Here is a 105,371-nt window from a genome sequence, read left to right on the forward strand (position 1 = left end):
TAATCAAGTCGATTTTGAAATAAACGCAGAGGTCACATAATCGAAAGAAGTCGGTGACGCTGATTGCAAAATGAGAAACTTTTATAAAGCGAGACTACATTTTTCAAAATAAACAAACAGTGACGTGGCTTGATTAAATTTCCTGAACTTAAGAGTCATCAGATATATTGACAACTGATATATTTAAACGTGAAGTCAAGTACATCGTATTCAAAGTGGGGAAACTTTGCATCGATATTGGTTGAAAGCGAAGGTAGTTGATTAATTTATCTTACTTGACCAATACTGTACCAATGCTGGACTCACGCTTAAAGACCAGCGGTTATGTGTATAAGTAGGTCCAAAATTAACGACCAATTGCCTAAATTTGGATAGATTTTGGCTTTTGGATATTTCTCAGATATCATTGGCTAATTTTCAGCTGGTTAAGATGTCACTTTTTTTTACCTTTGTATTTTCTACCTTTCTTTCACTTCATTCGCTTGCAGTTTATCACTTCCCTTTATCGGAATAGTAGTTGAGATCTCTGTGCTCATCTGATTAAGCTAACAAATTCTTCCAGCTTTTGCATGATTCAATTTTGATCTCTTCAGATTCACCGTAAAAGGAAATATCTCAGTCAGAAAACAACTGGTTTCCTTGGTTTCCCATCCTGTTATCACTGAAAACTTTTCACTTGAATATTCTCTTCGCATATCTTTTTTCCTCTAATTGCTGCTTCCTGTTCTCTTTTATCGCACTTAGCTTGTTTTTGAAGCCAAACAAGGTTAAAAATACAAAATATAACACCGACAGATATTGGCTACGTAAGTAATTAGAAAAAAGGCTATAAAACGGACAATTACAAAAATGCACGGTCATTCAAGGCTACTGTTCCTCAGTGAAGGCGAGGCCGATCTTTGACGAAGAAAATGGCTGTTGTACAGTTGTGTATTTTAGCGCTGTTTGTGGCTTCCACAAAAAGTAGCAGTATGTATAACATGTACTCCAACATGATCATACTCGATGACAAAGGAAATTACAATGTTTCCTACAACTACTATGAGTTCGCAGACAGACTGGAGTTTATGGTGCAAGTAAGAACCACAGGTTGGGTTGGTTTCGGTGTTTGCTGGAGTAGCACCAAATATATCAGTAACTATGATGTGCAATAGGGGGTGTGAAAGATGACGGAACAAGCTATCTGCAGGTAGGTCGTAATAACAAAATGTAACTATCTAAAATCAAAGAAAAAAACGCGGGCTCGACACATGTTACGATTTTTGTCTGATTTCTTTCATTTAAGTTAAGACGCTAAATTCTGATCGCGAAAAATATGTAAAATAAAAGTGAAGAATTTAACTTACAAAGTATAGTGGAGATATGGACGCAAGTCTCTAAATTTAGAGAGAAATGGCATGTTTATTGTTTATGTAAAACATTTGGTATTAGTATACTCAAATATTAATATTGTTGCTTTACAAATTTCGTCTTTTATCACTGGCGTTTCATCCGCTTTTATTTTTTTAGCTTACGCCTCGTTTTAGTCAAATTCAGTTGAAAAGAAATTAAAGCCGGGTATATACCGTTTCTATGAAGGAAACATGATTTTTTTTGAGGATAGAAAAATGGAACATAAAATTCTAATTTTGCTTGTGTCGAATGACGTAACATATTCAAGACCATGATTCAGTAAAATCGCTTCAGGCATTGATATTCATCAAGACACATCTGCTGTAAATGCAGAAGTCAACTCCCTACCTGCGGAACACTATAACATCAACTCTTGAAATTCTTGGCAATGAGTCTACTTAAATATTACGCACCATAAGTCTCTGGAATATCATTTCCATGAAAAGGATCTGTCGCACACAGAAACCTTAACTAATGGCTCAAGTGAAGTGTATTGGGAAGGCCTGTAATTGTGAATATAAGGTAACTTTCCTAGTAACTAGTATCAGGGAAACAGGAAATATCATGAAAGTCAAGATCTGATGAGAGGGCGTACTCTGATCTTTTGGGCGGGTACTCAAGTACTCTTAGCCCATACCAAATCTTGTTAAGGAGCCATTTTAAGACCCTAGCTATTCTGGACTTAACTCCTCAACTTATTTTATATCTTAGACTACCAATGAACCAGAAACTCCAGTCTATATCTATGATCTGTTTCTTTTATCTGCTCAAAAGGTACGTTACAGTTCATAAAAGAAAATTATAATACGTTTCTTTGAGAGCACGCGGTGTCATAGACTGACTTATCTTCTTGCGCCAGACAATGGCGTTTTGACAGAAAAACAAACGTAGTTAATGACCAATGCAAATTAAAGCAACTGCAAAACAAGAGACTGTAATGTCAAGAATTTCCTGGGATATCAGCGAGGAAAGTTCACAATAAAAATTTGACGTTTTTGATCTGGTTATTGATGGCGTTGATTGTATTGATAAGGATAAAATACAGAGTATAAAGCCACAAACGTTTCGAAAAGTTGCCTTACACCGAATATATTTAACTGTGGTAGCGACTCGTTCACAACTTGAATTAACCAGCCACCGGGTAACCCAAACATATTGACTGGCTAATAAAGACTAATTACTACTAGGTTTTTGTTACTTTCTTTGTTGTGTTTTTAATGTATGCAAATTAGGACGTGCTTAAAAACAATAGAAACCGTGTATAATACGCACCGTGATTTTGATGGTTATTTTTATAGAAAAAAAGTGCGTATTATACACGGGTAAATACGGTAACCCAAACATATTGACTGGAGCCTATTATTTGAGCGTGATCTATCTGTGGAGGAGGTGGCCGAAAAAGTCCAGAGAAAGATCGGTAAAGAATGCATACACAATTGTCGGGTTAAGATCCTGAAGTTGTACTTGCGCCTTTGCAAAAGACCCAGTGATATGTGTAGAGAGAGGACAAGAAGCCATGTTACAATGTTCTTAATACAATAAATGGTTTGAACCTGGGGGTAACATGTGATATTGTTAAATACCTAGAATTTAACTCAACAAAACGAGCACTGTGATTGGCTGATTCTTGGTCACGTGCCCCTGATCAAATTCATCAGGACTCTCGGGAGTGGTCATATGATAAAATGCTTATTGACCGAATTTGGTGGGGCTAGTGGGGAAAATATTTGGCTCGGGGTCATGAAGAAAGGACCTCATTGCGCTCGGTCCGTAGGTCATGACCCCAAGCCAAATATTTTTCAGTCCGGCCCTACCACTCAATCAATAAGAACACAGCATTTCGGTTTTGTACGTCAGGAGTGTTAAGACATCATTTCTCCTTACAATATCAAGCAAAGACGTGATTAAATCAATTCATATCAACTAGGGCATTATGAGTTGATCCAATACCAAATTCTTAAATTAGGGGATTATTAGCTGATCCAATACCAAATTCTCAGACTTAACATCGCAAGAAATGTAGTGGGATTGGTTGGGAGAATTAATAATGAGATATTGTGGGTGAAAGGGTTGAATTGTATATGAATGCTTTAAAAAGGAAAGTGATAATTGAATCACAATGAGTTCTAACTGTCGAGTATTACCCGTTAGGACATAAATTTGAGGCAGTTGGACAAAAGATAGATACCAAGACTACCTTAAACAGCTCAACTCCAAATTCGCTCCGACGAAAGGCCAACGCTTAAAACGTTGAAACCCTATACAGTGGTCGGGAACCCGGTGGCCAATTTTTATTATCAACTCAGTTGATACAACCAAATTATCTTGCTCTACTCCACCACCGACGCAGCAACACAGCTTGTCTAGAACTTGCCCCCTTTATTCAATAAAAAAGATTGGCTTATTAGGTAAAATAAAGTGGACTAGTTCATCGTAGTATTAGACTTTGGACCTAAGATTTAGAGTTGACATGATCATTACAGCTGACCTATCGACATATCAGCTGGGAAGCTTAGCTTTACTGCCTCCCCTGCCCCCTTTACTGTTGGTCTGCAAGATTACAAGGACACTTTGGAAATTAACTATATCGGAAAGGCGAAAGGGACGAAAAGACATCATAACTGTTGTTCTGGAGAAGGGACTCGACTAATTACGTCTAGGAGAGTAGATTAGACGAACTGTCTGGTTGTCGTTAAGAACTAAGGACAGTTAAATTGTCTTACATGACATATCTTCTCGTATCGGTGTCTGTTACTTTGTAGTGTCACGCGAAGGAGGCAGTTTACTTCAGAGAAAACCTTCTTTGATTCAAGATTCCTTTTTTCGATCTGAAAACAAATGTTAAGGATGTTCCAGCAGAGTTTAATAAGGAGACCACAGACCTCATCGCAAATCTTCTTGGAAAACCAAATTCTGTAAGTGTCCAAACATTTTGATTAATTTTGGTGCGTGGCAAGCGCAAACCGAATCAAGTCATTTCAGATATTTCCAAGCCCCTAGAGCTAAATTAAACTATTTTAGCGGTGCCCTCTACTGATTGCATGGTGATCAATTCCAGAAGATGTAGAAAATTTGAATCAGGTTTTATCGTCAGCAATAAGATATCTGATAAACGGAAGTTTAAACGGACAGAACGAGGAAATATTTGCAATTTTAATTCATAGATTAACGATCAAAACGAAAACTTACTAGCATTGAATGGAAATGGTTTCGAGTACAGAGGAACTGAAACGAATTTTAGACATAAAATTACTGAAGAACTCTGTAGTCTGTAAAGCATCGTAGAGGTAAAACAACACCATTATTGCGTGGGCATTTTGTTCCTGATGGGTGGTATAGGAAATGTACAAAGTTTTAAGACATACGTGTTTCACTTTTCAGCTTTTTGTTGCCATGAACGCGACCCTGGGTAGGTGGGTTATCCCACCTTGAGACGTTTACATGGCAAATTATCACCCCGGCTGAAAGGGTTACCCTACCTAGCAGACCGGGCAACCCGCCTAGGCGGGTCACCGCACTTATCATGTAAACGTGATCACGAAAAAATTTTAGTCATTCATCGTGGTTTAAACATTTTTGTATGGCCTGTTTGTTTTGTTGTTGTTATGTTTTTTCCCATTATTATTTCCAGTTAAGTTTAAATGACTGAGAGCATGTTGACTTTTACAATTTCCTTGCTAAGGAACAATAACTTCTTTAAAAATCGACGGTATAAGCTATAAATTCACAGAAATAATTATCATAAATCATATATCAGTAGAAATTCACAAAAGCTGCAATCCGATTGGCTACACAACTACGTAGCCTCATACTGTCCAGGTGTCTAATAAAAAAATGAGCCTGTTTCGTTGTTAAGTTTTGAACGTGTTCAACTAAGAAGTTCAACTAAACAGTTAAATTATTCGCTTTTGATTTCTCTGTGTGATAATTGATTCAGGCTTGACCCACGTCAACGACCACGCGAAAGAATCTTGAGCTCATAGGGCAATTTTCAATCCAAGATTACATTTGTTTGCTCCGCTCTGTCATTGATCCAGAAAACTTGGGCCACTCCCTTTCAACCAATCAGATGCAAAATTAAAATCAACCACGACTTGGTCGCCCGTGTTTTCCCGCGCTTTAGACAGTTTGGTTGTGTTCACTTTGATTTCTCTTTGCTCTTCAAAGTATTTTATTTCTTTTGATTGGCTGTAGGGATTACTTTGATTTCAGTTTTACGACACTTAGTCAAAAAGCGCTCCACCCGGAATTTCAAGGGTTAAATATGAACAAAGCTAGAAACATGTCACCCCAAGTCAACAAGAGAGAGAAACTCATAAAACGGTGCAAAAATCGCCAAGCAAGTCGTCGTTCCATGTAATAGCGCTACTCTTAATTTCTTAATCCACCCAAAGGAAGTAGTGCAACTGATTCTACGTGATATCAGTACGACATGCACGCAAAAACACGTAAGCGTATCTGTTAACCACAGAGTTGTTTGGCCTTAAACATCCTGCAATTCACCAGCCAGTGGACAAAAGCCCCCACTAAAGAATTTCCTTCATGTGGCTGGCAGTTTACAGCGGTTCAAATCTCCGCTGCATCACTTTGCTGCTTAAAATCCTATTGTGACTATTACTGGAAAGCTTGCCTCCAGTCTCCACTGTTCCATTAGCTATCTTTAGTACTCGTAACCAGGCTTCTTCTCAGATTCCAATTCCCGGCCTCGAGGCTGTGTGATAACAGACACGTTATAAATGAGTTTTCCACTGGATTTCCAGTTGCTAATTATAGTAAAAACCTCTATAACTGATAACAGATCAAATTAATATTATGTTTGGCTTATTTGATGTCGATAATCACTTTATGCTTTTAAATCACATCATGTTAATAGCGAAGCAGACCATCTTTCTCTGCAGACAGAAATCTATTACCCCAAGCTTTATTATCTTCCTCGCGCACCTTAAAAAATTTTTAGAATAGAAGAATACCTAGCTAAAGAAAAGAAAAAACTAAACCTGCACTTAATGAAATGGGAAAAACTTTAACAATCACTCAGTTGAAATAACTTTACCTTGGGTAGCCTTGTATTAATATTTTTGTTTATTTATTTATTTACTGACCTTATACAATTTTATTTACTTTATACTGCTGTAATTTTTTTTTTAAATGTAAAACGGAAAAACACAATAAAATATAAAAAAAAAATCTATAGCTGATTTTGCATAGATATCCTACATGCTAACTTTTAAAACTTGTGACTAATCCATTTTATGACTAATTACTAGTGTTCCAGTCGCTAGTTATACTAAAAAACTTCTGGACCTGTTTTCGTAAGGATATCCTACGTGCTAACTTTTAAAACTGATAACTAATAAATTTTTGGTATGTGTGATTTGTTCAGACAGTCGGTCCACGCTGTGTAATAACACATTACACAGCCATCCCTTCCAACAAGGTTAATGCTGCTGTTTATTTTGTTGTTTGTTTTTTCTGTTTTGTTTTTTCGTTTCAGGGCCGTAGAGGTGTTACAAATACGGCCACCGGGCCTGAGAATTCACATCCACTTTCAAGTCAGGAAGTCCTCGTAAGTGACATAAGACAGAATTTCTCCTTACAATATCAAAACAATATAAAGCAGACAAGTTATGCGAATAAAAAAAATAGCAATTAGGGGATTATCAGTTGATCCAATGACAAATTCTCCGAACTAACATCTAAAGAATCGTAAGACAGACAATAAGAGATCTGATGGTGAATATTTACTGGGTTGCAAAGCAGCAGGATAAATATCCACTGACACTGATTGGAGGTGAATGGCAAAGAATATTTGGAGTTTGAGTAGCCAATCAAAGTGCTCCTCAAATACTATCAACTATCTCATTATTTTCCTATCTGGCTCACCAATACCACTAGTGCTAAGCTCTTGGCACTCCAAGCCTTTGTATGGGAAGCTTTGAGTACTTAAGATTTCAATGACCACATTTATTGACAATCAGTCAGCAAGATTGAGTTGCATTGCAATTCTTAGGTGAATTATGTCAAATATAATTTCTATACTCCCTGTAAATCTTCAACCCCCTAACCCCTTACATCACTGCTTAATCAAACTTTTAGGTAATGGAAGTAAAAGGGATGATAACCAGCAAATGAAGTTCTTGATTGCTAAACGAATTCTCGTCGTTAGTAAATACTAATTTAAAAGAAAATGAGTAGAGAGAGGTACAGAGAAGATGCTTTCTAATGTTAAGCGTTTAGGTGAATTGAGATTTCTGGCTGAGTGATTTATAGTGTGGGATAGCTACTGACAAGGAATTAACAATATGATTTTGTTGTAGCCTGCTAAAGTAACTGCACATTGGCACAAAGGAACAACTTTGATGATCAAGTTTGAAGAGTCAGTGATACAGAGAGACAAGTCAATGGATGGAAGATGAGATAATTAACTGTAAATAATTCATAACATCGACAACACTGTGAAAAAAAATTGAGTGTTTAGTAGGAAAAGAATTAATTAAAGAGGTTAGTTGTGAAAATAGCCTTTGGTTGTGTCAATTTGCTTGTCATCTATGACACATTCATCAGGTGACAGAAATGTTTATACCATATCACCTTGAGTAAGCACCTGGATATTTGTTTAAACATTCAGCTCAGTAGAGGTGCTTATTTGAAGGAGGGCGATTGCTGTTCTCCAGCACTGATTCCATTCTAGTTGAAGCTTAAAGAGTTTTAAATAAAGTGGCAATAGATAAAGGTTTTCCATGTATCCCTACAATAAGTGTGTGGAAGCAGCTTCTTCAAGAGGGGCAAATAATTGGCATTATGGCCAAGGGAATGGGTGCATGTTCGGGGTAGGGTGCTTATTAGATCATGGACACTTATTCAAGAAAAAAGCAGTACTTACCAGTATATATAACTGCTGACTCTCAAGATCGCTTAATCAACTCTTCTTTCCATTTGCTATAAATTTCTTTGTGTACAAGGCAAGAGAATTTGGTTATCAGTCTTGACATCCTCATGCTAATAAGGTTGTCTGATTATTCTCAATACAGTTTTGGCAACTTTTCCCTAGGCTCCCTCATCCTTGCCCTTGTTATTGTGACAAGTGAACCCCTCTATTACATGTAAAGTATAAAAACAATTCGATCAACAAAATCAGTAGTCGCAAATTTACTTCACCTGGTGAACATTATCTTGCGAAGTCTACATTCAGCAAAATCATGCCAAACACTCGCCGTCATTCTTACGATCTCAACTTCAAGTTAAAAATCGTAATTGAAGCTGAAGCTGTTAACAACAATCGAGAGATAGCGAGGGAATACGGATTTTCCGGATCAATGGTTTGGAATATGACGCAATAGTAGGACATCTTGTATCACCTTGTCAAGCGCGCTTCCATGGGCCGTTACCGACCAAAAGATCCCGAACTTCATCAACCGTAGGCCGACTGGTTCAGTGATCAAAGGAGCCAAGGTAAGCAAATGCCTTCTTATCTAATACATTAAAGTCCACACGGCAACCAGGTGGACAATCAGACATAGTTTGATGCTACTCTGGTTTGCAGATTTGATGAATGTAACCGAAGAAGTTACAATTCATAGACCCAACGTTTCGACAGTTCGACACTCCTGTCTAGTGCCTTCATCAGGGGTGATCTAGACGCTGTAACAAGAGGTCCTTTTATATGATCACTAATTAGCGGCCTTTTTTTTTTTCTGACGAGGTGTAAATAAGCGTCAGGAAGCAAACCGCCATCGTCACGATCTAAACCTCCTCCCAAAAATATTCAAAAGGATGTTTTCAATGCACTTATAGCTCTCAAAAAGGATCCGGACAGGCTCGTATTATCTGCTGACAAGGGTAATTGTGTTGTGGTTATGGACAAACAGCAATATCACGACAAAGCTTTGACTCTGCTTAATGACAAGAGTACGTTTGCTGTCTTAAACTCTGATCCTACCAGTAAAACCTCAAAGAAAGTTAAACAAAATGTTGCTTGATTTGCAAATAGCTGGTAAAATTAGTGACCCTACGTACAAAATGTTAGACAGTAGTGACGGCTTATGTCCACGTTTTTATGGCTTACCTAAAATTCATAAACCGGGAATTTCTTTGAGACCCATTGTCTCTTTTGTTAATTCTCCGACTTATGCAATTTCTGGTTATCTTGCGAGAATTTTGTCGCCTGTTGTTGGGAATACTGATGACACTGTCAAAAATTCCTGCGAATTTGCGGATTTCATAGAAGATAAAACTCTTAACGCTTGTGAAGAATTAGTATCTTTCGACGTTGTTTCGCTCTTCACTAAAATCCAAATGGGCAAATGGCTATACAAAAACTTTTCTCCGTAACTGCCAAAAACCAGTTACAAATAGTAACGCTCTTGATGAAAGGGAACCAGCGACTGGTTTTGCTGTTATTCCTTACATACAGGGTGTTACGAATCAACTTATTCTACAACAGATGAACTCTTTATTCCAAGACAGGATTACTTATTTCAGAGATCTAACTCATAGCCAATTGGCAGAGATTTTTCTGCATTTAAGCGTCGACAAGCTTCGCGCAGGGTGCATAGCACAAGTGGCAAGTGACCAGTTAAAAATTGAAGTATTGACATGCCCGCATGACACTCCCGCCATCTGCAAGCGATTTTAAACTTCTGTCTCCAAAGATCAGTTCTGGCCAGGATATACTTTAATGTTTTTTGGCGATGTGATTTTGAATGTGACATTTCCACATCAGCGTGTTCTTGAGCTTTTGTAAAGCCGGAAGTGATCCTTCTCTACTAGAGCAGGTAACTTGAGACACGTATTTCTCCAGAACTTCGTCAGGTATCCTCTTTCCCCTCTTTTAGTCGTATTTTTAAGCTCTGTACGATTTTTTTTAAATGTGAAGTGCTTCGGATTTATTTTTAGGATGCGCAACGCTTCTCCTTTTGCGAATCCTATCTTAACGCCGCTTAAAAAGTGTTTACGGGCCGGCACGACTCCTGCTAGGCGTTGAGCTAGTATAAACGAATCTCTCCGCAGTTACCCGTATATTAACAAAAACAAGTATGGAAGGTATTCTTAATAACTAAACCTTACAAAAGGCTCGAAAATACAAAAATCATACCAGATTTTAGTGGTTTGTTTAATACTTAAACTACTGTCTTAACTTTACTGAATTCGTTTTACTCAAAAGCCTTACGTAGGTCAACATTGTTTCGTGCTTATTATATCAGAATATAATTTTTGCGTGAAAAACATAAAAAGTGGTGAGTACATAACCAGTACCTCCTCCTAAGAATATCAGAAAAGAAAGCACCAAAAATAGGAATAACCGTTATTCTCTCCCCTAACCTGGGATAGCTCTTTTTTTTTAATGTCGATGAAATACCGAATAGAGTATTTTCTCTACTTATTTCTATTTAATTTATCCATCTAAAAGTCTTTTAACTCTGTTCCCTTCGAGTACTTGTCATTATTTACTCTATCGGGGTCTTTTTTCCTGCAAGAAAAAATTTGAAATAACCCAATTTATTATTACCTCAATTAATATTTTGGATATAAAGCAAACACAATTACACCAAGCACAATATATAAAAATAATTAGCTATTACTTGTATCTCATTGGTAGAGAGGCATCTGTGAGATTTTATACTTTACATCAGAGAGCGGAGATAGTAACTCTTCAAAAAGGAAAAAAAGTGTGTGTAGATATATATATATATATATATATATATATTTATATTTATATATTATATATATATAGATTTATATTAAAGTAGCCTTGATGTTCAAGGTAACAAAGGATCCCCATCCAGGCAACGACTAGTAAGTCATAACCATCCTCACATCTAATTTCACTTTAATTAATGAAATACCTGTTCTCACCGAGTCTTGCCGCTGCTTGTCAAACTCGAGTCTCACATCATCTCCAATCAGCGTAAACGAAGCCCACTCAGAAATTTTGTTCAAGGGGTTTTTCTCATCCCTTTCATGGCCTGATGAAGGGATTCACTGGCACTTCTTCCTTCAATGAGGTGTTCGTAGAACCGGCTCATCAGCTGCTCTGTTGCTGAGTCTGGAATGGCCCACAGCGCAACCAACACCGAGCGAGCACCGGATCCTAAGAACGCACGGGCAATTCCTATAACTCCCTCGGCTCTTATCTCTCCACTTCCACTGTGACAGCAACTAAGTACCACCAGTTTAGCTCTGACTTTCACTCGTGAGACATCAGCCATCGTCAACATGTAAGCTTCCTTCGGTGTGATAGCGTTTTGACTGTTGGGAGTAGGAATGGGGGAGAGTGCAATTTCTCCTCTTTCCGCGTCACCATGGGCAGCAAAATGTATCAAGCTCACTGAACTTATCTGCTCAAGTACCGCCTGCTTCGTTGCTTTCCCTTCAACTAGAGGCGGAACACCCACCAGTCGTCCGACCATCTCCGCTTCCTTTCTTGCACCTGGCAATGATTGCAGCCAATTAACCTTGGGATTGCCTATTACCAAGGCACCAGTGTTTCTGTGATTGTCCTCTGGACTATCTTGAATGCTCTTGAGTGTTGTTAACGAAGGAATGATACGGATCTTATGAGTCTCTGACAAGTATTCGGCTCCCTCCTTTTCACTCAGGGCAGCAAAGGGAACTTTGTACAACCTGCGGTCAGGAACAATAATGACTTCAGGCTCATCAAGCAAATCATAAACGGGGGCAATAAACATTTTGTAACACAAATATAGACTTGAAATCACTTTCTCGTCCTCGTCCTCGTCCTCGTCCTCGTCCTCCTCCACAAGTCGCAATCTTGCTGAGCTCTTTTGCGCGGGGGAGAGAGGTTGCAATTTAATCGTATTTAAAGACCGATCTTCACAATCTTTAGTGGGCAAAATACCAAGACTCCGGAAATTATCATCCAAAAATTGACTCAAAGACAAATCTTTGGGCAACCCAGCCTGAACTAGATTCTCTTCTGGTGATACTCTTCTATAGTGAAGGACTCCACTTGTTTTCAAGACCCACAAATGCAGACGATTCTGAAAATAAGAAATGTACAGACAAGTACAGTTATTTTTCTTTCTTAAAATGTTCTCAATGCCAAACCAAGATTGTGGATTAGCAGAGATGTGCGTTTCAACCGAGTACTTCTCTGCCATTAAGTCTGATAGGCCTCTAGCTCGGCCCAACTCCTCAACATAAAGAGCATCCCGAGCATTTCCGGTGTCACAAAGCAAAGTACAAAGCAGCTTGTAGGGGAATATTCCTGTGTCCTCCAGAAATGATGTTTTGAACTGATCATTGGCGCCCAAGAAATATCTCAGCTCCTCATACTTTTCAATGCACAGATGAAGACACCACATAGAGTCTTTAATTTTATTTTGAAAAAGATAAAAAACGGAGTAACTTTGAAGGATTTGGAACTCTCCTCTTCCATCTCCAATATCTCTTGATATGAATAAAGCTTTCTCCAAGCATACTTCCGAAGCTTCAAAATCACCAACAGTTCTAAACAAAATTCCAAGGTTTCCAAGAGCTCCTGCTTCCCCTTCCTTATCACCAATTTTAGTTTGGATGGCAAGCGCTTTTTGGAGATACTCTTTAGCCTTGTCGTATTGGCCAAGCGACCTAAACACAGTACCAAGGTTTCCATAACATGATGCTTCCCCTCGTCTGTCGCCAATTTCAGTTTTGATGACAAGCGCTTTTTGGAGATACTCTTCAGCCTTGTCGTATTGGCCAAGCGACTTAAACACAGTACCTAGGTTTCCGTAGTCAGTTGCCTCCCCTCGTCTGTCGCCAATTTCAGTTCTGATGACAAGCGCTTTTTGGAGATACTCTTCAGCCTTGTCGTATTGGCCAAGCGACCTAAACACAGTACCTAGGTTTCCATAACATGATGCTTCCCCTCGTCTGTCGCCAATTTCAGTTCTGATGACAAGCGCTTTTTGGAGATACTCTTCAGCCTTGTCGTATTGGCCAAGCAACCTAAACACAGTACCTAGCTTTCCATAGTCAGTTGCCTCCCCTTCTCTGTCGCCAATTTTAGTTGTGATGACAAGCGCGTTTTGGAGATACTCTTCAGCCTTGTCGTATTGGCCAAACGACGTAAACACAGTACCTAAGTTTCCGTAGTCAGTTGCCTCCCCTCGTCTGTCGCCAATTTCAGTTGTGATGACAAGCGCTTTTTGGAGATACTCTTCAGCCTTGTCGTATTGGCCAACGGACAGAAACACAGTACCTAGGTTTCCATAACATGATGCTTCCCCTCGTCTGTCGCCAATTTCAGTTCTGATGACAAGCGCTTTTTGGAGATACTCTTCAGCCTTGTGGTATTGGCCAAGCGACGCAAACACAGTACCTAGGTTTCCATAACATGATGCTTCCCCTCGTCTGTCGCCAATTTCAGTTTTGATGACAAGCGCTTTTTGGAGATACTCTTCAGCCTTGTCGTATTGGCCAAGCGACTTAAACACAGTACCTAGGTTTCCGTAGTCAGTTGCCTCCCCTCGTCTGTCGCCAATTTCAGTTCTGATGACAAGCGCTTTTTGGAGATACTCTTCAGCCTTGTCGTATTGGCCAACGGACAAAAACACAGTACTTAGGTTTCCGTAGTCAGTTGTCTCCCCTTGTCTGTCGCCAATTTCAGTTCTGATGACAAGCGCTTTTTGGAGATACTCTTCAGCCTTGTCGTATTGGCCAAGCGACTTAAACACAGTACCTAGGTTTCCATAACATGATGCTTCCCCTCGTCTGTCGCCAATTTCAGTTTTGATGACAAGCGCTTTTTGGAGATACTCTTCAGCCTTGTCGTATTGGCCAACGGACAGAAACACAGTACTTAGGTTTCCGTAGTCAGTTGCCTCCCCTTCTCTGTCGCCAATTTCAGTTGTGATGACAAGCGCTTTTTGGAGATACTCCTCAGCCTTGTCGTATTGGCCAAGCGACCTAAACACAGTACCTAGGTTTCCATAACATGATGCTTCCCCTCGTCTGTCGCCAATTTCAGTGGTGATGACAAGCGCGTTTTGGATATATTCTTCAGCCTTATCGTATTGGCCAAGCAACCTAAACACAGTACCTAGCTTTCCATAATATGATGCTTCCCCTCGTCTGTCGCCAATTTCAGTTGTGATGATAAGCGCTTTGTGGAGATACTCTTCAGCCTTGTCGTATTGGCCAACGGACAGAAACACAGTACTTAAGTTTCCGTAGTCAGTTGCCTCCCCTTCTCTGTCGCCAATTTCAGTTCTGATGACAAGCGCTTTTTGGAGATACTCTTCAGCCTTGTCGTATTGGCCAAGCGACGCAAACACAGTACCTAGGTTTCCATAACATGATGCTTCCCCTCGTCTGTCGCCAATTTCAGTTGTGATGACAAGCGCTTTTTGGAGATACTCTTCAGCCTTGTCGTATTGGCCAACGGACAGAAACACAGTACTTAGGTTTCCGTAGTCAGTTGCCTCCCCTTCTCTGTCGCCAATTTCAGTTGTGATGACAAGCGCTTTTTGGAGATACTCTTCAGCCTTGTCGTATTGGCCAACGGACAGAAACACAGTACTTAGGTTTCCATAACATGATGCTTCCCCTCGTCTGTCGCCAATTTCAGTTTTGATGACAAGCGCTTTTTGGAGATACTCTTCAGCCTTGTCGTATTGGCCAAGCGATGCAAACACAGTACCAAGGTTTCCATAACATGATGCCTCCCCTCGTCTGTCGCCAATTTCAGTTGTGATGACAAGCGCTTTTTGGAGATACTCTTCAGCCTTGTCGTATTGGCCAACGGACAGAAACACAGTACTTAGGTTTCCGTAGTCAGTTGCCTCCCCTTCTCTGTCGCCAATTTCAGTTTTGATGACAAGCGCTTTTTGGAGATACTCTTCAGCCTTGTCGTATTGGCCAAGCGACTTAAACACAGTACCTAGGTTTCCGTAGTCAGTTGCCTCCCCTCGTCTGTCGCCAATTTCAGTTTTGATGACAAGCGCTTTTTGGAGATACTCTTCAGCCTTGTCGTATTGGCCAAGTGACGCAAACACAGTACCAAGGTTTCCATAACATGATGCCTCCCCTCGTCTGTCGCCAATTTCAGTTGTGATGACAAGCGCTTTTTGGAGATACTCTTCAGCCTTGTCGTATTGGCCAAGCGACATAAACACAGTACCTAGGTTTCCATAATATGATGCTTCCCCTCGTCTGTCGCCAATTTCAGTTGTGATGACAAGCGCTTTTTGGAGATACTCTTCAGCCTTGTCGTATTGGCCAAGCAACCTAAACACAGTACCTAGCTTTCCATAATATGATGCTTCCCCTCGTCTGTCGCCAATTTCAGTTGTGATGATAAGCGCTTTGTGGAGATACTCTTCAGCCTTGTCGTATTGGCCAACGGACAGAAACACAGTACTTAAGTTTCCGTAGTCAGTTGCCTCCCCTTCTCTGTCGCCAATTTCAGTTCTGATGACAAGCGCTTTTTGGAGATACTCTTCAGCCTTGTCGTATTGGCCAAGCGACGCAAACACAGTACCTAGGTTTCCATAACATGATGCTTCCCCTCGTCTGTCGCCAATTTCAGTTGTGATGACAAGCGCTTTTTGGAGATACTCTTCAGCCTTGTCGTATTGGCCAACGGACAGAAACACAGTACTTAGGTTTCCGTAGTCAGTTGCCTCCCCTTCTCTGTCGCCAATTTCAGTTGTGATGACAAGCGCTTTTTGGAGATACTCTTCAGCCTTGTCGTATTGGCCAACGGACAGAAACACAGTACTTAGGTTTCCATAACATGATGCTTCCCCTCGTCTGTCGCCAATTTCAGTTTTGATGACAAGCGCTTTTTGGAGATACTCTTCAGCCTTGTCGTATTGGCCAAGCGATGCAAACACAGTACCAAGGTTTCCATAACATGATGCCTCCCCTCGTCTGTCGCCAATTTCAGTTGTGATGACAAGCGCTTTTTGGAGATACTCTTCAGCCTTGTCGTATTGGCCAACGGACAGAAACACAGTACTTAGGTTTCCGTAGTCAGTTGCCTCCCCTTCTCTGTCGCCAATTTCAGTTTTGATGACAAGCGCTTTTTGGAGATACTCTTCAGCCTTGTCGTATTGGCCAAGCGACTTAAACACAGTACCTAGGTTTCCGTAGTCAGTTGCCTCCCCTCGTCTGTCGCCAATTTCAGTTTTGATGACAAGCGCTTTTTGGAGATACTCTTCAGCCTTGTCGTATTGGCCAAGCGACGCAAACACAGTACCAAGGTTTCCATAACATGATGCCTCCCCTCGTCTGTCGCCAATTTCAGTTGTGATGACAAGCGCTTTTTGGAGATACTCTTCAGCCTTGTCGTATTGGCCAAGCGACATAAACACAGTACCTAGGTTTCCGTAGTCAGTTGCCTCCCCTCCTCTGTCGCTAATTTCAGTTCTGATGACAAGCGCTTTTTGGAGATACTCCTCAGCCTTGTTGTATTGGCCAAGCGACGTAAACACAGTACCTAGGTTTCCATAACATGATGCTTCCCCTCGTCTGTCGCCAAATACAGTTTTGATGACAAGCGCTTTTTGGAGATACTTTTCAGCCTTGTCGTATTGGCCAAGCGACGTAAACACAGTACCTAGGTTTCCATAACATGATGCTTCCCCTTCTCTGTCGCCAATTTTGGTCGTTATGGCAAGGGCCCTCTCAAAACATTTCTTTGCTTTTAGGCTTTCGCCAAGTTTATAAAGCATAATTCCATACCCTATGTATAAGTCAAACAGTTTCCTTCGGTATCTTTCTGCACTTATGTAGTCAGAGATATGACGATAAGCGCTGAAAAGAACGGTATAGATGACGTTGTAAAATTGTAGCAGTGCTGAATCAAATTGGTCTTTGCTGTTTTGATCGGTGCCACTTAGCAAAATCAAACATTCGCTGCATATCTCAATGGCTTTCTGAATGCGTCCTGAGTTGAGCAAGAACAGGGCAACAAGTAAGGCTTGGCTCATGAAAGGTGTCATGGCTTCTGCTGTTAGGTTTCCATTGCAATCCTCACCTGTTATCAGGGAAACATTATTTTTAGTAACACAATACTAAATGGTCGATAATCTTGATTAATAACGAGTCACTTCAAACAGGAACACACATGTTAAGTTACAAAAACGGGCTGGGTTGATTACACCCGGAAACTATTTGTAACAAGCTGAAAGTGTTAGAATTCACAATATCCACTTAAAAACAAACAAAAAAAAAAGTGAAGAAGTCGGTTGGTCACCTTTCATTTTCCTCAAGTTTGGATTTTTGCAGAACATTACATGACTTTAAAGTCATTGGACAAAGATAAAAAAAAACTGACAGACTTTATCTTAACTTTTGCAATGAGAACTTTCCACATGCATAGTTTCTATAAACAACGGGGTAAGTTTTTGAAGAAACTTTGGTGGGGTATTAAAAAACTATTTGGCTTTACCAACTGAGTTGACAATGTAAATTGGCCATGATAATGAATTTCAGCCTTCGTTTACTTCCGTTTGAAAAATGTCATTAACCAAGTTCACTGTGCATTTGTCATGGAAGAAGCAAGTCCCATACATGAAATTTCAATTCCAATATTGGAACTGACAGTCAGTGTTATCTGCGTAAGGCTCTCCAGAATTATTCGAGAAGAATTGGAAATGACAGCAGACCAAGTTTACTACTGAACTGACTCAGCTTCCGTGTTGAAGTACATCAACTTTGTTAACGCGCAGGTAAGCGAACCGTAGAAACTAGACTTAACTCACTGGGTCACTGTCGTAAATAGTAGCAGAGCTCGCAGAGCGTAGCCCCAAAATTATGCAAAATAGTAGTAGCCCATCAAGCCGAAAAAATTTGGATGTACGACCGTTCGACCGTACGACCGTACAAGGTGCTTCTTTTAACATGCGTGGTCAACTGTACCGCGGGCACGCCAACGCCACGGCTTTGTCCAGTAGTTCAGTGGTCAGTGCATTAGGGCTGCGAGTTGGGCGACCCGGGTTCTAGTCCTTGCCGGGGCAAGGCGTTGTGCCCTTGAAACGTGCGGGGAAAAAAAAATACGAGCTCCGCTTTTAGGCTTGGCTAAATCTATATATTATACTTTGACCTAGGTTTTTTAGTTCCTTCATCTCGTCACGTGATGTAAAAGAAACATTTTGCCCTTAGGTTGAATCATATTCCTACCGATTTCTGTCTTTCATCTTTTTGTGAGTGAACGTTAAAAGCCAAAAATCTATTATGTACATCCTCGAAGTTGGAGCAGTCTGAAGATTAGTGAAAAGTCTTACAAACTTCAAACAGAACTTAAAGATTATCCGCAAATGGGCTTAAAGGAATGACAATGGAATTAACTGTAGTTTTAAAACAGTTACAATTGGAGTATAATAAATCAATGTTAAGAAAGCTCATACAGGTTATAAACAAATAGATACCAAATGATAATCGCATAAAAAAAAATAAATTACTAAGAGTTTTGGTTTTAATATTCAGTTTTTTCTACCTTTGTTCACATTTCACTCAGGTGATAGACAGTTGCGCCTGACTTAAACTACATTCATATTTGAAAATCAAAAAGTTTCATTGTTACTAGAATTTGTCACAGGATTTGTGATCGAACTAGAACTTCTGGTCTTTCTAATAGCATGAGGAAACTAAAAAAATTTCTCTTCCCAGTGTCTCAACTTTCTTAAGGCAGATAATTAGGAAACCGGAAACAGAAAGAAATGGGAAAAGAGAGTCCCTTCTTAATTGATAATGAAGCTCATTGATTCAATCAATGAAGAAGATTGAAGAATAAGAGGCTTGGTTATATCATGTATTGTGAGGTAAGGAAGCTACCTTTTCTCAAAGGAAACAAACTGCTGCCATGTGTCATAGCCTGACTCGCTGATTTATTTTTGAGGCATTATTCGCTTTGATTAAAAACAAACAAAATAGACAAGAATAAAATGCAAATTCAGCTGATGAAAAATCCATGGAAATCAAAAGAAATCAGAAACGAATTAGAAGGGAATAGTCTACAATATAAGTTTTAGTTTCCCCATTATTAGTTTATTGATTTTGTTAAACCGGCTGACGAAACGTATGTGCGATGCAGACCATTAGGATCACTGTATTTTATTTCTTATTCATGAATAATACAAGAATGATTAATGAGAAAATTGCTCTAGTTTTCTCGAGAACTATTCGACAGTTTAAATAATGTACCGTCCAAAATGTTTGTACTGGAAATTCCCTCGCTCGATTTTATTGAAACACCGTTCTTTTGGTTCATTACCGAGATGATCACAGTTGTAAGTTATTGACATTCGGGAATATGGCAACATTTGCAAAGATTGTTCATTTTAAAAGCAATGAGCACATTTATCAGACGAATGTCCCTGAAAACGAATATAGTAAATATAATTGTCCACATGATGCCCTACCGTCGATTGCATTTACCTTTCCAAGGTGATGTCACTAAACTTCTGGATAAAAAGAAAAGCCTGCAAGATTTGGCCGAATTACCCTTAATCTACCCCCTTACAGTTATGTTGGTGTTAATGCCTATTTAGTCACCGGAAATTCATTGTAAAGGACAATAAAATTTCTATTAGTTCAGCCAATTCCTTGAGCACGCAGATCGTCAAGTGATGTTCATTATGTTATTTCATAATCTTTCTTCCTGTGACAACTCGTTCTCCATAATATTCAGTAAAGTAGTTTGGTGGTTATTAGCATGTCGTCAATACGAGCGTTCACTTATCTCACGGACGGGCGGAGATTGTATGCTTGGCTTGTAAGGGTCATAACTTTTTAGGGACTGGCCAAGGGGGGAACTGGTAAGTCTACTGTGGTAAGGGAAGTCATCAACAATTTTCGAGCGGCTGGAAAAAGGTTTCTGTGGTATGTTCCGGTGGTATAGCATGCACGATCTTGGTGCCGCTTCTATCGTGCATTCCTATTATGGATCAGGAATTGCAGACCTATCACGGGGACAGCTGTCTGCTTGGTTGATTGGGACGCTCGATTAATGCGAGGTGTCACTGTGGGGATGGGAATAACAGCGATGGCAAAGTAAGCTTAAAACGGCAGAAATCGCCAGAAACTAATTTGGACACACAAGATGTGTGTACTTTTATTGATTTTACGTGTTAAATGTTGATTTCTCGAAATATTTCTCGCTATAAATCGACCATACTTCGCTCCCCATTCTATTCTTAATAACGTGTTCAACGCTCATAACTTAACACATAAGTCACACAACCCGTGACGCGATCATGAATTAATCGTTTGCTTTTTCTCGAGACGTGAACTTGGACCACCTCTGCTGACGCTGATCAGTAAAGGACATTCTGCATTATGAATATATCTTTATATGGGACTGATTTTAGTTTTTGATCACGTGATTGTTGAAACCATCAGTTTCTCAAATTAAACAATGCCTAACAATATCTTAACTACTGAGGTTGAAATATATTGTATAAAACCTTAACGGTTTGAAGAAAGAAATTTAACGGTGGAAATATAAAGCATCCGTTCAACGGTAAGATACGCTTATACTATGAATGCAATAACAGTGAATTTAAGAAAGTTTCACTCATCTGAGAAAATTAAACCATGTCTCTTAGTGAGCGCGCAGCCTCACAACTTATCGTCTTGTGCGAGACTCTGGAGCTTAAACGGAAAAAAAAGAAACAGATTACGGCTTTAGAAAAATATGTACCGCAGAACCCGCCGTTAATATCCAAAGGTTTAAGTGAAGGGTATGTCGACAATGAAACGCTTGTGTATAAGTAGAAATATGGCATTTCGAATCTAGTGCGATCTCTGATCGTTCGTTCAACCCAAACAGATTAAAGTTGATAGCTGATGTAGAGTCATAGCCACTGGAAAACCACCCGATCAAGCACCACGGATTTCCTTCAGCGAGGGACAATCCACAACATAAATAAAGGTCTGATTTTAGTTTTATGATCATCAATTTCTCAAATTGAACGATACTCAATAACATTAGTTAATGAGGATAAATTAAACGGTATAAAGCTACAGAGATTTGAGAAGACCGCTGGATAACGAATTTATTTCACTGTGGTGGCGATTCAATCGCGCCATCCACCGCTTAAATGAAGGGCTAACGCTCGAAACGAGACATAACTACATATTGCAAAAACAAAGCTCGAAAAAGCAGCTACTAGGCTTTGCCATGAGAGCCTTACCTCTCTACAGTTACTAAATGACTAAGGCTGATAAAAACCGAGTGAATAGGAAAGATTTTCAATCGCACTTACCAAGATGTTGACAATGTGGCTGATGCTTTCAAAATGAAACAACAAAAATAACGAATTACACTCCGCACTTTTCTCAACCTTCCGAACTTCCGCCGTCACGGCGTTTTAGGTATCTAGATCACGTGTGGTTTCGGTTATTCCCCTCCCGCTCTTGGCTACTCGAAATAAAATTGCATATTTTTTGTGCGTTCGCATGCCCGTCTATCGCTTCCCATTAACGTTGAAAATGGTCAGTGGTCATATGATAAAATGCTTATTGACCGAATTTAGTGGGGCCAGTGGAGAAAATATTTGGCTCTGGGTGATGAAGCTTGAGCCTCGCTGTGCTCGGTCCATAGGTCATGACCCCGAGCCAAATAATTTTCCTTCCGGCCCCACCACTCAGTTAATAAGAACACAGTATTTCGGTTTTGTACGTCCAACGTTTATCACACACGATGTAATTGAACGTGGAAAATGAAAGGCGTTATTCTTTTTTTAATAGGAAATGTCAGGCTTTAGTGTTTACCCCTTAGAAAGGTTTGATTTTCATCACAAGATCGATCCTAAGTTTCTTTTTTAACGCTAAGCTATCTTTGCGTGATAATGGACTCATTGTCTTCGTGAACTTTTCATTTTCTAGCGGGTGTGATTTGCATGATCGAAGCCAAAAATACTAAAAAAACTTAGTGACTGTATTTTGGTTTGGCACGTCACACTTTTCTAATTTGAGCATCCAAAAATGACACATCTTACTTTGTTTATTCGAAAACGCCAGGCTTCAGTGTTCATCCCTTTTAGTTCGTTAGGATTTGCATCACGAGATCGATAAGATTGAGCGTACAACTAAAGCTTCTGTCTTTAAACAGTAAGCTATCTGTGCGTAAAAACTGACCCATTGTACACGTGAACTTTTCGTTTTCTTGAGGGTGTGATTTGCATGATCGAAGACAAAAATATCAACTGAGATAATTGATAAAAAAAAAAAAAAAAAGAAAACGGACGGAGTGGATCGGTAATTTGCTTGAACATAACCACATCACTGGTCTTACCTTTGAAGGTGTTAATCCAATGACTGAAATATGGCAACAAGTAAATGAGGAAGTAGCTTGACTTTCAGTAATAATCAATAGTTATACTTAATAGTCCTTCATATTTCTTTTGAGAAGGGAAGAGAGGTGGGGGAAATGGACTGGACTACAGTTACGTTGTGGGATCCGCGCATCCGGAAGGGACTTTCCTGAAAACTCCCAATGGCAATAGTGCTTTTCAACCTTTTTGTTTCCTCTTTTCCTCAGACAATCGCAAGAAACTTGCAACTAGAGGGCACTAACACCCAGCGATCATTTGAATGATAAAAATTATATATGGCTTAGGTTCTTCCATGTCTTTAAAAAATAACAAACAATTGCCAGCTTGACAAGCTTGCTTCCCGTTTAATTTAGTATTGATGTCAACATTACCTGATTTCTCGAAATGCGGAGAAATTTCGTTTTCGGGGTGATAGCTTTTACGGCTAACGGTTAAAAGTTTGGCCATTTTACGAGTAACGGTTAACATCATTCCATGAGTTGTTACCAGAAATGTTTAACAACTCGTTCCATAAATTTTTACCAGAAAAGTGTTTAACTGCCAATTTTTTTGGCCGTTTTACGGCTCACGGTTAATCTTATTAAGATTAAGACCGTCTACCAAACACTGTTACTGCCAATTTGTGATTAGGAAAAATGAAAACTGTGATTAAAAGTATTTAACAAAATTACTGAGAATAGGAACTGATCAATTATCGAATACGATCGAGAAAAAGATCAAAATGGTATGTTTTTTTTTTTCTGAAGTGATTCATTATGTACGAGACGTCAACTAGTGATTCTCATATCACGAAGTGTTAGTACAAATTATAAATATATCTCTAACATTGCAGGAGATAGTGAGAGTTAAACTCCCCAGTTTTCATGCGACTTTCAAAAATTCAAAACGGAATTCGAATACTAATGGAGAATTAATGATAGGGGGATCTGGAGGGCGAATCAACATTTACTCCGAAGATTTAAGTGTTCCATCTCAAACGAATGAATTTCGGTTTCGTACGTCACACTTTATAACCACTGATGGATTGGACATATGTATAAAATAACATATTTCATTCTTTTTTCACAGGAAACGTCAGGCTTCTGTGTCCATCCATTTCGAAAATTAAAATTTCATTACAAGATCGATACCAATAGAACCAAAGCTTCTTTCTTTAAACGGTAAGCTTGCTGTGAGCGATAATCAACTTTTCATGAACTGATATGGAAAACCGATCAGCAGTTTACCCTGCAGTTAATCTATTTCGGTTTTGCACGCCACACTTTTACTACTTCAAATCGACCATATTTGGTTCCCCATACAATCCTATAGGACGTGTTCGTTTCTTATGAGTGACTACCGAGTAAAGGACATTCTGCATTATAAATATGTCTTGATATAGGATTGATTTTAGTTTTTGATCACGTGATTGTGGAAACCATCAGTTTCTCGAACTAAACGATACTGAACAATCTTAGTTATAATGAGGTTGAAATATACTGTATAAAACCTTAACGGTTTTAAGAAAGCCATTTAACGGTAGAGATATGAAGCATCCGATCAACGGAAAAGTACGCCTATACTTTGTATGCAGTAACATTGAATTTAAGAAAGAAAAGTCTTTCTATCAAGAGATTAAAACATTTCTCTTCGTGAGCGCGCAGTGTCATGACTTATCTTCTTACTCGAGACTCTGGCGCTTAAACAGAGAAAATAACGGATTACGGCGTTTAGAAAAATATGTACTGTAGAATTCGCCGCTAGACAAAAAAAAAACAAACAAAAAAAAAAGATTTGTGCTAGTATGCCTGTCTATCGCGTCCTATTTAGGTCGAAATTTTCAACTGTTAGTGGTCATATGATAAAATGTTTATTGACTGAGTTTTGTAGGGCCGGACGGGAAAATATTAGGCTCTCGGTCACGAAGCAAGGACCTCGCTACGCTCCTACCTCTCAATCAATAAGTACACAGTATTTGGGTTTGTATGTCACACTTTTATCCCTAATGATGTAATTGAACATGAAAAATGAGAAGTGTTATTCTATTTTTCATGGGGAACGACAAGCTTAAGTGTTGATTCTTTTAAAGCTTTCATTTACATCACAAGATTGATCACAGTACAACCTAAGTTTCTTTCTTTAAACGGTAACCTATCTTTGCGTGACAATCGACTTATTGTCTTCGTGAACTTTTAATTTTCTAGCGGGTGTGATTTGCATGATCGAAGCCAGAATTGCTAAAAAAAATCGAGTGACTGTATTTCGGTTGAGCTCGTCACAATTTTCTGACTAATGACGGATTTTAGCGTCCGAAAATGAAACATCTTCCTCTGTTTATAACATGTTCAACTCTCGTAACTTAGCACCAAGTCACACAACGCGTGACGCTTTCATGAATTAATCGTTTGCGTTTCCTCGAGATGTGACCTTGGGCCGCCACTACTGACATCGGTGAAAGACATTCTGCATTATAACTATGCCTTAATATAGGATTGAATTTAGTTTTTGATCACGTGATTGTGGAAACTATCAGTTTCTCAAACTAAACAATGCTGAACAATCTTAGTTATAATAAGGTTGAAATATATTGTATGAAACCATTACGGTTTGAAGAAAGCAATTTTATGGTGAGGATATGAAGCATCCGTTCAACGCAAAAGTACGCTTATACTCTGTATGCAATAACAGTGAATTTAAGAAAGTTTTAGTCTCTCTGAGAAAATTAAAACATCTCTATTCGTGAGTGCGCAGCGTCATGACTTATCTTCTTATGCGAGACCGGCGCTTAAACAGACAGAAAAAAGAAAGGGATTACGGCGTTTAGAAACATGTGTACCGTAGAACCCGCCGCTAGTATCTAAAAACTTAAGTGAATAGTATCTCGACCATGAAACATTTGTGTACTAGTAGAAAACGGAGATTCAATTGGAGTCTACCGCAATCTTGGAATCGATCGTTAAACCCTCCTAAAAAGTGTCAAGTTAATAGCTAGTGGAGATCGTACCCACCGGAAAACCACGTAATGAAGCGCTACGGATTTCCTATATCAACGTGGGACAGTTCAGTTTTATGATCATCAATTTCTCAAATTGTACAATACTCAATAACCTTATTTTAGTTAATGAGGATAAATCATACGGTATAAAGCCACAGAGATTTGAAAAAGTTGCCGTAAAACCAATTTATTTTGCCGTGGTGACTATTCAATCGCGCCATCAACCGCTTTAACGGGCTAACACTCGAAACGTGACGTATCGCAAACATAAAGATCAAAAAAGTAGGTACTGGGCTTTGCCATAAGTGCCTTACCTCTCTAAAGTTACTAAATAACTAAAGCTGATAAAAACCGAGTGACTAGGAAAGATTTTCAATCGCACTTACCAAGATGTTGACAGTGTGGCTGATGCTTTCAAAATGAAACAACAAAAATAACGAATTACTTTTCCCAACCTTCCTAACTTCCGCTGTCACAGTGTTTTAGGTATCCAGATCACGTGTGTTTAGGTTATTCCCTTCCCCCCTCTGGGCTTATCGAAATAAGAGAAAAGGTTTAAAATGCATACTTCTTGTGTGCCCGTATACCCGTCTATCGCGTTCCATTTAGGTTGAAATTTTTAACAGTTAGTGGTCATATGATAAAATGCTTATTGACAGAATTTGGTGGGGCCAGTGAAGAAAATATTTAGCTCAGGGTCATGAAGAAAGGACCTCGCTGCGCCCCTACCACTCCATCAATAAGTACACAGTATTTTGGTTTCGTACGTCACATTTTTATCACTCATGATGTAATTGAACATGAAAAATGAAAAGTGTCATTCTTTTTTCAACAGGAAATGTCAGGTTTCAGTGTTTACCCCTTTGAAAGGTTTGATTTTCATCACAAGATCGACCACAGTACAACCTAAGTCTATTTTTTTTTTAACGCTAAGCTATCTTTGCGTGATAATGGACTCATTGTCTTCGTGAACTTTTCATTTTCTAGCAGGTGTGATTTGCATGATCAAAGCCAAAACTACTAAAAAAGCCAAGTGACTGTAATTCGGTTTTGCACGTCACACTTTTGTAACTAGTGATGGTTATAAAATAATCGAGATAGTTCGCACGCTCTCATAGGTCAACTGGTTAGTTTAGATGAGAGTATGTAAACACAGCTTGTTTGGACGTCACACTTTTAATATTTACCGGCGCAATTTGAAAACATTTCAAACTCACAGTTTTCCCAATACTCGCAAAGTAATTTCAAGTATAAGTGATAAATATCGGAATTGGGGAAAAATGTGCTAAGTTTTGATCTGGGGTTTGGCTTCCGTCCCCCCTCCTTAGTGAGGAACAAGAAGGAAGAAAAAGATGAACTATCGCTTTGCCTGCCTTGATGATCATGAACTGTACGGCCTCGTCGAGGGAGTTCAAGTGAAGACGACAAATATGTAACAAAATGCACAGTAAACATCGAAATGTAAGGAAACAAGGAAACATTTTGGAAAAAAAACATTTTGAAAAATTGTTCTACGCGCCCTACTTTCAAAGAAACCATAAAAACTATATATCACTGAAAAACTTATAAAGTATGGAACAAAAGTTTTTTTTTCCCCAACAAATTTAGTTTCAGTGTTTTCTCTAAATAAAGAGTAAATGAAATGAAAGTTTGGAAATTTAACCGGATCTTGTTGACAGTAACCTCAAATCAAAACTCACAATTTCAAGGCAGTAACAAAACAGTTTTTTGTTACTGCCTTTGCTACATTACAAAAATGAAGAAGCCGTTTGTTCGTTACGGCTGAACGAAGACAAAAATCATGCTGCTTAGGTCTCTAAGGCAGGGTAACTAATTTATTTTTAAAAAATGACATTTAGTTGCCCTTTTGGTGTGCCCTGAGCAGACGCCGGTCCCTCGTAAAAATGCCGAGTAATCAAGTCGATTTTGAAATTAACGCAGAGGTCACATAATCGAAAGAAGTCGGTGACGCTGATTGCAAAATGAGAAACTTTATAAAGCGAGACTACATTTTTCAAAATAAACAAATAGTGACGTGGCTTGATTAAATTTCCTGAACTTAAGAGTCATCAGATATATTGACAACTGACATATTTAAACGTGAAGTCAAGTACATGCGTATTCAAAGTGGGGAAACTTTGCATCGATATTGGTTGAAAGCGAAGGTAGTTGATTAATTTATCTTACTTGACCAATACTGTTCCAATGCTGGACTCACGCTTAAAGACCAGCGGTTATGTGTTATAAGTAGGTCCAAAATTAACGACCAATTGCCTAAATTTAGATAGATTTTGCCTTTTGGATATTTCTCAGATATCATTGGCTAATTTTCAGCTGGTTAAGATGTCACTTTTTTACCTATGTATTTTCTACCTTTCTTTCACTTCATTCGCTTGCAGTTTATCACTTCCCTTTATCGGAATAGTAGTTGAGATCTCCGTGCTCATCTGATTAAGTTAACAAATTCTTCCAGCTTTTGCATGATTCAATTTTGATCTCTTCAGATTCACCGTAAAAGGAAATATGTAAGTCAGAAAACAACTGGTTTCCTTGGTTTCCCATCCTGTTATCACTGTAAACTTTCCACTTGAATATTCTCTTCGCATATCTTTATTTTTCCTCTAATTGCTGCTTCCTGTTCTCTTTTATCGCACTTAGCTTGTTTTGAAGCCAAAACAAAGTTAAAAATACAAAATATACCACCGAAAGATATTGGCTACGTAAGTAGTTAGAAAAAAGGCTATAAAACGGACAATTACAAAAATGCACGGTCATTCAAGGCTACTGTTCCTCATGGAAGGCGAGGCCGATCTTTGAAGAAATAAATGGCTGTTGTACAGTTGTGTATTTTAGCGCTGTTTGTGGCTTCCACAAAAAGTAGCAGTATGTATAACATGTACTCCAACATGATCATACTCGATGACAAAGGAAATTACAATGTTTCCTACAACTACTATGAGTTCGCAGACAGACTGGAGTTTATGGTGCAAGTAAGAACCACAGGTTGGGTTGGTTTCGGTGTTGCTGGAGTAGCACCAAATAATATCAGTAACTATGATGTGGCAATAGGGGGTGTGAAAGATGACGGAACAAGCTATCTGTAGGTAGGTCGGAATAACAAAATGTAAACTATCTAAAATCAAAAGAAAAAAACGCGGGCTCGACACATGTTACGATTTTTGTCTGATTTCTTTCATTTAAGTTAAGACGCTAAATTCTGATCGCGAAAATATGTAAAATAAAAGTGAAGAATTTAACTTACAAAGTATAGTGGAGATATGGACGCAAGTCTCTAAATTTAGAGAGAAATGGCATGTTTATTGTTTATGTAAAACATTTGGTATTAGTATACTCAAATATTAATATTGTTGCTTCACAAATTTCGTCTTTTATCACTGGCGTTTCATCCGCTTTTATTTTTTTAGCTTACGCCTCGTTTTAGTCAAATTCAGTTGAAAAGAAATTAAAGCCGGGTATATACCGTTTCTATGAAGGAAACATGATTTTTTTTGAGGATAGAAAAATGGAACATAAAATTCTAATTTTGCGTGACTGTGTCGAATGACGTAACATATTCAAATGACCATGATTCAGTAAAATCGCTTCAGGCATTGAATATTCATCAAGACACATCTGCTGTAAATGCAGAAGTCAACTCCCTACCTGCGGAACACTATAACATCAACTCTTGAAATTCTTGGCAATGAGTCTACTTAAATATTACGCACCATAAGTCTCTGGAATATCAGTTCCATGAAAAGGATCTGTCGCACACAGAAACCTTTAACTAATGGCTCAAGTGAAGTGTATTGGGGAAGGCCTGTAGTTGTGAATATAAGGTAACTTTCCTAGTAACTAGTATCAGGGAAACAGGAAAATATCATGAAAGTCAAGATCTGATGAGAGGGCGTACTCTGATCTTTTGGGCGGGTACTCAAGTACTCTTAGCCCATACCAAATCTTGTTAAGGAGCCATTTTAAGACCCTAGCTATTCTGGACTTAACTCCTCAACTTATTTTTATATCTTAGACTACCAATGAACCAGAAACTCCAGTCTATATCTATGATCTGTTTCTTTTATCTGCTCAAAAGGTACGTTACAGTTCATAAAAGAAAATTATAATACGTTTCTTTGAGAGCACGCGGTGTCATAGACTGACTTATCTTCTTGCGCCAGACAATGGCGTTTTGACAGAAAAACAAACGTAGTTAATGACCAATGCAAATTAAAGCAACTGCAAAACAAGAGACTGTAATGTCAAGAATTTCCTGGGATATCAGCGAGGAAAGTTCACAATAAAAATTTTGACGTTTTTGATCTGGTTATTGATGGCGTGATTGTATTGATAAGGATAAAATACAGAGTATAAAGCCACAAACGTTTCGAAAAGTTGCCTTACACCGAATATATTTAACTGTGGTAGCGACTCGTTCACAACTTGAATTAACCAGCCACCGGGTAACCCAAACATATTGACTGGCTAATAAAGACTAATTACTACTAGGTTTTTGTTACTTTCTTTGTTGTGTTTTTAATGTATGCAAATTAGGACGTGCTTAAAAAACAATAGAAACCGTGTATAATACGCACCGTGATTTTGATGGTTATTTTTATAGAAAAAAAGTGCGTATTATACACGGGTAAATACGGTAACCCAAACATATTGACTGGAGCCTATTATTTGAGCGTGATCTATCTGTGGAGGAGGTGGCCGAAAAAGTCCAGAGAAAGATCGGTAAAGAATGCATACACAATTGTCGGGTTAAGATCCTGAAGTTGTACTTGCGCCTTTGCAAAAGACCCAGTGATATGTGTAGAGAGAGGACAAGAAGCCATGTTACAATGTTCTTAATACAATAAATGGTTTGAACCTGGGGGTAACATGTGATATTGTTAAATACCTAGAATTTAACTCAACAAAACGAGCACTGTGATTGGCTGATTCTTGGTCACGTGCCCCTGATCAAATTCATCAGGACTCTCGGGAGTGGTCATATGATAAAATGCTTATTGACCGAATTTGGTGGGGCTAGTGGGGAAAATATTTGGCTCGGGGTCATGAAGAAAGGACCTCATTGCGCTCGGTCCGTAGATCATGACCCCAAGCCAAATATTTTTCAGTCCGGCCCTACCACTCAATCAATAAGAACACAGCATTTCGGTTTTGTACGTCAGGAGTGTTAAGACATCATTTCTCCTTACAATATCAATACAATATCAAGCAAAGACGTGAATAAATCAATTCATATCAACTAGGGCATTATGAGTTGATCCAATACCAAATTCTTAAATTAGGGGATTATTAGCTGATCCAATACCAAATTCTCAGACTTAACATCGCAAGAAATGTAGTGGGATTGGTTGGGAGAATTAATAATGAGATATTGTGGGTGAAAGGGTTGAATTGTATATGAATGCTTTAAAAAGGAAAGTGATAATTGAATCACAATGAGTTCTAACTGTCGAGTATTACCCGTTAGGACATAAATTTGAGGCAGTTGGACAAAAGAGAGATATCAAGACTACCTTAAACAGCTCAACTCCAAATTCGCTCCGACGAAAGGCCAGCGCTTAAAACGTTGAAACCCTATACAGTGGTCGGGAACCCGGTGGCCAATTTTTATTATCAACTCAGTTGATACAACCAAATTATCTTGCTCTACTCCACCACCGACGCAGCAACACAGCTTGTCTAGAACTTGCCCCCTTTAAAGATTGGCTTATTAGGTAAAATAAAGTGGACTAGTTCATCGTAGTATTAGACTTTGGATCTAACATTTAGAGTTGACATGATCATTACCGCTGACCTATCGAAATATCAGCTGGGAAGCTTAGCTTACTGCCTCCCCTGCCCGGCTGCCCCCTTTACTTTTTACCCCTTTACGTGAAGGAGGCAATTTACTTCAGAGAAAACCTTCTTTGATTCAAGATTCCTTTTTTCGATCTGAAAACAAATGTTAAGGATGTTCCAGGAGAGTTTAATAAGGAGACCACAGACCTCATCGCAAATCTTCTTGGAAAACCAAATTCTGTAAGTGTCCAAACATTTGGATTAATTTTGGTGCGTGGCAAGCGCAAACCGAATCAAGTCATTTCAGATATTTCCAAGCCCCTAGAGCTAAATTAAACTATTTTAGCGGTGCCCTCTACTGATTGCATGGTGATCAATTCCAGAAGATGTAGAAAATTTGGATCAGGTTTTATCGTCAGCAATAAGATATCTGATAAACGGAAGCTTAAACGGACAGAACGAGGAAATATTTGCAATTTTAATTCATAGATTAACGATCAAAACGAAAACTTACTAGCATTGAATGGAAATGGTTTCGAGTACAGAGGAACTGAAACGAATTTTAGACATAAAATTACTGAAGAACTCTGTAGTCTGTAAAGCATCGTAGAGGTAAAACAACACCATTATTGCGTGGGCATTTTGTTCCTAATGGGTGGTAGAGGAAATGTACAAAGTTTTAAGACATACGTGTTTCACTTTTCAGCTTTTTGCCATGAACGCGACCCTGGGTAGGTGGGTTATCCCACCTTGAGACGTTTACATGGCAAATTGTCACCCTGGCTGATAGGGTTACCCTACATAGCAGACCGGGCAACCCGCCTAGGCGGGTCACCGCACTTATCATGTAAACGTGATCACGAAAAAATTTTAGTCATTCATCGTGGTTTAAACATTTTTGTATTGCCTGTTTGTTTTGTTGTTGTTATGTTTTTTCCCATTATTATTTCCAGTTAAGTTTAAATGACTAAGACTACGTTGACTTTTACAATTTCCTTGCTAAGGAACAATAACTTCTTTAAAAATCGACGGTATAAGCTATAAATTCACAGAAATAATTATCATAAATCATATATCAGTAGAAATTCACAAAAGCTGCAATCTGATTGGCTACACAACTACGTAGCCTCATACTGTCCAGGTGTCTAAAAAAAACAATGAGCCTGTTTCGTTGTTAAGTTTTGAACGAGTTCAACTTAGAAGTTCAACTAAACAGTTAAATTATTCGCTTTTGATTTCTCTGTGTGATAATTGATTCAGGCTTGGCCCACGTCAACGACCACGCGAAAATCTTGAGCTCATAGGGCAATTTTCAATCCAAGATTACATTTGTTTGCTCCGCTCTGTCATTGATCCAGAAAACTTGGGCCACTCCCTTTCAACCAATCAGAGGCAAAACTAAAATCAACCACGACTTGGTCGCCCGTGTTTTCCCGCGCTTTAGACAGTTTGGTTGTGTTCACTTTGATTTCTCTTTGGCTCTTCAAAGTATTTTCTTTCTTTTGATTGGCTGTAGGGATTACTTTGACTTCAGTTTTACGACAATCAGTCAAAAAGCGCTCCACCCGAAATTTCAAGGGTTAAATATGAACAAAACTAGAAACATGTCACCCCAAGTCAACGAGGGAGAGAAACTCAAAAACGGTGCAAAAATCGCCAAGCAAGTCGTCGTTCCATGTAATAGCGCTACTCTTAATTTCTTAATCCACCCAAAGGAAGTAGTGCAACTGATTCTACGTGATATCAGTACGACATGCGCGCAAAAACACGTAAGCGTATCTGTTAACCACAGAGTTGTTTGGCCTTAAACACCCTGCAATTCACCAGTCAGTGGACAAAAGCCCCCACTAAAGCATTTCATTCATGTGGCTGGCAGTTTACAGCGGTTCAAATCTCCGCTGCATCACTTTGCTGTTTAAAATCCTATTGTGACTATAACTGGAAAGCTTGCCTCCAGTCTCCACTGTTCCATTAGCTATCTTTAGTACTCGTAACCAGGCTTCTTCTCAGATTCCAATTCCCGGCCTCGAGGCTGTGTGATAACAGACACGTTATAAATGAGTTTTCCACTGGATTTCCAGTTGCTAATTATGGTAAAAACCTCTATAACTGATAACAGATCAAATTAATATTATGTTTGGCTTATTTGATGTCGATAATCACTTTATGCTTTTAAATCATATCATGTTAATAGCGAAGCAGACCATCTTTCTCTGCAGACAGAAATCTATTACCCCAAGCTTTATTATCTTCCTCGCGCACCTTAAAAAAAATTTTTAGAATAGAAGAATACCTAGCTAAAGAAAAGAAAAAACTAAACCTGCTCTTAATGAAATGGGAAAAAGTTTTACAATCACTCAGTTGAAATAACTTTATCTTGGGTAGCCTTGTATTAATATTTTTGTTTATTTATTTATTTATTTACTGACCTTATACAATTTTATTTACTTTATACTGCTGTAATTTTTTTTTTTTCAATGTAAAACGGAAAAACACAATAAAATATATAAAAAAAATCTATAACTGATTTTGCATAGATATCCTACATGCTAACTTTTAAAACTTGTGACTAATCCATTTTATGACTAATCACTGGTGTTCCAGTCGCTAGTTGTACTAAAAAACTTCTGGACCTGTTTTCGTAAGGATATCCTACGTGCTAACTTTTAAAACTGATAACTAATAAATTTTTGGTATGTGTGATTTGTTCAGACAGTCTTTACTTTATAACGGAGCTTTAAATTTACCGTCTTTCCTTTTCTATTCATTAACAAATACATATATTTAAAGATAATTTGGTTTCATCAACTGAAGTGATAATGTAAATTGGCCACCGTAAAGGATTTCTACAGCTGAAGTATCGACGTAGGGCTGACGCTCGAGAGGTCTGCTCGAGAAACTCTTTACAGGGACCAATTTCTTTTATTGACTTTGTTAATAAAACATGACTATTGTTCAATACCCCCACAATAACAAGGGCAATGATGAGGGAGCCTGGGGAAAAGTTGCCAAAACTATATTGAGAATAATCGGACAACCTTATTAGCATGAGGATGTCAAGGGATTTGGATGACCTTTTGGCTTAATGATGTATTGATATGTAAAAAGCTATTTTAACTGATTTTTTTGCGATTTGCAAGATGGACATCACCTAAGAGCAGGTACTGCTCGTAAGTCTAGTGAATGGGTTAAAATTGCATTTTTTATGCTTATTTGTGCCAACCTAACCATAAATTTTTGTTTCATTCACAAACTTCATGATTCAACCCACAAAGTTAGATAATATTACTTTTATTGTAAATTTTAAAATATGTCTAACAGTGTTTTTAACCAACTTTGCAGAGTTGATTCTTATAACTAATACTAAACAACTAACACTGTACAAAATTTTTGTAAGTCAGCAAAATGTCATCACTGTTTTCTTGTGATAAGTTGATGATTTGCAAATGTTATAAAATGCTAACAAATAATTGTACTGTCAAAAATGGCTCCATAGGAATATGTTGGAAGCAAAGGGAGAAATACCTTAGAAACAGTAATTTTTGAATAATTACCTAATAATTCAAATTTCAATAACTCTACTAAATAACTATAAAACTTTTATCATCGAATGCCTCTGTGTACCAATGACCCGCTTGGCACACTAGGCTTGGATTTTTTCTTGGTTACAGGATCAGAAGCAAAGCACTTCCATATTCTAAGAGTTTCGTCAGCTGCTGCAGACACAACTGTCTGTCCATCTGGACTCATGGCCATGTGAAGGACACGACATGTGTGACCAGTCAGCTCAGTTACTTTGACCATTGATGGATACTTCCAGATAGTCAGCTGGTTTTGTGCATAACCATGACTGGAAACAAGTTCCTTGTATTCTTTTGACCATAATATAGAACACACCTAGGAAAAGAAGATTATAACCAGGCATCATGACAGTATTCCTTCGTGCGTTCATTTACCTCATGACCCATACATTCCCACATGAGCTTCTACTGGAAAAAGTTCTACAAAAATATGAGCACGAGGCCCATAAAACTGAAAAAGGTTGGGTTGAACTTGTTTATCATTTAGGCAGGACATTTAATTACACTGCCCCACCCATGACCTGAAAACATGCTGGAGGGTATCCCTGTGGTAAACTGGCATCCCATCCAGGGGTCATAACACTGGCTCTTTGTCAAAGGGAATAAAGGAAAGGCTAATAAATAATAAAGGCTGGAAAGATCAGCTTTAGAAACTCTTAACAGTGGACAATTTACCAGCCTTTTACAGCTGCCCCCTTTCTGCTTTTCTTTAGAGGTTAGGGGGCTGTACACACTACCAATTTACATCTACGAACCCTTTATGCCCTAACATCAGTAGCCATATTCTCCATACTATACACTATACATCTCCTAAGGTGCTGACAAAGAGAATTTGTTTAATAATCAAGAGCTGCTTTGATTGGTGATCATTTCCTTTATTCTCATTACCTTAATGTTTGATTCAAGGTTGATATTGTAAGGAGAAATTAGATGCTAGCCACTCTTAGGTATTAAAGGGTTATTTAACCCAGTTGATAACACCAAATTATCCTGTGTGGGTTACATGGCCATTAGAGCAGAGTTCTTCTTGATCATTAGGGATGGCGAAGATTCATTCTCTAATCCAATAGTCTAACGTTATAAGTAAAAAAGGAAATCACTGATAACTGAATACGCTCTTGATTGTTAAACATTCTCCTTGTCAGTATTATTTGAATGGATTTGTTTAGAAAATATTGTGGGATATAAAGGGTGAATTACTTGTGATTGAGTGTCAATACTGCTGAGACAGTTTCCAGTAGCAACATTCCAAAACCTGATGTGTCGATCTGCAGTTCCACCACCACTAGCAAGTACATTACGTTGAAATGGACACCAGTCAAGTGCCTGAAAATAAACCAGAAAAAAAATGTTTTGTAAACTGACAATTTTTTTTCTTATCAAATATGGCATTTCAGAAAGGACTATTAGGTGCTATGAGTAGTTAAATAGAGGTAATTCTGAGGAGGGATCACTTTCTATGTCAGTGATTGACATTCATTAAGTGATCTGGAAAAATAATCATCAAAAAGGTGAAATTAATTGTCAATCGAATCAGTCAATCAATCATTTCATTCTATCAAGTCAGAAACTTATGGGTTCCTTCTATATTGAACTGTTCCAAGCATTCAGTCAGTAAAAGTGGAAGATAGTATACAATACAGTAACTAAGCATTGGAGGGGAAACAAAATAACAAAGCAAAACCAAACAGAGAGGTTTGAAGAGCCAGATTGCAACTCAACCCAGACCTCCTCATTTTTCATTTCTCTGTCACTAGTTTACAATTACACTTGGTTATGCCACTGAATGCCCAGAACCCACAACCACTATATCCAAGCCAGAGGCTCATGTGTAAGCCACATTACAACAGACTGAAAATCAGACAAAAATTCAAAGGAACTAGTTCCATTAACTTTTACTTCAGTTTAAAATAAATTTTAAAATTTTAAAATCTGGACATGTGTCTAAAGTAAAGAAAAAGTTACATAGAAACCTTAACAGCTGCCTGGTGCTGATTCAAGGTGAACAGCGGTGTATTGGTGTTACTATTTGTGTTGACATTGGCATCCCATAACACCAACAGATTATCATTTCCTCCACTAGCAAGATATTTGCCATCAGGTGACCATTTCAGTCCGCACACTTCTTGTGTATGTCTGGCAAGTGTTGCAACGTGATGATTTGCGACACGAACATCATGATGGTGAATGGCACTACTTCTGCTCCCACTGATAATAAATTCATAATAAATAGAATAATCCTATAATTCTGTTGGCAGCCTTTTATCAAATTTGTAAAGAAGATGGGAAAAGGAAATTAAGAATGTAGGAAATCAGGGAAATAGGAAAAAAAAGGAAAGAAGAAGTTGTGAAACAAAAGCAATTTCATTGCATTTTCTAAGGAGGCCTGGTGTTCAAGAAACAAAATTTAACAAAGACAAATTATACATTTACCTTGAATTCTAAATAACCCCTTTCCAAGTTACCCCTACTCTTCCTTGTTCCTTCATTTATTTACTCATCCTCTTCAATTGCTCTTTTTATTTTTTTTCAGTTTTAAGAAATTATTTTCAATTTTGTAGGAATCAATGAGTTTGTAACTTTCTATATTTTTATTACCTTAACCCTTAACTCCCAGAAGTGATTGACATAAAACTTCTCCCTACAATATCCATACATTCTTCAGCAAACAGGTAATGAGAATATTCAAACTTATCAGGTAGAAGCTGCTCTCCTGATCTAGCACCAAGTTCTCATAACTAATTTACAAGGAATTATGTGTAGTAGCTACAGGGGAGAATTCACAATCAGATCTTGGGAGTTAAAGGGTTTAATACCCTAATTATAGGACAGTGCATAAGTTAACACTGAGTCACTTCACTCCTCAGAGTTCAATTTTTGTAAACTCACCTTGATAGAATATATGAATTCCATGACAAGCAACCAACTCTAGCAGAATGCCCTGACATGCTGCGTACACGTTTTTGTGCCTCTACATCCCACAACTGTAGGAAAAATAGTGCTTGTTGATTAACCCTTGACATCTAAGAGTTACCAGCATCTAAGATAAAGTTTAACTACCAAAAGGAATATTTGGGTACCTGTACAGCACCATTACTGTCTCCCAAAGCAATGTAATTCCCTTCTTTAATCCAAGACACAGCTCCAATATAGCAGTCTGGTGGTTCAGTTTGACACAGTTGTACAATATCACCTGAAGCTGCATTCCACAAGTAAACAAAACCACCAAGAGCGACAGCTAAGTGGTTGTTACAACTCCAGTCTAGAAGATTCAGATCTGAAAAATCAATAAACACATTTCTTTCAGTCTGGCATTGCATGCACACAAAATGAAGGGATTATGCACTACTTTAGCCCCTAAGAGTGATAAGCAGCTTACTTCTCCCAAAAGTATCACCCCTAAATGTTAATATTAAGGTGATGTGAATAAAAGAAATGATTGCCAACTAAAAAAATATCTTGATACTTAAATGATTTATCCTTGTTAGGAAATGGATAGTGACCAGTTAGGAGAATATGCAAGCTGATGTTTGGGTGGAAAGGCTCAATAAAAGATGGACACTCATCGGTGTCCAGTGGGAGAACAGCATAGGGGCTGGTCAATTGACACTGCACAGTGAAACTATTTATTAGTGCAAATGGGCAGAATCAGATGACAGGACTGAATGAAAATGCATTATCTGCAGAATTTTAGTCTTCAGAGAAACCAAGGTACTTTAACATGGCAATCAGTTTTCATGACTTACTTAGGAAACCAATGTATAGGACATTTTGGAATATTCCTTGTGTTAAGACCAATAATGCTGAAATCATGACATGTGAGCAAACCAAAAATCTGAAGAATACTTGAAGTTACTTCACACTGACTGTTTAGTTTGCTCAAAATGCATTTGACTTGTTTTCTTGAGAAAACATTCCCTAATCTATTTCAAGGGTCACAGTTTCTGAACTTCACCAACAACAATTCTGAAACTTTAGCAAGAAAACCAACTTTTTGATTTTTTTCCCAGAAAAAATGTTGAAATGAAATCACACACACACATCAAGGGACTTAAATCAAAACTGAGTGGTACGCAGGCAGAGAGCTCTTAGGGTCAAGTTGAAGCTTAAGTCCTAAAGCAACCATACTCCTTATATGATTGGTTAAAAGCATTTGAAAGCCATCAAATCTCATGTCACCACAACACAGCTGAGCTAAGTGTCACAAGAAAGAAAAATTCTCAATTGACAACGAGTTGATGAAAAACTTCTTATAACTTTTCTTCTTCTGCAGGTTGATTTTTATAATCCTGACTAGTTGAAAGTCTCTCAAGAGGATTGATTTAAGAGGAGAATTTAAGTGGTATTTATCCACGTGTGACCTTGACAGTGTTTTGTTCACGTGTGACCTTGAGAGAACTTAATGACCTTCACCTTGACATTCAAATGTTTATTTTAAACGTACTTTTGAGTAAACGGCGTGCGATAGATTGAATAAACTGAAAGCGAAACATACTGTCTTCAACTAATTTCCATATAATTTCTTATTTCGTTCGAAACTTACAGTAATCGTCAATAAGATCGGGTGCATCTAATATTCTCTCAGGAACTTGAGAAATATGCCTTGCATTCTTCTTGGTCGAAGTGGAGGGAGTTTTGTTCTGACCGTACAACACGCGTAGATCATTCAAATGGCCTGAAAAATAAAAGATCGGTAAAGAAGAAAAAAGTAAGAAGCAGCACGTGACACATGTATTCAATCAATAAATCTTTCTCCTTGTGAATATTAAGGGAAAAAATGAAAGCACGTCAAGTTGTAAGTGAAGTTGAAAAACAAGACGATCAAACATATGATCGCGGGTTTACTTCTCTAATTTAACGTTTTTATTATCAAATGTTATATTACCTTCTTTCGTTGTTGGTGCTTTGCTCTTGAAGGCAAGAATTCTAGCATTTGCTTCGCCGACACCAAGGTTTTCGGCCATGTTCTTCTTGAATTCGGCTTTCGAAGGACTGATACATTCGTTCTCTTCGTTCTCGGTATCAGCTGAGATCATCTTGTGATAACTCGCTTCAAAATTCATAGCACTTCGATTAGGAATAAATCTGTCCTCAGAAGGTGTCTTGGGCGTTTTCTTGAGAGATTTCGGTGTCTTCGATGGCGTCTTGCTCAAGTTTAACCTTGACGAGTTGCGAAGCGGTGTGCTTGAAGTCGCACTGGAACAGCGACGTTCTGTTGACTTTCTCTGCCATCGCGGAACCGGTCCTTTGCTGATAGGAGCATCTAGTCTCAAGAGATCATTCACTTCACTATGAAAACTGAAATGCGACATGGTTTTTTGCAGATCGTGGAATATATTTTCTTATTAACATCAATAAGAGTCCGTGAGAATTAGCGTTTCTTAACAAAACATGTAGATTCATAATTTGAAATGGACCGCTCAATTCGAAAAATCGAGCTCTGATTGGACAATAAAAAATATTCCTACTCTGATTGGCCATCACCTTGACAGCTCAAAACAGCTGTTCCCAGAAACGTTGTCGTAGCAACAACTTGCTCAGTTCTAGTCCCCCTCATGAATGAAAGGAATAAGAAATTCCCGCAAAATGGAGGTCTGGCAGTTCAGCCTGATTGTGTTGCTTGGCTTCGGAGTAGATTTGATTGAATCTTCGGATTTTTATTCTTTAACTATAGAAGATTTAAAGGGAAATGCCGTTCCAATGAGTGTGTTTAAAGGAAAGGTCAGTATTTTGTAAAAATAAACTTTCCCCTTCGAGGCGGTGCTCATGTTACGACTGTATGTAGTCATACAGATTTAGTTCGTGTGAGTTAATTCCTTCATATAAATCTACCATAAGCAGCTGCCCTTAAGAATGACATTCGGTGGTCGTATTCAACACAGTGATTTAGAAAATTGGCTTTCAAATTGAGTTCGCACACAAGCATTGCAACGTACAATTTACAATGTCTGTTTGTTGTCACGAATGGAATGTTTCTGCCACGTCGCAAAAGCTGTATCAGACTTGTCTGACTCTCCACACGTTTTTGCATGGACTAAAGATATGTACTTTAAGGGTTTTTTAGAGCGGTTCTTCTGGTAACGTCGTTGGTTTCTATCATCCCAAATTTGCTTAGAACTGAATATTTCAAATTGCATGCAGTAGACAGTCGACTTAATGTGGGCCTGTGATGAAGACATAGAGGCTTGGTAATACGTAGACTGGACTGGACTGCAGACTGAGAGGATGAAGATCAAGCTGTAGGAAGGTCATTTTGCTGCATTCTTTGGTTAATTGATGGGGTGGTAGGGATATGGGAGGGGTGGGAAGGGGGAAAATGACCCATCATGGACTAGAATCCTATCCTGAATGCTATGTCATGTGGAAACTGTAATAAGATCTGACAGTTAAGTTTCTGCCAGCTTTGAGAACTAAAAGAAAAATCTGCTGAAAAACGCATTTCTATCGCCACCATTTGATAAGTATAGTTACAAAAATTACCAGTTACCAATTGCTTTGGAGATTCCAAACAATGACTTAACAGTCCAGAAATCACATGGTAGGAATTTGGTTTTATACATACTGGTACACTGTACATTTGAGGACAGTTTTGAAAGTTTATGTGACTCTTAGGAATCTGCATAGTACCCAGTAATTCAATAAATATTTTTTAATGAAGATTTTTCAAACGACATGGTTTCTGGAGTAAATATCTCTTGAAAAAATAGGCCGCTGTTACTCTCTTCCCCACCCTTAAAACCTTAACCCTTTAACTTCCAGGAGTGACTAACATAGAATTTCTCCTTACAATATTAATACAATAGCAACCAGACAAGTGATGAGAGTAAAGAAAACTATTAATTTGGGGATAATTAGTTGATGCAATACTAAATTCTCTGAACTAACATTATAAGAATTGTGTGGTTGGCAGTAAGGAGAATAACAAATTTGGTTCAGGAGTTAAAGAATTAATTTTTTATTTTCTCAATCGTATTTATGTGTGTTTTTTGTTTTCAGGTGTTGTTGATTGTGAATGTTGCCAGTGAATGCGGTTACACAGATAAGCATTACAAAGAGTTGGTTGAACTACAGACAAAGTTTGATAGTCACGATTTCAACATCCTTGCATTTCCATGCAATCAGTTTGGCCAACAGGAACCCCTGAGGAACAGTGGTATCGCCAGATTTGTTAAGAACAAATACAATGCGAACTTTCCGGTGTTTTCAAAGATCAAAGTTGTTGGTCCTGGGGCTCATCCTTTGTACAAGTATCTTTATGCAAGTGCAAAATATGCTCCTCAGTGGAATTTTGCCAAGTATCTTGTGAGTAGGGCAGGCAAAGTGATTCAGTTCTGGAGTCAACATTATTCACCTTTAGGTCTTGAGAATTTTATTGACAAGCACGTGAATATGGCAATAACTGATGAATATGAAGTCTATAATGTTTATAAGGAACTATGATGTAACTTTAAGTTAACTCTTTAACTCACATGAGTGACCAACAAAGAATTTCTCCTTACAATATCAATACAATATCAAGCAGATAAGTGACTAGAATGAAGGAAAATATTAACTAGGGGATTATTAGTTGATCCAATACCAAATTCTCCAAATTAACAGCACAAGAACTATATGGTAGACAGTAAGGAGAATTGCTAGTGAGATCTTGGGAGTTAGAGGGTTGAAAAAGAGGAATTTGCTAAGTGAAGTTGCAGTTAATCTGGTTTTACCACATACAAAAAAAATTAAAAATATATTTTATTTTTATGTAAAAGATTATCAGCACTTTTTCTGAAATTACTTTTCAATCCCATGAAGAAATTTGTTAATTAATGTACTTGAAAAAAAATTCTTCCCCTGATTGACCAAGACAAATTCAGTTTTTTAGGTAACAAATTGCGAAAGAGGTCCAGCAATTCAAATCAAGGAAGGGTAATTCTGTGGATTAGAAGTATGTAGCTGGAATTTTAAATACCATAGTTCATGGCTAATCCTGAAGAGTGACCAGCATCTAATATAACCTCACAGTAATACGGCTGAATCTTTTTTTATGGTCATGAGATTAAAAGAGGTTATTGCCAAACTAAGAAGTTGATTGTTAAATTAATTATGCCATTTGGCAACCTAAATTCACAAATGGTCACCCCTCAAAGGTTTAAATTTCCCACCCCCTGAAAGGGCCTTTTCCATCTTCCTTGGGTAGAGGCAATGGTCAAATACCAGTAGGTTGCACAGTGGGATGCTGAAGCTTCAGATTTATTGGCAGATAATTTCATCAATAAATTAAGTGTTGCACTACACTCAATTGTCCTCTTGTGCAATGCCTTTGAATCAGTGTTGGATTGGACATTTTGCATGGAGTTCAAGGAAATATCGCATGCTTCAAGATCACCTCACAAACACCTTAAGAATAATTTTAAATCTTCATATTCAATAAAGATCACTGACAAGGAGCTTGAAGCTTATTGGGTTTGTGCAAGTATAGTTTTGATTTTAAAATGTGTTGTCATATTACTCTCTGGTGACTTACCTCTTTCACAAGTTTTTCATAATACATCACTTCACTTCCATAACAGTTGTCAAGAACTCATAACTTACATGTATTGAACTGCCTCAACTAAGTTCTTTCCTTTTGGAAACTCAAGAGTTCCCTTTAGTCAGTCAACCTTTTTGTCATGATGCAAAATTTTCTACAAGTACTAGAACAAAGCTGAGCTTAGCATTGCAGACCTATGTTGGTAAATGATTGATATGTCGCCATCTGTACTGCCACTCTCACATAGCCTGATGGGAGATGATAACAGTTTTGTGAGACGTCAATCCTGTCCAGTAGTGGTAATCTATTTTCGTTCCCAGTCTGCCCTCAGAAGTTGACTTCAGTTACTCGATGAGTACGTCCACTGCAACAGGGGTGGGGACATTAGGACATCTATCACCTTTAGCCAGGCCTTCATTGATGAACTGTTCCAACTGGAGAAGACTGGGTAACTAGGACTCGGAAAATACCACCACCACCCTGTAAGAAATAAACAAACAATTATCAAACGGAAAGCGTTTAAATTCTGATTCGTCTGTCATCACAGTTCAATAAGATATTTCAAAATCGTCTTTTTCGGTGATTTTCTTTCATTTTAAAAATGTTGTAACCTAGTTAAACGATTTAATTCTGTAAATATATCTTTTACAAAATATCAAGGTGAGGGTTCGGGAAGCGAGTGAACGAGTTAATTTTAGGGAGTGGAATTTTCACTTGAATTTTTTAACCTATGAAAATCACCGCTGTAGAAGTTCTGAAGTTTTCACGATGTTCGTCGAGGAAATTAGCTAATCTTGTGTATTTTTTTTTCAGATGACATTGCTACCGCTGCTAATAAAACGTGAGGAAAATCAAGTCGAATGAATTTTCAAGTCTTTGGACAAATACGGTCTAAAGCTAATTTAAAGTAACAAAGTCCCCCCTGCTCTTCATGTAACCGTCACCAAGTTTAAATTTCTACTCCACTTACCGTCCATTTCTCAGCTGAGTAAGTTTTCCGGTTAAGAAAGCTGCCATTCCTGACACACCCTCCGTAGTAAGGAGGAAACCTTTCTTTTCCAAAACTCGTAAGACCGTTCTTGAAATGTGCACGTCGCTGATGTAAGAAACGAACGGATTTCTATTTTCATTTTATTTCTGGACTTGAAGGCTTAAATATTGTCAATGCAAAATGACTCGTGTTTTACCCGAATTTCCTACGATCCAAAAATAAAGCCTCTAGAAATTAATTTAAAGAAACCTTTAAAGAAACCCCTCGTCATTCACAGCCGCCCCGTAAATTCTGGAAGGCATCCGCGATGCTATTTCGCGTGACATATATCACCAGAAAATAAAATAAAAATAAATTTTAAAAATTTAAAAAAAAACAGAGAACTGCTTCAGCTCAAAGTAGCTGATGCTTACCTGATTTCAAGTGTATTGTCTAGTGCATCATTCGAATCTAGCGGAAAAAGCAAACAAAAGACTGTCATTTCGTTTGAAAGAAGGTTTATGTTGCGTTGATATGATATTGATACGCTCGACGAACTAGAAAGTACGTGGATACAAAGACAAACCGTCAATTTGCTCTCTTACTCAGTAGCTTAGTTCTATAAGGGAGTTCTGTGATACGTAATATCCGATAAGATGACATGGCGCTTTACTTAAGGCTATTTCTAAGAGAGGTAATAAATTGTGCGGTTCAAATCATTTAACTTCCGCGGATCATCCCAATTCAAATTCCCATCGCGTTATTGAGTGTGATAGCTTCAGGGGTAGGCTATGATATTACGTAAATGAAGTAACTATAATAATCACTACAACGCACGTGCAAATTTGTCTAACCAATCAGAGCTTAAGTTGAGAAACTTGACAGCCAATCAATTGCAAGCCTATAAACATAGCTTCATTGATCACTAAGTACCTTTATATGTTTCCGCGCTCGGAGGAGGCAATATACTCCACGTACCTCTTGCAGACTCTTTTTCCTTGACTTTTACGCCCTCAAGAAGAATATTTTGTATATCAGACCAAGGAAACGGCGTTAAAACAATGTGAGGTCTCGGAGCGATTTGTATCCTCACTTACCATTACTTTGATTTGAGGGAAAATCCTTTTTATTGAATATCTTAGCGCTCTAAGAAGGTTTGCGTCACTCCCAGGAACTACAACTGCGTCCAAGTTACAGTCACATTGTTCTAGGATCTCGAACCCCAGGGTACCTAGGCCAGCTAGCATGGTGAGGCTGTGGTCACTAAGAAAATGAATAATTATAAGTGCGTTTGTAGAAGGATTGACGATAATCATGAATTTGTCTTTAAATACAATGTTGTATAAACAGGACTCATAACAAAAAAAGTTTCAAGGGATTAGACTGGCAATGTGTATCTATAATTGCCGAAAGAAAACGACAGAGCACTCAGGTGCAGTCAGAACGTGTGCTCGGAAATATCGATTCCATGAAAGCTATCTGTAGTTTTAGACGAAAATGACTATCTCTTACCAAGACGTCTGCGTTATAAATTCTCATAAAAGGAATATTAATCCTCTTAAATTTTGAAATCGTAATTAACAGCAACACTAATCTCCACGCCACCCGCGGCTATTTATTAGCCTATCACTCGTAGTATTGACATATGAGTCCGGAGGCCTGCAATTCTGTCGGCTTTGATATTCCTTTTTTTATTACCTACCTATCTATATATTCCAGTCTAACTCCTCTTCTAAGTTCCTCTGCGCATCTTTTTGCCTAAATAATTTAAAGAATTAAAGTAAAATTTGTATAGGTATTGACATAATTTCTCTCGCAATTTGGTGTTAATAAGCACGAGTAATTTTTTTCACAGACATCAAAATTGCACAAACCCGTAGGGCGAGTGCAATTTATAGTCTTTGAAAAATTTGCAAGTGCTTATTACACCAAATTGCGAGAGAGATCATGTTATTACTCGTTGATAATTTAAATGAAACAACATCATCGAAAAGCGTGACAAAGGAAATTTTGAAAGCGTGCGCGTGCGCTATTTGCAATTTTCGCTCGTGTTACAACCTTGCACTTGTGTTATAGAGACTGCACTTGTTTTCAGCCAGTCAGAAGCGCGTAATTTTTTCATGTTCATTATCAACCAGGTAAGCTTAAATCAAAAAGCGCGCAAACGCCCTAGGACTCATTCTTTCAACAAAGTCCGCTTGTTTTTATTGAAAGTGGTTTTGATTTCGTTGTTATTAAGCCACTTTTGCTTCTGTTTCAGCTATTCTTAGCTGTGCATGAGTAAATAAACCGATTTTAGTTTCGTTTGATTAATTTGACAATTTAAAAATAGGAATTTTATAGTATTATTGCGCAGTCAAATTCAAACTGAATATGAGATTTTTGCAACAGAAAAAAAGGAATTTCGAAACACGTTTTGTGAACCAAAGAATCGTATTGTCTGTTCGCTTATTCATTTGTCGCTGCTTTTTTCTTTACAAATGCTTGTTCACTTTACTATGACGTTAAATAACCGTTTAAAGACTTGCTTTTTCAAATTAAAGCCTTGGTGAATAGTTTTGTTTAATGATTAAGTTCAGTACCCATGGATACTTTTGATACCTCATCTAAATCACTCCCGCAGCTCACAATGTTTTTTCCAGGTTTGCTCAACAATTGTTGCTGAATTTCACTTCCTAGAGGTACTACTACGGTCACGGGTATCCCGAGTTTGGGCCCGTAATAGAACAGTGCTCGGATGAAGGGCCTACATTCTGATGCTGTGATAACTCCTCGGCGTTTCTGATCCTGCATGTAAACGGAGAGAGAGAGAGAGAAAGAGAGAGAAAGAGAGAGAAAGAGAGAAAAAGGACAAAGAAATGGCGTCATTCTAGGGTCTACATACCTCTTCTTAACCGAGTTCAAGGTCCGTACTTAGTTATGGACGCGGGCCATAAATTCGAGCGAAAAAACTAGGTTCCGTAACTTACAGTACGAATCAAGAAAACGATGTTAGTAGGTTATTTGTTTTTATCTCTGGGTTAAAATCTAGGGGGGAAATTTCAATTTAAACAAATCTTTGAATTTAGAGGGCCGTACAGGGAAATACGGCTCGATAAATCGACCAATCATTGCGCACGTTGTATCCGACAGGTATAATAAATATTATTATAGTATAACTAAGTAATCGTGATATTTTCGAAGAAATGATTGACTTCTAGATGTAAAAGCGAAATTAAAGTGGTAAAGAGTGTCTTTTTTCTCGCCAAAATAAGCCTCAGCTCGAGAAGTGATTAATTTCATGCAAAAAGGGGTTTCTTTTAGATGAAGATCAAATTATGCTTGAAGATAGAGCTATTAGTTCTGCAAAGCTTCTACGATTGAAAATTTATCATAACTGTTTATCAGCAACGATCTTTAGTTTGGGAAGGGAGAAATTACAAACAGAGAATTCATTAGAACTTAAAGATAACACAAATAATGGGGTAAGACGGCAGGAAATGTGATTGAACAAAAAGCGATTGGTGTAAGTTTTCATTTGATTTGTTGAAAGAGCGCGAGTTATTCAGAGCGAAAGAGAAAAAAGCAATTATCGAAACAATCCCGGTTTTTTTCCTACAACCAATTGAAAACTGTTAAAGTTACGTTTCACTGAGCCATAGTATTCTTACCTCTGGTAAAACTAGGAGAGAGTTTAGAACTGCTCTGTCAAAGTAACTGAAGAATCAAGGGATAATAATTTAACTAATGAAGATAAAGCTCCCAAAAAAAGGAGCTATCAGGGAAAAAATTGTGGAGCGCATTTCAGTTAAATGTGGCAAAACCTACAAGAGGTCTGTTACAGAGGCCAATCAGAACAGAAGGTATTATCACAAGGGGTCAGTAAAAACTCTTCTTACACAGCCGGTAGCGCCCGTGGGCAGTATGAAGCGAATCCTGTGTTCTAATTGGCTATCCGAGCGAGCATGATGGGCCCAACTTGTCCGTTGGTATCACCCGCCTTAGCTTGATCCCGCACAAGAAAAAGATTACGTCGAATGGACTTACAAAGCTCGTACTTTTTGGACAATGTCGGCGATGGAGTCGCAAAAAGCGGCAGAAGAAAGTTAAAATAAAGATAACATTAAACGAACCTTAGGGATTTTTTGTGATACAAACACAGTTCGACTTCTCTCCCGGCTCTCGAAATAAACAAGTCATTCTTGATTCTTATTGTATCGAAACTTTTTTTCTGTATCATAAATCTTTTATTGACCAAGCTTGTTAAGTCAAGATAGCTGGATATTGGCCTTTTTCTTTTTTTTTTTTTTTAAATTTTATTACCTCGACTTCGTCTCGGTCCATAAAAACGCGAAAAAAAATTCTGCCATTCTTATCCCACGCTTAGTCAACAACGCATATATAGTTAAACTAGCGAACGGTTATGAGCGTAGGAGATCGCCGAAAACTAAATTGTGATTGTTTTTAATTTATCATCTGATCGGTTGTGAATTCGAAGCTGGCGCAAGTTTTCTGGGAAAATCGCAGGACGTCGTAGAACAAAACCAAATTTTGAACAGGTAACTTTTAACAATTAATTGAAGAAACTTAAAAATATCCTTTCAGCGAAGAACATTTCACTTCAGGAGTTGTAGGTTGAGTTCCCACTTTAAAAGTACCTGCCGGTTGGGGAAAGATTCTCTTCTTTTACGAAGACATCAATTCCGAAGTCGACTCCAAAACAGGTCGTCTGTTAAAATACAAGGTAAAAATTGAAAATATTAATATTTTCATACTATAGTATTTTTACTGCTCCATAAAAGATTCTAGTCAAAGGTTTCCTTTCTTATCAGTTTGAAAGCGTTGCAAAACGGGCAATTTTCAATTAATTTGCGAAAGTAATCCGATATTGCATTAGTTTTGCGTTACTTTGCTCTGTGATTGATATGACTGGCGCTGTCTTTAGTTTGGCTCTGCTTTTACGACACTCAATCGAAAAGAGAACTTCACACCTTATTCAATAGTTCTACTTATAATACGCGCGGATACTTTGCGAGTTGCGTCGTATTTTTCCGGGTAACAGAAAATCGCGCCATACGATCGACTAGCTGAATCATATTTACTCAGACAAGAGCCACATAGCTTGTTTTAACCGTACCATATACATCGACATATGAGCAAGCTTAAATGCTTTATGAAGAGAAAACGTAGACCGAGACGACTTACAATTTTACGATAAAACTTTGAAAAACAGGACAAACTTACCAGGCATGGAGTTGGCCGAAATCTCTTTTTCATTCTCACTCTAGCCATGTAAATGTCAGTTAAGGCCAGTTCTTCTTGGCATTCCTCCATGTTTCAGCTCTCTTGGCTGAAATTCTGAATAAAATTTGAACAAAACTGTACAAACGTTTTCCCGTAAGGAACAAGAGAAGTGATTAAGAGGTATTGTGTCGTGTTTTAAAAATTTCACGTCATCGTGACGTCACAAACACAATTGTTTTCGGTGACGCGCGAGCTGCTTGTTCCCAGTGCCCTCTCCTCACCTGAAGTGGCTTTGAGTAATGTTATACCAGAGGTAAATTTACGCAGTGAACCTGAAAAAATATACTTTCCAGCCACGAATTTACTGACATATAAAGAGACACGAAGAAAAACGGTGGAATTTTTCCAGCAGAAACACGCACAATATTAGCAATATACATATAGTTTCAGTTCCAGTTCTTCCACGCCTCTAGAGATGCAGTTGAGTTATTTCGTTTTTCCCAAAAACCAACTGAAAATGAAATGAAAATCCAGCAAAATCCCTATCACAATTCTCGACAAAGTGATAATACTATGGGTTGAATATCTACTCAACCCGCATCGCTGAACAAGACCTAAAAATAACCTCATGCGTTTTCTTTAAGGTTTATGAGCCGATGGAAAACATCAACTGAAGACTCAGTCTCCCATAGTACAAAAAAATCCCTCAATCTTTGTCATCGGTTTTATCTAAGTACACGAGTAAAATAAACACCCACAGACTTAAAAGGAATCATATTTAATCTTGCTTTTCATCTCACAGTATATCTGAACCTAATTTTATTTACAGCCTCTTTCGTTTGAATGTGTGTTTCATCTTGTCTTTAAAAACGAACTTATCGAAGCATTTACAGCAACGTTGAAGAATAAAAGGAGTTCTTAAATTCTCATCACCTGCGCATCAGAGCACAAACGATCAATTCAGACTTCTCGCAACCACATCACAAATAAACTGATGCAAATGTAAATAAACGAGTAAGGAAACAGAAGTAACATTTGCTAGATTAGTCATACTTCATAAACGGAGAAAAATATCTTTACAGTTGGGTTAAAGAACGTAGTATAATTGTGTTATCACTAAGGGCATTCTCCTCGACTAATTGCACTTTTTCTCATTTTTTCCTGCAAAGAAAGGCTAAAAAAAAAAACAGTTTTTGTGAATCTCCAGGTAGGAAGTAGAGAAGTTAGGATCTGAAGAATCCGCCGATTCGATCGTAAAATTTTTATCGCTTCTGGAATTACTGCGCACAATGAGAAATTGTCTTGCCTCTCTTTTGATGGTGTTTTATGTTGGCCGTATGTATAGCACGTGATCGAGTTTTCCTCCAGTCACAACGGGCTAGGTCTGGAATTCAGTCACGCAAGTGGCCTGCGTGCTGAGCACGTGATCGATAGTTTTCCTCCAATCACAGTGTACAAGGTCTTGAATTCAGCCATGCAGTCAGTTGCGAGAGTTTTCCTCCAATCACGACGAACAAGGTCTGGTATCCAGTCATGCAGACGAGTCACTTTGCTCTCTACCAAGGACTAAGTCCGCCTGTTCAATGATCTACAAAGAGAAAAAAAATCAAGTCGTTAAAAAAAGAAAATCCACCCAACGAAAAATGTCAGAGCCAGGCAAAAAAGAAAAAAAACCGTCAGGAAGATAGATTCACCAACACAAGAAATGTGCTAATAATTCAGAGCAAACTTTGCTGAATTGAGCTTTCGGCTCTTAGAACACTACACGAGAGTTCCACCCTATGTATATTTTTTCTAGGAGATTCTATCACAAAGACAAATTCTGTATGAAATGATACACTTTGCCACACTAATATGCAGTAGCTATCACAGTACACCTTTCATACTGACTAGCAAAGCATTATCTACAAAGCTTTGCATGAAACTCTTGAATCGCTCTTGAGAATGACTTTCATACTAAAAATGGCAGAATTTTGAGTATTTTCAAGCGCAAAATGATAATACTTCTACTCCATAAAAATCTTCTGTTTTAGCTGCAAATTGTAGACGCATCTTTAATCTTTAAAGAGCCATGCGTTGATTTAGAAGTAAGCACTTCTAAAACTCAGAAAAGTTAGTTTTACGAAGCCTAGTGCCAGTTTTCGCCCATTCTTCTCAAATTGAGGACTCTTCAAAACGAGGTTGCGTTTATCGGTTATGAATAATTAACGAGGTCCACGCATTCTGCACGATGTTACGGCTCATAAGCTTTAATTTTAATGGTCACTCGTCAGGGTTTCACTCTCAGACTTAACCCTTAAAAATTAAACCCATCTGGAGCAAAAGACATTATCCCATAAAAGCAGTGCTGAGAATCTTGAAATGAAGTTTGCGGAGGAAAAAAGTTGACTCACCGGATCAAAATTAACATTGGCGAAGAGCCCCTGAATAAACCTTCTGATGTGAAGCTTGAATTTGTACAAAGCCAAAATGTCTGACACTTCACAGTAAAGACAAAGATCTTGAAACAAGAGAGCGCACTTTTCCCTCAACCTGTAAAAATATTATTAACCTTAAAAATGCTCTCTTCACTTCTCTTTCGTTCCAGTACGAAATTCGCCCCGACGTCACGTGAACAGCGCCCATCTCTTACTAGTTTTGTTATCAGGGTTGCTTATTCCAAGGGGGGGGGAATTTTGCGAGGATTGGTGTGGGTGTCACATGGGTTTCAGGGAAAATGGAGGGAGGGTCATTCGCGGCTAACAGCGTATAAAGGGGGACACTGCAGAAATATTTGAGGGAGGGGGGGATCAAAAGAACATTGTAAGCCCTATAAGTAAGGGACCACCCCCCTCCTCCCCCTCGCCTCCCAGGCGAGGGGGAGAGGAGGGGAGGGGAGGGGAGCAGTCCTAATACATGACTTACTTCATAAGTTCTTCCTGATGAGCTCGAGAAGCCACCACGCTGCTCAGAGACGTCACAATTCTCAGGATCTCAGCACGGAACAGTCGTTTTCCTTCGGTGGTGTTTTCATCCAGTTTACTACATTTCGCTAACATGCTGGTTGCTGTTACCGACGAGTCACTTGATTTGGCGAAGGAAAAGGCAACCGCTGAATTCACACTTTCGCCCTTAAATCGGAAAGAAAAGTTACTTTGTTCTGTCTTAAAGCAGATCAAAAACCAAAGTCAGATGAGGAAGATGGTGAAGTGTCATTCAAATGAAAGAAACGTTGGTGAAAGAAAAGTTCGCGAGAGCTCGGCATCGCTGTCATACATGCAAACGAAGAAGTTTCACCGCTTGCCATTCTAGTTCGCAGATTTGTTACTGAAAAGTGCAGGCAAGAGGAAGGTCAAAATTGAACTTAAAACTCATGGGTTTTATCGTGTAACTTTTTCATCCAAGACAGAAGAGCAGCTGGGGAACTGAGGACATAATGAATGAAACAAAATATCATCTTACATTTGCCTCCATCACAGGTGGTAGTTTCGTCCACTCTCCATCAGTCATGTTATCCGAGGACTTTGTTGTGTCCCTTCCAGTCCCCACGCTTTTTGTGTACATGCAGCCGAGGCAGCGTGACTTATCGTGGCTGGAATAACTCTCTCGTTGTGTGGGGTTGACAACAAAAGGTGGAAGAAGAGTAGGTGTAGCCACGAAATGGTCCGCCCAGGAGCCTTGGAACTCGTATGGTTCAGTCTGTTGTGGAGCAGTCAAACCAATCAATCAGTTCAACAAAGGCAAATGCTGTCAGTCGGTCATTGAGTCAAGAAGTCAATCAAAGAGTTGGTCCTTCAGTAAGTCAGTCCGTCAGTAAGTCGGTCAGTCACTCGGTCAGTCAGTCCGTGAGTCAGATAGTCTGTTCATCAGAAAGCCAATAAATCAATGAGCCAGTAAGTCAGTCAGTCATTACGAACAATTCTTAATACATCAGACTTTCCTTGAGATCATTTCGTTGAATTCCATGGCACATCCTCACTGCGTATAACTGCGCACTTGATTAGCGAGCGCAAATTTAAAAAGACAGCTTTTTCGTTATGGCAAGAGCTCACCATAGTGATAAATCATCATTTTCTCACAAACGAGCACGGTGACCTAACGTTTTCACTCTTTATTTGAATTGAGCGATAACTTCTTTCCGTCAAACAAATATAAACCAATTCTCAGAGTAGCAAGTACTCGTTAGTATAATTATAATGATATTATGAGAATTAGAGGGGTATCTCCAAGGTATTACTGCTCCTAAACGAGGATCGGAACCCCCCATCCCCCAACCCCCTTCTTTTTTATTTCAAAATTTACGTTCTTCTAAGAAAAAAAACCAATAGGTAAAGTTTGACAAAAATTTCAGAGGAATGACATTAAAACTTTCGCAGTCCGGTATTTTACCGATATTGACGACAGTAACACTCTTTGTTCTTTTTTTAAAATTCTATTTCTTTTCACTCACCTGGAAGAGCAAGCTCAAATCACGAGGAAGACAGAGACCAAGGAATTCATTTCCGATATTCTTGTTCGTAGATTTGAACTGTCGGAACTCTAAGGCGCTGGGAATGCTAGCTAAACTGTCGCGCTTGGTGGAAGAGAATTCCCCGGCAGACATGGAACGCGGAAACTGGAAAGTGCTGCGGAGAAAAACAAACAAATCATTAACGCAATAAAATCTATTGTAGACAAAACCATTATTTATCACATTTCTCGGTCAGTACGTACGCTACGATTGGTCAATTTAACAGGCCTTATTTCACTCTGCAGCCCGTTCAATTGAAAAAATTTGTTTGAATTGAAATCTTGCCCCTCTTTTTGTACCCGGAGATACAAAAACTATTTTACTAATCTCGTTGCTTGATCCGTACTGTAGGTTACAGAACTTCGCTTTTTCCGAGCAGAAAAAACTCGGGCCGTAACTTAAAGTATGGACCTCGACCTTGGTTTGCGAGTGGTATTTATCATATGCCCCGTCCGGCCCTGCTGACGTGTGCCGAACGGGTTGATGTGAGACGGTCCGGAAAAAACCGTCCGGCCCTCGCGCACTTGTACATCTTTGTTGTAGAGAAAAAAAAATGTTCGCTGTTGCTGCAAATGAGTGACAGCAGTGAACAAAAATGAGAAAATAAGCCACGTTTTTCGATGAATTGTGAGTTTCTTGTTCTGAATAAAAAATAAAGGAAAAGTTTTTATTGTTTTTTATTGTTGGTTCCCGCGCGCACTAGTCTGTCGCGTCCTACTTAGTAAGTGGTCGTATAATATAACGCTTATTGACTGAGTAGGAGGGTCGAACGGAAAAAATATTTAGCTCTCATGCATGGCGCACGGACCTTGCTGCGTTCGGTCTGTGCGTCATGATCTCGAGCCTAATATGTTCCCGTCAGGCCCTCCCACTCAGTCAATAAGTACACAATATTTTCATTACTTAAAAAGGAAACTATAGGGGCCTAGGCCTCGCTCGTCACGTAATAGGATTGATAAAATATTGCGTGACCAAAAAAACTTAATAATCAGGCTGATTAACTGAGATTAGATACATTAAAACCGGTAGTTGCTAAAGTTTGGCCAAAAAAGTTAAAAAAAATTCACCCTGTTCTTGTGGTGCCAAAAGCATTGACTTTCTTCTCCAGGTCACGATTAAAGCTTCTCTGACGTCGTAATGTGCTCAGTGCCGTGTAACCAAACGCGTCACGAGAGCTCGTGAAAAGTGAGGCCTCTGAACTGGCAGATGAGTTCCGTCGCATGTCCCCAGAAATCACGGTGTTGTTTTCATTTGAGCCGAGTAAACGATTTTTATTCACAATCTTTTTCGGCGAAAATCCCTCAGTTGACGAATTGCCACTGCTAGTGCTGCGCGTGCGCCGAACGCGTGATAAGTCCCCAGATTTAAGCCCCAGTTTCCTAGCAAAATCCGCCTTCTCAAAGGAACTGCCTCGGCTGCGCGAGACATTGCCATCCGACTCGTCTCCACTCATTTGACCGCTGTTAACCAACAGTCTGTCTCTTCTTAGTCCACTAGAACTAGCACTGTCTACACTCAATGCCCTGGTTTTGCTTTCGACACCGGAGCGAAACACGATGGTTTTATCACTTAAGATCTTTACTTCAGCCAAGCTTCTGTTACTACCGTGCAAATCGTTTAGATTCTCCACCGGAGACACATGGATCAACTCGGCATCAGAACTTGCGCGACTTTTGTTCGCCACCTTAGTAAAATCCGTGCTCCCGCTAAAACTGGAGCTACGGGTCTCGGGTATAATCCCGAGGGATGGACTTCCCATGCGCCGTTTTTCTGTGAGGCTTGTGCTCCGCTGCCGCAACTCGAGATCGTTTTGTAGTAAATCGTTGATTGGGAGGCGTTTGCGATCTTCCGTTATGGGACTTGAGCTGCGCCGTAGGAGCTCATTCGAGGAGTATGCTGAGGGAGACTCGAACGAGAGGCCCCCCTGAAGGCTGTCCGCCGAGGAGTCCAATGGCGGGTCTTTATCGCCAAGTGTCTTAGAGGTATCATCTGAATTAACACTTAGCAAACTTTGACTCGTGGGGCTCTCCTGCTGTAAGTAGCCCCCAGTCTCGCTCGCACTGCTCGTGCGGCTGCGTGAAGCAATATAAGACATTTCTAAGAAGTCGCCGCTGTCCACACTCGCACTACTCAAGTTACTTCCGGAACGCATGTGTAAGGATGACACATCAGTCACTTCGCTATCTGTGCGGTTCCTCATTTCCGGTTTGAGCGCAGAGAAAGTAATCGATTCGGAAACAGAACCACGGTTAGTGCGATTCCCATCTGACATTGTCCCGTCCATTTGTGGGACATGCTCACTAGGGGCGCTGGCAGTGTGTTTATGAAAGGGCCTTAATCCGATCCCATTAGACACACGTACATCGTCAACAGAATGTTCACTGACAGACTTCAATGGAGACCCGATGCGATCGACATTGGACACCGCCCTCCGCTTTACGTCTAATGTCTCGAAGGTTGAATCTTTCTCGCCGAAAGTTGCGACCGAAAAATTTCCCTCGCTGTAATTCCTTCGATGCGAAATTTTAATTTCCTTATTAACTGAGGACAAGTCAAGCCCAGTTTCAGTAAAAAGTCGCTCCAGGATTCCTCCTGGAGCAGGTGTTATTACGCCTTCATCTGCAGGCTCTGACACCGAGGGTGACTCTTCTCCAAGGTACACCCCGCTTCTCTCGTCGTAGAAGCCACTTTCACGACTTGCTATCTTGCGTCGTCTTTCAGCATTTTTGTACCATAGAGATAAAATCCCACCCTCGCTAGCTTCCTCGATTGACGTCTTTCTGCTAGGTCCCTTGTCCTCTCCAAGATATATCCCACTGAATTTATCATACGCGGTGGACCCTTCTGCAGCTTTGCTTTCTTCTCCTAAGTAGATCCCTCCTGCGCGTTCTGTTTCGCTGATACCTGAGAGCACTGATGGTACTGGCTTACTTTGTGGTTCCATGATGTAAGAAATGGGAACAAACTCCTCTTTATTTTCGAGTGATGTCTCCAGTACTGGCCACTTATCCTCGCCCATGTGTCGAACGCTCTCCCACTCATACTCCCGAAGGATGTCTGCACCTTCACGGGTCTTTGCGATCAGGCCGAGGACGTAATAACACGTCCTATAAATCAATCAATCACTCAATCATTCTTTCAATCAATCAACTAATCAATCAGTTGGTCAGCGAGTAGGTCAGTAACTAAGCAGGCAGTCAGAAAGTCAGTAGTCAGCGAGGTAGTCAGTCAGTCAGAAAGTCAGTATTCTGCGCGTCAGAAAGTCAGTAGTCAGCGAGTCGGTCAGTTAGTCAACCAAAACATCTGTAAGTCTCTAGGAAGTTCATTCGGTCAGTCAGCCTGTCTCACCGTCAACCAGTCAAACAATATTCCAAAAATAACTTAAAATCTTGTGATCTTTTCACTTCAGACCTATCTCCAGTCGGTAAGTCGGTGTAATAAATCACGAGTTAAGTAACTCACTGATCGTCCAAAGGATACAGCTGTTGAGTATAACCTTTCCAAAAACAACCAATTACAGTAATAATTCGTGAATATACATACCCTCGTATGGCAAAGTTAGCACAATCTACGGCCAAACGAACAATTTCTGGAATGATTCCTTCTTCTACAAGAAAGTTGATACCCCAGTTTGTGGATCCAACATGACCCTGCAAAATAAATTAGACGATTCTATGAAAGCCTGCAACTTGTAATGGGGGAGAGGAGGGTGGGGGAAGGTTGTTCAAGATGTAGACAACAACACACCCAAAAGAAGTGTAAGAACATGGAGAAAAGGACCAAGGGGGGGGGGGAGGGGGGCGTACTGCAAACTTGAAGCTCTAGATGAGGGGATTGTTGGAAAGAGGGAGCTAATAGAGAGTTCAATAGTCGCGTTTAACAGGCTTGAGAAAAAAAAAACACCTGATATCCACTGAATGGCAAGAATTCAACGAACTCTTCATATAGTATTTGAAGCGGGTACAACATACGTACCAAAGCCCACAAAGCTGCCTTGAGTTCGTCCACTTGTTCTTTAGTTTTGGGTTCCAGAGTCTGGAGCGTGCGCACAAACAGCTCCACATCATTCTAAATACAAATTTAAACAGTTGATCTTAGCTCTAGGAACCTTTAACTACGTACAACGTTCATCAGAAAACGGTTAGGTAAGACAAGTCTTACAAGTCACCCTCAAAGAACTGAAGCCTATCCCAATTGTCAAGAAGCGACCAAGAGTATATTCACTTCCCAAGGATGGGATGCTGGTGATCCTTCCCTTCTTTCCCCTCCCTCCCCCCCCCCCAGCAACATTTTAGTCATGTTCTCTTGACAGTTCACCTGTACCAACCTATTTATCCTCCTAGGTGGACAGAGGCACTTTGAGAGTACATTGTTCTGTCGAAGAACAGACCCGACAAGGTCTCGAACCCAGACATCTCGACTCGGAGTCAACCACACTCACTAGTAGACCACTATTACTTCGAAAAGAAACAGATGAAAATCACACTTACTGATTTCTGCAGGAGTTTAAAGCCGTTTTTCTTTTGAACCAACTGTCCGTACAAATGAGGCGGTAAAAAGGCATCTTTTAATACCAGCCTATTACAAAGAGACAACGTCAATTTTCTCTGATGGCAACGACTGATCTCCCTTAGTTCCCCCTGAAAACGATGTGATCTCGACCCCTTCCCCCTCCCTCGCCTCCAGGCAATAAATAGAAAATGGCCCGGCTTGGCCTGAGCTCGGACCCAGACCTCGCGATTCAAAAACCGGTATGCTAAAAAACAACCAACCCTTCAAATCAAGTTCTGAAATGATTACCTTCTGTTTGATCTCCTTAGATACGTGTTGTCGTCGCTCTTTTTGACGTAGGACGTCAGTGACTCTGCCAGCAATTCTTCGACCCAGCGTACATACGCTGTATTGTATTCCTTCAACAAAAAACATTTCACACCAATCCAAATTAACAGTACAACGCTGAGAAGCAACGTGAAAGAGCGCTTTCTGATTGCACGTCGTAACAAGAAAGAAAGAAAATATAATACCGAGCAATTAAAACTATATGCATGCGAACTTAGCAACAGCCTCCCTCACCACACAGTCCTCTGTGGCTACACGGTAGACCATCGGAGCCCGTTGAATCCGATCGTCTGATGTTCGAAACACAGCGGGCATGCGCGAGAGGGATCGATGTTGACCGCCCGCGCGCCATTTTCCCGCGCAAAATTTCAAGATAGAAAAATTTAAAAATTTAAAATTTAAATTTATACCGCGCAGTTTCTATAAAAATATTCAACTGCAAGAAAAAAAAAGAAAAGACCCTCGTCAAAGAAAAGACCCTCGTCACGCTAAATAAGCGAAAGATAATTGAAACCTTCACAGAGATCTGAAGAAGCAAATAAAAATACGGAAAAAGAAAACTGGAGACTTTTCGAACACAAAGCTTATTCAAATACGGGTATCTGGTTGATTTGCCATTCTGTTTTGTGTTTTACCAAAACGTTAAAGGCTTTTAAAACACAGCGACTTACTGGCCTGTGTTGTTGTTTATAACTCGTGTGAGACAACTTGGTTCTGACAGCCTGAAAGCAAGCCACTAATAATTTCCACGTTCGCACATGTACAGACGCTTGACCGCTGCGTTGACGTTCGATTCCTCATGGGAACTCGGAGGTTTTTCTTTATCCCAAGCTCGTAACAAGACGAAAAGATCAGTAGACATCTTTCTTTAACCACTGGGCTAGTGTGCTGGCACGCGATTTCAACACGGGAGACTCAATACATGCATACAAACTAAACTTACCCTTCTCCAATTGTCCATTAATACTGTCAAGTATCCTCTCTGCGTAAGATATTTTAACCCGCTCTCGACCGAAACGAATCTGAAATAAAATTATCGATTATGTGGCTAAGTTGGTTCGAAATAGGTTTAAACGGAACCAAAAACAACAACACGATATTTCAACCTTAAGACCTAAGGCAAACATCGTTATCGACCGATTTTAAATCTAATTTAGGTCGCCACAGTTTTGAGTAATATTTTAAGTTTAAGTAAATTTTTAGACACGGCCTCTATGAAAAGGAGTTTTATTTTTGAAAGATTTTAAATTATTTTTATCGTAGTTTGGCAAACAGATAGATAGTCTGGTATCTTTATTGACTGATGGAAATACCGTGTTTAAATATAGTAATCGTATCGTATAGTAGCTCTGTCAGTGCGCACTTTAGGATCTGGACTTCATAAAATCAGCACATGAAAAGTTCGAACGTGTAGTTTCACAACACTTCTGGTAATTTCACCCGTAACCCTTGAATTCGCATGAAAGATCCAGTTTTCTTGACTCACGTGCAAAAAGGATGAACGGGGATCTTAAGAAAAGGGGAGCGGATCACACGCGCCACTCGTGCTCAGTTTACATACCTCTCACTAACCGAGTTCGAAGTCTGTACTGTAAGTTATTTACCAAGTTCTTCCCGCTTGTACGAAGCGCACGGGTCATAAGTCCGAGGTTCAGAAACTTACGATACAGACCGAAAAAACGAGGTTTGTGAAATATTTTTTGTAGCTCTGGGTTCAAATAGAGGGGGGAGATTTCAATTCAAACAAACCTTTGCATTGAGCGGTCTGTACAGTAAGATACAGCCCACTTCATTGAACAATCATAGCGCACGTACGAACTGAGGAAAATAACTCCAAGAAAGTGTTTCCATTTACTTAAGACGAACTAGTCACGTACCTTGTTAGAAGACGATGACCGACCTCTCCCAAATGAAGGAGGACTGGACTGAGTTCTATGAGATACTGCAGATTAGCCTGCAAAAAAGAACAGTCTGTATCAAGATTCTTAGAGAAAAAAAATTCCCCTTTCCTCTTCCCTCTCCCCTCCCCTACCACAAATAATACTCGTTTCCAGCTCACCTCGTCTTCACAAGCTTCATCTAACACGTCAGCCGCTTCAACTGCAACTTGGTTATCAGTATCGTACAACTGTTAAAATGAAAGTAAGAAACCCTTTACACCCTAACATCAGTATGCATATTCTCCATACTGTTCTCTATACATTTCCTAAGGTGCTGACAAGGGAATTTGTTTAACAATCAAGAGCTTCTCTGGTCGGCAATCATTTCCTCTATTTTCGTGCCCTTTTTAAATGTTACATTAAAATGTTTGATTCAGGGGTGACATTGGAAGGGAGAATTAGATGCTAGTCACTTTTAGCAGCCACAGGGCTTAGATAAAAGTCATCGGCAGTCAAATGCATTTCTACTGAACCTGTGTAACAAGAAGCTCAATTCCCCAGCTGTGGAAGAACGCAACACGTGCTCGTAATAGAACCCTCATATGGCTCGTTGCGTAGAGGCGTGTGGCCTGAAAACAATAATACATTTGTGAGCAAAAAATAAAAACAAGTTTCTGCAAGAATAAATATTTTAACTCTTTCACTTTGCTATATCGCTACACAAGCAGTGTAAATTAACAGTGTCTATCTGCTTACCGAGCTAGAAGCTGTTAAGATTTTCGAGAGGATTATTCTCGGAATTCCAGTATGACTGTAATCCAGGCTTGCTACGATCAGCTTTTGTAGACTGTCACGTGACGGTATGGAACATAACTCCAAGAGACTAAACGGAGACGGCATAATAAATTAAGTTTAAAAAATTTCTGGGAACATTTTCACATACTTAACAAAAGTATTGAGCGAATAAAATTTTACATAAAAAAAAAATTATCAATAAGTATGTAACGCGAGATAGCTCATTTGAGGTGGTAAATGCATGTTTTTTTTCAACAAGTGACACACTATAGTGAAAATGTTCGGCAGTGTATGCGAAATCTCCAGTAACATTTCCATTGTGAAAGGTTTTTGATTCCTCCCAACTTGGTCGCCACAGCAGCTTCCACAACCGTTAGCACAAATCTAACATTTTTCGGAATCTAAGATGAATTCTGTATTATCTTTGAAAATTTAAGTTATTTTGGTTAAATTCTTAAACCGTTCCAAATGTTGCAAAACAGAGAAAAAAAACGGCCAAATTAGCCTGGTACCACCTTCTAGGCATGTATGCGTCGCAAATCATATGACCTTTTCCTCCGCCCGGAAAAAGTATATTAAACAATGTTCCATAAGCGAGCGTTAGACATGAGATGGTGACGTACCCAACAAGCGCAAATGGAAGAAATTTTTAATTAAGTTTTTTAATTAAATTTCATTAAATCCTGAACGCTTTTCTCAGCTCAGTAACAGTTGGTGCAATGTATTTCGATATAAGGTGACTCAGAATAAAAGGAGTTGAGTAAACCGATCAGAACACTAGAAATGCAATATTTGGAGTTGAAAATTTAATAATTTAAGATATAATATATAGATTTAGCCAAGCCTAAAAGCGGAGCTCGCATTTTTTTCCCGCACGTCTCAAGGGCACTACACCTTGCCCCAGCCAGGACTAGAACCCGGGTCGTCCAACTCGGAGCCCAGTGCACTGACCACTGGACTACTGGACAAAGCCGTGGAGTTGGCGTGCCCGCGGTACAGTTGACCACGCATGTTAAAAGTAGCACCTTGTACGGTCGTACGGTCGTACATCCAAATTTTTTTCGGCTTGATGGTTACTACTATTTTGTATAATTATGGGGCTACGCCCTGCGAGCTTCGCTATTACAGACTGCATTATGAGATTGCAAAATGCTATATAACCGTTTGATATTTTTGTTCAAATGTACTCAGCTACGGTGACCATTTCCTTTATTTTCGTGACCCTAATGTGTGATTCAGGGGTGATATTGTAAGGAGAATTTAAACGCTGGTCACTCTTAGGAGTGAAAGAGTTAAGTGATACCACGAGAAGTAAGTCGATAGGTCGTGAATCATATACTCACTACTGATAGACTCCAGTCCTCTCTAACAACTTGGAACCCACTTTAGTTCCGGCCAGTTTGCCAAGGAACAGGAAGTAATCTCTACTGAGCGTGCTCAGAACATTGTTGTTACTTAGGACTCCGGTTGTGATGCTTGGAGATAACGCCTGGGAACGAAAGTAAAAGCTTTAGCGTCCAGACCTCTTCCATAATTTCAGAAACGATTATCTCTCTTTATGTGCAAATAAAAGAGCCTTGGTGGCCCCACTTTTTAGAATCTAGTATACCAAAACAAAAGAGGTTTAATAGTGTACTGAACAGTGTGAATGATTGTAAAGGGTTGTAAGAGGTTTATAAGCGACGCGCGATTATGGCCAAAATAAACCTGTGACGCGTGAACTTTACAGACAGGCGCGCGAGATTCGTGAATTTATGAACCAACGTGAGGCGTGATTTCCCTCCTGAAATATACGTAACCCTTGAATTTTTTCCTTACATTTCGCGAAAACTTCAAAATTTGCCTGGCACCTCGCACACAAGAAGAGAGAGTTGAAGTTTTCCCTTTTACACTAATAACGCGTGAAATGCTTTTTCTACCATTTCGTGAAAATTTCAAGATTTCCCTGAAACCTCGCACAAAAGAGAGATTTGAAGTTTTCTTTTTAAAGATTCGAGACGCCTGGAATGCTGTTTACTATCCTCATTATATCGATTGACCATTCGTGTTTTTGTCGCTTAGGAAGCTCCTATGGAAAAGTTAATTTTGAACAAAATTGGTTGTTTATGATTATGTGTTATGATTCGAATGTGTGATCACAACTATCCTGGGCTAAAATTTAATCGAAAACTCGTTTTTCTATTGATTTCCTATTGGTTTGTGCATTTGTTCAGTATTGCTGTTTTAGATTTTTCTTTCGTTAATTTTTTCGTTTTGAGAACTTTTTTTCTTCAGTGACAAGATATCTCAAGATGCCTAAGATAGGAAAGATACCCCTTTGATCCCAACACCTGCAATTGTGATATATTTACCCCAAGTGATCCAAAATGACAGAAAGAGCTGATTAGGGCTGCTAATTAAAATACTTTAACATTAAAAAAATGCACAAATGTTATCTTCAAGAGTGCTTGAGTTATAAGTTTAAGTTTAGATCCAGTTTACATTATAGACAGACCCTTGTCTACACTTTTACCTTAGAATGCTGAAGAAGTACCTGAGAAAGAGCACATGGAGAGGATTAATTGATTATTCATGATGTTTAGCTAAATTCATGAAGGGGAAAAGAACACATTGAAACTTAAAAGAGATAAAAGCAGTAAGCGGCAGAAATTATGTAATTTTTTTAACCATTCATTTCATTACTTTATAAGGAGAACAAATCATTGAACAGCATTACCTACTCTCTAGAAATAAGTTTAACAATTCGCAGTTTTTTAGAAAGTCACTTAACCCTGTAACTCCCAAGATCTCAATAGCAATTCTCCTCACTGTCTGCCAAATGATTCTCATCATGTTAGTTTGGAAAATTTGGAATCGGATCAATTAGTAATCCACAATTGATATCTTTCTTTATACTCGTCACTTGTCTGCATGATATTGTAAAAAATATAGTCAGGAGAAATTCTGTCTTGGTCACTCACGGGAGTTTAAGAGTTAACGGACAAAGTAACAAAAGAATGGAAAGAAGGGCAATATTTTCAGTTTTTTTTTTCTTTAGGGTTTTCTGGCAATTTATCGAGAAGGCAGCAACTGTTTATCAAACAGCCCTAGTTTGTATAAGTGTTACCTCAACTCTAAATAAACCCTAACATTAGTTTTCACAGACTATTTTCTATATATTTCCTAAGATACTTATCAATCATTTGTCAGCTAAATGCTCACTGTGCCTTTTCATAGTATCCTTGGACTCAGACATAAGAGCTCTCACTAACGCACTCACCTCTTGAAGACATTCGCCTATATCTTGAACCAGGTCATGAAGAAGAAGCCCTTCAGCAACCTGCAAGAAAAGATGTGAAGTTCACAGTGCAGCCACTGAAAAAACCACACACAGATAAACATACAGACAGACAAGATAACTTTGTTTTATGGCAGCCAATTAAAATTATCAACTCAGTTGTTAAAAGCAAGTTATCTCGTTATACCACCCACCGACGCAGCACCACAGTTTCTTTGGAAACTTGCCCCCTTTTATACAAACAGACAGAAAGACACATGGACAAATAGTGGCTGGCTTGATTCAAAGATAATGATGCTTTTCAATCAAACCCCACCATCAAAATTTTGAAGAAAAACAAAAACAAAAACAAAAACAAAAAATAAAACAAAACAGAAAATAAAAAAGTTTTACTTGTACATGCCACCGTGTCTGATTATTTAAAGATCCCCAAACAAGACCTTTAACACCACTACCTTTCGAGCAGAAATTATATCTTACATCTTCGCCATCGAGGAGGAAGTCGATGAGCAGGCAACCTACTTCTGAAAATGTTCGAGCTTGAGGGTCTGATATGTGAACTGTACAGAACCGCTGACTACTAGGTTTGTAGAAATACAGAAGGTTTCGAATAAACCTGCAAGTAAAAAGGCAGTGAGTTAGAACATCTGATAAGGATTGATTTCAATGAATATTTCAAAAGGAGAATCAATAATAAAAACGTAAGACAACATTTGGAATAAATAACGAGGAGTCATTCCTTTGCGGCGAAGTCAATCTCGAGAGTTAAAAAAAAAAGACACACACAAAAAAAAAAACACAAAAAAAACTCGTAACGCGCGGCGCGGAACTCTGGGAGCGAGGCGCGTGTGCTTCACTCCCAGAATTCTGCGCAGCGCGAAACCTGAATTTTTTTTTCGACTCGCGCAACGGTCTTTACTAAAAAGTGGAAATGTTGTGATGCTAAAAAGACTCAAAACATCTGTCACAATTCAGTGACTTAACCAGCGCCATCCATAGTTTTTTTGTAGCGAGTTACAGGAATGGTTCAAAACAAAGGAGTTTTTGTTTAGTGAAAACTTACTTCTGGTTTGAAGTCTCTTCCAATTTCCTCATAGTAACGGTTGGAGACTACAACAGAAACACCCAAAAAAAATATAAATTTGACTTTGTCTTAAAAAGGCTTTACAATGTAGACAAAGAGCAGTCCCTCCTTATCGGCGAAATCCGTCAGGAAAAAGACAGAGAAAACAAGAAAATTGATGTCAGCGCCCTGCACGGAACTCCAGGAGTGAGATGAACGAAAACGTGCGCTAACATCAAAATATTTTTTCACTTTTTTTTTCTTCTTTTTGTTCACTTACACGACGGACTTTACCGAAAAGAGGGGACCGCTCGTATCCTATTTACAATGTTACCCTCATTTTATCCCATTTTTGAATGCAGGTAGAAACAATTGTTTCAAAAATATTTTAAAAAATCTCTTTCGTTTTAAAATTTCGAGGAACAATTTTCCCTTCCTCTCCCCCCTTTGTATTCTTTTTGCATTCACGCGCAGTGTTTGTGATTTTGCAAATAAGCCAATCACGTCAAAGAACTCTGACCTTGACATAGGAAAACTCACGTGGACATTTTTTGCGTACTTTTGTTGTTTTGCTTTCACAGAATTTGGTTAGTTGTTTTGTAAGCTTTCGTTCGCGCAAATTTGTTACCCTTTGTCTGGAATTTTAACAAGTTTCGTAGTTTTTATTTCAACCAAATGCTGTGGTTCATTTAACAAGTTTACAACACATTTCTTAATGAGTTTGGATTCAAGTCTCTTCTTTCATTGGATTTTTTACAAATATTTTTACAATCCCACGTTATTGATTTTTATAACAATTATATGGAAGTAGATTTCTTTCAAGTTGTTATTATCATTTCAGTGTTTTCAAAACATCTACAAAAAACTTTATTCAGTCAGCATCCTGACTATAGGTAACTGGGTTTCTTTTAAACTTGTGTTTACATATGCTCTGTAAACGCAATGAACTACGAACTATCACCTTGAAGTAAAAAGGCAATCATGATGTTGATAGTGATCATTCACATGATGGTTGCTGTACTTACCTGCAGTGTTGAACTAATGAGGTGCCAGTCCCAGTTTCTGAAATCCCTCTCCATCAAAACCTGAAAATTGATGTTAATTCACTTAACAATCATCATTATAAAAAAATGATTATTGGTAGAAAGAATAGAAGAGGAAGAGAATATCAATCCTGTCCTATTTATAATCAAAACACGATTTGTCTACTACAAACAGTGCATAACAAATAACTTTTATTCATTTATCTACTTATTTGCAAAATCAAAACAGGCTCGTGCAGTTCAGATCAAAGCTGGTTTAAATGGGGGCCCGTGTAAACGATAACAAGGCCAGACAACAACACCGGGAGCTGCATTAACTACTCTTTGCAAGAAGTGCGTGGGTTCTTGAACGTTCTCTGTTAACCAGGTCATAGAGGGTGTTGGAGACGGGGCCAACGAGTTATCGTCCCTGTCCGAGAAGACTAGAATGTCGAACTATTTGTGTAGAAAAGGCAGCACATTCTCTTCAGTTATCTCAAGATCCAAGTGTTGGTCCGGTCGGGGGCTCGAACCCTCAACCTCTCGCAAGACAGTCTGACGCTCCACAACATGAATTACCCAAGCAATTAAAAGAAGAATTATGAAGAGTGCCATAAACTCTTCTATATATGGGCAGATCATTGTAAAGATTACCTGTGTGTCTCGCAGGGATGAGAATAGGGGATCGTCAATCTCCTGGAAAAAAATTTAAACAATTAAATTTGTAATAGATACTAAGTGGTTGGACGGTGTTGTGGGCAGAGGAGTGACGACATCTGATAAGCTTATTAGAGACACGTAGTTAACCCCTTAACTCCCATGAGTGACCAAGACAGAATTTCTCCATACAATATCAATACAATATCAAGCAGATAAGTGATGAGAAAAGAGAAAAATATTAATAAGGGGATTATTAGTTGATCCAATACCAAATTCTCCAAACTAACATCACGAGAACTATATGACAGACAGTAAGGAGAATTGCTGATAAGATCTTGGAAGTTGAAGGTTAATACACAGTTTTGGTACACGCGTAATTCAATTCCATGACATCTCGGACTCTAAATGACTACATAAGTGAATGAACTTTACAGGAATTTTTAACATTTTCTTGCCTACTTTCCCTTGTAAGATCATCCAGAGCAATTCTTGAAAGAACACACTGGAATGAATAACAATTTTATATCGATGGCAAGTAGAGTTAATCTCAGCAAAGCTTACTTTGTTTAAACAAGCCTTGAGCCTGTCCCGGTGCAGTTTGTCTTTAACTTTGGGCTCCAGCGTGTGAGCCTGATAAGAGAAATAACATCAACTACCTCAGCATTGTAGGCGTTGTTACAATTTCTTTCATTTAGTAAAACTTGGGTCCTCTTAGGAATTGTAGAACATTTGCTCCAGTTTCTGATAACACGTTGGAAAATTGGATCTAAATGCGCACTCATGAAGCGCAGCCGAGTGAGTCCGCAAGAAATTTTGACCACTGTGAGGACGAATATCGTTGTCCATTAGAGTGCAGACTGCCGATTGTGGTAAAAAAGGTTTTTTTTTTTGACGTCAAAGAACATATATTTTTCCTTGAAATGTACCATCTATCTTGGCCCAGACTGATCCAATGATGGTGGTGTGCGTGAAATGTAAGATACTCCTTCCATCTTCAAAACTTGAATGAGGTTGCTTGTTTTGGTTAAAGGTAACAATTCTGTTTCAAGCGTCACAGGTTTTGAATGCTTACAAGGGTTTCCAATGTACTTGCCTTGATTGTTATTACAAGAAGTAACTACAGTTTCCTGTTTCACTTAAAAATAGGCGATCACGTCAAAGAAAACATTGATTTCAACCAAATATAAATTCATTTAGGACCAAAGCAAGTACAGAACACAGAGCATTTGCGAGAGATTCAAAGGGTGTTACACACGATCAGATTGCTCAGCTTTATATACGTCACCTCAGTACTAGCCTACGTGTAGCCGTACCCCCCCCCCCTCCACAAGGAGAAACGGACTCGAGGGGGGAGAGTACAGCAACACGTTGGCTACCTCAGAACTGGTGGACGTAGCGCACAATGTATTTGCCTTAATTTGCCATTAAACGAAGCAACCACAGTTTCCCGTGTCACTTAAAAATAACCAATCGCATCAAAGGAAACGCACATTGATTTCAACCAAATTTAAACCTATTTACGTCCAAAGCACCAAAGTGCATTTGGGAGAGATTCAATGCGTGTTATACACAATCAGGGTGATCAGTTTTATTTACGTCACCTCAGTACTGGTGGACGTAGTGTACAGCGTAAGTACCTTAGAGACGATACGGCTGAGGTACAGACTGCAGGGAACAAGGCCTCTCTTCTTAGTCTGATGAAGACGATCCAAGCAATTCACTGCTATACTAGCACGGCTGAAAATAAAATAAGTTATTAGTTATTAACCCACTGGCGTGAAGAATTTAAAAATGTGCGATTTTTATCGGTACTAGCACTACCAAAAATAAAATAGGAGAGATGGCAAGTTATGAGCCCAGTAGAGAAATAGAGAAAGATGTTTTTCCTCTTATCACGAGCGTGATTTGGTAGAATTATTACCAACAGAATACATTCCAAATGACAAATTTAACAGGAAGAAAGGATTTTATCAATACTGCATGATGCAATGTTACATTAAATTATATGTAACATTTAAAAGAGGCCACGAGGAGGGGAATTTTAAATGCATTGATATTTTTAACCTGACAAGCAGGCGGCTAAAAAAAAAACACAAATCTTTGACAGCCGCGGCTAAGTAAGAAACCAGTCATGGTTTATCGCGGGAGAGGGAGGGTGGGAAGATTTTTTGGGGATCACATGGTTTTTAGGGGGGTATGGAGGGGGATCAGTCGCTGCAAACAGAGTATACACGGGGAACAAAAGAAAATTGACGGGGGAATCATCATAATACTACAAAACCTTGGGGTGGAGGGAGGGGAAAACCAAAATCCTCTAAACCCCCTCCCCTCCCCCAATCCAAATCGTGGTGATAAACGATGACCGGTCGCAAGGTGATAATATTCTTGATGAAGAAGCAATTACCTTCTCTCTTCTATGGTGACTTCAAACAGAGAAGCTGTGTTTACCAATATGGGTACACAATGGGTATGACTGCTGCACTCAGGGGGGAGGAGTGTGTTAGCCTGGGAAGAGATATCCAACAGTTACTGTTATAAAAAGGCATAACAGGTTAGGGTTGTCGCTTAGTACCGACTGTCAGCGAAATTTGCCGAATGAAAAAGCGGTGGTCGTCGGCTGGAGTTTCGGCTGGCAATCCCCCAGTAAAGCACAACTGCCACTAATACTGCGGTTTTCACTTACAACCACTTGATATTAAACGCTATCTCTTAGCCGCCTTACTTCCAATTTCAGCCGACAGCCTTATATCTTAGCTACAACCTTCCAAAGTATTCAAAAAGAAGCACGAAAGACTCACTAAGAAACATTTAAAAAAATGACTAAATAAAAATAAACAAAGAAATAAATGAGTTTGAAAAGTATTTGTTTTTTTACCAAATGAAGCAGCTCTCCAAGGAGAATGGTGGCTCTGACTGAAAGGAACGGATCTGATGATGTTATGACTTCAACAAGGCTCTACAAGAGAGGAAATCAAACGCAAGGTACAAATATAGTTGCTGCGGTGTTCTAACACGATTCACATTATCGCAAAGCATGTGTGGTTTGCCTCTATCTTAATTAAGCTACAAGTACTTCAAAGGTAAAGCACTTTAACAGAGCATTTAGAACCAAAATTATAGTAACCGAGAACAAAGGAAAAGGTCAGAAAAGTCCAAGGAGAAATAGAATTAAATAATGATTAATACCAGTAATAATAACAATAATAATGATAAAATGTATTATAAAATAATTAAAATAGTGCGCGCGCTCTGATTGGCCATAAAACCATTTTACATGAGCGTATGTAAACACGGTTTTCGTTCCTCTTTTATTAGTTATTTTATAAAAGAAATGTAAAATGGTTTCCGTGTTTACATAGCCTGATGTAAACACTTGGGAGGTTGGGAGAACACTCGATAAGCTGGAAACCACTCCGCTTCGCGTTGTGGTTTCCTACGCTTATCTCGTGTTCTCCCAACCTCCCGCGTGTTTACATCAAGCTATGTAAACACGGAAAACATTTTACATTTCTTCAAAACTACTACTACTACAACTAATGATTATAATAACAAGATAATAACAACAAAAATATATTTATATTTAACTGTAAGGCCAGCTAAATTCAAAAGTTTTTTTGACTTGAAATATTCTCCCTCTGTTTGAATCCAGGGAGCAACTTCAGAATACCCAGCCGCTCACTTACATGTCACTGAATAAGAATAGCGTCTATTGTGTTATGCCTCGATCTTCAAAACCTCCCGACACATGTAAGTGAGGCGGACCAAAGTGGCCGGGTATTCGGAAGTTTAGCCGGAATCGAGAGATATAGTAAATATCTTTTTGACCGCGTTTTTCTTGGTCCAAACAGTAAGTTACGGAACCACGTTTTTTTTTCGCTTGGGTTTACGTGGTCAGTAACTTACAACACGAACCTCAAAACTTGATTGGGAAGAGGTACTGATTAATTGATTGATTGTTGTTACTTGCTAATAATTTAGATGAAGAACGCATCACGGCAATTCAAGACGGACAAATTTTGGCAGCGCGCGCGCTATTTGTAATTTGCACTCGAGTTACAACTTTGCACTCGTGCTACATGAAAAATGCACTCGTTTTCAGCCAATCAGACGTGCGTTATTTTTTCGTGTATATTGTTAATCTAATAATTAAAAATAAATGGACATCCACAGCCTTACCACCAATAAAAGAAATAAAAAAATTTAAAATACCTCAAATAATCCAGCATTCATGAAAGCTGCTAACACCAGGGCTATATAATTCTTCACAAGGTTTGTTCTATCAAACAGACAAAAAAAATGCTTGATGAAAAAACAAACAATAAACAAACAGTTGTCATAATTGTCATCGCCACGGTGTCCTCGTTACAAGGATTCAAAACTACCATTTTTAAGCCAGCATCAACAATTTTGAACACTTATAATAACTCATTCCCAATGGCATTTTTCGAAGAACTACTCAGACATGTAACTTATGAATACCAGAAAAACTAAAAAGTCCTTTTTTTAGAACAAGTAAGACCCTGGAAGCGTGGCATACCAAACTGATTACCAATGCGGACAATAATTTACGTCCACTACCTGGACAATACAACACCCCTTTTTACGAACATTCATAATTAATCATTTGCATAGTCATTTCACAATTTCATGCATTTTGATTCAAGTTTTCCGCTTCTTTCCATTCACATTTCACCCGTTAAAAATTGCAGCTCAGGCGGTCGAAAGCTCGTAAATATTTTTTAAAGTTTTAGCCAGTGATCGTTTTTCACTTTTTTATTTTTTTACCATAAAAAATTCCTTGTACCTTCCAGTTGCCCTGTGAGGTAGTAATGCCTTAGCTTCTTCTGCCACGAATCCCTCGGATAATTTCCATGCATCCTGCATTTGACAAGGATCTGAACAAATAAAGCATAAAGACTTACAAATATCTGTTAAGCCTGACCACCTGCATGTGATTGGCATTGTGTGTACACGCGTACATGTACTATGTCCAAGTGCAAGTTGTCGATTGCTTGTTGCAAAAGGATTATACCCTCTGGTACTTCAAACTATTTTAAAAACTCAATCTGAAATAAAGTAACTTAACTAGAATGTAAAAACCATACCAACACTTAGAAGGGCGATATTGAAGTCATCTGTCCAATCTGGCTCCTTGAGCTGAAATATCTCAAATACGATGTCCATGATGCCTTTCTATAGGCAAAAAAAGAACAAATTTTAGATCTAGCTGTTAGGTAAACCAGCAGTCACCTCCAGGGGCTGGTGCTTTGCAACAACCCTGTACCCCCCTGCCCTCATAAGAAGGCAACACATGCGAAGCGATCCTCGCAGTTATGAACACAACTTAAGTAGAAATGAAAATAATGCCTGAACAAAATTCTGGCTTGTACAGGATTTGAACCCATGACCTCTGCAATACCGGTGCAGTGCTCTATCAACTGAGCTAACAAGCTAACTGGGAGCTGGTCATTTTGTTGGTTCCAAATAAACCCTCAAAGTGGTGAATAAACGACTGGAAATACATGAAAGTCATACATGTGAACTGCAGTTGAAGAAACGAATGTGGAAGTGATCCTCGCAGTTATGAAGACTATGCTCTACCAACTGTACAAGCCTGAATTTTTTTTCATAACTGCGAGGAGTGCTTCCATATTTGTTTCTTCAACTGCAGTTCACATATATGATTTTCATATATTTACAGTCAGAGTTCAATCATGTTTTGTCAAAATAATTGAGTAAGAAAAAGAGACTGAAGTTCCTGATCTGTACTCAGTAAAATCTTACCCTAACATCAGAATTCGGCAAGCAAAACACGCCCAGCAAGGACTGCACTCCTTTACCATCAGGACGACAGAGGCTGATCACACCTATAAGAACCAAAAAGGTTATACAAATAAGTGATCAGAAAGAAGAAAAATATCAGTTCAGGGATTGATGGTTGATCCAAAACTAAATTCTCCAAACTTACACCACAAGGATTGTTTGGCAGACAGTAAAGAGAATTACCATATCGATAAACTACAAAAAAATTGTGGGAATTACAAATCAACCTTAACTCGATGTTCAAAAAGCTGACTTATTATCGCATCACAAATACAAAAGTGTGAATTTAGATCATCATCACCTCTGGGATACTGACCTGACCATGATCTGAAAATAGTAACAATGGCCATCTTACTGGCTTGTAAACGGCTTGCCTTGTCCTCCCTACAATTAACAATTAATAAAAAAAAAAAGCATGAATGAACAAAAACCAATTGAAATAATTTTCAACTTAAAATATACATGTATTACAAACATGTCTTGGGTCGGAGTCACTGAGTACCTGCACACCCCCCCCCCTTCCAATAGTCAACTGATAACAAGTTAGAGTTAATTTTGGGTTAGGGGAGGGGTAGGCATGCAGTTTTTCAGAAACTGGCATTGACCCCATCTCTCCATCTAAAACCCTGATCAGCCAGCCTGAAAACACAGCCCCCGGCCAACAGCTGACAAATCTCAACAAACCTGCAAGGAGCCCCCATTCCATTGCAGTTTGAGAGGAAAAAACAAGAGGAAAACTTAAAACTGCTCAAGACTGCTTAAAGATGACTGGTAAAAACCACACAAAAACTTGAGGATCCATTCGTAAGAGGACCGCAACAGTCTGCATAACCCTGTCCTTTTGAGACCAATGAAACTCATAAAGCATCTCCCTATTACCTTTAGTAAAACATTATTGTCAATTTAGTGAAACATAAATTTACCTCAAATGTGTTTCCGGTGTGTCAGGATTGTGTCTGTAGTGCAAGTCAGTGAATGGAGCTAGCACAGACTGCAAAAGAAAAGTATGGTCTTGAGAAATGATAAAAAAATCAAACAATCTAAAAAAAAAAATAAGATATATAAATTGTATTATCTTGCATAATTGATAAACTTTGAGTACCTCTAATCCGACATCTGAACGGACGTACAGCCGTGATTCTGGATTGTTCAACAGGTATAGTAAAGTGGCCATCAAAGATTCATTAAATCTTTGCATCTGCAAAGAAAAATCCATTATCAGAGCTACACTTTGTATAACATATAGTCAGTACTCGAGCCAAGCGACCCACCCACCAAGAGCTTCTTCCGTTTTTCCTTTTATTAAACTACTCCCCCCCTCCCCCCGGATGTAATGCTCGTTCGTCAATTTATCAGGGGAGCCTGATGAAATACTGGGGGGTAACCTTGCTATGGACCACCATCTTAACCAAGTGGGAGTAGTGATACTCCTTGTTGCTTCATGGCATGAAAACTGGAATAAACTCCTGTTGGAATGGCCACTCATCTTGAGTGCAATCTTTACCTTTTCTTGCCATTAACTTAACTTCAGGAATCACTGTCTCTTAACACATTTACTAAGTGAGCATCAGTTGATAAGCAACACAACCATACCTGTGAATCCAGTACATTTCTTATGATAGTATTGATCCCACCACAATACGATGCTGTCTGAATACTTTTTATAGCTGTAAAACAAAAATCACCAATCACAGTCACTACAGGTTTACAATGTATTTGATAAAGCACATGTGCAGTGTGTTGGACATAATTATCATAATTTTTTCAAGTGCACTGAAACTAATATATAGATTTAGCCAAGCCTAAAAGCGGAGCTTGCATTTTTTTCCCGCACGTCTCAAGGGCACAACGCCTTGCCCCAGCTAGGACTAGAACCTGGGTCATCCGACTCAGAGCCCAGTGCACTGACCACTGGACTACTGAACAAAGCCGTGGCATTGGCGTGCTTGTGGCACAGTTGACCACGCATGTTAAAAATAGCACCTTGTACGGTCCTACAGTTGTACAACCAAATTTTTTCGGCTTAATGGGTTACTGCTAATTGTATAATTATGGGGCTACGCTCTGCGAGCTCCACTATAATAAAAGTTCTGCTGACCATTTGACCCCTAAGAGAGGTCAGTATCTAACTTCTTCTTACAATATCACCCCTGAATCAATTGCTAAGGTCGCAAGAGTAAATTTAAAGTTAAACAAGTTCTTCTTGTCACCATCTAAGGGAATGTGCAGAGAACAGTACAGAGAATATGCCTACTGATGTTAGTGTCAAGTTAACTCTGGTTGCGGCAAATCAAATCCCACTATCATGAGATCAGTTCTCTGAATTGTCTGCTATACATTTCTTACCATATCATTTCTGTGAATTAGGTATCACATTACAAATCATTATTTTTCTTACTCCTCAACCCTTGTCTGCTTGACAATGCAATGTCTAGATTGCATAGATAAATAATTTGTTGGTCACCTCTGCATGTGGAAGGGCTAATATTGATGGTTACATTGCACAATGCTCAACTTGCTTTTAGTTATTACCTTGTCAGAAACAATATAAAAGGAACAAGATTTTCAGCTGCTACTTACCAAGCTCACAGAGGGTAGCCACACAAGCTTTCCGTAATCTGTCAGCATCATCACCTTCATCATTACCAATGGACACAAGAGTTGCAGCCATTGACATGGGACACAGATGAGGACTCACAGCAATTATCTGGCAAAGAACAGACATAAAGTCCTGAACTAATACTGACTGTAAAAAAGGCGGAGTATACTTATGCGCCGAGACGCCCATCCTGTCTGAGCAAGTTTTTTCCTGTTTCCATAGGAGGGAGAAACTAGGGGTACCATATGACACCATCCCCTCCCCCCTGGGATGGGATGCCAGTCCATCAGAGGTCATTCTCAGCATTTATCTCATTTGTAAAGTACTTTACCCATTTATAGTCATTTATAGTCAAAGAAAGGCACTGTGACATTTACACTTCTTAAGAACACAACCCTTTCAGTACATACACATGCAATGGCATACAATTAGAATGACAAAAAAGGTTGGCAGCTGTTAACAGTAACCAAGTTTTTCAAAATAATTTGAAATAGGTTCAGACTTGGCAAAAGTAAGCAACTGTGAAATGTTTGTTAAGGGCCAAAAGATTACTATTTGACCAGAGTAACCAGCCAGTGGAACTCCGGTAGTCACTGGCTTGTTTTGAAATCCCTGAGTAATAATGGTTACAAACCTTGCGAATGAATCTTAATGCTTGAACACGTTCCACTTCAAAGGCATTGTGAACCATGTCCATCGATCTAGTGAAAGGAAAACAAATAAAACTAAATTAAATTATTCAAGTAAATACCATAATTCCTGATAATAATGATGCCATTGCTTTGTTTTTCACTTTGATCATCTCAACCAAACATGAATTTTATGACATTGACAAAGATATGTGAAATGTTTTATGTTCTCAATGGTGACTGTAAGTGGAGGGTTTTCAAAATGTTTTGAAGTAGGCATCAGACTTGGCAAAAGAAGGTGATGGTGAAAAGTTCATTAATGCTTTAACTCCCAAGATCTGATTGTTAATTCTCCCCTGTAGCTGCTACACATTCCCTTGTAAATTAGTTATGAGAACTTGGTACTAGATTAAGGTAGCAGCTTCTACCTGATAAGTTTGAATATTCTCATTACCTGTTTACTGAATTATGTATGGATATTGTAGGGAGAAGTTTCATGTTAATCACTTCAGCGAATTAAAGGGCTTAGGGCCAAAAAGAAAATATTTTGATCAGAGTACCCAGTGACATCTTATCAAGTAGCTGGCAGAACTCTGTTGGTCACCAGCTTGTTTTGAAATCGTTATAAGTAGCCAAACAGGAAGCCATCTGTCTGTCTGCAGCCACTTAGAGATGAGTGGTGCTTTGCTTATCTCATGTGAACTCACCAATCAGCACAAGCTAAAGGCACCATTCACTCTTAAGGTACATGTATATATATCCAATAATTAGCATTTTGTTAACAATACGTCAAAGTCTGGACATAATTACAAGCTAGCTGTTACCTGACAATGAAGATGTCAATCCTGTATTCAAGTATTTTAGACAGAGTTTTTTCATCATAAAAGAGATGACGAAATGCTCGCAGTCCAGCTGCTCTGAGTTCTTTAGCAGCTGAAACTAGTGGAGGCATTAAGCTAAAGATGAAAGTATGAAAAAGACATAAAATAAAGTTACTGAACATCTTCAAACTGAAAAACATCATCTATCAAAACAATGCCAACAGAAGTTATACAGTCATGTATCTACTCCTAAATTAAACAAAAAAAAAATGCTAGACTAAGGGTACAGAGTGAATATAGATGAATGCAAAAACGTTCATTTTTTTTTTACATTTTTTGTTAATCTTTTAGGGTGTCTTTTAACATTCTTGGTGCTTTTAGTGTTTCATGTACAGTAAACTCCCCATACCTCAAAACAGTAAATCAATGTTTCTGATGGTAAAAAAAAGTATTTTTACTGAAAACCTACCATTTGATGATGTCTTCCAGAGAGTAACCAAAGTTGGCATTCTCACCTACATTTTGAATTAACTATACAGAGAAAGAGAATGACACATGATTACTGATAAGTACATTGATTTAAAATTTCTTAACTGCACCAAGAGTAACAAGCCTTTCCTTGCAGCTAAGAAATTCATTTTCCAGCGCCATAACACTTTTTTCCTAAACACTAACTTAATCTCGTTTATATCAAAGCCTAAACATGTTTTAAAGCTGTTTTGTTAAACAGTGTTTAAAATTGTTTTCTTCAAGAAACTGCTGAAGCAGGGGTTTTAATAAAGGTTATGCACTGCCAGTTGTGAGGACAGTTTTGCCTACCTGGTTTGCCCAGGTAGGCAAAACCAGAAGAAATACCAGAGGAGAGTTTATCTTATAGCGAAGTTCAGGTCAAAATGTTTTGCCCATCTGTGAAAACCAGTTGCCCTCCTGGTGAAAATGTTAATGAATCCCCTCTCCTCGAACACATGTTGTTTACTTCAAATTTAGCATATTGAAAATTGAAGTTAGTGAAGACTTAAAACCTATGGGAACTTGAGTTTTGTTTTGTTTTTTTTTTTCATTTCTCTGTTTTGGATTTTCATTCAGCAAAACTTGGATTATTTACATATGTTTTCTGGTGTTTAAGGTGTAAATATCAAATAAAAAACTTGAGGTAGAATCTATACACTAGAGAAATGAGATGAGCAATTTTTTTTTTACTCAGAAAATTTTTCAAATTAATTTGACTTTTTCACGTTTACTCTGTTTTCAGATCATGATAATGACCACAGAAAGAAAAAGAAATGACAAATCAAGCTGCTTTGTACACATGTACCTTTGTGAAGTTATTAATATAACCCATTCTTTTTGTTGTTGACATCATTTCTTTGCTGGAAATTTGGTTTAAGAGATCTTTCATGTTATCAGCAGGATCTGTTTAAAACAAAATATAAGAATGGCCACCAGAATCTGATAAGCTTTGATTTACCTCTCAGACTATAAGCACTTCCTCTATATTTTTTTTAAATTTTACCTAAACATTCCCACATTTCTCCACAACAATTCAAAGTATTTAACCCTTTCACTCACAGGATCTGATTATTAATTCTCCTCTCTAGCTGTTACACATTTCCTTGTAAATTAGTTGTGAGAATTTAGTGTCAGATCAAAATAAAAACTTCTACCTGATAAGTTTGAATATTCTCATTACCTGTTTACTGGATAATGTATGGATATTATAGGGAGAAGTTACATGATAATATATTCTGGGAGTTTATGGGTTAAAACAGTTTAAGAGCATTAAAAAGATCTTTAGAATTAAGAAAAAAAATTAGTTTGCATTGAAGCACTATACCAGATATAGTTTCCAATAAAAAGTCAAATTTTCCTCACACCCATACCACCCCTCCCATAATTCCCCAAGCTCCCCATCTCTAAGACTATCATTGACGTCCCCACCCCCACCCCCACACCAAAAACACGTCAGTAAGCCCAGTGCCCGGTGATATTCGGAGATGTAAACGTATTTTACGGTTGTTTACAATACCTTCTTAGCTCTCTCTCTTTCTCAAACGTATACGCATAGAAGGCAATAAATAGCTATGAGAAGCTGGTGATCTTCACCAAAAACATGTTTTAAGAAAGAAAACAACCCAGTGTACTACAACCCGTAGTAAAATTTCCCGCATGTCAAAGAACCAAAATTTATGTTGACGACTACAAAAGAGTATTGTAATTGATGGACTGTAAAATGAAAAATATGTACATTTATAGTTATTTTGCAAGATATAACGACGAATTAGGTGAAGAATGAAAAATTAATCAATGCTGGCCAGTCGATCTAATTTAGTACACCAATCAAACTCTGGGTAACTGAATGATCAAATCCTCTTGAACACAGAGCGAGACAAAAGCACTAGTGAACTGAAACATTTAAATTTTCTGCTTTTAGATAGAGCTGGATGGGTTTATCAAAGTTAACACGCAAACGCAAAATAAGCGATGTTTGCAAAACAGACATTTTTGAGAACTAAATATTTTACTTACCACGGCTCAGATCGAGGGGGGTGGGTTCGTCGAGATTTTCAAACCTCGCGCCTGCAAGAAAGAGTCGGAAAATTAGCTTTTTCAACAAAACACTGAGTAGGAAATCCTGTCAAAACCTCATCCGGACCTGAAAAATTCCTCCTCATGTCGAAATCTGCCGTGAAAAGGGGCAATTCACAACAGAAATCTGACCCTTTGCCGGTCGTAAATTCGTCAAACTTGTTCCCAGAGTCCCCATTCCTTTAGCAAGAAAGACTCTGGGAACGAACTTTATTGTTGATTTACCTCACTGCGCTTGCTCAAAATAGAGCGCTCGTCCTCGTTCTAGCAAGCACAGCGGATACTACCAATCACTATTGGAAACAAAACACTTCAGAGCAATCTAATAAGACAAGTTTCCGATGAGAAACTAAGAAGTCATATTCTACATCAGTGGATGCCATCCGTTTGATCATGGATCCTATAGAAGAAAATGTGTTCTTAGAGGAACATATGAAAGTTACTTTCAGTGTCATGAACGAGTTACGAAAAAAAAAAGAACTATGTGATGTCGTTCTTCACGTAGGAGACCTGGAAATCTACGCTCACAAGGTTGTCTTGGCTTCATTTAGTCCATATTTTTACGCCATGTTTACGAGCGACGTATTGGAAAGTCGCCAAAACAGCATAACACTAAAATCGATGGATCCGAATAGTGTGGAACTTTTGATCGAGTTCGCTTACACAGCGCAGATTCGAATCACTGAAGAAAATGTTCAAGACGTGCTACCGGTATCCTGTATATTACAAATCTGTCCCGTTAAAAAAGCCTGTTGTGACTTTATACAATCGCAACTCGATCCGTCGAACTGTATCGGTATAAAGGACTTTTCAGAGATTTATGGCTGTTTGGATTTAAGTAAAGCAGCAGAAAAGTTTATTTTTCGCCACTTTTTACAAGTCTCAGAAAGTGAAGAATTTCAAACCTTGCCCGAGGACCGCTTGGTCGACTTAATAAGTCGAGATGAACTTTTTGTGAAGTCGGAAGATGAGGTGAGGTTTGAATCAATGATTATCTCATCCTTTGACTCTCTGCATTGACCTTTTTAGACCCTAACATCAGTATGCAAATTCTCCATACTGTTCTCTGTACATTTCCTAAGGTGCTAACAAAGAGAATTTGTTTAAAGATATAAATCTTCTTTTTTTTGGATAAACATTTCCCTTATCCATGTGACCTTACTATGTGACTGAGGGGTGATATTGTAAGGAGAAATTAGATGTTAGTCACTGTAAAGGGTGAAAGAGTTCAGTAAATTTCAGTGAGGCAAATACATAAAGTATCAGTTGACTTAAAAAATTATTCATATCAAATTCTTAAATTATTATGGTCATCTACTAGGTTCTTGCAGCCTTGTTACGATGGGTAACTCATGATCTGACGAACAGAACACAGGAACTGAAGGATCTACTGAAACATATACGAGTGCCTTTTGTTTCAAATTCTTACCTTAACTCGATCATCCAGTGTTGTGAACAGGGCATGAGATCTGCGTTTAAAGAAACATTGATTGAGGCCTTCTCAGTGAGTATTTTAAAGTATGATTTTCCTATTTACTTAACCTCCAGGAATGACTTCTCTGGATTCTTGGCTGAGTTGTGATAACTATATGTAGATATCTCTCACATTATAATGGACCTGTCCAATACCCATGCCACAAGCACCTATACCAGATTTCAGACCAAAACAGCTCAAAAATCACACCCTTTTGGAGGGATTACACCATAAATACAGGAGTTTTTAATTAATAACTTTTTCCATAAACTGCTGGCAATGGTGTCATGAAGGCAGCTCTCTCCAGAAAAAAGGGCTGTTAGGCAAAACCCAAACATGATAGCTTGCTTGCAAGCTAAACAGATTGTCATGAGAGATCTCTGCTATTATTATTATAGTTTCCATTTGGCTAATCACTAAAACTTTCATGACTAATATACATGATTGAGTAAAAGTGCTTTTGCCTAGAAATTACAGACATGACAAGTTCACAGAAAAACATAATTTGGATCTGAAAAAATTTCTGATAAAATGTGACTGCGAATGACTCTTGAGATGTAATAAGCTGAAATTAATTTAGCATTTTAGTTGGACCTTTAATGAGAACTCTTGGGAACTTCCAAAATTTCTATATTTTGCCTGTGTCAGATGGATATCTCTTGACAGGCCAATTACCTCTCTCTGTGCAGGTCTAGTATAGGTTTGTCCCCTAACTACCTCAATGAAGGGTGGGGTAATTTTCCTTAAGAGGCCAAACCTTTGAAGTACACAAGTCATAAGTCCTTTCTTCTGAGGTCAGCATACTACCCCTCTTATATTTGTGAATGTTGCAAACTGAGTCATTAAAAGTCATTTATTAATTTGCAGGAAAAAAAGAGAATTTCTACTCTTAGTACATTTCACAAACGACGACCCCCTGGTCCAACTGTGATGTACTTTGCAGGGGGGTACTTAAGAAGATCTCTGGATGTTTTGGAGTGTTTTGATCCTCTGACTCTCAAATGGACAATTCTCTCCCCTCTATCTGTGCCCAAGAGTGGTCTTGGGGCAGCTTATGTTGGTATGGTAAATACTGTATTAAGAAGATAGATAGATAGAGATATAGATGACCTATATTTATACACGATGATAATTTTTAAGCGACAAGCTTGTAAGGTCATGTGAAAGTAACAAGCTTCTTGTAAATTCTCAATTATCAAAGGAAGATATTATTCATTTGTCATGTAGGACAAAGAGTAAAGTTTGAGTCTTCCAAGGATTCAATTTTCAGACTGACAGATCTTATGGTTCAGTTCTCTACCACTGAGCTGCAGTGATTGTAGCTAGGCAATAAATCAGCTTTACCTGCATTCCTGATTCCAGTGGAATCCAGGAAACTTGTTATACATACAGTAGATGAAGTATATTGCCTTGAAGCTCAATGGTATTTTTCTGAACTCCAGATCAGTAAAGAGTTTGTATTAGATCCTGGTTTACACAATGCCAATCTCCTCCTGTCTCCTATACACAGCCTTTTAACTTTGTTGTGAAAACTGAGTGTGATATCAAATGATAATCCCCTTGTTGATATTTTTTACTATTCTCATCACTTGCCAAATTGATATTCTATTGATAATAAAAAGAGAAAAAATGTCTCGATCACTCCTGGGAGTGGAATAGTTAACTGATAGGTAAACTTTGGTTGCATCAAGCTACAGAGACCTAAGCTCTGCCAGCTGACCCTTTGACCCCTAAGAGTGATTAACACCTAAGTTCTCCCTACAATATCTCCTGCTGAATCACACATTAAGCTCATGAGAATCAAGGAAATGATCATTAACTAAAGAAACTCTTGATTGTTCAATTCTCCTTACCAGTACTAGAAGAAATGTATAGAGAACAGTATGGAGAATATGCATACTGATATTAAGGTGTAAAGAGTTAAATAATTCAGTCTTGTATGTTGACTCAGTCATTAGCATAACCCTCCATTTGCAGATAACATGCTGTATATAATTGGTGGTCGCAACAACACCCCAGCTGGGAACATAGACACACCTTCCGTAGACAGGTATGATCCTCTGCGAGATGAGTGGAAGCCTATGGCACCCCTCAGTGTACCACGCAACAGGTTGGGCGTGGCAGTGGTAGATGACTGTATTTATGCAATTGGTGGAGGAAATGGGAACACATGTCACACATCAGTGGAGAAATATGATGTCAAACAAGATGAATGGACAACAGTTATGTCACTTAATTTTCCTCGCATAGGTAGGTTTTGGGCAAGGTTGTAGATTAATACACCTCTCCAAAACTGGAACTGTTTGGGTAACCAGTTGGCAAGAGGAAAACTCTGTTGCTCAAATTTGTAGAAAATGTCACCAATTTGGCCACATGTTTGCATACAACACTATCAGAGTTTCATTTTCACTTTTTTCTGGTGAATAGTTTGTCTTGTAATTACCATTTTTATTGTTATTAGTCTGTTGTTTGGCAACTTTGAATAAAATAGAAAAAGGGGGCCTGTTAAAAAAATGTTGTCACGGCTTTTCAGCAATATTTTTGTTGAATTCAGTCACCATATTATTGAAATTTTCTTACTCTCAGTCCTTTCCTTTGGGGGTCAAGTGTTTGAGCTGCTTTTTGTGCAATGAAAAACTAAATTTGGCTCAAAAATACCGAAATGTGCTTAGTAATGTAGGAATAAAACAAAAGAGGGAATAATAAACCAAGTACAAGCCAGTATGGCCAAGGATGGAGTAGATCGACACAAATTGTAAATGACTATGAAATATTAGTTTAGAAAGATAGAAAAACACAAAAAAGGCGATAAGAAACCGGGAAGGAAAAAGAGTAAAAGAGGATGGAGAAGATTGATAACGATTGTAAATGACTACATAATATTAGTTTATTAAGATAGAAAAGCATAAAAGAGACAATGATAAATGAAGTCTGGAACTAGGATGACCTAAAAAAACTTTGAAAATTTTGGCCAAGGAGATGCACATTCTCTTTTTCAAGTGCTGTAACGGATGCTGTTTTTTTTTCGCTAGGTGTAGCTGTTGCTGTACTTGATAGAAAGCTTTATGCCGCAGGAGGATTTGATGGAAGACACAGGCTCAGGAGGTAAGAGAATGTTAATAGTTGTTTGAGTGTGATGTTGTTTTTCACGAAGTAAGCGCAAAGTAAGCCTTCGCTTTAGTGTAAGTTGTTTTTATCCAGTGAATGACACTAGCATGCTGTAATGTTCCTAATAAGAGTCGATAATACAACCTTGCGATCAGCACTCCATATGCTCTACCACTTAATGAACTGTAGGAGATTTGTGGTAGGCAGTTTAACAAAGTCCTTGATGATAAACTTCCTGCATACTACAAACTAAGATAGGAATGTCGATATCTATGCGTTATTGACCAAGCTTGCTCGGTGTAGATGGCAAGAAATTGGCCAGGTTCTTTTTCTTTGCTTCATATAAGCAATATAATAACTAATTCTTCTGCACAATGATGAAGTCGTGCGTGTTTCCTTTTTTGGGGATTAAAACCAAATGTTGTCAAAGATATATTTACATACACTCTCGTGAGTGGACAGGTGTATTGGTTGAAAGCTCTGTTATTCGAGAGTCACGTTTGTGGCTTCGCTGTGATTCCAAAGATCTCTTTATATAGGCTCTCATGAGCGGACAGGTGTAATGGTTAGAAGCTCTGTTATCGTAAAGTCTCGTTCGTTGCTTCGCTGTGATTTCAAATGGATGGTAGTTCTCTACCACCCTCTGATGTGATGATAATTACCATCCATATTATTTGTAGAAAATTTAAATCCTGATATGCTCAAAGCTAGACTAACTTTCTTCCCCTTTATCAACCCCCCTCTCCCCCCCCCCCCCTCCCCGTTCATATTTACAAGGGACATGTTTTTCTAAATTTCATTTCAGCGTTGAATGTTATGACGTGGATACTGATCTGTGGAAATTAGTGTCTCCGCTGGTCGAGCGTCGTAGTGGCGCAGGAGCAGCCTCGTTGAATGGCTTCGTGTATGCTATCGGTGGATATGACGGCGAAACACAACTAAATAGTGTTGAACGCTATAGCCCAGCCTCGGACATATGGATAACTGTTTCGCCTTTGATACACAGGAGAAGTGCACTTAGCGCGGCTGTTTTGTGCGGGAAACTTTATGTAGTCGGAGGTTATGATGGAGAAGGGTTTTTGAACACTCTCGAGGAATACGTCCCTGAACAAGATTGCTGGAAGTTGGTTAGCAGTATGAACCTGGGACGTAGCGGAGCGGGAATTGCAGTAGGTTGGAAACCTGCCACCTAGAGCCCCTTTGGTTGAGGCTCAAAAAGTAATCAATGATTGCATAGGTTTTGCTTTTCCTCGCGCTGTGATTGGCCCGGAAAACTCGTGCCAACCTCTCAACCAATCAAATGCGGCATTAAAACCAGTCACAACTCGGTCACTCGCGTTTTCCCGCGCAAAGTGGCGATTGCATGTCACAATTTTGCGTTCTCATTGGCTCCGTTCGACTGAGGAATTTTCCCTTGAGTGTCGAATCCCGGGTAGCAGTGGGTTCTTTTCTTCCCCATAACCTCTCGACCAATCAAATGTGAGACAAGAAAACAGTCGCGACTTATCACCCACTTTTTCTCGCGCGCTTCATGTAGTTTGGTTTGCATTTTTGATACTCAGAAAAATTTCCTCAACAGAGGAAACACAACATATTCACCACCATAGATAATCGCAACGAATTCAGAATAAAAACCGAAAAATAAAGAAGATATGCTTACTCTCACATGTGCATTGTATTTTAACTTAGTGCTTTAATTTCCAAGTAATGGTTCATTACTTTACAATGAAAATATATGCTACCGAATCTCATTTATGTGGCCTGTAAAATACGGGATAAAATACAGCATAAAATACGGTGCGATTTGGCCATTGGACCTCGTATGTTCGTCAAAGTTCTCATTCAGCTTTCTTTGGTGTAGCTCTCTAAATGCCAGCAGGCCCCGGATGTTCGAAGGATGAATAAATTTATCCACTGGATAGCGAGTGGAAAGCGCCATCCATACTTTGAACAACTAACATAACACCATGGGTAAAATTTATCCGCTGAATAGCGGTTTGTCCAGCGGATAAGAAGTTATCCATCCTTTGAACAACCGGGGTCTGGTGTTTAAAATGCTCCGCAGCAAAAAGATCCGTGCGTATTATCAAGCATTTCTCTATCATCCTTATTTCAACTTCAGTTATGATGAAACAAAACCTCAAATACAATCAAGGACGCTTTCCATCTTGCTAAAATTCCCGATTCAGCCTTTTGAAATCCAAGCACAACATGATCCACTAAAACATCAACCTTTGGAAATATTTCTTTTCCTTATCGGTTTGAGTGGAAATACTAGATCCATTTCTATCTCCATTTCTATTTCTACAACGTGACGTCTTTTCCTAGTGTACTGTTAACTTCCTGGAAAGCTGAACCATCGATTGGCTCACTGACAACTTAGATAACGGTAACTTTTCCTAGTATTAATCTATCAAACTAAATATGTTGAAAATTTGCGGAAAATAGTTTTGTAGTTCAGTCTCACGTTTCGACCTGATTGTACAGTGTCACACCTCAACTCACCTAGCCGAAAAAATAACTCTTGCATGCATTGCATGCCTATGATTTTACTGTTTGTCTAGTCCACTGTTTCTTCTTTTTACTTTGTTTTTTGCGATTATATTGAGAACTTTTTTTTTTTCACTGCTCTGTTTGGTAGTTTTGTTCAGTTGTATCTTGCGCATAGCTCGTTCTCTCCTCCGACTAAATATTTCGTTCAAATCTTGCACAATGCTTTTCTCGTCTCTGTTTGATTTCCAAGTTAATATCTATATCATTGTTTGTTTCAACTTAAATTTCTTTCCTATATCAGAATCTAGCCCTCTGTTCTCTTCCTTAACCCTTTAACTCCCATGAGTGACCAAGACAGAATTTCTCCTTACAATATCAACACAGAATCAAGCAGACAGGTGAGGAGACTAAAGAAAAAAACTCAACAAGGGGACTAAAAGTTGATCCAATACCAAATTTTCCAAATTGAAATCATAAGTATTTTATGGCAGACAGTAGGGAGAATTACTAATGAGATCTTGGGAGGTAAAAGGTTAATTCTGGCTGATTGTCACGTTCATATCTCAGAAAAGGTTCGCACTCTTCTGTTTGGCGTTAGTATCTCGCGCAGTTTTTTCTCCTAATTTTATCTCAATAATTCGCTCACCGTTTCTCTTCTTCTCTATTTGTTAATACTTTTCTTTTAGTATATTGCTCTCTGTTTGTTCCCTTCTCCGTTAAACTGTTAGATTAATGTGTAGCGTCCTTTTCTCAATACTGTTTGATTTTTGCGGTAATTCTCAAGCATTTTTCTCTTCCCTGTCTGATTTTTACATAATTACTTTCTCTCTTTGATTTGATTGTGTCTTCAGTATCTCGGCACTTTTTGTTCCCTCTTCCGTTAGTTTGTTATGTTATCATCTCCTGCACCTGTGAACAGTCTTAATCACTCTTTAATGAACACGTGTGTGTGCAGCGGTAGAATTGAAAATAGAATTATAATGATTTAAATCAAAGATTAATTTTGAGTTTTGACGAAGCTTTGCTAACGTTCTCACATTTTTATACATTGAGCCTATTTCCTGCGTTCAGTTTTCCCATCCCAATTTATTTTAGTTCCCTACTGATAGTAAACTTAATAGATCAAACGACTTAATAGCAGGTTTCATCGTCGCTGCCTTTCGATTAAGCCCTGTCTACATAAGCACGCAAAATCAACTACTTGGCTTTAAAAAAAAATTTTAAATGTCTTCGCAAAGTAATACCAGTGTCCATTGAACGAATATGTACAGGAAGAAGAATCTTTGTGTAGGCTCAGTAGTCACTCTGTTTCTTCTCCGCCTCGTTGTTGTCCTCCTCGAATTCTTCTTTCCTGAAAAAACATTATAAATTTGTCGCTATTTCATCTTTAAAGTAAATATGATTATCCAAACTTGTCGAACATACCGTGCTTGATACGAAAGTGACTTTAAGATTGTCAATTTATTGTTATTTTTGTTGATTTTTTACAAATAAAGTGAACTTTTTCAGCTTCTCAAGTCACCTTCATCGTCATAACGTGTGGTATCATATCGACCTTGAATAATTATTTCTGAGTATATTGCATACAAAAGAAACGCTAATTCCAAACCAGTTTTACAAAGCCTTTTGTAAAAAACTTCTGGCTCCGAGCGCTAGATAAAATCCACTTCTTTTTCTTGGTATTTTATGGATGAAAGACAAAGACAAAGAAAAACAAAAAAATTAGGACAACTGATTGAACTGAATAAGTTGAGTGTGCTGATCGGTTTATCGTAGAAAATTGCTCATTCTAATCAGACTTACCCTTTTCTCAAAAAATCAAATGTCACGTTATCCCCCATCAACACAAACGGAGCCCATTGGGAAGGTTTGGAGAATCCATTGCTTCTCAACCATTGAACAGCTTGGTGAAGAGATTCACTGGCACTTTCTCCACGCACAAGGTGTTTATAAAAATGTTTCATGAGATGCGCCGTTGCTTTGTCTTCTATAGCCCACGATGCTACCAACACTGAACGTGCACCAGATGCTAAGAATGCTCGAGCGATTCCAATAACTCCTTCCTTTTTAATCAATCCACGCCCACTGTGACAACAGCTGAGTACTACCAGTTTAGCTCGCACTTGAACTCCTTCAATGTCGGACACTGTCAGGAGGTAGTCTTCCTCTTGTGGAGTATTGTTACTAGTACGTTGAGGAGAGAGGGCAATCTCTCCTCTTTCGGAATTTCCATGTGCGGCAAGATGTATCAGACTCACTGAAGGTATTGCTTGAAGAACCGCCTGCTTTGTTGCGCGACTTCCTAATAAAGGCTGAACGCCCAGCAGTTGACCAATCATCTCTGCTTCCTTGCTTGCACAGAACAATGGTGTAATGTCAGTGAGACGTCCATTGTAATATACTTTGCCAACCATAGGATCACCCACAACCACTGCAGTAGTTTGACTGTGATAGTCTGCTGGACATTCTTGAATGAGCCGGAGAGTCGTCAATGAAGGGACGATGCGTATTCTGTACTTCTCCGATAAATACTTTCCGGCTGGTTCATCACGCAAGGCAGCAAATGGGACTCGGTACGAAAAACGATCCGGCACAATGATGATTTCGGGCTCTGTAAGTAAATCTGCCACAGGTGCAACGATCCATTCGCAGCACAAATGATGACTTCTTCCGGTATCTTTGGTTTCGTCACCACGCAAATTTGCTTGGCTCTCTTCATGAAGAGATGTCGTCGCGTTGTCATCCAGCGATCGGTCTTCGCAGTTCGCTTCGGGTAAAACACCAAAGCATTTGGCACTCTTTTTGAAAACTCCTTCCACTTTGCAAACTTTCTCGGCAATAAGAGTGTCTATTTTCACTTCGTCTGTTACTCGAAAGAAAATGTCTCCATTTGTTTTCAGTACCCAGAGAAGAACTCGCCGATCTTCATACGAAATGTACAAAAACACACAGTTACTTTCTCTTCTCGCGATGTTTTCAATCCCGAACCATGATCGTGGATTAGCTGAGATGTGGCTTTTAGCGGAGTACTTTTCTGCCATGAATTCTGCCAGGACTCTTGCTCGTCCCAGCTCCTCAACATAGAGAGCATCTCGAAATTCTCCAGTATCGCAAAGGAGGCGAGTGAGAAGCTTGTAGGGAAAAGTACCGTGTGTCTCTAACAGAGACATTTTAATTCCACTGTTTCCTTTCTGAAGAGTTCTTATTTGTTCATATTTTCCAATACATTGAAGAAGATATACCTTAGCCTCCACAACCTCTAACTGAAATATCTTTAAAATTGTCATACTGAGGAGGCTTTTAAACTCAATCACTTTGTGTCCAATTTGGCTGCTTATGGAACAAGCTTTCTGTAAATAATATGATGCCTTATCATATTCACCAAACGATCGGGATAGACGTCCAACGTGTAGGTATAGTCGTGCTTTGCACTCTCTATTGCCACATTCTCTGCTGATTGCAAGCGCCTTCTCACACTGTTCTTTTGCCTTCTGACTGTCATTTACAGAATCAGAGACATCTGCCAAACCTACCGTAGCCATAGCTTCCAGTTCTCTGTCACCAATTGCAACACTGACTCCGACTGCTTTATCCAAATGTTCTTTAGCTTGCCGATTTTTATCAAGACTTTGGTACACTGTTCCAAGACCTAAGTATGCAGAACCTTCTCCTCTTCTGTCGCCAATTTCTATCATGATGGCAAGTGCTTTTTCGTGATATTCTTTAGCCTTCTGATATTCGCCATGGAAATCAAACATTCCTCCGATGTTCCCGTATGTTGTTCCTTCTACCTTTCTGTTGCCAATTTCTATCGCGATGGCAAGTGCTTTGTCGTAATATTCTTGAGCATCGTGAAATTCGCCAAGGGAATCAAACACTCCTCCGAGGTTCCCGTATATTGTTCCTTCTACTCTTCTGTCCCCAATTTCTATCGCCATGGCAAGTGCTTTCCGGTAATATTCTTTAGCCTTCTGATATTTGCCAAGGGAACAAAACACTCCTCCGAGGTTCCCGTATGTTATTCCTTCTTCTCTCCTGCCCCCAATTTCTATCGCGATAGCAAGTGCTTTCTCGTGATATTCTTTAGCATTCTGATATTCGCCAAGGGAATGAAATACATTTCCAAGGTTCTCGTATGTTGTTCCTTCTAATCTCCTGTCCCCAATTTCTATTGCGATGGCAAGTGCTTTCTCGTGATATTCTTTAGCATTCTGATATTCGCCAAGGGAATCAAACACTCCTCCGAGGTTCCCGTATGTTGTTCCTTCTACTCTCCTTTCCCCAATTTCTATCGTGATGGCAAGTGCTTTCTCAAAAAATTCTTTAGCATTCTGATATTCGCCAAGGGAACGAAACACTCCTCCGAGGTTCTCGTATGTTTCTCCTTCTCCACTTCTGTCCCCAATTTCTATCGCGATGGCAAGTGCTTTCTCGTGATATTCTTTAGCCTTCTGATATTCGCCAAGGGAATGAAACACTCTTCCGAGGTTCCCGTATGTTGTTCCTTCTTCTCTCCTGTCCCCAATTTCTATCGTGATTGCAAGTGCTTTCTCAAAATATTCTTTAGCATTCTGATATTCACCAAGGGAACGAAACACTCCTCCGAGGTTCTCGTATGTTGTTCCTTCTTCTCTCCTGCCCCCAATTTCTATCGCGATGGCAAGTGCTTTCTCGTGATATTCTTTAGCATTCTGAAATTCGCCAAGGGAATCAAACACATTTCCAAGGTTCCCGTATGTTTTTCCTTCTTCTCTCCTGTCTCCAATTTCTATTGCGTTGGCAAGTGCTTTCTCGAAATATTCTTTAGCATTCTGATATTCGCCAAGGGAATGAAACACTCTTCCGAGGTTCCCGTATGTTGTTCCTTCTACTTTTCTGTCGCCAACTTCTATCGTGATGGCTAGTGCTTTCTCAAAATATTCTTTAGCATTTTGATATTCGCCAAGGAAATGAAACATACTTCCGAGGTTCCCGTATGTTGTTCCTTCTACCCTTCTGTCCCCAATTGCTATCGCGATAGCAAGTGCTTTCTCGTGATGTTCTTTAGCATTCTGATATTCGCCAAGGGAATGAAACACATTTCCGAGGTTCCCGTATGTTCTTCCTTCTACCCTTCTGTCCCCAATTTCTATCGCGATGGCAAGTGCTTTCTCGTGATATTCTTTAGCATTCTGATATTCGCCAAGGGAATAACACACACCTCCGAGGTTCCCGTATGTTGTTCCTTCTCCTCCTCTGTCGCCAATTTCTATCGCGATGGCAAGTGCTTTCTCGAGATATTCTTTAGCATTCTGATATTCGCCAAGGAAATGAAACATACTTCCGAGGTTCCCGTATGTTCTTCCTTCTACTCTCCTGTCCCCAATTTCTATCGCGATGGCAAGTGCTTTCTCGTGATATTCTTTAGCATTCTGATATTCGCCAAGGGAATGAAACACATTTCCGAGGTTCCCGTATATTCTTCCTTCTACTCTCCCGTCCCCAATTTCTATCGTGATGGCAAGTGCTTTCTCGTGATATTCTTTAGCATTCTGATATTCGCCAAGGAAATGAAACATACTTCCGAGGTTCCCGTATGTTGTTCCTTCTACTCTCCTGTCCCCAACTTCTATCGCGATGGCAAGTGCTTTGTTGTAATATTCTTTAGCATTCTGATATTTACTGAGGCTAGCACAGAAATTTCCAAGTTTCACATGAGCCAGTGCTTCTTTTCTTTTGTGACCAATTGTTTTCACGATGGTGAGTGCGCATTTAAAGAGTTGCTTTGCCTCTACAAACCGGCTTTGTGCTTCATATTTGTCTCCCAGTTCTATGTTTAGTCTCCAAGCATGGTTAAATGTGTCAAGAAGTTTGGTGGCATGTCTTTCCGCATCCGTGTAACCGGAGATGGCATAGTACGCATTGAATAGTACATGGGAGATATCAAGGTGACTAGCAGAGTCAAGGTTTTGAAGTAGAATTACACATTCATTACATAACTCAGTCGCTTGTAGGCCTCGATCAGTGTTCAGAAGAAATATGACGACATTTAAACCTATCTGGACTGATTTTAGGATTTCTGCAGCGTCACGTATAACGGCTCTCTCCTATTTGTTGTCGTAAGAAAGAATCAACAAAAAAAGGAAGCTTGAAAAAAAGTAACAACGATAAATGTTCGAGTTTTTAAACATGACGCGGGAATTTTCCAAAAAATTCGTACGTGAAACACGATCAGGATCCTCACTCTGTTGCCCTTCAAAAACCAGGGACTAACTAAGCTCTGATTTTCCGTTGTTATTTGTTTAAAAATCGAGGCAAATCAATATATCTTGAATCGATCTGGAGATATCCATCTACGTGACGCACAGGCGGCCCCAAGCTCCAGCTGTGAGGTGATCATCTGGCACAATAACAGACGGTCATGGTGGAATTTTAAGAGTTTGTATCGGAATATTTACGACCGCTCTAAGGAATTAAAAAATACGTCAAATCCTCAATAAAAATACCACAGCGTATCTCTTGTTATCTGACCGCTTACTTTGATGAAAAGAACCCATTTTAGCGAGTTGTGCATTTCGAGGTTTTATACGTACATAAGAAAAACCTCGAAATGGACAACTCGCTAAAATGGGTTCTTTTCATTAAAGAAAGCGGTCTAATAATTCCGCCATGACAGTTATTGCGCAAGATGATCATCTCACAGCTGGAGCTTGGGCCGCCTGTGCGTGACGTAGATCTAGTTACGTTGCGTGGTGGAAAAATTTGATGGACATAAATCCAACAAAAAAAATCACATTCTACAGCTAAACGAAGTATAAAACTGTTCAGTTGAGCCCAGATGAGGATATTTGTGCAAGATTTGTGTTGGTATTTCTAACCGTTTGTCCCATAGAGATCAAGTCGGCATGTCAGTCTTAGGAACTCGCATAATTAATTTGAGAAAAATCCTACCAAAAGTTTCAACCACTTATATGATGCTTTGTTTTTCAGACGAAGGAAAATCTTTCTATTTCATTCAACTACATACGCTTTACTTCAGTAAGTCATATACCAATTTATCCAAATTTTTTGTTTCGTAAAATAGTAACTATTTCATTCATGGAAAATGAAACCGAGGAAGCAATAAAAATGAAGAAATTAAAGAAAACGAACAGCTCACCTTTTGGAAACAGAACATGCCTTTTACATTGGTGCCTGATAGCGTGACTAATGGAAACAAAATTAAGAAATGAAATGAAATGAGACTTTCCCAGACAAAGAAACGTAAATGGAAACAGCTGGTGTAATAACGTTTTACTCGCACGGTTATTGAAAAGAAATCATCAAAATAGAAAAAAGACCTAAGATGGAAGCAGAATTGTTTTCCAAGTTGCTCATAAGATTCATCAAATAACATACGGGATCTTAGTTTCGATTATCTCAGAAGTGATGAACATGTAGTTTCTCCTTACAATATCAATATACACTTAAGGTATGGTCCCAAGGGAAAAATTTAGTTTTGTTTTCCCGAGAGTCCAACAAGGAAACAAAACTAATTAGTTTCCCGAGGAACCATACATTAAGTGCTTTGATATATATCTCGACTTTCCCTTAAACAATCATTTGGCAAAATCATGCTCTTGTATTCAGCGCGCGGGCAACAACTGCAAAATTATATTAAAGTTCACATGGCAACCAGGTGGGCAATCAGACTTGGTTTGATGCTACTCTGGTTTACAGATTTAATGAATGTAACCGAAGAAGTTACAATTCATAGGCCCAACTGTATGGTTGGTTAGGCATGTGTTTTCCGATAAAGCTTAATTTTCTTTTTTGAGAAAGAAAACCGCTTTTTGATGCTCTTTGTACTACACTGACGTTTGGTCTGTCCGATGTATTCGTTGTATTCAGGGGTGATATAGAATGCCAACTTCAAAAAACCAGTTACAACTAGTAGCACTCCTGATGAAAGGGAACCAACGACTGGTTTTGCTGTTATTCCTTACATTCGGGGTGTTACAGAACCCATCGAGAGAATTTTGAATAGCCACAACGTTAAAGTAGCTCAAAACCCCGGAACACACGTGTCTAACTAACCATGCAATTGGGTGGGATAAGTCTAAAATTATCACCACCAATAGGTGTTACCACCAGCGCCTTTATTTGAAAGCTTGGCATATTAACTCCGCCCACGCTCCTTTCAATCGTGATGATGGCGGCTTACTTCCTGACGCCTATTTACACCTCGTCAGAAAAAAGGCAGCTGATTAGTGATCGTAGAAAAGGACCTCTTGTTGCAGCGTTTACATCACCTCTGATAAAGGCACTAGACAGGAGTGTCGAAACGTTGGGTCTATGAGTGGTAACTTCTTCGGTTACATTCATTAAATCTGTAAACCATAGTAGCATTAAACCATTTCAAACGGTAAAATTGTATCCTGGTCGGGATACATTTGAATTTGATTAGGGACACGTGACCAAGAATCAATCAATCACAGTGCTCGTTTTGTTTAGGGAAAGTCAAGGTATAATGGAGGGCTTTATCTCTATAAGTAGCAAGTTTCCGTCCAAAACATGTTAACGCATAATGTTTATGAAATAAATTTTTAGCCGCTCACCTTTGAAAAAAAGATGAGCGGCTAAAAATTAAAAAAAAAGATCTCGGGATGGTTAGGAGCCAAAATCACGAAACTGATTTAAGCTTTCTCTGCAAAGCAATGAACATGCAAAGAGCTACTATAAGATTGAATAGGAAAATTATCGGATAAAAAGTAATTATTATAAACCTAAGAAGGATAGAACCTACATTATAGCTTGCTCATAAGATATTTCAATAAACAGAGATCGTTTTTAGTCACGTGATCTCATTTTAATTGGCCACCATATTGGTGCACATCACCTGCCTGTAAACATATGACCAGAAGTTGTGTTTATGATAAAAAGAATGGTTTTATACGCGATTTTTAGCTGGAGGACCCGAAGTGGTCGTGATAAAGGAATTAATATGGCAAGAATTCCTTCAATCATCTCTAATCGACGAGAAGAAGTACGGAAACTTTCTACGGCCGGGTCCGAACATTTTATCTCCGGATAAGCGGCTAAACTGTGAGATCGTTACGATCTAGATTTGGTTCCGACCAAAAATCTAGGTCATCAGTAATTTGGTTCTGTCGAAAAGCTTCAAGCCGATCTTGAAGTTGCCGCCAAGCGAGACGAGAGAGCCAGAGGTCGTGAGCTGAAACGTGCTGCAGGAGTGAAACGTGAAAGGCATCTATGGGAAGAAATCGAGTCCAAAAAACAAATAATTGATTAACCAGGAGTAAAGGTTATCGACGTTTCTTTCGATGTCGAATCAGCAGTGGGCACCAAGCTCAGCAATACAGGCTTTGTTTTGCATTTGCTGAGGTCAAAATAAATGATTTCCATTTCCGATTGCGTCAGCGCTGGCACCTCCGGTTTTTGAACGCGGCTTTCAGAAAATACTTCCGAGTTCTCAGAAACCTGAAGTCCTTCATTGAGATTCTCTATCGTTTCATCAAGATCGGCTTTCATTTTCTTAGCGGATTTAAAGTTAATATCGCGGACACGAGAGTATTCCACCTTGTTTGCGGAACTGGGAAGTATCAAAGGGCACTTAATTTAGACTGCGGAAGACTTTTTTGCGTGTAATAGCTAGTCTTGAAAACAAAATAGCAGAGCAAATGAGTCGATTCCACCGGCGGTAAGCAATTAGGCTCGAAGTGTTTCCCCACCTATCAAAACAGGATCGATTCCGATAGTCGAGATCTTCTTTAGATACGCTCTCTGACTTTTATATCCAGTTTTTTAACGTAATCAAACAGTGGAATTTGGACGACATGGTCTGGATCAGACGAAGGAATAGCAATTTTTTCGGTAGACACCATTTCATTTTTTTCGAATTTCGGAACTATAAATTTGGACCGTGTTTGCATATAGTAATGACTGAAACGCGAGACGTAGATGTGCACCAACATGGCGGAAATTAATTCTGTGACGTCACGTGAAAACAATCTATTGGAGCTCACATATCATTGATAATAGTTTGGTGGTTTTAATTATGCTTTGCTCGATTTTTAAAACATTCAAGTCACAGAACTGAGAATCATGTTGCTTCTCTTTCCAATATCCACATATTATTCAGCGAACAAGCCACGAGAATATTTATCAGCTTAGAGTTTTTTCTTTATACAACATTAAATTCTCCCTACTGACAAGCAAGGTAATGTGAGGGAGCTAGAAGGAAGACTTCCCAATGCTATCATAAATTTAAAAGGTAAAGATGATGCAGACCTTTAATATTTTGCTATCCAAATCAAAAATTGATTCCGATTTGGAAGCTCTCCACAAATATTATTAGTTTGTTTGGAATTACAACTCTTTCTTATCACTGAATTTGCTACATTTACTGAACCAGAAATATATTTGTTTTCGAAGCGAGAAAAGAATAGCTTTATTAATAACTAAATTTAGTTTTTTGCTGGTAACCCTTTCAAAAATAAACACACTTTGTTTGGGTGATGAGACCAAAAGTGGCGAGAAACAGAGATAAATGCAAGCAGCTCGTGTGAGAACAAAGTGCTAAGTTTGATCGGTCTGAGACAATAAACTATAAACTGCAGTTATTAATCTCTTGGTATGAGATATGTAAATGAGACTTTCTGTTTCGCCCATAGCGTCGTTGAAAAAACATTGAAGCGCTTTTCTTTCCACATCAAAAATCGCTGTCCTTGAATTCAATTTCTGTTGCGCCTGATTTGAGCAGGCGCCGAAAACATTTTTTGAATAAAAAGAGAGAGAGAGAGAGATGGGAATGTAAGCTAATATTTTCTTTATTTTTACTGCTTACTCTTAAACAAAGAGTTTTATCTTGTTTCGTATTCTGATCGAATGACTGAGGAAGCCGAGAGTAAAGACTTGAGCGCACTGCGCTCGTGTCAAAGATCATTTGCATGATTCTGAAAATTGACCAAGATCTCCTTTTGACCGTTCAAACTTCGTTCGTTTATCTTCTACGTTGAGGATTTTACGTTTTCATAGCAACTGAATTGAGAATAGATGCCGAGTTGTCCTAAAACGTTGTGCAAACGTGATCGGTCGTAACGCTTGCGCGCTTGCGTGACTTCCAAAGTAAACAAAGGTGACCGAAGGCGCCTACTCGATAATTTACGTTGAAATATCAGTTCCTGAACTACGCACAGTGTGGAGAAGATCAGAATTAAAGAATAAAATCTGGCACTCTTGTCATAACAGAAATTAGCGTTGCTTAAAAGGACACAGAAACAAGTTAAAATAGGTTACAGTGTTTATATTTACAAACAACACGCATACGCTCTGAAACAATTCTTGCAGTTTCTCCCGAGATTTGGTTCACGGAACTCGATGAACTAGCCCTCCTTTCTGCAAATTTTTTTCCGTCATTGATGATGGACCACAAAGGTTTTGAGCGACAAACTCGACATTTCCCTGCGACCATCAAAATCAATTGGACAAACCCAGCTTGATGTATTGCGTGACGTGATTGTGCAAACTTTTCTCTTTGTTCATACGACCTATTTCGCGGGTTCTATAAGTTGGAACCAAAATTAGTTAATGCAACGAATTAGAATCGAAAGTAATTAAAATGGACTTAAGAATTTTGCATTTAATGAGAATTTTATCTTTTAAAACGTTTACTTGATTCATGGAAAGCAAAAATTGGAGTGGCTTTGGGTATTTCAGCCCTGATTCGGAAAAAATAAACAGTTATTGGTATGTTCTAAACATCAGAACACTTGAGAGGACACCGGAAATGTATTAAAAGTATTTTTTAGCATCCAGAGCAAAAAGAAGAATGTGAGACAGTGAAAGAAGACTGAGTTTTCAACGCCATTTGTCGTAAAAAGCTACCACCAGCTTGTTATTGAACTCACTAAAAATTTCCCTAAAAGGCATTAACTTTCTTTTGTCGCGAAACTCGAAGATTTGAAAACTTTGAAACGACGTACGATGAATCCTGGAAACTGGAGTTTGAGTCCAGTGGCAAACTATGCCAGCTGGTCTCATGAGCAGATCAAGCGCTGACGAAATTTGACAGTTTTGAAATTTTAAGCGAATGCAAAAATCGAGACAAAAATTCGTCATAACACAATTTGTCCTTTGATTTTGTCTGCTAGCGCAGATAGCCCAGATCGGCACTCACGAATCAATTTTTAGTTAAATAACAGCCTTCACTCTCGAGAAATTGCAAATATATTAGCCATGTGATCCGACTACAACTTTAATTCCGAAAACTTCGAAAACATCTCCAGTCAGTCTGTCTCTCTTTCACTGCCTCACATTTTCCCTTTTGCGGTGGCTGTTGACAAGTACTTTCACTGCATGTCCAATGTTTCCATAAGTGTTTGGATGTTTAGAACATACCAATAACTGCTATATTTTTTCCATATCGTGGTCAAAATGACCGGAACGAAACAAAATTAACTTATACTCGAGGATTTCCCTGAATAGTCGGTAGTACTTCAAATGACTCGATACGTCGTCCCGGTGACACAACGGATTTGGACACCCGGCGGATTTGGACCCCCCTTCACGGTCCAAATCCGCTAGCGGATATGGACCCCCCTTCGCAGATTTGGACCTCCCCTACCAAACTTTCCTTTTAAGCATCCTTTGTATCATATTTGGTAACTAATTCTATTTGCAAGCTTTTTGTCGGTGTTCTTTTCAATCACAACACAACATTCCTCAATAAAGGTAAAACAAAAAACAGCTATTTCGTTCCAGTTCTACCGCATTTATTATAGCAAGTCGTACATTATACGCAAGACTTAGATGTGAAGAAACTACTGCATTCGAACTATTGAAATTGTTACAATAAATCTTTGCTTCTTCTGATGCGAGTCAGCATTGATACGAAACGTCATAACAATAGAGGAGACTATTGCGTCCAGTCACAAAAATAACTCTGTCTGGTTTTCTAAAATAATAACATTAAACAGTTTCTGAACAAGAACGAAGAAACTACTCCTACTACAAGTCGTTCATAAAGCCTATGATAAGTAAAAATGTTTCTATTCTGAACTATTGGAACTCTTAGCTTATTTTCAGATGCAAGTCAACATTAATGTCAACGTCTTAACAAAAGTGGAGAACATTGCATCGCCAAAGCCACTCCAATCTTTGCTTTCCATGAATCAAGTAAAACTTTTTAAAAGTTAAAATTCTCATTAAAATGTAAAATTCTTAAGTCCATTTTAATTACTTTCCATTCTAATTCGTTACATTAACTAATTTTGGTTTCAATTTGTAGAAGCCGCGAAACAGGCCCTAAGGCAAGGGAAAAAATTTGCACAATCACGTCACGCAATTGATTTTGATGATCGCAGGCCGGGAAATATCGCGTTTGTCGCTCAAAACCGTGATGGTCCATAAGAGCGTAACATCATTAATGATGGACTCAAATCTGCGGAAAGGAGGGTTAGTTCATCGTGTTCCGTGAACCAAATCTCGGGAAAAACTGCAAGAATTGTTTCAGAGTGTATGCGTGTTGTTTTGTAAATATATACACTGTAACCTATTTTAACTTGTTTTTGTGTCCTTTTAAGCAACGCGATATTATCGCCGGAAGACGCCTTCCAATCACCTTTGTTTACTTTGGAAGTCACGCAAGCGCGCAAGCGTTACGACCGATCACGTTTGCACAACGTTTTAGGACAACTCGGCATCTATTCTCTATTCGGTTGCTATGAAAACCTAAAATCCTCAACTTAGAAGATAAACGAACGAAGTTTGAACGGTCAAAAGGAGATCTTGGTCAATTTTTTGAGAATCATGCAAATGATCTTTGACACGAGCGCACTTGACCAAACACATGGATTTGCGTTGTTTTTAAGATGTTGGTGGATGGAAGCTAGAGATGTACCCGCAAGTTTGAGGCAATCTGTGACCTTATTGGTGTATAAAATATGCACTGATATGCTTTTTCAGCCCGATTGACGCCTGAATTTTGAGAATTCTTTCGTACAAAGTAGTGAATTTTTTATATGCAAATTAAGGTCGAAGAGAAGGGTCCCCTCTGATCACGCTGGTATGAAAAATATTTCAGCCGAAGTTTCCATATTTTGTATGTGAACTAACTGAATACATCTTGCAACTTGTAGCAAGAAAGAATTCCGTGAGCTACATTGTTGCAGTCGCTGCGCACTGAACAAAATCTTTCAAATTTACATTTTCGATGGCTGTCCACAGGGGTGGTCTGGCCAAAAATTATTTTTGGCTTGTGGCGACGCAAAAAAAAAGAATTGGAGAATACCTAAACCATTTTTGAAACATGTGTCCTAAACCCTCTTTATGGGCAAAAAATTAGAGAAAATTTTTTCCCGACGGGATCGGAAGTCGAGAGGACCGCTCTCAGCGAGAGCAGCACTTGAAACTTGTTTTGTCCAAGATAACTGACCCCGCGCGAAAAATGTACATGATATCAACATTTATAAACTTCTCATGACGTTTATGGGCACAAATTAAGCATGTTTATTTGATTAAATTCACACAAACGGTTTGATTGTTAACCAATTGATGGATAGGTATGAATGAAACGAATTTGACTCAACACGGCAGAAGTACCGATGTTAATGCGTCAGATGTTCTTTATCTAAGGGATAAGAAGAAAATTTTGAAAAAAAGAGGGATTTTATTAGGAAGGACGTCCTTCTAAGGCAATTCATGTCGTGCAAGAATATTAATCAATATAATAATGGTCTGTGTAATAGCAGCTCTGATCATAAAAGCGCTGGAATATGAATTTAAATGAAAATATGATTTTTTAAAACATTTTTAAAACATTTTTTTAGACATGATTTCAGATTTAAAACTCTGATTTTTCCGATCATACATCGCGTCTCTGCTTTTACTCTTTCACTCTGAGAATATGACACCAAAGAATTGTTTAACGTGCAATTTCTCCCTACAGTATCAATATATTCTTCAGCCAACAGCTTTGGAGAATAAAGAAACTTATCAGCTGGACGGCGTCAAATTGACGCAACACTTTATTCACTAAAAATATTTCCTGAGATATTTTTACATTTGCAAAGGAGACTTAGTAAGATAATGGAAGTTTAAGGCCTAAAATTGAGTTCATCATTTTATTTTGCAGACTTTGATAAGTTAAAGTCAAGTTTTAAGCAACAAATCTTCGCCAAAATCTAAGATTATTTCGAGGTTATATCCCCTTGCTTTGAATGTCCAGTGCAAAATATTTTAGTTTTGAAAAACGGGAAAGATTGTTTCTAAATTTTTTTTTTACTAGTAACCTTTTTTACGCGAGAAGCTTGTCTTGTTTGATATTCTAGTCGTATGACTGATGAAACCAAAAAGCAAGAATTCAAAATAAGACTTTTTCTGCAAAACAAAGGTAAATGCAAATAGCTATTGTAAGAAAAACGTGAGACCTTCTGTAAAATAGAAGTAAAATGGGTGAAAAACGGTTACCAAGTATAAAGATTGAGCTTGATTTGTACAGAACAAAACAAAAAAAAAACCGTTTCAATCGCCTATCATCTCCATAAATTGGGCGCACAAGGTTAAATTATCAAACAGGCTAGAATTATCTCCCCGCCTTGAATTCATTTGAAATTTAGCAATACTGTGCGATTTGTGTATAATCTGCATTACAACTGACACTGAAAACGTTAAGCTACTTAGGACGGCCAAGGAAACAACAGTAGACGAGCCGGGGCCAAACGAAGATTTTATGAGAGGAAGAATTTCTGCTCGTGTGATAAACATTTTCATGAAAACAGTTTCAATTTCGAATGGCCTTATTTCACCCTTTGTTTACATTGGGAACACTAAAAACGGCTACCATCTTTCTGGATCTTAAAACTTGTTTTGCCGAAGAAAACTGACCCCGCGCGAGAAATGCAAGTGTACATGGTATTAACATTTATAAACTTCCCATCACGTTTATGGGCACAAATTAAGCATGTCTATTTGATTAAATTCACACAAGCGGTTTGATTGTTAACCAACTGATGGATAGCTATGAATGAAACGAATTTGACTCAACACTGCAGAAGTACCGATGTTGATGCATCAGATGTTCTTTATCCAATGGATAAGAAGAACATTTCGAAAAAAGAGGGAACTTATTGAGAACGACGTCCTTCTACGGCAATTCATGTTGTGTAAGAATATTAATCAATATAGCAATGGTCAGTGTAAGAGCAGCTCTGATTATAAAGGCGCTGGAATATGAATTGGAAAATTGATGAGAGGTAGCATTAACACATCAGTACATTACCAATTAAATATCGTACTTACCTCGACTCTCACTCTGAACGCTTTATTGCTTTGTAAGGTGAAACAGCCAAATTTAGAATTAGAATCAGCAGCATGTGTCTATTATAAGGTTATAAACATGTGGTGAATCTCAGCCCACCCCTGAGGGGCCGATATTAAGTATGCATTGTAAGACAAATCGGGGAGAGGTTTGCGGGAAATCTTGCACTAATTATTAGTACAAGAGCCCAGACAGACCTCTTGCTGGCTTGTGTTTCTAAAGACCTCGTACGTTCGCGTGGGCGAAGAAGCGCTCGTGACCAAATGCCGATAATAAGGTCTCGCAGCTTTTGTTCGCTCTCGTCACGCAACGGGAGGAGGGAAAGCACGTTGCGTGACGAGACTAAACAATGTATCCGAAGGAGACAACAGTGAGCGTTGCACTAATTCAATTTATTTTTGCTTACAATTATTCAGACAACAAAGAAAATGGACCGCAAAAGGCAGGTTACAAACCCATTCTCTGAATCTTTGTCCGATTTGACGTTTCTCACCTAGCAACCATGAAAAATACCGTTAGTGTAAGAGTCACGTTCCGTACATGTCGATAGTTTTACTTATGCGTAGATCAATTCGAGGCTTCATCATTCCCCCACCCCCACCCCCCGCGCATTTGAACTTTGGAAGATTGGTTCGTTCATATTCCCGACTTTCTGGGCCAAAATTGCGTTCAAATGCTCCACTCAAGCGAACGTTTTATTGAAGGTTTTTATTTGTTTGTGGTCAATGAATGTTGTAGAATCAAGCAAAGTCACTTATGAGTTTCCGGTGCTGCTGTTGGGTGATTCGCTCGAATGCATCAAACTGCATTTACTTTTCACTTTGGTTGAATTAGAAATTTTAACAACATGGAGGGCATCTTCGATGGCATGTGAGGTTTTGACATCTCAACTGAAATTAAAAATGATCATAATAATGATGATGTAATGATAATGTGCATTTTGCTTGTTAATATAACGGATTTTTTTTGCTGCGAGCTTGACAGTCGATACTGTGGCGCTTTGAGTAATCGCATTACTGAGTGTTTCAAATTGTTCTAGCGAAGTGGGATCATGTGTACTATAGGTGGACTCGGTCGACATATCGGGCGACAGTCGACCGATATATCGGTCGACTATCGGTCGACTATCGGTCGACAATCGACCGACTATCGGTCGATAGTCGACCGATAGTCGACCGATTGTCGACCGATAGTCGACCGATGGTCAACCGATATATCGACCGACTGTCAGCCGATGCATCGGCCGATATGTAGCGATCAACTGCCGGTGAAGTATCGGTGAAGTATCGGTCAAGTATCGGTCAAGTATCGGTCAAGTATCGGTCAAGTATCGGTCAAGTATCGGTCAAGTATCGGTCAAGTATCGGTCAAGTATCGGTCAAGTATCGGTCAAGTATCGGTCAAGTATCGGTCAAGTATCGGTCAAGTATCGGTCAAGTATCGGTCAAGTATCGGTCAAGTATCGGTCAAGTATCGGTCAAGTATCGGTCAAGTAGCGGTCAAGTAGCGGTCAAGTATCGGTCAAGTAGCGGTCAAGTATCGGTCAAGTATCGGTCAAGTAGCGGTCAAGTAGCGGTCAAGTATCGGTCAAGTGTCGATCAAGTATCACTTACCGACCATATCGCTCAGAAGAAAATAGGCCAAGAAAGAGTGCGAGGTTTTTTCGATATATGTTCCGATTTGGTAATGGAAAAATACATTATAAAGTTGGTCGCTCTTGTGTAATTAATGTTGTACCTTAACGTATTTCCATCATTCCTAAAACTACCCGGCTTATGCTTTAT

General features: G+C 38.8%; 8 protein-coding genes across 9 annotated transcripts in view; 3 read left to right on the plus strand and 5 right to left on the minus strand.

Moving 5' to 3' along the window:
* Nucleotides 1-7,909, plus strand: part of LOC131798144 (trafficking protein particle complex subunit 5-like) — a 10,296-nt gene extending 2,387 nt beyond the window's left edge. Inside the window, exons 4-7 of the mRNA XM_066158783.1 lie at nucleotides 940-1,076; nucleotides 2,104-2,166; nucleotides 6,887-6,958; nucleotides 7,710-7,909. Of these exons, the coding sequence (XP_066014880.1) occupies nucleotides 940-1,076; nucleotides 2,104-2,166; nucleotides 6,887-6,958; nucleotides 7,710-7,808 (371 nt within the window). The 3' untranslated portion in view covers nucleotides 7,809-7,909. The remainder of the gene's footprint in view (nucleotides 1-939; nucleotides 1,077-2,103; nucleotides 2,167-6,886; nucleotides 6,959-7,709) is intronic.
* Nucleotides 7,910-11,236: 3,327 nt separating this feature from the next.
* Nucleotides 11,237-23,123, minus strand: LOC136277100 (tetratricopeptide repeat protein 28-like). Its single transcript, XM_066158784.1, has 4 exons — nucleotides 23,048-23,123; nucleotides 22,637-22,659; nucleotides 14,040-14,519; nucleotides 11,237-13,919 (listed from the first exon to the last, which is right to left on the minus strand). The coding sequence occupies exons 1-4, from the start codon at nucleotides 23,121-23,123 to the stop codon at nucleotides 11,328-11,330; spliced, it is 3,171 nt and encodes a 1,056-aa protein (XP_066014881.1). The 3' UTR covers nucleotides 11,237-11,327.
* Nucleotides 23,124-34,726: 11,603 nt separating this feature from the next.
* On the minus strand, nucleotides 34,727-40,393 carry LOC131775741 (cell division cycle protein 20 homolog). Its single transcript, XM_059091868.2, has 7 exons — nucleotides 39,910-40,393; nucleotides 39,568-39,699; nucleotides 38,105-38,301; nucleotides 37,914-38,008; nucleotides 36,998-37,232; nucleotides 36,225-36,350; nucleotides 34,727-35,340 (listed from the first exon to the last, which is right to left on the minus strand). The coding sequence occupies exons 1-7, from the start codon at nucleotides 40,334-40,336 to the stop codon at nucleotides 35,047-35,049; spliced, it is 1,506 nt and encodes a 501-aa protein (XP_058947851.2). The 5' UTR covers nucleotides 40,337-40,393; the 3' UTR covers nucleotides 34,727-35,046.
* A 200-nt stretch (nucleotides 40,394-40,593) lies between these two features.
* Nucleotides 40,594-43,465, plus strand: LOC131775742 (uncharacterized). The gene is made up of 2 exons (XM_059091869.2): nucleotides 40,594-40,745; nucleotides 42,021-43,465. The coding sequence occupies exons 1-2, from the start codon at nucleotides 40,611-40,613 to the stop codon at nucleotides 42,462-42,464; spliced, it is 579 nt and encodes a 192-aa protein (XP_058947852.2). The 5' UTR covers nucleotides 40,594-40,610; the 3' UTR covers nucleotides 42,465-43,465.
* Nucleotides 43,466-43,991: 526 nt separating this feature from the next.
* On the minus strand, nucleotides 43,992-49,822 carry LOC131775740 (L-threonine ammonia-lyase-like). The gene is made up of 10 exons (XM_059091867.2): nucleotides 49,733-49,822; nucleotides 49,147-49,217; nucleotides 48,160-48,205; nucleotides 47,111-47,296; nucleotides 46,212-46,267; nucleotides 45,607-45,772; nucleotides 45,488-45,521; nucleotides 44,944-44,980; nucleotides 44,510-44,635; nucleotides 43,992-44,019 (listed from the first exon to the last, which is right to left on the minus strand). The coding sequence occupies exons 1-10, from the start codon at nucleotides 49,820-49,822 to the stop codon at nucleotides 43,992-43,994; spliced, it is 840 nt and encodes a 279-aa protein (XP_058947850.2).
* A 669-nt stretch (nucleotides 49,823-50,491) lies between these two features.
* LOC131775738 (rapamycin-insensitive companion of mTOR) lies at nucleotides 50,492-80,364 on the minus strand. Of its 2 annotated transcripts, XM_059091864.2 has the most exons (41): nucleotides 80,283-80,364; nucleotides 80,156-80,206; nucleotides 78,945-79,042; nucleotides 78,099-78,160; nucleotides 77,633-77,764; nucleotides 76,814-76,880; nucleotides 76,161-76,287; nucleotides 75,174-75,247; nucleotides 74,683-74,778; nucleotides 74,504-74,571; nucleotides 73,897-73,964; nucleotides 73,542-73,624; nucleotides 72,863-72,950; nucleotides 72,562-72,652; nucleotides 71,967-72,033; nucleotides 70,633-70,713; nucleotides 70,162-70,262; nucleotides 69,395-69,494; nucleotides 68,319-68,387; nucleotides 67,752-67,793; nucleotides 67,101-67,160; nucleotides 66,076-66,122; nucleotides 65,493-65,628; nucleotides 64,995-65,054; nucleotides 64,248-64,268; nucleotides 63,079-63,224; nucleotides 61,697-61,823; nucleotides 61,474-61,569; nucleotides 61,120-61,188; nucleotides 60,938-61,014; nucleotides 60,004-60,082; nucleotides 59,022-59,131; nucleotides 58,712-58,799; nucleotides 58,197-58,289; nucleotides 57,765-57,871; nucleotides 55,289-57,328; nucleotides 54,162-54,336; nucleotides 53,174-53,410; nucleotides 52,637-52,842; nucleotides 52,126-52,264; nucleotides 50,492-51,320 (listed from the first exon to the last, which is right to left on the minus strand). In XM_059091864.2, the coding sequence occupies exons 1-41, from the start codon at nucleotides 80,299-80,301 to the stop codon at nucleotides 51,264-51,266; spliced, it is 5,754 nt and encodes a 1,917-aa protein (XP_058947847.2). In that variant the 5' UTR covers nucleotides 80,302-80,364; the 3' UTR covers nucleotides 50,492-51,263. The 2 variants fall into 2 exon arrangements, with proteins under 2 accessions (XP_058947847.2, XP_066015358.1); XM_066159261.1 differs by lacking the exon at nucleotides 64,248-64,268.
* Nucleotides 80,365-80,527: 163 nt separating this feature from the next.
* Nucleotides 80,528-86,441, plus strand: LOC131775737 (kelch-like ECH-associated protein 1). The gene is made up of 6 exons (XM_059091863.2): nucleotides 80,528-81,187; nucleotides 81,537-81,719; nucleotides 82,557-82,749; nucleotides 83,667-83,939; nucleotides 84,722-84,794; nucleotides 85,603-86,441. Exons 1-6 carry the CDS (start codon nucleotides 80,609-80,611, stop codon nucleotides 85,988-85,990), a joined length of 1,689 nt encoding a protein of 562 aa, XP_058947846.2. The 5' UTR covers nucleotides 80,528-80,608; the 3' UTR covers nucleotides 85,991-86,441.
* Nucleotides 86,442-88,577: 2,136 nt separating this feature from the next.
* LOC136276871 (tetratricopeptide repeat protein 28-like) lies at nucleotides 88,578-93,826 on the minus strand. The gene is made up of 4 exons (XM_066158785.1): nucleotides 93,776-93,826; nucleotides 92,611-93,376; nucleotides 89,094-92,538; nucleotides 88,578-88,641 (listed from the first exon to the last, which is right to left on the minus strand). The coding sequence occupies exons 1-4, from the start codon at nucleotides 93,824-93,826 to the stop codon at nucleotides 88,584-88,586; spliced, it is 4,320 nt and encodes a 1,439-aa protein (XP_066014882.1). The 3' UTR covers nucleotides 88,578-88,583.
* Between the last annotated feature and the right edge of the window lie 11,545 nt (nucleotides 93,827-105,371).

The sequence above is a fragment of the Pocillopora verrucosa genome, chromosome 12, assembly GCF_036669915.1.
Source record: "Pocillopora verrucosa isolate sample1 chromosome 12, ASM3666991v2, whole genome shotgun sequence".
In the NCBI taxonomy this organism is placed as follows: domain Eukaryota; kingdom Metazoa; phylum Cnidaria; class Anthozoa; order Scleractinia; family Pocilloporidae; genus Pocillopora; species Pocillopora verrucosa.

Excerpts from the sequence above, each read along its gene's own strand:
- LOC131775742 (XM_059091869.2), top strand. The coding sequence starts at position 40,611 with ATGGAGGTCTGGCAGTTCAGCCTGATTGTGTTGCTTGGCTTCGGAGTA. Across the intron at positions 40,746-42,020 it reads TGAGTGTGTTTAAAGGAAAG|GTGTTGTTGATTGTGAATGT; the intron begins GTCAGTATTTTG and ends TTTTGTTTTCAG.
- LOC136277100 (XM_066158784.1), bottom strand. The coding sequence starts at position 23,123 with ATGGCCAAACTTTTAACCGTTAGCCGTAAAAGCTATCACCCCGAAAAC. Across the intron at positions 22,660-23,047 it reads TCCGCATTTCGAGAAATCAG|TCATTGGATTAACACCTTCA; the intron begins GTAATGTTGACA and ends GCCATATTTCAG. Across the intron at positions 13,920-14,039 it reads CGCTTGGCCAATACGACAAG|GCTGAAGAGTATCTCCAAAA; the intron begins GCTGAAGAGTAT and ends CAATACGACAAG.
- LOC136276871 (XM_066158785.1), bottom strand. The coding sequence starts at position 93,826 with ATGGGTTCTTTTCATCAAAGTAAGCGGTCAGATAACAAGAGATACGCT. Across the intron at positions 92,539-92,610 it reads AACATACGGGAACCTCGGAA|AAATTGGCGACAGAGGAGGA; the intron begins GTATGTTTCATT and ends CCATCGCGATAG. Across the intron at positions 88,642-89,093 it reads TTTGATTTTTTGAGAAAAGG|GAAAGAAGAATTCGAGGAGG; the intron begins GTAAGTCTGATT and ends ATGTTTTTTCAG.
- LOC131775737 (XM_059091863.2), top strand. The coding sequence starts at position 80,609 with ATGGATCCTATAGAAGAAAATGTGTTCTTAGAGGAACATATGAAAGTT. Across the intron at positions 81,720-82,556 it reads CATTGATTGAGGCCTTCTCA|GAAAAAAAGAGAATTTCTAC; the intron begins GTGAGTATTTTA and ends ATTAATTTGCAG. Across the intron at positions 84,795-85,602 it reads GGAAGACACAGGCTCAGGAG|CGTTGAATGTTATGACGTGG; the intron begins GTAAGAGAATGT and ends ATTTCATTTCAG.
- LOC131775740 (XM_059091867.2), bottom strand. The coding sequence starts at position 49,822 with ATGGAGGAATGCCAAGAAGAACTGGCCTTAACTGACATTTACATGGCT. Across the intron at positions 47,297-48,159 it reads CTCTCCTAGTTTTACCAGAG|GATCAGAAACGCCGAGGAGT; the intron begins GTAAGAATACTA and ends GTTTACATGCAG. Across the intron at positions 44,981-45,487 it reads GGAAAAAGAGTCTGCAAGAG|ATTCGAATGATGCACTAGAC; the intron begins GTACGTGGAGTA and ends TTTTTCCGCTAG.
- LOC131775738 (XM_059091864.2), bottom strand. Across the intron at positions 72,951-73,541 it reads TGCCGAATTCTGATGTTAGG|AAAGGCATCATGGACATCGT; the intron begins GTAAGATTTTAC and ends TTTTGCCTATAG. Across the intron at positions 70,714-71,966 it reads TGAATGCTGGATTATTTGAG|AGCCTTGTTGAAGTCATAAC; the intron begins GTATTTTAAATT and ends CCTCTCTTGTAG.
- LOC131775741 (XM_059091868.2), bottom strand. The coding sequence starts at position 40,336 with ATGTCGCATTTCAGTTTTCATAGTGAAGTGAATGATCTCTTGAGACTA. Across the intron at positions 38,009-38,104 it reads ACAGTAATGGTGCTGTACAG|TTGTGGGATGTAGAGGCACA; the intron begins GTACCCAAATAT and ends TTTTTCCTACAG. Across the intron at positions 36,351-36,997 it reads AGCACCAGGCAGCTGTTAAG|GCACTTGACTGGTGTCCATT; the intron begins GTTTCTATGTAA and ends GTTTATTTTCAG.